At 39.9% G+C, this 121,896-nt stretch overlaps 2 protein-coding genes across 4 annotated transcripts; both read right to left on the bottom strand.

The window, feature by feature from the left end:
* Positions 1-2,737: 2,737 nt before the first annotated feature.
* LOC139445115 (pleckstrin-2-like) lies at positions 2,738-28,681 on the bottom strand. 3 transcript variants are annotated; one of them, XM_071226210.1, is made up of 10 exons: positions 28,566-28,681; positions 22,452-22,610; positions 13,242-13,367; positions 11,853-11,905; positions 9,841-9,932; positions 7,789-7,961; positions 6,560-6,721; positions 5,930-6,064; positions 5,187-5,271; positions 2,738-4,121 (listed from the first exon to the last, which is right to left on the bottom strand). In XM_071226210.1, exons 1-10 carry the CDS (start codon positions 28,611-28,613, stop codon positions 3,949-3,951), a joined length of 1,206 nt encoding a protein of 401 aa, XP_071082311.1. In that variant the 5' UTR covers positions 28,614-28,681; the 3' UTR covers positions 2,738-3,948. The 3 variants fall into 3 exon arrangements, with proteins under 3 accessions (XP_071082311.1, XP_071082312.1, XP_071082313.1); XM_071226211.1 differs by having other exon boundaries at positions 5,975-6,064; XM_071226212.1 differs by lacking the exon at positions 5,187-5,271 and having other exon boundaries at positions 3,979-4,121; positions 5,975-6,064.
* A 23,709-nt stretch (positions 28,682-52,390) lies between these two features.
* LOC139446675 (protein Wnt-16-like) lies at positions 52,391-106,853 on the bottom strand. The gene is made up of 4 exons (XM_071227948.1): positions 106,500-106,853; positions 102,844-103,079; positions 88,440-88,723; positions 52,391-53,643 (listed from the first exon to the last, which is right to left on the bottom strand). Exons 1-4 carry the CDS (start codon positions 106,592-106,594, stop codon positions 53,179-53,181), a joined length of 1,080 nt encoding a protein of 359 aa, XP_071084049.1. The 5' UTR covers positions 106,595-106,853; the 3' UTR covers positions 52,391-53,178.
* Between the last annotated feature and the right edge of the window lie 15,043 nt (positions 106,854-121,896).

Genomic DNA, 121,896 nt, shown 5'->3' with positions numbered 1-121,896 from the left:
TTAGTATCAGGTATATCAACAGTTTAAAACAAATGGTTCGAATCCTGTGTTTACAGGGTGACCGTGTTTCCAGATCCTCTGGATACCAGTAATATATACTACTTCCACAAATCAACAGTTTATCAATAACTTCACAAGTACAGGAACTAAAGCTGTTCTGCTTCAGTGGTACATTTACCAGAAGTTCCACTTATTTCTTTCACATAAATATAGGGTATAAGTCACACACATCTACATGGTCAAACTGTCAACAATCGATCAAGATGGTTGTTATTATCCTCCTGGCATCGTAATGGTTTGGGAAAACTGTAGATCAATACCCTTGATAATTGAGGATATCCTATAGCATCAGTTAGCTTAAAAACTTTCTACTTCAGGGGAATGTCACCACTACTATGAGTACCATACAAAGAAAGAACGATACCCAGACCAGGTCCTCATCCCACAAAGCAATAGTAGGGCTAAGAGGATCGTAACTCCCTCCCATACTTTATCATAGGCTTAAAACAGTCGTAACTCCTATCCTTTAACATAGGCTTACAACAGTCATAACTCCTATCCTTAACACAGCTTACAACCGTCATAACTCCTATCCTTAACACAGGCTTACAACAGTCGTCATTCCTATATCTTAATATAGACTTACAACAGTCATAGCTACGATCACTTTGTGGAATGGGACCCAAGTTCTCTACAGTTTTACATGCAGGAAATTAGGAATTACAGTATACCAACTAGAAGAATCATTTTGATTGATCATCAAACTCGATGAATATGCTTTCACCAAGCCAGAGAAGATGTGGTTGTAATTCTCTTTTTCAGAGATTGATAATACCGTTTTTTTATTTCTGAATACCCAAATATATTTTATTAGCAAGTTCACCTGTTCATCATTTGTCACATGTTTGGCACATTTATCATCCTTATTTGTAGTTTCATATTATAAACATTAAAAATATATAATTGCTAAGTGTACTCTTCAGACACAGTGTAGTTATTTTAACAATGCCATAAGGATTTCAATCGCGCTATCAGCACTGAAATACAAGAATTTCAAACCCCAATCTCATTCTGATCTTAGTTCTTGCTATCACTGAACAAAGATCTGAGGACATCCCATTACGGGTCACGTCAGAACGACCTTTCATTCAACCAATCAGAGCATCGCTTACCAGATCATGAAAGTGACAGTCGGAATGTGTTTTCTAATCATGCAACCACGAAATATTTAACACGTGGTATTCTGAACAACAGTTACGGGTTCTATGATTAAATCCATACAATCTAGATCATCTATTAGCCATTCAAGAATGTTCTTCTTATCAGTTTTAATCGAGAATACGTCAAAATATGTTTCGAAGCGTAGTCGCCAGTTTGAAACTTGTGTCGTGAAGCTCAAGAAAGCTGCCTTCTGATTGGCTAATGTCGAGTTCTTGTCGAGTCATTTCATTGGTCGGTCAAAATTAGGGAAAGGTTGCTCTGACGTGACCCGTAATGGGATGTCCTCAGATCTTTGTTTAGCAGTACCGAAAACTAAGATCTGATTTTAATGAGATTGTTCAAACAAAGCAATACAGGATGTCATCATGAAACGAAACTCTCCTAAATAGCCGCACAACAAAGTGCAGTCTACAAGCAGATACTGTGGAGTAATATCAAGTGAAGCAAAGACAAAGTGTAGTCAAATCAATGACTGTGGCGTATTAGCCTGCATAAATCGCAACACCATGATTCGTTGGGGATTAAATATTAAGTTATTCACTTGTCAATATCATCATACTTTTACATATATGACTAACGTTATCATTCGTTCACATAATCATGATAATATCTCACATGATTGTATATAGCCGATATATGATGGTACGTATCAACATGCAGCTTACACATAATGCTTCATGGTGCTTGTTGCCTATCAAGCACATTGCAGTGTGCCCAGAGTAACAAAGGTTCACCGTGCAACCAGATGGCATTGACTTCAGTTAAACATGATAAACCTTCCTGGGATACCAGGGATTCTGGAGCAGGATCCTGTAATCCCACGCCTGTCGTAACAGTGACTCAAACATTTGAGTGAGTGAGTGAGTTGGGTTTAACACCGCTTTTAACAATATTCCAGTTATATCGCGGCGTGTCAGCTTAATGTGGGAGGAAAGCCCGAAGTGATGCAGGTCTCAGACGCTTACCACTTGTGTGAAACCCATGAGCACGGGTATGGTTCTGACAAACCTAGAAACATAATCAGGGCAAACCGGAATTCGAACCCACAATCATAGGTTTCTGGCATGCCCAAGGGACGCAACTCTGCACAGCGAATCGCAGCGCCTTAGGCGACTGGGCCACCTGTGCCCCCCTCAAACATTTTAAATACTACAGGAATTGTATACACCATGTGCCTCCATCACCTATGAATTCACGTCTTCTTATGCAGCGCAGTCGCCATTTGAAACCTATGAAAGTAAAGGCTTTAAACTGTGACCAACAAGTTGGCGGGTTACATCTCGCTCGATCACATGTATAATAGCCTTGAGGTTGTCTCCTCTACATATTCACCCGTGAATATCAGGGGTAGAAAGGTCTTCAGCAACCCATGCTTGCTGTAAAAGCGACTATACTTGTCGTAAGAGGCGATTAACTGGATAGGGTGGTCAGACTCGCTGACTTGGTTGATGCATGTCATCGATCCAATTTGTGTGGATCAATGGTCATGATATCAACCACTGGATTATCTGGACCAGACTTGATTATTCAAAGACCAGCGTCATATAGCTGGAATATTGCCGAGTGCGGCGTTAAACAACAAACCAACCTCTACATACTGCTTTAATGTCTGGCTGTAGTAGGGTTTGCACAAAGTAGTGTGACCTCCATGACTTATAAACAGCCTCTTTTCATAAGCATACTCAAACAGACCCACATCACTACAAACTGGAGACATATAAACACAGGTGATGGAGGAATGTGGTGTATCTAAACCTGTAGTAAAGCAACTTGAGTGGTGATCAGGGATTCCGGAACAGGCTAGATCCTCTTTACCTATGAATCATAAGACCTATTCATACGGTGATTACATGGTCACAATGGCGGCCAAGCATGGATACAGTTTGGATGGTGACACTAGGAAGATAAATGTTTGTGTGTGATCGAGCCATTGGTCACTTCACAAACTATCCATGCTCGCAACCGGTTTATGTAGGCCTCGTTTCACATACCTGGCTGCCGTGATATAGCTGTAATATTGCTGACTACGACCAAAGCCTTATTCACTCACTCACACAGGCAAACAGCCCTATCAAGTGGATCACAGGTACTATGTGTAGCACAAGGACACAAATATAATGCAAGATTCAATTTGGTGAGTTTCCCTTGTTTTTGGTTAAGGCAGCTTTTTGTTCTCACAATGATTTGTTCATGATTGTCATGATGATGTTCATGTTAATATCAAACACACTAAAACTGGTAATGAACTAATATGACATCAGTATCTACATCTTGACGTCAAACAAGTGATGTGGTTCGTATTATCCGATGGATTATTTTTGGTTTAGACACTTAACCTCTATATATATAACTGTATTAATCGCATGCATGCACTTTATTCTGCATTAATGCATATTCCTCCTCAATCAGTTTTTGGTCATTTCTCACAAATCTCTCTTCATCAGTAAGCATTACACGAACACTTTTGTAATTACAACAATTTCATCTCCAACCACAGTTAATCTCAACCAGTAGAGCTGAACCTCACAACAAATTGAACAATTGAAAAAAACTGTTAATAATGCTAAAATGTCTCAAAAATCTCAAATAAATATTTCACAATTCATCTTGAGCTGTGCTACAAATATGGCCTTCAATTCTCTAAAACATGTCAAAGGGCATCTTGTGCCAGCTTCACGTGGAACAAACATCTTCTGGTGCCCCAGGACAGTTCGGTGCCCCGAGCACCTACTCGGGCCCTCGGTCGTCGGTCTGGGGTTTGGGTGACTCTGTGAGCTGCTGAAGGACCGTGAGCCACTCAAACTTCTCTTGCTCGTCCTTCGTTTGAAGAGTGACACACTTCCCCTTGCGATCCTTCACACATAACCGATATCTGACGCTCTTGGCTTTGGTCCCCATACCTGGAACACGAAGATATATACATAGTAGAATCACCATCATGAACGTCAGTCTTTGTTTGTTGTTAATGCTGCACTCAGCAAGATTCCTGCTCCTTGATGGTACCCTCTACATAATCAAACCGACCAGACAGTCCACTAACTGACCTTGTGAGCAATGATCCATGCCCTCTGGAGTCCGACCACCTGGTCCTCTTACTACCAGACCTGTGAAGATCCGGGGTAGAATAGGTCTTCAGCAATCCACTCTTGCTGTAAAAACCACTCTGCTTGTCGTAAGAGGCGACTTACGGGATCAGGTGGTCAGGCTCGCTGACTTGGTTGATGCATGTCATTGATCCTAATTGTGTGGATCTATGCTCATGATGTCAATCACTGGATTGTCTGGTCCAGACTCGATTATTTACAGACCACCGTCATATAGCTGGAATATTGCTAAGTGCAGCATTAAACAACAAACAAACAAACAAAGAAATCTTACAACCAACATAGGTTGCTGGGGACCAATTCTAAACCAAAATGCCCACGGGGTCCTGACCGACAAATAAGTCAGTGAAGGAGAGAGTGAATATTCTTTAATGTAATAGTGAGTCTATATTCTAACTTTTTAAACGATGGCCTGTAAACCTCAAATGGTTCGGGGAAAAGAACCCATAGTGAAATTAATATCTCTCTACTATACTCACAAGCGTCTATTTTGGGAAGGTGATGTGCATTAAGCACTATATCCTTTTGATTCTTAACACAAATCCTGATTATACCCATATATAACATGAAGGTCATTTAGTCATTAACAAGTGAGACATTAATCCAACATTGAAAGGTCTTTATCTGTGGCTAAATTTACAAATATTGAACTGAAACATTGTGGAAAATAAAGGTCTTGTACATCCTATGGTATTGTCTCAAAATCAATATATGATAGGAAAAAAATAAGATATTGAAGCTAGTCTGGCCTCACACCTTCACCAAATTAGACAAGCTTCCTGCACAGGACAGGACAAAGTGAGGCACTCCTATCCTGATTACTCCTGTAGTGATTCTGGCTCCTACACTGCACAAACTCACCCCTGGTTGTGGCCGGCTTCACAGTTTCCGTGACGACACAGTTATCGAGACTCATCATCTTACTGTTGATCTGATTTTCACAACCCTGAAAATCCAAAAATGACTATGAACACAAATGTCTCTGATGCTCCAGCTGAAGTGTGATTTACAATGGAATTTGCTGGTGGCCGGATTGAAAGACTGTAACTGGACATAAACAACAAATAAGACATCCCAACATAAAGTGCTTAAACATGAGTGAACACATTGATCAGTGTGAAATGGAAACGTGAGTGAGTGAGTGAGTGAGTGAGTGGGTGGGTGGGTGGGTGAGTGGGTGAGTGAGTGAGTGAGTGAGTGAGTGAGTGAGTGAGTGAGTGAGTGAGTGAGTGAGTGAGTGAGTGAGTTAACACCGCACTCAGCAATATTCCAGCTATATAATGGCCGGGGGCACCAGAAATGGGCCTCACATATTGTACCCAGGTTTTCGGCGTGACGAGTGTGATCGCTTTAACCACTAGGCTACTCAACCGCCCCCAATTCAACCAAAAAACAGTGACACTGTTCATTAACATATTTCAAACCAACCTCTAGTAAACAATATCCAAATAGTAGCTTATTACTGAACCATGTACTTAGTGTCACTTGCCCCCCACTGGCCATTCCTGGGCATGTCACACTGTAACAGTTATGCCATGACGAAGTCTGTGATTGCGGGAAAGTATTATGCATATAAAGAAGATTATTTCTGACATTGTAGTTACTTGTTTTTTTCTATTCTGTTGAACAAAAGCTTGAGTCCCAACTACCTCTGTATATGACGCCTTGTGGTAGTGTAGTGATGAGGGGTTCTCTCTCAGCGTAGCTCTCACAAGTCTCCAGCCCTTCCGCAGGTTCTTCTACAACATCAACATTTCACATATAAACACTGATGACCTTGTCTGTGATGTTTGCCACTCGACTGAAGACAGAGTCTAGTAAAGTTCTGTTCAGTCCAGTGAGCTAAGGCAATAGTAGTACAAATGATAACACTAATATACTGGAAATGTCTTGTTTGATCATCATCATCACCACCACCACCACCATTATCATCATCATCATCATCATCATCATCATCATCACCACCACCATTATCATCACCACCACAATCATCATAATCATCATCATCATCAACATGCAGTGATAGACAAAACAAGTGCATATTGTGCTTTCATACAAGGATACACTCTCAATTACAGTATTTCAGTCCTGATGTCTATCAATACCCTTTACTGTTTTATACCATGTATCATTAATCCCTGTCTTATCCAGACGATATTGTTTCAGTCGTTATAGTAAACATAAACATCATCTAAGTCATTTTGTCATAATGTTGATATCAACAGCATAAACACCTTTTTCATTAGGAAGGATTCCTTGACAAGCTTTCCCTTCTTGACCTTTTCAACTTTGACCTCTTCTCGCTCGCCTTCATCCTCATCATCATCAGAGGAGCTGGAGTCTTCATCGGTGCTGTCATAGAAACTGTTCCGTTTTATCCCTAGGTTGATGGATGTCTGAAATGAATGAGGAATCTTGAGAAAATGTGATGCATGTCATGATGTTTTCCTCAAACAATTGTCTCAAGCCTGCATCATTTATTATCACCGACTATCTACATCATCTAGTACTTGAGAAGTAATTGTACACCTCTGTTTACAGGGTTGTAACTATTGATTGTACAATTGATGCAATGCCTGCAATTTCTACAAGTTAAAGACACTTATAGTGAATATCAATGCTATACCATGTTTACTATTGATAGCATCAATAGCGGTAACAAAATGACAAAAAACATTGTTATCTTCATTTTGATCTAAAATACACCTTGCTAGTGTGACATAATCAGAGGTAACTCCCTAACCAAATCCAAAGCAAAATCTAGGAATTTGCCTAATGTAAGGAAAGGAGGAGGTACGATAAGGTCCCTTTCCGGACAAATGGAGATGATAAATTGTGTTATCATACACCTAACACTGACATGAGGCATTTTGCATGTGCGATAGAGCCAAAATGGAGATGTTCATATCACAGGGGTGTAATAACCAGACCCGCATTACTAGACTATTCACCCCCTAGGGGTCAGGCTGATATGGCTTGTCAATGCATTTTGAATGGCCGATATCAGCCAGGGTGGTATGAAATTAGAGTTACGTCCCCTTGGTCTGTTCAGCTATTTTCCTGTGACAATGACTTCCAAACAAGATGGAAATGTTTTACTTTCACTTGCAAATAGATACAAATTTACAGTTTTATGTTGTGGTATGAGACAAAAAAAGGTTATTAAATGGCAGTTTTCATATCATACCATATATGAACCCTTGACCCCATATCAGCCCTCTGGCCTTTAGCCCTTGGGTTGATATATATATCATGTATGATATCACTGAGGTTGACATCATGGAACACAAGTGGTCATCTGTGAAACGTTCCAGTCTAAATCATAAGGCCATCACAGCTCCTATACTTATCTACGAGCATATAACATAACAGCACACACCTTTATATGTCAAATTATGTGGAATAATGCCAACGGTTCCATTTCACCAAGTCATGTTAAGACCTTACATAAAAGATCACTCACAAATCGATACAGTTTCTCCCCATCATTGAACTTGGGGCTGACACCACTGCTGCCATCATGGAGGTCCACTTCTTGCAGATGACCTAGTTTCAGTAAGGTCTGTGCCATGGCGGACCCATTTTCACGATTCCGAACGATGGACCAGCGCATTAGCCAATCAACGACATCACTCCCTGGGAAAAGACGCACAAGATCACATGGGATCAGATTGATCAATGAACATATTGGTTGAACTTTCTCACTGACATACAAACACATTGAACTGAGAATGCATCTACATAATTCTTTTAAAAAGTTTGGACTCCATGCAACAATACATAGACAAAAGAAACATAACATCAGCTTGGTGTACAGAGAAATGACCATTTAATGCCAACACATACCATGACCACCCACATGATTTAGCCAAAGGAACTAGCAATGATAGATGATTTGGAAACTGCAATTCTATTACCTGTGATATTCTCGTAATGAATGCATTAAACTTGCAGCACACTTACGGCATAGCTGCCAACTTTCCCAAATAATTTTTTTATTTTGTTCTGATCTTCTGGTACGGCACCAAAGTCTACAGCATAAAACAGAGAATCCGAAACTCAGTTTATAGTTCTATACAGTCATTCCTATTTTGACTACAGTAACTTCTAATAATATGAGAGAAGTGTCTTGAGTGGGGCAGATGCAACACCATAAATAGAACAAATACCATACGATAAGGAAGACACCCTCATGTTTGTAGCAGACAGTGTAATGCTAAATAATTAGGAGATAAACATTCTGTGTTTTCAATGTAGAGTTAGGTTACCTGTAGATTTAACCCTGCTAAATTGAATTTGGAACCGAACGTGCAGCATGAGGTTTCAAATGTTAAATTTAACGCGGTTAACTATGGAAGAAATCGTATTTTAGTTGCAAATTTGTAAGGGTGAAACGATACACCGATATTCCGATGCATCGCGATACTTAACCCACGATACGATATACGATAAACGTGGGCCCATTTATCGATACGCCACGATACGGAACGCAAATCTCAAGTACAGCGTTTCCTCTCTACTGTGCCTTTCAAAAAACCGCAAACTTGGTTATAGCGCGCGGTAACGCATGGCTCCCAAAAACGTACTTACATTTTTAATAAGCTCAGGTTTTACAACGACAGATGTTTTTCCCCATCTCATTAAACATTATCAGCTGATCCCCGCAAGCACATAACAATGGAAATACAAGTCTGCAAGTCCGAACTGAAGTACGCAATTCAATACCATTATTATATTATCTTGTTATTAAAACGTGTTCATTATATATCTGGACTTGTGTTTGTAGTATTTTTTATTAATTTTACTCAAAATTTCATTTAAAGTCTTGTTTTTTTATCATTGCGTATCGAGATACGTATCGTATCGTGACCAGAATATCGAGATGCGTATCGTATCGTGACCTTCCTGTATCGTTGCAGCCCTACAAATTTGTAATAAGTATGATAAATTCTGGACAGTTGGCAGCTATCCTCTATGTATGGAAAGTGCTGAATCTTTTGATAGGCATTTGTTAGAAGTTGACAGATGACAACTGGATTAGTGTTTATTAGTTATTATCAGAATATTATATGGTGTGGTGAGGTGAGGTGAAATTGGGTTTAACGTCACGTCCAAGATTATTGCACTTATATAGCGACGTACATGTGTGTGTGTGTGTGTGTGTGTGTGTGTGTGTGTGTGTGTGTGTGTGTGTGTGTGTGTTGTGTGTGGCAGCTTGTACTCATGGTACTAGTCCGGACTGATGCTGATTTATAGTGATACCACTGAGATACCATGCTGCAGTTTAAAATGAATACCCCACTCAGACACAGTATACTGACTCCGAGCCGACCAGTCCTTGTTTTAGCCCCTTAATGCCGAGCACCAGATAGGGTAACAACAAATACCATCTTTCTACGTCTTTTGGTGTGACGGGGCCGGGTTTCGAACCCCGTGCTGGTGCCGGGTGCTTATATTACTTGTGCTAGTGCTTGGAAATGTAGTCGGAAATGAAGAACCGTGTTTTCAGTGATACCTTTAAAACAGTTTTTGTAGACTTCCCCGCCCCGGAGATGTGCACTGGTGTTGACCCCTGCATCCGGATCCTGGATAGCACCAATAATTTCACTGAAACACAAACATACACACAGTCATTGGACCACACATTCCAGTGATTAATATTATGAGCAAAATCAACCAGGTCACCAAGCATGACCACCCAATCAGTTATTGCTGACAGACCTAACATAATAACCAAGGCAAATCTTTAATTCCAACCTATGACAAGAAGATCCTGGTATGGCTAAGGGAAGCAACCGCTTGATTCCTGCACCTGAATACACACTGGTACAACTTAAAAACAGAAGGTCCCAAACCTCTAGCTTCCTTACATGGAAGTTAAAAACGCTAATCATGTTCACCATGTTCATAGCTAATCATGTTCACCATGTTCATAGCTAATCATGTTCACCATGTTCATAGCTAATCATGTTCACCATGTTCATAGCTAATCATGTTCATCATGTTCATAGCTAATCATGTTCACCATGTTCATAGCTAATCATGTTCATCATGTTCATAGCTAATCATGCTAACGATGAACCTAAATACATTTCCAGTCTAATGGTGCTACTTGTGGTCTAAGGTCTAAAAGTAAAAACTAACTTAATCAGTTAAAACAAAGTCATATGTAATACTGATCACAGACATTATTTCTGGTTTGCTAAAACACAGGTATGACCTAAAAATAAAGTTCCACGTCTTATAATAAAGATATAAGCACTTCAATTCTAATGACCTTGACCCTAAATTCAACCAATCCTGTATTATGGATGGAGTTGAAGAGATATACGACACATACTACATCTGGAACAACTCTTGAAAGTAGGTCACGGTGACCTATTACTGTTATAATAAGATCGCCATCACCTGTCATACATTAACATGATTAGTAATCCTGTAACCGTTACGTGCAGAAAAATTCAAAATAACTGCATGAACATGATAAAAAAACATTCCTCTTTTATCTAAAAAATGGCACACATTCTTTTCAAATCCCTTCTCAGTGACCTTGATTCTTTTATGGAAGTGATTCAAGAGTTTTTTGTAGCCCCATCCTGTTATGGATCAACACTTATTGTGTATGTTGATTTTGAGATGCCCCCTTCGTGCCTTGAAATCTTGCGAGACTATTGTAAATGTCACATGATTTGTACTTAACAAATCAATTCTGAAGTAACTCTCGACTGTGTTAGTTGTGCCTTCAACTCCGGGACAGTTTCCCGTCAAGTTCATATTTATTTAGCAGCGGAGAACATTACACATCCTGAGGATGACATTACCAAGTTTCACATACCTACAATATGCTTCTTAAGATATCTTATGATCTGCCATGACCTTAAGGAAGACCTTCACCAATGACATGAATGATCAAAAACATTTCCCCGGGCAATACATGCTCTACCATGTCTACCGTGTGTCTACAGGAGACCTGATATCCCTGAGATCTCCCATACCTGACCACCTCTAGCTTCCTGGTTTCAAGAATAATGTGCAGTGGCTTCGAAATTATCGCAAAACTTCAAAGCCACCAATCTACATGAGCATAATGGGCTTGCTTTATCATAACATCAGTTCCTACTGAGTAAACATGTACATGCATATTAGAATAAAATGCAAATACTAGGCTTAAGAAAATAAAAGAATTGGTTCTCAGACAATGGCTTTTGAAAATAAAGTGCGGGCAGAGGTGGTATTTTTTTAGGAGGGGAGGGGCGTGGTTCAAACTAGTATGTAACCAAAGAAACGGTATATAAGGATGTTGTTTTCTTTTTTTTTTAAATGGAGTGAGTGAGTATGGTTTTATGCCGCTTTTAGCAATGTTCCAGCAATATCACGGCGGGGGACACCAGAAATGGGCTTCACACATTTTAAAAATGGAAATAAAAACGGAAAGTGCTGTGAACTTATGATGATGCGGGCGGTGACTGAGAAACAAGACTATTATTTTTTTAGCCCTATCAAACAGTCAACAGGTCAACTCCTTACCTAACATTAGCATATGCCCTGAAGTTCTGGAATGTCATCTTGTTATAGGATATCTGAAAATATATGCAAACAAATATCAACAAGAGAAAACGTCGACTGAATTCATATATTTATTGCATATAAAATTTCTGCTTTATTAATATCTTTTTTCAATAATTTACATTGTCAGAATAATTGTCTACACATACAAAGAATGACTGATCACTGAAATATCAAGCTTCATTGTGCTGTTATTCTCGGCTATATTTTTTTAGGAAACACTGTTGCCAAACTTTTAATCATGCTAAAGAATAACTTCATGAAAACCATAATTGTGTGCAATTTGAGTCATTTGTCTTAAGAATCAATGGTGGCAGCTGCTGGGAAACTGGATAGGGAAGTGAGTGAGTGAGCGAGTATGGTTTTACGCCGCTTTTAGCAATATTCCAGCAATATCACGGTGGGGGACACCAGAAATAGGCTTCACACATTGTCCCCATGTCGGGAAAAGAACCTGGGTTATCGGCGTGACGAGCGAACGCTTTAACCACTAGGCTACCCGAACGCCCCTGATAGGGAAGGTTACAAGTAAATACTGGTACACTGGTAATTATTACTGCATCACTACAAACACATCTTTTGTATGGCTTATCAGTCCAGTATGTTTCTACTCTCCTACTGTACCATGCTGTACTGCTTTCTAGTCCATGTAGTGACTTACTTGTCTTTCACCAAGTCAAACATCATTAAAAAGGAGACATAAAGATTTACATAATAATTATACCTATATAGGGTTAGAAAAAAACGAGTTCATAAAAATTGTATGTGCACGAGAGCAATATCCCTTCAAGCACACCACTGTATTGTTGACGTCATCCCGCTACATTGTTGATGTCATTCAAATCTTAATTGTCAAGTCGAAAGGACGTCACACCAGACCGAGGTTATAGCTGAAGATTATTTACGTCATTTGAAAAATTGTGGTTTTCTAAGATGGTGGACATGATGAGTGCATTTTTCTAAAGATAAGCTAAAAAAGATTATGAAATAAGGGTAATAAAAATATTATTACACTCGCATATGAATCATACTGATTTTATGAAACTCTCGTTCTGGAAACAAGAATTCTGACACTCGTTTTGTAAAATCAGCATGATAGACATGCTCGTATAATAATCTCATGGGATCATTTCAGCATCCAAATTCTATCAAAGTGAATAACCCACCAATAGCCTGATTCCTGTGAATGATACTTGAGGCTAAAGTACTAAGGTAAAAATGGCCACAATATCTGTCTGTGTTTGCGTGAGAACAAAACTGGAGGAAATGGATTAGTTAATGTGTTGGTCTTGACAAAATAATTCTGTCTAGCCAAGACAGAATTCATCTGTTCTGTAGGATTACACCGACCTGCTTAGACGTGCTCTGTGAGCGGATGACGGCGCCGATGGCGTGTGCCCAACCATCTCGGTCATCGGCTCCTGCTGCCTGGAAGTACAACTCTTCTCCTTCGGGAGTAGACAGCTTGAACAGGCACTGGCATCAGAACAAACACACGATCATGGTAATGGAAAATGCATGGAAAAAATAAATCAAATTGACAATGAGTAAGTACGGTTTTACGTCACTTTTATCAATATTCCAGCAATATTACATCAGGGAACACCAGAAATGGGCTTCACACATTGTACCCATGTTGGGAATCGAACCTGGGTTTTAGGCGTGACAAGTGAATGCCATAACCATGTTTACCACTAGGCTACCCCACAGCCCCATCCAATTGATAAACATGAACATGATATACACAGGGTTAGGAAGAGTAACAATAACACAATCAATAGTCAATACAAATCAGTCAACAGAAATTTATGGTTCATGACAAAATTTTTACAAACCTGTAGAGGTTATGAATTCTCTGATGAAATCCTCCTTGGGGCACTTATTGCATTTTCCTTGCTCAAGAAAATCTACATGACATAGTTGTAACCATTTTCCTTAATAAAAAATGTTACCACACAAAAAACTTCGTTTTTGTATGATATACGACCACCCTTACGGGGCCTCACCACCAACGGCGCCTCACGCCAGGGGGAGCAACTCTCACCCAAATCACTTTCCATATGTCAAATGCTGACGGAATGTGGGGAGGTGGGTGGCCGTGCCCCAAGGAGGATTTCATCAGAGAATTCATAACCTCTACAGGTTTGTAAAATTCTCTTTCTGATTAAATCCTCCTTGGGGCACTTATTGCATCAGGACAGACTCCCAAAGATAATCTAGGAAGTGGCATCCGTCAGCAACAGGCGTAAATAAATACATTGTATTTGATTATTCAACAGAATAAAATATTGAGTTCAATAAATGGAACCAACCTTATCGTGAGGCACCACCGTCGAAAGGCGGGGGCTAGAGACAGGGCGTGGTCGACCATATATTATGATAAAGCCTGTTTTTGCGGCTTGTCATAAGTTGAGAACTCGAAACACCTCCCACCCCCCACACTTTTTTTGAACAAGTGATATAGGGGCGTAGATCACGAGAGACCATAACCAGCGCTGAGCTAGGCCAGAGGGTCCCCGAGGATCGAAAGAGCGAGTGCGCAAAATACGAGTATTATCGAGTAGTACGGACTGATATTTATCGACCGCAGAAGATAAAATCCGGACCATTACCGAGCAGTATAACCGGAGGACTGTCTAAAATCTCGAATGCTCAATCGGCTAGAGATTAGAACTTTGCCCCGTTCGGAGAACTGACTGACCAAACCGAGTACGCTCGCTTGAGTGTTTGTCGAGTTGGTAAGGTTTGATGAATCGTGCTCGGCTGGCTCCAAATAGCCGCGGAGCAGATCTGCTCAATGTGCAGAGCCGCGGCGTACGCTTTTGACGCAGCCACTGCTCTAACCTAATGAGCCTTCAACCTGGTAGGGGGGTCCCTGCCTGTAAGCGTATACGCTGTACAAATGGTTGAAACTATCCACCTCGAGATAGATTGTTTACTCGCAGGTGAGCCAACCTTCCTACCGCCGTAACGGACACCAATATTTCTGCTGATATAGGCCTTGAGAGTCGTGCGGACATCCAAGACATGAGCATGTCTTGCAGTGGTCCCCGACGAGGAAGGCTGTGAAAGAGCAGGTAGCTCAATAGGAGCCGTTCACGTGGAAGCGTGTGCGACCCTTTGACGGTAAGAGTCCGGTAGTCGAAAACTGACTCTGTCCCGGTGATATTTATCGACCGCATGGAAGACAGTTATTTCGGGATCGGCTGACATAACACGAATGTCGCCTACCCGTCTGCCGGACGTTACCACCACAAGGAACGCCGTCTCCCAGCTCAACAGCTGAAGAGAGAGAGACGACAGATCCCGAAAGGAAGGACCGGACAGCCAATCGAGAATGATTGACAAGTCCCAAGGGGGACTGATCCGCCGGACTGGCGGTCGGATCCTGTCCACACCTGCTAAAAGCGCTGCACTAATGGGTGTGCACCCAGAAGTGCCCCGTCGACAGTGACGTGAAAAGCTGCGATAGCTGTAGACTCTTGATGCGGCCAGGCCGTCATCTAGTCGCGACTGGAGAAACTCAAGCATGGATACGAGATCTGCAGAAAAAAAGATCTGCAATCCCTCTATCGACACACCAGGGCGCATAGCAGGCCTATCTACCGTACTCAACCTTTGTCGAATCTCTCCGCGAAGCCAGTATTGTGTCTGCAACTCGTGCAGGAATACCGCTCTTCTGGAGGCGATTCCTGACAGTGGCCAAGCCACCCATTGAATCCTGGGATTCGGGTGGAGGGCCCCGTTCTGGGATAGGAGGTCCGGTCATAAAGGTAATATAACAGGAGGCTGAGCCAGAAACCTGAGTATTACTTGAAACCCACTCTGCGCCGACTAAAGAGGTGCCAGGAGCACAATTAGTCGCGCAGGCTGAGTGCTTAGCTGAGACAGGACCTTGGAAATCAGAGGTACTGGGGGGAATGCCCACAGAATTCTGTCCGTCCAATCTAGCTGGAAGGCGTCCGATGCCACCGACCTCGGGTCGTGGTCTCGGGAGCAGAACGTTGGTGTCTGGTGATTCATCACAGACGCAAACAGATCCACCTGTAACGGCCTGTATAACAGGGAGAAAATCCCGAATATCCCCGGGTCGAGCCTCCACTCGTGAGGAGCGACGATCCGGCGAGACAGAGCGTCAGTACGGACGTTGTCCACCCCCGGGAGATAAACAGGTAGCACCCTGATATCGTGAGAGTCGCACTATAGTAGGAACTGCCACGTCTTTCGTCGAAGCGACGGAGACGCCGTTCCCCCCTGCTTCCGGATGTAAGTCATCGCCGTTTGGTTGTCCATCTCTAGACGAACCACTTGGCCACGAAGCAGACCCGGGAAGCGTTGGAACACCAACCTGACCGCTCTCAGTTCTAGCACATTGATATGCAGTTTGATCTCCTGCTGGGACCATAGTCCCGAGGCAGTGTGATCATTCAGAACGCCTCCCCAGCCGGAGAGTGACGCGTCTGTTTGAACTGTGAGAGACGGAACGGGAGTGTCGAGGGGGAGCCCCCGGGACAGATTCCCGACCTCGGTCCACCACTGGAGGTGTGTTATGAGCCACTACAGAGTCTCGAGCACAGTCTCGAGATCTTCCGAGTTCGCCCAAAGTCGACAGAGTGCTTGTTGAATGGGACTCATTCTCAAGCGCCCCGCCAGACCAAATCCACTGTCGCCGCCATGTTGTCCAGTAAGTAGAGCTATGTACGAGCAGTGTGACTTGCGCTTAAGGGACTTGATATCTTGTGACAGAGATACACGTCCTCTCACCGTGTTGAAATTAGCCACTAGGAAGACTAGATTCTGAGTGGGGCTCAGATCTGACTTCTTGAGACTGACCATCCACCCTAGAGTGATCAGAATATCTATCACGTTGTGTAGCTATCTGACTCAGGGATTGCGATAGAGCTCTTAGTAACCAGTCGTTGAGGTACGGATGGCAGAACCGACCTTTTGACCTGGCCACTTGGGCGGGAATCAACATCAGCTTGGTGAACACCCTCGGGGCCGTGAAGATCCCGAATGGTAGAACCCTGAACTGATAACACCTCCCGTCGAAAGAAAACCTCAGGTATTTCTTGAACTCGGGGTGTATTGGTATGTGGAGATAGGCGTATTTAAGTCTATTGACGTTAGCCATTCTCCTGTCTCGACAGGTGAGGTCACTGTTTGGTGACTAGGAAACAAGTCGAGTAGAAGCCCTCGCTTTCCTGTCCCTCGGGACCCGGTTCGATCGCAGCTTTCATAAGTGCGTCGACCTCGGCACGGAGGAATTCCGCCTTCTCTCGGGTAGCAGGCACCGGAGTGTGCTTTATCCCGGAGAAGGGGAGGGGCAGATGATGTTTCCACCGAGGCAAATGGCCATCCCTTAAAATGGACGGGGTCCGGGGATTGTGATGTAACTGTCTCCGATTCCTTCAGGAATAGAGCCAGTCGGCCGCCTACGGGGACATCCGGCTGGAGGCAGTGGACCCCGGCTGTCGGCAGTTCGATAACTTGCGACTGTGGGTTCACCCGGGGCTCTTCGGGCGCTAATGGGAACCCATCGTTCCCAGCCCCGCGAATAAGCTGTTGGTCTCGACCAGCTGCCTTGCCCCGGCCCGTGCCTCTCTTGCTCCTCCCGGCGCCCTTATACCTGAAGGAAGCGGCGGCTTCCAAGCAGGTGTGGACGTCTGACCCGTGCGTTAGCGTAGGAGGGGACAATTGGAAAGGCCCGCTTACGCGGTTTTAACGCTTGATACCTCCAACATGGCCTCATGAGTCTTTGATGGAAGTATACAATTGAGCGGCCTCTCGGACCACCTGCTGAGCCCCAGGGAAGAGGGTGGCACCCTCTTATACGGCAAAGCAAGTAAGTCTTGGCGTGTGTAAGTCGAGTATTTAGATACCGACATCCACCGCCTGCGCATGCCCATAACAGCGCACATCATCTGCGAGGGACAGCTACGAATAGCGTCCCGCGTAAGATAACTGAACTTCCGTTAGTTGCGCGGCCAACTCCGAAGAGTCGACCGGCCCCCTCTCCCGCTAACTCCCTCTGTACAGCCGACAGATACACGGAGTGTACGGACACACGGAGCTGTTGGCATGCATTATGATATTGCTCCTCGAAGCATATGTAAGCAGCCTTCAACTCCGCACCGCACGCGGGAAAGGGGGGGCAACAGCCGGCCCTGCTTGACCTTAGTCAAGTTGGGTGTCTCCGACTCTGGCATGGGCGCAGCCACCTGAGGCAGTACCTGGACAATCCTGTCCCGCACGTGCCTCTGCACCCGGCCTGATGCCGAGTCCCGGTGCCGAGGTGCCGGAGGTTCAAGGGAACCCACCTGGCACCGGGCTAGGTATCCACTAGTGGAAGCCTCGGCCTCGGAAGAGGCGTCTGGCTCCGCTAGGGAAAATTGTGCGTCGGTAGTGCACGGGCCGAGCCGGCGCCCGCCACCACTACGCTGGGGATCGACCGCGAGCCAGAGCTGAAGCTCGGTCTCGGATCGTCCCCGAGACAAAGGGAACCAACCTTGCTCCGGGGCAGGTATCCACTAGTGGAAGCCTCGGCCTCGGAAGAGGCGTCTGGCTCCGCTAGGGAAAATTGTGCGTCGGTGGTGCACGGGCCGGCGCCCGCCACCACTACGCTTGGGAGCGACCTCGAGCCGGAGCCGAAGCTCGGTCTCGGATCGTCCCCGAGACAAAGGGAACCCCCCTGGCTCCGGGCTACGAATCCACTAGTGAAAGCCTTGGCCTCGGAAGAGGCGTCTGGCTCCGCTAGGGAAAATTGTGCGTCAGTAGTGCACGGGCCGGCGCCCGCCACCCCTCCGCTGGGGAGCGACCTCGAGCCGGAGCCGAAGCCCGGTCTCGGATCGTCCCCGAGATCAAGTGGCCTGCCTCGGCCGACGCCGGGCATAACACAGATCTCGAAGCCGCGTCCGGCGCCGACAACGGGGAAGGCTCAGCCCGTAGCTCCTGCCGGAGCCGAGACTTCACCTCCTCCATCATCGACGCCATCGGCGACTTAAGTAACGCAGAACAGTCTGCCAAAGACAGTGCAGGAGAGGGTGCAGTGCTTACTACGGGGACCCTCTAGCCTTCTCCCCCGGCCCCCGGAGAGGGAGCGGGGGAGACAATCTCGGCAGCTTTTTTACCCTTTTTAGATGGGGAGGGGGGATGTCTTAGTAGATCTGATATCTACCCCAGCCTTTATAGACCTCTTTAAAGTGGAACAAGTCAACTTGTCTCTTTTGGGGGGTAAAGGCAATGTCCTCCGCCAGACATATCAGGCAGCGTTCGTGCCTGTCTAAGAACAACCCGTACACAGTTTGAAGGTCTTTGTAAACAAGACCGTAATTTCTGAGGTGGGCGGGAAGGGTATTAACGTGTATCAGTGCGATATAAAGATTGGAAAGATACGTGCTTAAATTGTGAAACTAGAAGCAAAGGCGTAATGTAGAATGCGATTTGTAACGCGATACTAATAGCCAATGTCGTAGTTTAATTAGAACACCAAAGGGGCGTGTTACGCGCTAAGGTGTAAAACCCGTAAAAAAGGTAAGTGTAGTATATAAATTAACACACCACCTTGGGTTTTGTAAAGGAAAAAATTGTAGACCAATGGTGTATGATATAACAAAACCCCAAGCCGTTTCTTAATGGCCTTGGTGTTACATGTATCAGCCCGTGGAACTACAATATGGACGCCATTACGGCCATTTGAATTCAAAGGTACCGTGCACGTGGCGTCAATTACAACTCTATAACTTCACAATGCGAGGTATTACGCCTTTGCAAAGAAAGAAATGTACCATACATACAGTTTGGTCAGCCATGGTTCTTGTCGAACGATAGATTTCTCTTATTTTGTCTTGTGTGAAAAATCAACACGTCTGTCTCTTACAGATGACATAAGGAAAGTGATTTGGGTGAGAGTTGCTCCCCCTGGCGTGAGGCGCCGTTGGTGGTGAGGCCCTGTAAGGGTGGTCGTATATCATACAAAAACGAAGTTTTTTGTGTGGTAACATTTTTTATTAAGGAAAATGGTTACAACTATGTCATGTAGATTTTCTTGAGCAAGGAAAATGCAATAAGTGCCCCAAGGAGGATTTAATCAGAAAGAGAATGTACATGTAAATTGCAAATGCAAGGAAGTTCATTATCATAGCTGTTTTACCCGTGAAGATTCCGGGATAGAATAGGTCTTCAGCAACCCATGCTTGCCGTAAAAGGTGACTAAGCTTGTCGTAAAAGGCGACTAACGGGATTGGGTGGTCAGGCTCGATGACTTGGTTGATGCATGTCATCAATCCCAATTGCGTGGATCGATGCTCATGATATCAATCACTGGATTGTCTGGCCCAGACTCGATTATTTACAGACCGCTGTCATATAGCTGGAATATTGCTGAGTGCGGCGTTAAACAACAAACCAACCAACCAACCAACCAATCATAGCTGTTTATCACTTGAAACAAATTACCATGTAATGTAATCACCATGACAGGCCTACTCAGAGCAACCTCAGCAAATGAGATGAAACCATGCCATGATTCATCACTTTCTTCATTATCCAGTGTATTATCTCCATTCCATTATTATGATTATGATTTATCCAGTTTATTACAAATGATCTCCATTCTGTTATGATTAACATGATAAATACTCTGGACTCATTCACCACCATACCTTCATTATGGAAGTCATGTCACATCTACATGGCTCCTATTCAAACCTAGCACAGGATTTCTTTTGCTCATGAGAGCTGTCTGATTAGACGCCAATGTTATCCATGAGTCCTTCAAATCAGAATCAATACAAAGCAATGCTAGCAAATGGCTCCAGGGTATTAATCAAAAAGAATGGAGATATATAATACCTGGACTGAGGATGCAGACATCATTGAGCTTGTACTTTATTTATATATTTATTTGCCCATGTATCATGTGTATAAAATCCGAAAATAAAAAATAATTAAAGTTTGTGTTTACATTTTCAAAGTATGAAAGTCATGTGTGACGCAGCGATTCACATTTAACAAAGGTATAAACTTTTGTGTTGTCATACTGTGTGTGTACAACTTTAAATTTATTTATTTATTTATTTATTTATTTATTTATTTATTTATTTATTTATTTATTTATTTATTTATTTATTTATTTATTTATTTATTTATTTATTTATTTATTTATTTATTTATTTATTTATTTATTTATTTATTTATTTATCCAAGAGAATTGGTGCTGTCATTTTAGTTGCTTTACAACCTAGATCATGTACCCAGTATATGGCCTTGATCATAGCAATAGTGTACAAGCCCAAAATAACGGCTCATGGCGGCAGGAACAGCCATGTCCTCTATTGTGTCTCTATTGAGGACACCATTATGTTGGCTTTTGTAAATATTTCCTTAAATTGTGTCACTGTCACTTGGTCACAAGTAGCAAAACTAATCCTGAAAATTAAAGTCAGTGTCAACATTAATATAGCCAATACTTCCTGGTTGGATTATTTACCTTCATAATCATGTACATGATGTTACAAACACGTATATCATTATCAATAACCCCAATCTCATTAATATCAGATATTTTAGTAATTTTTACTCTGATTCGATCCCTCTCTGACTCTGAGTGAAGATCTGAGGACATTGCTGACTCAATTTGGATATCTCAAACTATGAAAACGAAAACAGAACACCTTTTGGATATAGATGCCATGCAGCGGTAGAAACTAACAGTTTCAGTCCACTAGTCCTTATAATGATAACATATAGCAAAACCTTAAAAAATGGCAAATTTCTACTAGTCCTTAGGATACCTTTAATATTGGGCAGTTTGGCAAGGACTTTAGGACTAGTGCCAATTTCTAACACTGCCACAGCACTCAAAAATGACAGAACATCTAAAATATACACAACAATATGGGGTCCTTTTCGATTTTGCAAATCGGATCATCCCGAATATATTCGTCTTCAAGATACAGAAATAACATATGCCTGTCTGCATGGTCTGAATGCATTGTTTTCTTGTACAACTTTTTGCAACAAATCTATATTTCAGGGCTGGGAAAAACCTTCAGCCGAACACTATCTGACCAAAGCGTGGGAATGTTCATCTTCTTTGTCATGTCCATATATAAAAATGCCCACTTCTAAGTTCCATGATTGTAAATGATTGATGATTAGTGATCATGTTCATAAAACTCAAGTGACGCCAGAGTGACTAATGTCTTGTTGAACAGTTTTCTTGGTTAAAATAGTTGATATACAAAGAGATGGAGCAAAACAGAAATACCCGGTATACAGAAAATGTTTTGAAGATTATTTTGAATTTTTTTTGGTGCTAAAGTCATCCTGACCACATTATTGACGTCACTCAAACCACTTGTAACGTCAGGTCAGAATAACGTCACAGCAGAAGATTGCTGACATCATTCAACAATTCTGGTTTTCTAAGACGGACGTCAAAGACGGCTGTCACTCAGGAAATACAAGAATTCTGACACTCGTTTTGTAAAAACTGTATGACACACATGCTCGTATAATAATCTCGATGTAAAATTGTGAGACTTATTCTGAACCTACTTGAGGACTGACTTCAGGCTTGTCATTGCAGGGGCAGAAGATGGAGCAGCCAGTTAGGTTGATGGTGCTGAGGACAAGAGACTTCCGTCTCTGTCGATGGCATGTCAGCTCATCTTCACTGAGAATAAACCATCTCGCCTTCCACTTGTTGTTTGGAACCTGAAAGATGTCAAATGAATATCAGTCATCAAAAGCGATGGGTGTCCTGGGGCACTTGATGTTTGCTCCTAATCAGTGTGTGAAAAAGTCTCAAAATATTGCTGGCTGCGTGGGTTTGCGAACATAGAATTTGAAAATAGGGCCCCCCTACACCATGTTTGTTTGTTGTTTAACGCCACACTCAGCAATATTCCAGCTATATGATGACGGTCTGTAAATAATCGAGTCTAGACCAGACAATTGACATCATAAGCATCGATCTACGCAATTGGGATCTATGACATGCATCAACCAAGTCAGTGAGCCTGACCACCCGTTCCTGTTAGTCGCCTCTTACGACAAGCATAGTCGCCTTTTACGGCAAGCATGGGTTGAGACCTATTCTACCCCGGATCTTCACGGATCCCCTACACCATGTACACTTTTATGTTTTAACATTAGGGTTATCACAACGACCCTTTTACTTTTCTCACACAATCATGATAATAATCCAAATGACTTCACTTGGAACAGTACCATCCAGATTTTGGTTGTTAATTGTCATGAGAGCATAATACTATACTAAAACCATGTCCTTGCTTATAGCCTTATCAGCTTATAGGTGTATCTGTCTGGCTCCTTACTAAACTGGTATAAGACTCGTATAACAATACATGATCAAACTTAGTGTGTTTAAACATTGTGTTTAAAACTTGTATCACAATAACTGAAAGGTTTGACACTACTGCATTCGGGGGGCGGCAAGGGAGAGAATCGTCTATAGTACAATACAACCATGTGAGTGATTCCGAAACTATGTTGATAACTTTAGCGCTTAGTTTCGACCTCAACTCTGGCAAATTCTGATATTACGAGTGGAGTGTTTCAATTGGACAGTGGTAAGACTATAAATAGACTTCATACCAGTCGATAAACAAGACACACTCGTGTTAGTAGCAGACGATGTAAGGCTAAATTACCTTGATAATTACAATCTCTTTACCAATGTGTATGAAAATTTAGTCATTGTATTTTTTTTCATTACATTGGCTTATTATTTAGATGAATTAACATGATTAAGGAAGAAATTGTATTTTCATATTTTAGTAGCAAATGGGAGTGAGTGAGTATGGTTTTACGCCGCTTTTAGCAATATTCCAGCAATATCACGGCAGGGGACACCAGAAATGGGCTTCACACATTGTACCCATGTCGGAAATTGAACCCGGGCCTTCGGCGTGACGAGCGAACGCTTTAACCACTAGGCTAACCGACCGCCCCATTAGCAAATGAGAGTGTGTGCATGTGTTGATTGCCTAACATTCTTTCTGATTTGCTTACCGGGTGACTGACATTTGATTGACACTAAACTGACCTCGCTTAGGTAACCCACCATAAAAACCACTGAACTCCATCCTAACACTGGTCATGCCTTGTTGCCTCTGGCTGTTACTATCTTGTAACAGGACAAGTCCTGAATTAACGATCTTAGTTTGGTACTTTGTAGGGCCACACCAATTCTCTTTCTTGTATTACAGATTCTTTGGGCGAAATCGGTAGGATGAAGAAGGAAAACAAACCTTGAAGAGAATGAAAATGATGAACATTTCCCAACTTATGGGATAACTACTCAGAAACCAAGCTGCACAACTTTAAAATGTTTAAGAACCAAAACATCTTGATGCCGTAAATCAAACCTGGCAGGACATGACATTCGATGACAAATCAGCAACTGTGTCAGTAAGCTTCATATCAGACATTTTGGGAATTAGAAAGCTGTTCTGTTTAGTGATCAGTATGATAAAGCACTTTGAGTTTGAGAAACAGCAACAATGACAAATTCACAAACGGCAGACAGCTTCAACTACATGCTATTTTCCGCTATGCACATTTGTGCATATGACAGTAATCAATGGTAATCACAGCCCCTGACTGATGTGTATATAGATCTAGCGAGCGCTTACGTACACTACACTGATTATCAGTATATAAAGTGAACTGCAGTCCAGTTTTAGTACTCATAATCATAAATGATTAAATGAATTAATGATTTGAAGTAATTTTAGTAAGGTGGAGTCAGTAGGATGACTATAAGTATGGTATAATTTGTACTTGACATTCATTGCACCATGGCAAACTCTCAAATTAACAATCATTTTATTCTTAACAGCTGAGATGAGTAGTTCCTGCTGTACATGGAGTATATGTTCAATGTTGAGTCAAGGAGAGGTCAGACTGTGAGTGTGAACTGGAGATGTTGCGGACAATGTGTCTCATCTGACTTGTTTCTAAACCCAGGTTGTAATTTATGAGGTGATGAGAGCTGAAATGGGGTTTACGGTCACGTCCAAGATAATTCATAGTGAGGTACCATGCCACGATTTAACCTAAATGCACAGTATTATCATGGAACTGTTCTGGGTGAACAATACCTTCCAAATGACGTGCTGGTTTTCTTGGGGAATTAGTCAGCAAAGAGCCAGAGTCACAGAAGACTAATCACAATTTTATTTACAAGAACAATTAACAATTCACAATATACTTAGATAATAACTGAGGGTGCCACAGAGAGTCGGTACACACTCTGGGCTGTGGGAGAGAGGTCTGCTTGGTAAGAGAGTCAAACCCCTTCTCTCCTCTCTCAATCTCTCTGGACCAAGGCTTAAATAGCCAAGGTCACCTGACATTTAGTAAGTAATAAATATAAATGTAAACAGTAAATCATCAGTGACATACTTGCACATCCTGTTCAGGATGGCAGACGGTCGATGTACACAAAAATGGGGATTAACAAATAGGATTAGCATCTAATAAATAACAGCAATTAAGTGTTTCAAGGCATATAGATGTCATGGCTCCAGGGTAATGAGCCTTTGCAATCAAATGTTCTTCAGACAATGGATGTTGTAAATCAGTCGTTATGACAGTATACTGACTCCGAGCCGACCAGTCCTTGTGTTAGCCCCTTAATGCCGAGCGCCAGACAGGGTAACAACAAGTACCATATTTTAACATCTTTTGGTATGACATGACTGGGGATTGAACCCCTTGACCTTCTGCGCTCCAGGCGGACGCTCTACCACTAGACCATAGAGCAGTCACACGGGAAAGCATAGGCTACTGACAATGTTTCAAGGAATGTGGTTTCACAACATATATGTTTGTGTTGCAGAGTCTAGTAAAATAATATATCATTCTTTATTATGTTAATCATATCATGTTTATTGTTATGTATTTAAATATGGTAAATAAACATGACAAAGGATACTCACAATTTTGAAACAACACAGTTATAACACTGATACTGTTTTAATTAAGTCCTTATTAACATAGTGATATTATGTTTATTGGCATCATAAGCAGTATGATACTGCCTATATTCTGATACTAGGGCTGTTACAATTCACTTGTGTATTCGGTGAATCGAAACGTATCCATTCTAGAATTGAATTTGTTATTCGTGACCAATAGAATCGAATATTTATGAATATGCAGTCATGTCCCTTTATATACCCTGTATCTAAAAATATCCATATGAACAGATAATATGCATGGTGGGTGGGTGAGTTGGGTTTAACGCCGATTTTAACAGTATTCCAGTTACATCACGGCGTGTCAGCTTAATGTGGGAGGAAAGCCCGAAGTGACGCAGGTCTCAGACGTTTACCACTTTGGTGAAACCCACGAGCACGGGTATGGTGCTGACAAACCTAGAAACATAATCAGGGCGAACCTGGATTCGAACCCACAAGGGACGCAACTCTGCACAGCGAATCGCGGCGCCTTAGACGACTGGGCCACCCGTGCCCCCTATTATGCACAGATTTCTTCAAAGACAACACTCTTATGATATTTAATTTGACAGTAATGTGGTCACTGGTCATTGTCATTTAAGCAGATACTAGTACCGGGATAAGTGCAGTATACATGGTATACAAATGTATAATATGTTAATAATTAACAAACCATGTCAAATAATTTGTGTTGCTTTTGTTTCATTGAAAATAACAAATAATAAACAGCTGACTTGTTATTGTATTTGTGAATAAATATTCGTATTCGTTACACTTTATTCGTGATACAAATCGTAGTGTATTCATCAGTTCATTGCAGCCCTAGCCAATACTACAAAACTGTTTGAAAAAACAGTTTAGAATTTGTTCCATAAAGAATAAACATCTTCAATTTTTCAAGTCTCCACACAGTTTCTTTAATAGTCTGGGGACCAAATAATGTTGTGTGTCCTATTCATTGTATTTTGGGATGGGCTTGTAATGATTAGTAATGATGTGTCAACCAGCCCTCTCCATTTGAGTCATGTCGATATGAATACAGATACTATTAATATGAACTAATAACATCGTCAATCATCTCAACACATGCAACTTATATTTTCATATACTTAAATCATGTTACACTGAGTGATTTTGCTGACGTCAAATGACATTAGCATGATTAGGACATTTTTCAATTTCATTAACTGTTTAAATTCTGACAAGACAATTTTCTGTCATGTGTATCATGCATATCATTTCCCAACTTGAAAAATCTTTAGGGCATGAATAGTCATGAATAGAGAATGAATAGACACGAATAGGGCATGAATAGACACTAAAAGGGCATGAATAGACACGAATAGGGAATGAATAGACATGAATAGGGCATGAATAGACACGAATAGGGAATGAATAGACATGAATAGGGCATGAATAGACACGAATAGGCACGAAAAGGGCATGAATAGACACGAATAGGGCATGAATAGACAGTCCTTGAACATTTATCAATCCTTGTTCATTTATCATAAAGAACCTTTTTTTTAACAATGTGGCAACAGCAGGGATATATCTTGTATTCCAGTCTGAGCGCCCTTGACAAGCAAATTGGGAAAGAAATTGTTATTTTGTTTCAAACGGGGATTTTTTAAAGTTCCCATTTTCGTGAATTTAAAGGTTTTTTAACTTTGTATATTTACATTACATTAAAACATGTAGAACTTAGCATTGAAGCCAATTCCTCCTTAGTATACCAGTATCAGCTATATATCCTATTAAGTATTAAATAATTTGTTATACACTACTGAAATACAATGAACATGATCCAGGAAATTTGGAAATAACATGATAACTGAGTGCCAGTGATACTGAAGTGCTGAAGGCTAGCGCATCTTTCCCAGCTTTCCCAGACATCTGTCATCCTCCTCATGTTCACATGGACGTTAGTATACCTTATCTTTTTACCACAAAAATCATGATATACAAATCATGCAGTTCCAGTGATATGATATGCCAATATGGCCACTTTAAAATACTTAAATTATTCAACGAAGTAAAGGCAGTCACAAACTGAATTAATTCACATACTAACTTAACCCGGCGGTGCTTGACAGTTACACAACAGCTGGTACAATTATGACACTGTAGAACAGCAGATCAAGGACATATTTGATGAAACACAGAGGCATTGCAACAATATTTCAACAACAGCTGTTCCTCGCTGATACTGGTGTGCTTGACATGCTGCCAAGATAGGCACCTGGTATCACAGTTACCAGGCTGGCAGAAAATCAAGATGGTTATTCAGTATAAACCATTATTAGTTATCATTATACGGACAGCAAAACATGTTCATGACACTGGGTCAAATTCAACAGGATACGTGACTAATCTTGACATTCTTGGTTTTGAGTCAACGTGAGTTTATGTTTATCTACTGTTTCTTTTTTTGAAGCCCGAGTCGATTACAGATGTAGATCAAGGACATTCTGAAATATCCTATGCATACTTAACTTTTAACCGGACTGATAGGTGCTACCCCAGTTTTTTTACTAAGACAACGACGCTTTATGATATCGGATTTGATGAACGTGAAATCACCGGAAGTCATCGGCAAAAACAGAAATGACAAAAAGGTTGATTTCAAATAAAAGCATTATTTAGTTCTTATGTTCCCTGCATATGCACGTTGAACACTTACTTGTGATAGAAGATATCCAGATCGGAGGCTGTAATTTTCCTTATCCATTGTAAACGCAATGCCTTCAAGTTGTCATTTCAATGTTTATCTTGACTAGTTCTCGTCAGTTCCACTAGGTGTCGCATTGAGAGTTACGCCCCTTTAAACTAAAACACGGAGCCACATCTACGCACGTTCTATGAACCGGGAAAATCATACAAATAACTCCTCCATCAACACCCCTGACAGTTTTCATTCACATTATATTATTAATGTTTACAACCAGTAAACAGCAATTTTTTTTGTGTGTCTGATTTTAAAAACAAACACTGGATACAGGATGAGTTTTTCGCTATTAATCTATTCTTTTGAAACACTTTTATAAATACGGAAAAGCATCAGAGAGAATACATCAGATAAAATAATCGTTGTTATCATTCCAAGCGGTATGGGGGAGGTATATATATATATACCAGATATATTACATACATTGTCTAAAATGGTAGACGAGGGTGTTTGCATCAGATATAATGTTTAATTTGGTTAAAAAGAGGGAGTGAATGTTTTCATTTGAGTTTATTGTTGGACAGCTTTAACCATTTGGAAGTGATACAGATATGGAAGAAGATTTATGGATGTCGACTTCGTTATTATGATGAACACAACGTTGCGGAGTATATATTTTCTTCATTAACAATACTGTCCATAACATACCCGTTGATGTAAACCTAAGACTGTACGGCTGTACATGCGGATATTGAAGCTACATGTGTATTTAAGGTGTGTCTGTTTGTTGTTTAACGCTGCACTCAGCAATATTCCAGCTATATGACGTCAATCTGTAAATAATCGAATCTGGACCAGACAATCCAGTGAATGACATCATGAGCATCGATCCACGCAATTGGGATACGATGCATCAACCAAGTCAGCGAGCCTGACCACCCGATCCAGTTAGTCGCTTCATACGTCAAGCATAGTCGCCATTTACGGCATGCATGGGTTGCTGAAGACCTATTCTCACCTGGATCTCCACGGGTCCTTTCATATGTTTTACTAAACAATTTGTGTAAAGAACAGTATATATAACAATGTATTTCTAGACACACTCTCACACCAGGGAGAGGGGAATATAAGTTGGAAGAACTAGTACCGCAACCCCGTTCACTTCTTGTGAATAAATATGCTTAAATAATATTTTCGTGTCTTGGTAGGATGTAGTAGGTGTATTGTATATTGAAATCTAACGTAAGACCGTCATATAATATTTGTTCTTAAAGTTTACTCATCACGAAGAGGAATTCATGCTAACTATCACAGTCTCTTTCTTTAGAGATACCAATTCTGACTTTCCAAAAATCTCTCATTGAACAAGCGTCATACACTCCAAGCAACACTTCCGTTGTTCTAGTTGGTATAGTCTTTTGCACTCCCTGTTTAGTTTGTCAAATGTCTTTCTCTTTACTGAAAACATTTTTTTTTTGTTAAAGCAGTTTTAATCTTATTATCGCTTTTACAAGTACGAAATTCTTCCTCACATTCTTTAACAAGCACCTAGGTGAGACTGAAGCTTCTTTGACCAGTATGGGTTATACACATTTTTACTTTTACGAGTGGCGTTGTTTCGCTTCCCATTGTCTCTCAGGGCATTCTTGTCCAGTTCAGAATGTGTGAAGGTTACAATATCATCAAATGCACTATCGATATTGTTAGAAGACACTATAGATGTTCTTTTTGTTTTGTTTGATAGTTTCTAGACGCCGCACTCAGTATTATTCCAGTTAACAATGCATGGTCTGTAAACGATCGAGTCCGGACCAGACAATCCACTGATTGACATCATGAGCTTCGATCCACGCAATTGGGTTACGATGACATGTATCAACCAAGTCAGCGAGCCTGACCACCCAACTCCGTTAGTCGCCGAGTAGACACTGTCTTCCATGCTTGACAACTGGCATTGAATTAAAGAGCCGAGTTCAATGTGTGATCAGGTAATGCGTTTGTTGATATTCTTGGTGGGAAAAATATAAGGTGTTCCTCCCTTATCACGTTTTTTTTCAATAATAAATAATAAATGCCATTCCTCCCTCCCAATTTTTACGCGGCCTAAACATTATCTGGCTTTTACATCCAGTCCTTAAGATATACGTTGATTCATCAGAAAATGTTTTGTTTAACATAGTGCAAGATGTATCCAAACAAATGTCAAAACAATTTAGAGACGTTGTACATTTCAACGCAGGTGTTCCGTCAGTTTGTCACGTGGTCTTGCGTTCGTCGCATCAACCAATCACAGGTCATTTCCGCTGCACGGACTTCTGGCGAGCGTTCACTGTCAGACGACAACTGTGATGCAATGGAAAATATTTATTTTCATATTGGAATACGGTTTTACCAATCTGTCAACAGCAACAGTTGTTCCAAACGCATACTGGAGGATTTTTCTATTCAAGTTCATCTTTCTACAGCGTTAAGTGAAAATATTTCGACGGACAATAATTTAAAGGATTTCTTATTGGACAAAGGAGACGCCAAGACGGACTTAGATTAATTCCCTTTCTTGGATTGTGTTTTGAACAATTTTACTTTCGTAACAGAGGCTTTTTACAGGAAGGGATACTGCTCAGAAAGGTATGTGTTTTATCATACTTTAATCATTCATATTATTAAGCTTAAAGTCCTCGTTTTGAAGGAACGAATTCTAATAATGGTTGGTCAACCAGACGTGATCTGTTGTATTCTTATACCCCGTTTACATGCACAACATTTACTAACGTGAGTAATTTTGCACATATGTAACTATAAATACGTGTGTATATGTATGTAAATTTACTATGCGTACACAAAAAAAAAAATTACCTTAGGTGTGTAAATAAAGTATGTAAATTGTGTATGGCACACATATTCGTCAGTCTGTTCACGGCTTTCAACACTAAACAGGTTGTTTTCCAATGAAAGTTCTATGAGAAGAGAGTTACTTCACCGAAAATTTTCGCGTGAAGCAGCATGTGTTTGATTTAATTTGTACACAAAGTTTTGACTCCTTGAAACCAAAAGAAAACACTGTCCGCTCAACTCTCAACTCTGTGCATGCGCATAAAAGTTGGCAACTTTTGACAATTTGCTTGGTGTTGGCAAAAGAACAGATTTTAATTAGATCACCCTCTTACGTTAACATAAACGTTCACGTTGCAACATATACACACAGTGCAAATTCACATTTACATTTGCACGTGCTCCAGACATGATGCAAATTTGCTCCTTATGTAAATATACACACACGCGAAACGCGTTCACATGACTAGTATACTTACATATGTATTTCTACACACGTATGCACATATACACACATATGTATAGAGGCGATTGTTAACGGGGTATTAGTATATCTGTGTGCTTGAACTCATGTGCCACAGGTTTGTCTCATCTATGGAAGAGGCTCTGTGCCAATAACGCTTCATGCTTCTTTTATAATTTCATAATGGAACCATGATGTTTTTTGCTTAAGACAACGTTCGTGTGTTCGCTATATTTTACATTGACAAACATCCGAAACCAAAGTCACAAATACCTAATTACAACTACTATTCTTCTTCAAGTTTTCAATCTGTAATCTATGCTTTAAACTGCTGTTTTGTAGATACGATTATCATGTCAAACGTTTCTAAGATATCAGTGTGTGGATATATCTAATAACGCAAGAGCTGTTTTAAATTACATTATCACATACCGGATGTCGATATCTGTTTTCTCGAAAAACTCTATACTTATGATAAAATATGAAGTGGTATAGCTCCAAAAGCACATCATTAGTATTATTCACACTAATTTGAAGCTCTGACATTCAGGCTTATATAATCCACATGACTTGGTACTAGCAAATGAAACATCCCTAAAATTATCTTTGAAAAGCGATCACAATATTTGCTAACAAAATAGAAGGCCTTCTCAGACCAGAAAACATATTCTTTTTGCATGCATAACTTAACCTAAATGTGTGCCGAATTGTCAAAATGGTTTTAGAAACGGGTGTGTGCATGTCATTATATTCTCATTTCTAGTTTTGTAGTACGCTTTTGTTGAACCACTAGACACATCCCTTTTATATTTCTTTCATAGGTGTAGAAGCAGTGTCTCTTTGCAGTTCAACAGGACGGCAGTCTTCTACTCGGTCTGTTTGTTTACGGTGGCTTTCCTCTACTTTCATCAGTGGATACTGGTAATGCCTTCCTAATTATGTGCATCTGGTAAAACGCATTATTATGAGTGAGCGAGTCGGATTTAACGCCGCTTTAAACACTCTTCCAGTTATATCACGTCGTTGTTATTATTATGAGGAGGAGACACTTTTTGATAGACAGCGTTGATAAATGAGGGAATGAGCAAATTGTACGCCGATTACGTATATAATGGCGACCTGTGAATAACATGGTTGGCAGATCGTTTTGGTACAATGACACATTCAACAGCGTTAGAAATTGGCTATAGTCCTGTAGTCCTTGCCAAACTGCCCAATAGTTAAGGTTTCATAAGGGCTAGTAGAATTTTGCCATTCTAAAGGGTTTGCTGTAAGCTATCATTATGAGGACAAGTTGTGTCCATCCGATAAACCTTTCGGGAAGCTTAGAATGGTCCGTTAGTCCGTGACTAATGACAGAAGACTAGTTTACATAGTACCTTTTCTGCCCCGGAACCTATATTGTATGAATTGGTCTAGATCGGCTTGTCTCTTGTCTCTCCAACCGCTAGTGTACCTGCTACAGATCCGAATATTTACAGACATCTGTCAAAAGAGTGAATAACATCAACATCATTAGTAAACAAACATCCGATCCCTCTGTTGGTAATATGGAAGTTACATTGTGTTACTTATATTTTTAATTGTTTTATATGAAATGAGACTGTGAGTGGTACAGTGGTTAATGCGTTGGCTCGTTACGTCGAAGATCAGAGTTCGATTTTCCACACGATTACACTGTGTGAAGTCCATTCCCTGCCATTGGTATTACTGAAATATAAACTCACTTCATTATCATTCATCACTACTCTTTAGTATCATTATTGTTTGATAAACATGCGAATGATTTAGTGGGAATCGTGAATGGAATTTGATTGTAGCAGATATTTCTTATGAGTACAGAAATGGTTGTGTCGCTATTATTTACACATGTCTAGTATTTTATTGAAAGACTACTGACACTAACACAGTCAACCACTCAATATCCTGTTCTTATTAATTAATTCACTGTTGGTATGCATGATGCTGCGATGACCACAAAGCTCCAGTTACCCAGCCACAACAAGGAAGTTGCTCCACATTATTGGGATGCTTGCGTGCTTCTCCTTCACTGCTGATCTACTTCCTGGAATGACCCCATACAACGGTATCAGACAGGCCCCCAAAAGGTATTGAGCGAATGAGTGAATGGCTGTTCGGTATGGTTACGAAGAGATTTTTATGCAAACGCACACCTGTGGGGATTACAGGTAAGAATATAGGTCCTAAGCAACATATAAGTGGCGGCTAAATGAATCGGGTGTTGAGGCTCAGTGTTTGTTTGTTTGCTGTTTAACGCTGCATTCAGCAGTATTTCAGCTATATGACGACGGTCTGTAAATAATTGAATCTGGACCAGACAATCCAGTGATTGAAGACGTATTCTAACCCGGATCTTAACGGGCCTTCTGGCTTAGTGACTTGGTTGATTTCACGTTATCGTGTTCAAACATCGTTAATTGTTGCTCATGATATCAATCACCGGAGTGTCTGGTCTAGACTCGATCAAAGCTGGAATATTGGTAAGTGCGGCGGTAAACGACAACAAGAAAATATTATTTAAATGCACCTTCACCACACAATCCTGTGGCCGAAAGTGTGGGCAACCACGACGTCCACCACGCAAGAGCTGTGGGTTAACCTGTCTAGATTGTGACTTTTCATATAAAGCATGATTGTTAGTATCTTCCCTGAAATCCCCACAGTCACGTACACTTTTAGAGTTGAGTGTGCCAGGTGGAGTCCTTGGACAATGTTTCTCATTGACAAGAAAAACATTGTTCAGAATCGGTAAGGAATATGATTATTATCAGAAATGGTAGCCAAATAAGTACCACAGTTATCACCGTGTTATTATCTTTCGGATATGGACGCAATATACATTTTCTCGCTTACATTTACACCATGTCATTTTCTATTTATATTTGTGATGTTTCTTTTACAATTGTTCTTCTTCTGGTAATACTCGATTCTGATCGAATAAAACTCTGATTTTACAATCGATTTATCGCGCAATAGTTCGCATAATATCTTTTATCTAAATGCTTAGACTTTTCAAAATAGAAATACATGTAGATGATATTAATATTAATCATATAATGGGTAGGTTTCTTGACAGGATAAAGCCAACGGATAAAAAACGATATCCGTTGGGATCATATGCGGATAGGGATGCAAATATCAAAGGTCAAGTAGGGACTACAGTGTTTATAAACAAACATTTGTGGCATTCGGCGATCGAGTCAGAAATAACCGTCAGGATTCTGGATAAACTATAGGGATAATTGCTATCATTTTCAAAAGAACACTCTAATATACTGAAAATCAGTGTCTAACTGTGACGGAGCTAAGGCATTTTATAAGTTTTGGCTACTTTGGAGATATAAATTTCGAAACAATTTAGGCCCAAACTAGGCCTAGCCAAGCCGATCAGTAGCCATATCTGTGCTTGTAGACCTCTGCGGCTTGAAAACTTTCCCACAAATTAAAATGGTTGGATTTTGGCCGAAATATGTTTGAATTGTTACCTTGTTTCGTTTTGTCGCTGTGTGTACATCTGTCTGCACTTCCTAACGTTATGACAGGACAGGCCGACTGTCAACAACTCCAAGGCCCCCTAAATACAATGTTTATTCCTAATGCAGGATATTTACCACCCCCAAACACACTCGCGTGAAAACCTCTAAATCTGTTGCATAGACTGAATAAAATTTGATGAATCGTTACATCTCGCTGAGGTAATGGGTTGACCTCAAGTAACTCTGGGTAGGGAAGGGAAGATTTCTGAGACCCAATCCAATTTAACGTTTTCAAACCAAATACACACCTCCATTCAATTTACAATGCTGTGCTTAAATGCCATTATCGGCGTTTTCTTTAATTTAGATCAACAATCTACTCAAACCATTTAACCATAAGCGAGTTCGGCTTCAGTATAGCGCCGTCAGATCTAAAGACATCACAGCTCTACATTGAAAACACATTAAGTAATCTCCTAATCGACGCCTCTTTAAATCGAACTAAATGTTCTCGCTAAAGAGGACGTATAGCTGCATTGTCTTTGTTTGAGTGATACTTCATAACGATCGTTCGACACTAAACACAAGATGTACAGTGATTATAGGGTATATATATGCAAGAAGTATACGCTTACCATACTCCCGACTTAAACTATGAATGTATTGGCCAAACATTTCTTTTGTATTTGGGACGGCATAACTGATAAATGAATACATAACATAACACACGTTGTTGTAGGAGAGGTGAGTGAGTATGGCTTTACGCCGTTTTAGCAACATCCTAGCGTTATCACAGCGCGGGACACAGACAGGAGCTTCATACTCATGTGGGGATGTAGAAGAGGTGTTAGTAGTAGAAATAGATTTGTTTGTAACAACGTTACAGTCTACTTGTCTCACCATGCGATCCATTTTGTGTCCTTTTGACCAGCATAGATTGCTGGCGATCTGTTCTAAACTGGAGCCCTCACCTGAATATGGTTTGTTTGTTTGTTTGTTTGTTGTTTAACGTCGCACTCAGCAATATTCCAACTATATGACGGCGGTCTGTAAATAACCGTGTCTGGACCAGACAATCCAGTGATTAATATCATGAGCATCGATCCACGCAATTGGGATACGATGACATGCATCAACCAAGTCAACGAGCCTGATCACCCGATCCCGTTAGTCGTCTTTTACGACAAGCATAGTCGCCTTTACGGCAAGCATGGGTTGCTGAAGACCTATTCTACCCCGGATCTTCACGGGTCGTTTGTAGGTGAGGTGAGGTGAAATGGGGTTTAAAGTCGCGCTGAAGATTATTGCACTGCACCAATTGGGGGAATGCCAGAATTAGTAGTAGTGACACAAGTAGAAGAAACATGATTAGTAGTTGAAACAAAGGGAGTAGTAGTAGCAGTAGAGGTAGTAGCAGGAGTAGTAGTAGTAGTAGTAGTAGTAGTAGCGGTAGTAGCAGCAATAGTAGCAGTAGTAGTAGTAGTAGCGGTAGTAGTAGTAGAGGTAGTAGCAGGAGTAGTAGTAGTAGTAGTAGTAGTAGCGGTAGTATTAGTAGTTGTAGTACTAGTAGTAGCAGTAGAGGTAGTAGCAGGAGTAGTAGTAGTAGTGCAGTAGTAGCGGTAGTAGTCGTAGTAGTAGTTGTAGTACCAGTAGTAGCAGCAGAAGTAGTAACAGTATAGGTAGCAGCAGCAGTAGTAGTAGTAGTAGCGGTAGTAGTAGTAGTAGTTATAGTACTAGTAGTAGCGGTAGTAGCAGCAGCAGTAGTAGTAGTAGCAGTAGAGGCAGTAGCAGTAGTAGTGGTGCAGTAGTAGTAGCGGTAGTAGTAGTAGTAGTTGTAGTACTAGTAGTAGCGGTAGTAGTAGTAGTTATAGTACTAGTAGTAGCGGTAGTAGTAGCAGCAGTGGTAGTAGTAGCGGTAGTAGTAGTAGTAGTTGTAGTAGCGGTAGTAGCAGCAGTAGTAGAAGTACAAGTAGTAGTTGTAGTACTAGTAGTAGCGGCAGTAGCAGCAGCAGTAGTAGTAGTAGTAGCAGTAGTTGCAGTACTAGTAGTAGCGGTAGTAGCAGCAGTAGTAGTAGCGGTACTAGTAGTATTAGTATTAGAAATAGCAGTAGTAGTACTAGTAGTAGTAGCGGTAGTAGTAGTAGTAGTTGTAGTAGCGGTAGTAGCAGCAGTAGTAGAAGAATAAGTAGTAGTAGTAGTTGTAGTACTAGTAGTAGCGGTAGTAGCAGCAGTAGTAGTAGTAGTAGTAGTAGTAGTAGTAGTAGCGGTAGTAGCAGCAGTAGTAGAAGTACAAGTAGTAGAACGCGTGTGGTACTAGCGTTTAGAGTAGATATTGTAGTAGTAGTATTAGTGGTGTTGGTTGTTCTAATTCCGTAATTCTAATTGAAGTAGTAATACTGAACAGTATATGAGTTTAGTTGGGTGTGTTTAGCAAAATCACTTTGAGGACAAGACATGGACTGATAATAGTTACGCATTTGGGATACGATGACATGCAATGATACCCCAGTAACCGTAGAAAGGCAGTTGTAGTGTCAGCTGAGGTCGTCTGTAGAACCTTATGTAGAAACATGTAACTTACTTGTTTTTGCAAATATTGATTATCAGTTTGTTTCAGACTCATATATATTAATACCATTGCCACGTCGAATAAACCGTAATCAATCTTAACTGGGAGTCAACTGGCAGTTTTGTTTTCAAAGCTCAGCATTGGGTATGTGTGATTTTTTAAAATCTCTGCTTGATATTCAAATATTCAAGTATAACACCAAAACAGCAGAATAGGAAATGGAGTCTATACAATAGTGTCGCCCCATAACGCAGACATCTTCAAATTTAAAAAAAAGATATGGTTGAGTGCACTATTGATGTCCTGATAGGAATGGATTACTCATATAAGTAAACATAAGGAAAATATGTTATTGGATAATATGTAGGTCTAAAATATATAATAGACATAAAGCATAATTACTTATTGTGATAGGCTTATATTTCTTGCACATATATGCCGTTCACAATTCACATCACTAGGCACATGCCATCTGCAAATCATCTATTTTGGACAAGTACATAATATTCCAATACACTTCACCCGAACTGTAACGACGACAAAAGGTTGGACGTTCAGTCTTGTCAGGCGTTTGTAGTCTCTCTGATCTTTGGTGGTGGGCTTGTCCCAAGGTCATCATCCCGAGAAAAGAGAGTTAAGAGAAGTAGTGGCTCCACATCAACAGGGGAAACCGGGCATCGTCATCCACCATGTTGAAACCACGTAGTCAGTGATGGGTTGTGCACGAGGAGCGTCATGCAGTTGTTCATGGCCGCACGGCAAACCTCCTGTGCTTCCACAGTCGGGAGGAGTGGTCGCCGCCTTTCTGGTCCAGATCTGTACTTGTGGACCTTCCGGTACTGGACTGTAATTCTCAGGACGTATGGCCAGTTGAATAACCTTTCTTTAACGTCAGCTTGTGGGAATTCCCTCACTTGAGCTTTAGTCAGTCTTGATTCGTATCAGAGCAAGAGTAGATAGAGGGTTTGTTGCACTTGAATCTTCAATAGACTGAAGAACCTGACGTAGTTGACTCTCTGGAGGCATAACCGTGAATTAACCCATGGAATGTATGATGTAGGTCTGATTCCACAGAGCAGGACAAGAGGGAAATATCCCATCTACGTAGATATTATAAGACCGTAGGGCTGCAGCTTGTTCTTTAGAACCTTGTCCTGACTGCCAACACGAAAGGAAAGGAATCGTCTGATATCACTTGTCTTCGTCCACTGTCAGAGGTCGACATCTATTCGAGTCCGGGGACGTTGGTGTATGGCGAATTGTCTCTGACGGTACGGTGTTCTGCTCTTTATGGGATAAAAAGACAGGAGAGAAACTGTTTTTTAGTTAATCTTGTTAATCTTTCTGAATCCCATTCCTGTTAATCTGCGTTGCTGGTTCATGTCTTGCACGCTTTCTCACAGTGCTATCAGATACATGGCAATTATATGGTTTAAAAAGGAGTTTGTGATGGAAACAATAAATGCAGAGTAACCCAATTAGTAATGCTCAATTATTAACTCATTGAAATAAAGTCGATTGGTAAGCCATGAGCATGGGTCAATCATGTATAATTAGAGGTAGGAGAAGCCAAAGGGATAATGCCTGCTCTGTGATGATTAATTTGTTAAGAAAACAATACTTGAAGTCATATTAGTTGCTAAAAAGCAAAGGGAAAACAAACTAATCAAGAGATGATGAATTAGCTTAGCGGTTAAAGCTTTCGCACGTCACGCCGAAGGTCTGGGTTCGATTAAGCTCAATTCTGGTGTCCCCTGGTGTGTTATTGCTAAAACCGGTGTAAAAAAATCCATACCCAATCATTATTTGAACAAGAGAGCATAGCATGCATTGCGGAACAAAATTTAAATTGTATTATGTATGTCGGTGGCGGTTCCCATCCTATCATTTATTTACTTTTTGCACTAGGACATATGATGATTATGTTCAGCTCAATATGGGATGATTGACAGACAGACAAGTTACGTATTATTACGTATTGTACGAATAATGACTGACATGCCAGTTGATTACACATTTACACAGTTTCATGGATAGTGTTGTATTTGTGCCAGCTAGGAATAAAAGGATATTCATCCATAGTTTAATCTTATTTTTGCATATCGAGTGTTAAGCAACATTTCCACTTGAAATAACTCTTTCAAACTACACCATATTTAATAAGAATTTGATGGATTGAATGCCTGTCTCTAGAGATTTTCCCGTTTGCCCGGAACTGTGTTATGCTTTCAATCGCTGGTACGGCTGATCCGTCAATTTTACTACATAGATTGAAGTATTGCCTATTGTCACGATAAGTTGCATTCACTAACAAACTATTGTACCCGTGAAGATCCTGGTTAGTGTAGGTCTTCAGCAACGCATGCTTGTCGTAAAATGCGACTAACGGGATCGGGTGGTCAGGCTCGCTGACTTGGTTGATGCATATCATCGTATCCGAATTGCGTAGGACGATGCTCATGATGCCAGTCACTGGATTGTGTGGTCGAGACCCGTCATATAGCTGGACTATTGCTGAGCGCGGGGTTAAACAACAGACAAAGATATAAACAAAACACATTATTGGTAGAACGCCCAAGACCATTCTATCCTGTTACGTCGACACCCAAATTCAAACAATATGTTAACCGAGAAATCTTGACGTAAAAGAACCTAGTGTGAAACCAACAAACAACCAACAAGTGGTATACAGTCAACAAATGTATAACACAAATTAACTAGGTTTACAAATCAAAACAAATTACTGAACAGCGATTACAATGGCAGTATACAAAAGAGTGGGAGTACAATATTCGATGGCAATATATTATATGATGGCAGTGGTCAGAATAAAATGCACAAATACAGTGGTGATGGCAAAAGTAAGTGATAATGATATATTCACCCAGCAGCGACAGTGGTCAAGCTTCCGAGTTGGGCTTGGCACGGAATCAGAGATGATGAGCGATCCTCACATGAAAGCTGCTTCAGATGTGATGAAAATGCGTGAGAAATACGTAAAACGCTCTCGTCTCATTATTTATACAGCCCAACTAGCTACTGGAAATTTCTATAGTGCCCTCATCAGTCTAGCGGTACTAGAAGGATATTCTGCATGAGTCCACGGCCTACCGGAAGCTTACACGCCACACTACCATCTAAATATAGTAGCTTCGTGACAACTTGATTACTGTCCAAACAATCCCAACAGAAACAATGCAATACAGTTACAAGCACTGTTAAACAACAAAATATACTGCCATATAACGTCTCCTTCAAATGTCAGAATTGACACAATTAATATCCAGCTAATTAAAACATGTATTCAGACGATGTTAATTTGACAAAGTTTCTATTCGACAAATTTGTTTGCAACTGGGTGCACACTTTATTATTATTAGGAACACAAGTGTTTTTCTCCGCAGCTGAAAGGACAGTGTCTTTTTGCTACATGAATTATCTCCCCTGCCGGAGACACATCAGATGCTCTGTCTGCAAACTGACATTTATTTCGGGTAGATCGTCAGTATTTACACAGTTGCACTCTAACCCGTCTCACATTTTGACAAACTGGTTATATGTTAGATGTAGATGTTGCCAAAATGGCGTGTGATTTTTCCTTTTGAGTATTTAGTTTTCAGGTAATAGTTACATCAGTACTCAAATACTTATACGCAAGTTCAGCACGTATTGAGTTGTCATCCGTTAAACAATTAATACAATTTTATGACAACAAAAACAAGATAATTTCAGATTTTGTATCATATGTGTACAATGCATAACGCAAAGTAAGAAAATTAATAAGTATCAGTAATCAAGTTTCCGACGCCTCTTCTCCCCCCCCCCCCCCCCCAATGTCTAAACGACACAACCCTGACAAAGGCGGTATCTATGACAAGGCCAAAAAATCTCACCGTAGTACCATTCGGATCTTACAACAACGATGCCGTATGGTTATATTAAAGTGCTAAGATCTGTAAAAGTGAAAGAAGCGTCACAGAAATCTCCACATGTCACAGACATCGACATTGTCTACATTTCAGTGTTTATTATTAAAAAATCAGTTCTTCTTTCCATGTGTGTATGGGATGGAATGGAACGTGCATTCTACAACGTTAAATGATGTAATGCCAACTGTACGGTATGTTTAAAATACACACACACACACACACACACTCACGGATAAGGTGGTCAGCTTCGTTGGTTTCCAGGTTGTCCTCATGCATAAAGTCACTTGTTTGTCCAGTCCTCACTCACTCACTCACTCACTCACTCGGATACAGGCTGGCCTACTTGAACCAAAGACGCATATGTATGTACGTCCGTGCTTCAACCTTGGCAATTCTCTACGATAACTACGTTAGACTTTTGCTATGAACGCCGATCTAATAGACTGACTGAGTGAATCTGGATTTATGCTTTTTCCAGCAGAATCACGACCCTACTGTTGGAAACAGCGTAAAACCATGGGATTCAGATATTGTGTCCATGTGGGAAATAGAACACGGGCCATCAGCGTTACTAGCCAACGTTTTAACCACTAGGCTACCCTATATCCTCTCTCTTATATAAAACAAGCATTACCACTTCTTACGTATGACACACCCGCTTGGGATTCACATATCGTATGTGCCCATGTTGGGAATCAAACCCGGGCCTCAGGCGTGTAGAACGAACGCTTTAACCACCTGACTACCCCAATGCCCATAAGTGGGGACGAAGATGTAAATCGGGTGGTCACAATTATGGCTGCAGCTGGATGGTATTTGTATGAATGACCACTAAGAAAGACCTCGAGGGGGGTCGTGTGTCATGACGCCACGACAGCGTAATATAAATTTTCGCTACTGACCACTGTAATATTCTGTATTGTCATATAGCGAAGCAAATCTCTTTCCATTCAATCTTACAGTCCCTTTTCGTATACCACTATTCTGGAAGTTTTCTTTAACCATCCATCACGATTATGACTGGCACAATGCACCTTTTAAGTCAATCACCTGGTGACAATATGTTCACCTCTTTCACATCACTGTCAAGCAACACAGCCGCAAGAAAATTGGTTGTTTGTTTGTTTGTTGTTTAACGCCGCACTCAGCAATATCCCAGCTATATGACGGCGGTCTGTAAATAATCGTGTCTGGACCAGACAATCCAGTGATTGACAACATGCGCATCGATCCACGCAGTTGGGATACGATGACGTCCATCAGCCAAGTCAGCGACCCTGACCACTCGATCCCGTTAGTCGCCTCTTACGACAAGCATAGTCGCCTTTTACGGCAAGCATGGGTTGCTGAAGACCTATTCTAGCTCGGATCTTCACGGGTCGCCGCAAGCAAGTAAGGTATATGGATACAATAATGCATACAAAGTTGAATCTACTAATCTAATATATATACTAGGTGTGAAACAGGATGGCCTAGAACAGAGGCCTCGTTCTGATTAATAATGTTTAAAATAGCAAATTCTCTTCATATTTGTTGCTGTGGATCTAATCTCAACGAATTGAAATAATGGTCCGAGTCAAGAGAACGTTTATAATAACCAGGCCCAGGCCTTCAAGAATTTCATATGAATTGATTGTTCCAGTCTCCAGGAACTGACCATATGAATGTCGTAGCTGTTGCGCCCATCTACCAATGGAAGCGCAATGCCTGCTCTAGCATACGTTCTCGCATCTGAAACTACCTCATCACCCTGGAAATGTTTCTTCAATTTCTGCTAAACAATCCCCTCCGTTTACGTAGCTATTGATATTCTTTGTCCTCCAATTTAAAACCATAAATACACAACGCCCTTCTCTTTACCGCATCAGCTATTGGAATATGCCACACCCATCAATAGCAAACCAGCCGAAATCCAAGCTGTTTCCTTTTTGTACATGTCTATAGACAATACTCGTTGTCTATGCATGTATTCACTGTTGTTAACCAAAGTTCATAAATGTCAGTACATCTCTCTAGCGAGTCGTGTCCACAGCCCAAAGGCGATGTGTCGTCTGCTTGCTCTCGGAATGTCGTCTGCCCACAGCCTGCTCCCTATGTTTCATGTGGTATTTACCAGGGATTACTGCTCATAAAGGCCGACTCGACATGGTGTAAACCTTTCTAATTCTCACCACAATTCCAAACATGCAAATAAAGTCAACGTATTTACCTACATTAGTCTCTGAACTGGGAACATTCTGGAGCAATGATGCCTTATGTTGACAAGAGACTACCTACACTAATTACATTCACACTGTACCAAGGAGTTAGTTCTCGCGCGTGATTTCCATTCACCTTCAAGGATTAAAAAGCCACGGGAAACACTTACTTGGTACTTTTAAAAGCTCCAACTCTAATATGCCTCTTTGTCAATGCTATTGAGGAACAGCAGAGGTAATATTTATTTTTGTAAAATATTCTGATTAAAAACGCATACCAACTGGGTTTCGTTTGCTGTCCCTTCAGTGGCTGCCAAGTAATGTCGATTTGGAGGGGGGCACCGCTCTATCTCTCACTCACTCCCCCGCGTTATTTTGGATAGAGTAAAGGTGGGGGATTTGTAAATCTAAACAAGACTTTAGAACAACTACGTGAAGCTGTTCTCTCGACGGCGTATAGTTCAGGGGTCATCTCGTACACCGCCAAAAACACAAACCTGGACTTGAAGAACTCCGTGCAGTGAACAGGTACACGACCAGGACGGGACAATGTTACTGAGGCAGCTAACGCTCATCCGAAGCATTAGGATTGATTAAACGTCAATTTTCAAATCCAAAAATATGATTTATTACAAAATACTTGCACTTTACAGTGATAGATTTCAGTGAGTGGGTTAGTTAAGTCCCCTTCAGCATTATTCCATTAGTATTAAGGCGAGGGACGCCAGGAAAGGGTTTCATAATTTGCACCCACCTGGGGATCGAACCTCTCCGCCTCCGAGATAATAAAAATAATTTCAACTAATATTTGGTATCAATTCCGTCCAAATGACAATGCCAATTTCGACCTACGCATTATTATGAATTATTCGTAATTTAGACAATGTAAATACATTATGTACACACACTTATTCCTTGGGACGGTAATTTCACGTTACCCCGAAATAAGTCCAGCATCTCTTCCATGAATAAATCTTAGCCCCCATGTCTCAGGAAATAATTCTTTTGGTTCCGATTTCAAAATAGGGTGGGTTGATACATATTTTTAATGCGTATATTTTAAAAGAAGATAAGTGTGCAATACTGGGCAATATGTGACTGTAAGGCAGCCATTGGGCAGTCTAGTCATTAGTACGCCTCAGTATCTAAACCTCTCGACTAGTATTGATCATCAGTGCCCCACCTTCGGGTAGCATCGGTCCTCAGCACCCCAACCCCGTGTAGCGTTGATCCTTAGTACAGAACCCTCGCCGAGTGTTGGATCCTTAGTACACCACATTCGGGCAGAGTTGATCCTTAGTACCCGTCCCTTGGCGAGTGTTGATCATCAGAACCCCACCGTCAGATAGCATTAATCCTTACTACACCACCCTCGGGTAGGGTTGATCCTCAGTACCCCACTCTCGGGTCGCATTGATCCTTAGCACCCAACCCTGGGGTAAAATTGATCCTCAGCACCCAAACCTCGAGTAGCGCAAATCCTCAGTACCCGACCGTCAGCGAGTGTTAATCATCAGCACCCAAAACCTCGTGTAGTGTTGATCATCAGAACCCCACCCTCGGGCAGCATTGATCCCCAGTACCCCACCCTCGGGCAGCATTGGTCCTCAGTACCCCACCCTCGGGCAGCATTGGTCCTCAGTACCCCACCCTCGGGCAGCATTGATCCTCAGTACCCCACCCTCGGGCAGCATTGATCCTCAGTGCCCCAACCTCGGGCAGCATTGATCCTCAGTACCCCACCCTCGGGCAGCATTGATCCTCAGTGCCCCACCCTCGTGTAGTGTTGATCCTCAGTACCCCACCCTCGGGCAGCATTGATCCTCAGTACCCCACTCTCGGGCAGCATTGACCCTTAGTACCCCAACCTCGGGCAGTATTGATCCCCAGTACCCCTCTCTCGGACAGCATTGATCCTCAGTACCCCACCTTCGTGTAGTGTTGATCCTCAGTACCCCACTCTCGTGTAGTGTTGATCCTCAGTACCCCACCCTCGTGTAGTGTTGATCCTCAGTACCCCACCCTCGTGTAGTGTTGATCCTCAGTACCCCACCCTCGTGTAGTGTTGATCATCAACACCCCACCCTCGTGTAGTGTTGATCCTCAGTACCCCACCCTCGTGTAGTGTTGATCATCAACACCCCACCCTCGTGTAGTGTTGACCCTCAGTACCCCACTCTCGGGTAGCATTGATCCTCAGTACCCCACCCTCGGCGAGTGTTGATCATCAGAACCCCTCCGTCAGATAGCATTGATCCTCAGTACCCCACCCTCGGCGAGTGTTGATCATCAGAACCCCTCCGTCAGATAGCATTGATCCTCAGTACCCCACCCTCGGCGAGTGTTGATCCTTAGTACACCACCCCGTGTAGAGTTGATCCTTACTACCCCACCCTCGTCCTCGAACTAACACCGATTTATCGCACCGATGTTCGGTGAAACGGTGTAAATAATCAAGGTGCAGTAAACTACGTTCTAACTAACACGCTTATAACGAACCGACGGATATAACGAACTGTTTCTTGGCCCCTTCCATTTTCTCTATACATGTTGTACATATGCTTATAACGAACTACGGTTATAACGAATTAAAAATAGTGGTCCCTTGGAGTTTGTTATATCGTAGTTTAATGTAAACCCCAGTGTAATGGTGTCCACAACTCACAGAACATAACTGATCATTCAGTTTAACACGTAAACGTGTCGGTAGTTGTTATTGTGATGGCTGGAAAACAATGCTCATTACGGAGCCCATGTAGGTTGAAGAACATGCTAAGTTAATCAAGCAGATGAATCCGTTGCAAGTGACGAGTTCCGAATGTTAGTTGGATACACGAGTTCGTTGCGTACAGCGGGTGCGAGGCGAGCACCGTACGGAGGTGTGAATGATGGGCTGAGTCTGTGCCTGGGATGATGGGAGCATCATGTATAGGGTCTGTGGGCTGTGTCTACCGACTGTCAGATGCGGAAAAATACTATACACTCGCCACATCGTGCTGGCCACACCGGTGCGTATGTAATTGTAGTTGGAAATGTGTGGAATCATAATGGCCAAATGTAACGTACAGGCATGCATCTGGGGCTGGCATCGTCAAAATGCACTTGCTGCAGCAGATTCTGTGAGTAAGTGTGAGAGTGAGTTGGGTTTAAACGCAACGTGATAAACTGCACTTGCTGCAGCAGATGCTGTGAGTAGGTATTAGAGTGAGTTGGGTTTAAACGCGGAAGGATAAACTGCAATTACTGCAGCAGATGCTGTGAATAAGTATTAGAGTGAGTTGGGTTTAAACGCGGAAGGATAAACTGCAATTACTGCAGCAGATGCTGTGAGTAAGTATTAGAGTGAGTTGGGTTTAAACGCGGAAGGATAAACTGCAATTACTGCAGCAGATGCTGTGAGTAAGTATTAGAGTGAGTTGGGTTTAAACGCGGAAGGATAAACTGCAATTACTGCAGCAGATGCTTTGAGTAAGTATTAGAGTGAGTTGGGTTTAAACGCGGAAGGATAAACTGCAATTACTGCAGCAGATGCTGTGAATAAGTATTAGAGTGAGTTGGGTTTAAACGCGGAAGGATAAACTGCAATTACTGCAGCAGATGCTGTGAGTAAGTATTAGAGTAAGTTGGGTTTAAACGCGGAAGGATAAACTGCAATTACTGCAGCAGATGCTGTGAGTAAGTATTAGAGTAAGTTGGGTTTAAACGCGGAATGATAACTGCAATTACTGCAGCAGATGCTGTGAGTAAGTATTAGAATGAGTTGGGTTTAAACGCGGAATGATAAACTGCACTTGCTGCAGCAGATGCTATGAGTGAGTGTGAGAGTGAATTGGTTTAACGCCACATTAGAAATAATTTCAGTTATATCACGGTGTGTTGCAGCTTGGAGAAAGAGCCATGATAACAATTGGGTCCAATCTGGTATTCGAACTCACGATCTCTAAATCCGTTCACAGTTAAGGGAGGTAACTGCGGGGTGAATTGCCGCGCCCTAGACAACTGGTTCAGTCCTCGAAGAAGACAGTTTCCCCTTTGTCATGTATGATGGTCACCATTTTGTGCAATTTGTCAAATGACCCGCGAAGATCCGGAATAGAATAGGTCTTCAGCAACCCATGCTTGTCGTGAGAGGCGACTTACGGGATCGGGTGGTCGCTGACTTGGTTGATGCATGTCATTGTATCCCATTTGCGTGGATCGATGCTCATTATGTCAATCACTGGATTGTCTGGTCCAAGGATAGTGAGTGCGGTGTTGGGTTTAAGCTGCTTTGAACAGTATACAGTTTGATCACGTTAAAATATCACATTAACCTAATGAACAGGTAGCGTCTTTTGGTGTTGCAATTGCACAACCCTTCCATGAGAGCTGCCAGGTTGCCGGCCAAAGTGGGTATCCCGGAACAGAACAGGCTCTGTACGAGCCGACTAAAATAGTGTTAACAGTAGTCGTAATCTGGCCGACTGTGTATAAACGAGCACTGACGGCGTGGGTCATTGCTTATAGCTCATACTGTCAGCCACTAGTTATAGCCCGTCTCAAACTCGATTATTTAATATTCGTGTAACATTCATAATGGTCTCTAGCAGATGTACAGAGTAAAAATAAAAAAATGCAACAAAGAGGGTTTGGGTGATCCTGGCACAGTCAGGCTGGTTAGGCTCATCAGCAGCCCAGGTCCCTTGTCCCCTCTACACGCAGCCCAGACAGCGAAAATGGACTGCTCCCAGGAAGCGTTGCCAAGTCAAAGCCACCCAGAACATTTCGGAGAATGTGAAGACACCCCAACAATGCAGCCTTCTGCATTACACAGATTGTCAGAAGGCCTGTATTCCTTGTAGCTAACCCGAGTACTCTCCCAATGTCAGTCAGCAGATTGGGAGGTACCAAACTTAAGGCATCGAGAACAATGGGCATTCAGACAACTTGGTAATTGGGATGCAAGCATGGCATTTCGAAAGTGAGGTCTGCATATTTGCCATGTGTTTTTCTGAATCTTGTCAATCACATTAGTGACAGAGAATTCAATGATATAAATAATTTCATTGGATGTATCAAAAAGGGCAAGATAAGGTTTGTTGGCCTGGACAGATCTGAGGTTGTATACGGACCTATTCAAAAGAATTTTGTATTGATCATTTTCCATGACGCCCTCTACATAGTCTGGGTCGAACCATGGATGGACCTCTGTGTCAAAACCACAAGCATCGCGAAGATGGTAATAAAAGGTTCGAGCCACGCCATCATGTCGCCTAAGATACTGTGTTTGTTCAACTGACAGTGTGTTCGACAGTCTCATTAAATTCATTGCGTATTCTACATTTCATTTGTAAATTTTGATGCAAAAACACATATTGACGGTTTCGTTGACAGCAGTTTTACGCCTTTAAGGCCAGCCGACTTCATCCAAGCGATGCAGGGTTGCCGACCTTCTTAACGCACTGCACATGGACTCGATGCAGTGTTCGTTCAGATAGCCTCTCGTCTGGGCCTATTTGATATAGCACTTCGTTTGGTTGACACTCATTTCCGTACCGCCCAGCAGTACAGAATCATCAACAAAATCAACATTGACTTTAAGATTATGTAGCACATTATTATAATAATTATTTTCACTAAATAGATTATAATAATTATTTCCAGTAGGAAATGTCGCAATGAAAACATTACGTGTTTTGCTATGCAGTGAATTCTGTTGAAAAGAACGGTATAGTTCCAAATGAACTCGTCAGGACACTAGCATTTAGTGTCGAGTCGTATATCTTTCCACATGATCGACAGAATCATCGGAACAGGCCTGTGTACGTCGGCTGCGTCACTGATATGCAATGAAGGTCCTTAGACTCTCCATTGAAGACCGCATTTCAGCCCTTAGCCATATCGTGGGTTGTTACTTCAAACCAAATTTGTCAAAAGAGAATTCTTTTGTGTTAATTGTACTCATGTTTAAAAGGACATTTCAAGTTGTTTAAGCTTGTAACTCAGATGTTTGTCGTAAATGGGTGACATATTTGAGGCCGAAAGCCTCTCCGCAGATGCCTTGCATTCTTCTCTTGGATCAAATATGGCGGAATGGGTGGCCTAGTGGTTTTAGGACTTCGAAGTGGCATTTTATTCCAATGCAACCGACGCTTTGCCATGTCTCGTTTCGTCATATGTATGTAATATGAAACGCTGTTTATCAGTACTTTGCCATTCCAAGTGCAATCGTTAGTTTGAATAAAGAACGGTTCGTACCATTCACAATGTATAGACTATGAATCGCCCGGAAGCCGGTGTTTCCTGATTCATGGGGTTCTAAACTAACGGGATGTCTCTGTGTATCGAGTGACTGTCAATCGTTTGAGTTGTATGTCATCAGAATCGATGCCTGAAGAGGGGAAGTATATGATGCAGGCTGCAACAGGGATATAGTTTCCTTACCCCCATCTGTGGATCCGATCAAGGCGTGTTTGGGACGTGGAGTAGATATTTCCATCAACAAACCGCAGAGACGCTCGTAAACCTGACTCAACCCTGCCGACAAGTGAAGCGGCTTAAGGAATCTCAACTCGGAAAACAGAACGGAATTCACCTGATAGGGAATATTAAATGGAATTCAAATAAACTCACTGGCGTAATCTCCGAACACCACTGGGCTGAATGCGGCAGTAAAAGTTGGTGGGGTATTTTACCACCTGTATGCAAGATGGCGAATTTTGTTTTTAACAAATTACCTTATCAGTTGAAATGTAGAGCGCCTTACCCTGTGCATTGACATAGCATACGATGTTTTTGTCTTCATAATGGTTCCCCCAATTTATGTAAAAGGGTATTGTAAAATGTGTTTCCTCTGTCATTTTGTGTTCAACTCTATTTGATGAAAGCACAGCCTACAAAAAATTAACGAATTCACGATGCGGCCTTAACCGATATTCTCTATTTGTTAATTTTACACCTACAATGATGCATTGGAAGACTTGTCACTTGTTGGCGACTCGGTGTAACCCATTAATTTCATATGTAGACGTTCGACATTTTGCAGCATACACGTATGCTAAAGTATTTATAAATCAGGTCTTTTTACAGGTGTTCCGGTATACAATGTGTGAACATCACAACTAATTCATTTGATGAACACACTACCTAAGGCAAATAACACCTTGCTTGTGTCACCTATCGCTTGTATTTTACGATGCACCCTTCGTTTTCCGTGGTTGCACTATATGGATGTTGTATTGAGTGGAATGTATGCTGAAAGTTAGAGATCATGAATATTGTTTTTTGATATTTTATGAAATTGTGTCCCTGAAATTACGTGATCCCTAACTTGTTTTGTTCAGTATATGTATGTTTCCCCATCTACTGGCCTTACCTAAAGCCACGGAGAAACAGGAGTATGGGAACTGATTCCATTTTAGGAACACAAAAATGTGTTCACATAAAAAAATTAATTATGCAAACATAGAATTATCAATCTCCCAATTTACAGTTTGTACAATATAAAGAAATAATTACAAACTGCCGGGAAACTAGATATGAGAATTTATTCTCAATTTCGATTCCACGTCTACTTGATAAGTTACAGATACAATAATAAGCATTTTGATTTAAGGGAAAGACCCAGTTATGTTTACACGTCCACGTTTCTTTACTTGTAACTCGCCCTCATCTGTGGGTTTCAGTGTGTTGGATTTCTCCCCAGAGTCCTACAGAAACAATCGTACTCATTGAAGTACTTGTCTCCAGATAAACCAGTAGGTGTGTCAGCTGCAAAGCGTCAGGGATATAACTCAACGCTGTTCCGAGATAACTTGTGTAACATTCAAGTACCTTTGCACTGACAGAAACCTTCAGCTCAAAAGCATTCGTAGATAACGATATTCAGTATACTCAGTCGGCCTTATATGTAAAAGGGGATAAAATGTTCAGTGGGCAGAAGATGTGCAGATGCTAGGTTCCGCTGTATGTTGGTTCGAATCTCATTCGATTCGATTAGGGCCCGACCGTTTGATATTCTTGAGGTGCCTGAAATTGTGTATGGTGACTGGATCAAATTTCAGCTACAGAACAAGTATTTGTATTAATTAAAACTATTTGTTTTTCTTGTGGCAGACAATTTTGTTTCAACTGAAGCATAATTATTTTTTTCAAGCATTTTCTGTGACAATTTATTATCAAATGGTCGGTCCCATATGAGTCTTTGTCTTTTAGTCATTGCCATATCCGTGCTCGTGGATTTCACCAAAGTAAAATCATACCGGACCTTGTTTTACGCAACGGTAAACTGTTAAAGGCGACGTAATAATACATCCCAATTTGTTAAGTTTTATCCCTGAGCTTCGGATCGCAAACAAACTACTAATAAGCAAAAACGATAACGAACATTTAATTTTTCTATATTGAGCTCTATTTACAGGCAATATATAATATGATTTGCCAAGGTGACGTAAAACATACAGCCAGAGCCGGAGGACACTTGAAATATTAACAATGATTGAATAGAATGTTTACATCTTGTGAAATAAATAGCATGCTGGGAACATCGTAACACAGGACTACACACAATTATATTACAGCTGACTCGGACACACAACATCCGGTAGAAAGGTACGACGGGAAATATCAAATAATCTCCAAATTGTTTCTTCGTCCCACATCCGGGTCTACTGAACAGAGACATAAACTATGTCGACACAACGTACCATGTGTCAATGGTTTTGTCCGAGTATGAAATATGCATTGTTATACGATCAGGTTGTCGTCGAGTTTGGGATGTTACGCGCCTACAACAAACGTATTGCTAAAGTGAGTCTCACTCGCAACGACCTGAGGCAACAAGAATATTTTGCATAAATATCGTGTTTCTGCATTTTCTAATATCAGTTCAGTAACCACAGTCATAGCGTTTTACAAAACTACCCAGGGTTCCTTGCGAATATGTTACAGAATCTTCCTCTGCAATCACAAGAATCGGCACATATCACGTGGTATTCTTCCGCTTGTCACATGATCCAACGTCATTTCCTGTATATCATGTATTGCCGTCTCCCTTCCTGTAATTGCACTTGAATCCGCTCTTGAACACACCAAGCTACCATCTCCATACTGGACCATGGTGGACCCGTTTTGAATTAAGCCACATGTAGGGAGTAAGCGCATCACTTGCACGTATATAGGTCAATTTCCGTCTCACAGGTCTTACACTCAACGTAGCAACACCAGAAGAACTTACAATGACATCGTTCTACATATGTAACGACCTGGGTGTTATAGCCACGCCCACAGCATAGAAGATCACAACTGTCAGAACCCATCGACGTTCGATTGCACAGTCGACTATTGGTACCCAGAATTCCCCGCTTTAGGTCTTTCCGGCAGTAGTTGGGAGATTTGTGCATATATACTAGTTCTGTGGCGGTTATAGGCACTCTACGCTTCGACTTGTCACGGCGACGTAACCTTTTCCTGGACCTGGATGCAAGTCGAACAGATCTTTCATATCCGTTTTTTAACACATTTCCAACTTCTCGGAACGTTGGTAGCCCTCTCCAACATGTCTTCACTGCGCATGAGCCGGACACACCATGGCAGCGACACTTCTGTTTCATCAAAGTCTCCACCGCCTGTAAAGATGAAGACATTGCACCATTAACAAATGAGGGCGATTGATAAAAAGTATATAGTTTTAATATATAACACAATACACCTTTATGGGTGCCAGTCACTTATTGGCGTTTACTGTAAGCCACCATCTAATATTTTTGGGGGCTGAGATTTTTGGTGGTGGTGGTGGTGATGAACTAAAACTTGAGGGCAAATGCACGCTTTATCCACTATGGTTCCCACCAGATTTGAGAGATGACAGCTAGTCTTAACTCAGAATGATTAAATATATTCTTCTCTGATTAGTGTTCGTGTCTTGTAAGCAAATTCAGGCATATCGGCGAGCGTATTTCAGTACGAGATACGAGCTAGAAACGACGAGGCATTGGCGAAGAGCAAGGCATTCACGTTTATTTCAAAGACGTCACAGTGTACTGATGTCGTCATGTGGTAGAAATAACTGCAAGCAAGGCGACTAAGTTTGTAGATCTATCAAGCTCATACAATAGAAGATTTAATGTCTAATACTGGTGTGTGTAATGTTCCCTGTGCACTTTCATAATTCGATGCCCGATTTCCTCACCAGATGCTGTCTTTTCATGAGCTTTAATCCTTCGAAGCCGCCACTATCATCGAAAGCCAATTGCAAAAAGCATAGACAATCTCAATTCAATTCTCAACTCATACCAAAACGACTCTGGACGCCTATAAAATGAAATCTAATCAAAAGTATCTAATCACGTGATTGGTGCTTCGTAATTTGATTAGGCAGTTCCAAACTACATTTTGACCACTAATGCATTGTGTCCATAAACTCTAACGAGTATCGGCTCCAAAGCTTAAAACGCTGCTAAAACTACGTTTCATTGAACCCCATGAATTAATGAGAAGGCAACGCAATGCCGCTTCTAGCTGATTAAGCAGTGTGTATATTGCTGCGAGATTGCTTAATACCTTAGAGTTCCTGGCAAAGAAATAGTGCCCGTGGGAGTCGGATGGAGACAATACAGGGAGCAAAGAGGTTCTTAACGCTCCGTGTAACGCAATATTGAAATAGAGTAACTTTTCGGATGGATTAAGAAGGAACTTGCTTTGGTCGACTGCTTTATTAAAAAACTGGACAAATTTTTCTTGTCAACGTCAAGTAGATGAAACATCTTTTTAGACTTTAGTTTTTAAGGTTAAACTTAGAGTTTGTTCATAATTAATTTGAATAATAAGTTCAGTTCTTAAGGTTTGTGTATATAACATCTCCTTCCGACTTCTTAAACTCTAGTTCAACCCCGAATCTTTGAAAATGGATTGTTTTCAATAATGATTGATGATATCTTTACGCTGAGATGTAAAGAAAGGTATCATTTGCAACACCAGGGCGTGGTCTCAAACCACGTGTTGTAGTTGAAGTATGATCGTTATTACAATGTTCGGCACGCAATACATGATATTTTGTGGTATTTGCTATTTATTCGCTGAAGTCGAGTGTATATTTTGTGATACAATACCTGCGCCACGCCAGCACATAGCAACATGAGTTAATATCACACATAACAACATGGCTGACTTCAAAGAGAGGCTCACTTCCGCATTGTATCGGAAGTGGCAGGGGTGACGTCTCCAGGGTGATGTATGAAGATCATATCGCCCCTCACGTACATAAGGTTTTTGGGGCGCAGCACAAATGGTATTGTGTTTCACATCGGTATGGAATTATTAGTTGCTGTTTTCATCATGTAAAGTATTTTTGGCGAGGAACGTATAAAAATACCTCGAATTACCCTCATAGAAATCCTAGTTATTTTTATTGAATCAGTTTGTAACACTGAACCGGACTCCGAGGGCTAACCCCCCATACCAATCAACAGAAATGCAAATACCGTCCCATCTGGAACCTGCATGACTGATATATGCTTTTTATTAAATAAGGTCATGATAGGTAAAATCAATGTTTCTCATTTAGGCTTAGAAAAGTCGTAGCACTATGATCAATTTGTGGAACTGTTCCCAGGTCATAATGTTATTTTATTTCCACCAGTTTTAGCAGGCAGAAAACCATGGTGACATAATTAAGGATCGTGGAATATGTTTCTATGTTTGTCAGCACCATATCCGTATCCATATCACCAAATTGGTAAACGTCTAGATCTAAGACCTACGTCACTACTTGCTTTTCTCCCATATTCAAGGTGACACGCCGTTATATAACTGGAATAGTGGTGTTAAACCCAACTCACTCACTCACTTAATTAAGGCCCTGAAAGGATAACTGTCCGTTAAAATCCGTACAACCTTGAAATAAAGACGGGTTTTCCGGACCAATGGGGATTCCCTGTTTAATGTCCTGATGTAATGCCCGTGTAAGTATGACGTTAAGTTGACCTTCCACAACGATATCTAAACACCTGACACTGAACATTTGTGACGTTTATACAATCCTATACAGATGAATAAATGCAGTTATGGTTGCCAATGCCAAAGTACAGTAGGAAATAGCAAAGTTGAGTTTAACGCCGCCTTGAAGGTAAGTTTACTTCCATGGCGTGTCATCCTATAGAACTAAGGAGCATACAAGGAGCAAACTGACCAAGGTCGAAGGCATTTTCCTCTTGTAACGAGTGGCGTTGTACAATGCGATCCTTGCGCTAAGGTGATCGGAGCTCCCATACCTTCACATAGACTTACAACAGTCGGAGCGCTAATGTTGTTTTTTAGAGCTGTATGGTGCTGACAGACCAAGGATAGTTGAACACAGCTGAGATCTGAACCCATAATCAACGGGGGCAGAGCGGCGACTCTGCACAATTGTAGCTACATAGACGATGGTGCAGCAATGCCCAGTTACACCAAATGAAAATATGTTTAAGTAACTGGCTAGTGAAAGGTGCCATTGGTATCCTGACCCGTTCGTCATTTGAGACGCCATATGCATGTAATACAATGTCATTGATAGCCATGATACATGCAAATAAACCCACGAACAATTTTTTTAAGTTCTGTCTGTTATAATTAGATTTTGGGAACATTGTCGGTCCAATTCAATGTAATGTTATTAAAAATGCATACGAACTCATTATGTTACGAGAGTTATTAATTTTTAATCATAATCCTCTAATCAGACATGAAACCTATAAAATGGTCTCCAATAGGACGTCGATCCTTGCATCCGTGTCTCGAAGGACCACGCGAGACTAAGCACAGAACGAGAATCAACGTGTTTTGACTATGAGATTCTCATCCGCCATTAATCTTTCACAGGCAGAATTTAACAGCCCCGGTGAGAGTTCACTTTTCTATTGACTTCTTTGCCAAGTGAAACAGCAAACCCGTGTATAGGTTAGCTGTAATAGCATGTAACAGTTACAGGACTCTTGGGAGATCTGGCAGAGTCATTGTCGTGGACATGTGCTCTCTGCTTCTTCGCCAGAGCGAGCCTTCTACCGAAAGAAATACATAATCATGAAGTATTAACGGAGTTTTATGTTGAACTAACGACATAGAAGATTTGTTAAATATTTTGGCAAATAATAATGCGGGTGTCTTTTCCTTGAAGACAAAAGACATCTGGTAACCATGATCCCGCATAGAACATCAGCCAGCGTTACGAGAAGTTCAGATCTAAGAACAAGCCATTGGTTGCATGGTTATTTTCGTATGCTAGAAGGACAAGGTGATAAAAGTTCCACATGCATCTGTAAATACGTAAAACGCTGTATGGCATGTTCGTTGTGAAAACCCTTTCTGGTGTATGGCTATGTGATACTACTCAAAGAGAAACTGTGATTCACGGTCTGTTGCCCATTGCACTATTTGTCTAGACGTTCTAATTAATGTGTTGTGAAAAACAAAGACATTGTCTCCGTGTAATTAGAGTAACCATTCACTACTATATCTTATACATAAGAAAATATGAGTTAGGAACCAACCATTTCATTATCATCGTATTGTTTAATTTGTATTTTGTGGAAGGAGGAACAGTGCAATTGCCAATGTTTAACACATCCCGCATGTTCTGAGAACAATTCAAATATTTTGGTAAGACATGAGGACAAATTACTCATCCCAAACCACTACCTAAATAACAAATGGTCGGTCCCTAAGCAGACACACAAACTGATGTTTGAAAGAGTTAAACCAAATTTGCTAGACTGAAATCTGTCCCGAGAATGAATGTCCATAGACTGTGATAGACCATGAAGCTGGATGAAATACTCAAATAGTATGAAATTACTTTCAGTTACATTATATGTTGTGTTACTTCTCTGGACTCTACTTCACATCCCATACTGGAAGTTTCCAACTCATTTACAGTTTTGTTTTGTCAGAGTGAGTGAGTATGACTTTACGTCATTTTTAGCAATATTCCAGCAGTATCACGGCGGGGGACACCACAAATGGGCTTCACACATTGTACGCATGTCGGGAATCGAACTCGGGTTTTCGGCGTGACGAGCGAATGCTTTAACCACAAGGCTACCCGAACGCCCCATTTTGTCAGATAATTGTTAAAAGAGAAAGAAAGATATCGATGCAGTAGGGCAAATCAACATCCCAGTTATATTTAAAATCTGTACCCCGACACCAATAGGAAGTCTTGCAGTATCACAACTGAAAAGAAATTAGGAGAAAATAATCAGTAGGGCATGTGAAAATATATGTGCAATGACCATGTGTGGTCCATGCCAGAAATGTCACAAACAGAATATTTTTTCATGATACTGAATCGGAAGAATAAAATTATTCACAAGTATTATGTGTGGTATTTCTACTATGCTGCCTTGAAATGTAATCAGAGTAACCTCTGGTATTATTATGCTTATTAGATTAAGTTAGTTTTACGCTGTCAGCGGCTCGGCAGTTAAACAGATATATAATCTTCAACTTAGTTTTTTCCACCTGCCAAGTCTCAATGGGTCTCTAATTTCAGGGTGCAGATTCACTTTACACCTCTCGCGAGATCCTACGAGATAACTCATGACAGGAGATGATGATAGGTGGGTTACATAGAAAATATGGTTGAAGATACCATTCATAGGATGCATGTAACACGAGTACATATGTCACATGAACTGGTGTTCATTTCACACATTAGCATTGAAGTAACAACGTGTCACTTCTCATAGTCAGCGCAACTGTATAGTCAGACAGTCATCTAAATAAAACTATCCAGGGTACAACGTTCACAATCATATATGCAGGCCCATAACAAGTATAGTTGTTTTCATATATATCCCACGTTTCACAATAGAACGGTGTATATGGTTTAACTGTATGTGTCAGTGTGATATAAACACGTGTTAAAGGGGCAGATGATACACAAGAGGGTTGTGGGGTATCTCTTATTTCGTACAACAAACAGTATAACCCAGAAGACATATACTCATGTATCCTGCTAGCTTAGTGGATAATGCATTCGTTCATCGTGTCAGAGATATAGTCAGCAATATGAGAATATCTAGACAATATCGAATGAAACACATAAAAACAAGAAACGTTTTTTTTGTGTAATCTTATACGACTAAAAAACAATTATTTATTAAATTAAAGCAATAACATCTTAATCTGAACGTTAAGGTATGAAATAGATAATCCGTGTGTATCGTAATAGAGTTATAGGTAGCGATTGTCGAAAAATCGTTCTGATATTCACGAAACAAACTAATAAACTCCCCGAGACGAAGAAATATATAGGGTATTCCACCCAACTAATTGTATTTGATTGAGAATTACGGCTGACATGTTATCAGGCTTGAACATCTTCAAGCCAAATATCAGACCCATGGGAACTCGTAATTAATAATAACGTTCGATTTGGTCCCTGGTGATGTCAGTCATACAATGCTTGTTGTCATGGAACGGCATATTGCTTTCGCGTCCTTCTATTTTGTATGAACGTCGTCGCAGTTTTGTATCTGATTGAACAATATTTTGTGCAAGTAGCGGTTTTTCTGTGTCTGACATTACACAAGAAGTACGGTAGAGATCGTACAGTCCTTCAGCGTATGGCTGAGTAAATATATAGTTTCATTTTAAAATATTACTGACATTGACTTATCAATGTTATATGTAATGCCATATTGCTGTATTTCATATTTCAACATAAACATTCGTTTCAGTCGATTAATACGAAACAGTCATGGGTAAAATAGGCTGCCTAATGATAGGGAAAATGTTCCGAGGTGAATCGTATGTGGTGTTTTTAAAAAATGCTAATATTTATTTGACAATTAAATGGTATAATTTGTCAGGCCACCATTGTGTATTTCACATTTTCAAATAAAAGTGACCATGGATCACATTAGCAGCACTATACATATTAGTCATTGGTAAAATATTCAATTTAATGATGGGAAAAATGTTCCGAGGGGAATGTAATAGAGCGTCTATAATGCTCTTGTCCGTCTAGTATGATACTGGTCTCCGTCAACCTATTCCGGGGCCACCGGTGGGTATTGTAAGAACAGGTTAATGTGTTTGGCTACTTTTGTGTGCATTGAAATAGTAGAAGAATTTGCATTCTGTCTGGCTGGGGCTTAAATCAGGCAGACTGTGCCTAGTTTAGCCCGTGAAAGCCCAACACAGTGAGAACTGGGGACAGTTCACTGCTCCAGTGTTTACGCTTAAAGACCACGCTCCTCCAGGTTACATCGTAAAATGGGATTGAGAATAGAAGAATTATCTGACAGAAAGCTAACGTATTACTCTATAAATACCTGCATTTTTAGTTATTCAATTCCCGGTTTTACTAGCTCAAAAAGGCTTGGCTTGGGGTCTTAACGGATAGCTAGTCGTAAAGTTGGTGAGAAACCTACTTTCTTGTTTGCGTGTTTGCCCTTCTGTGTAACATCCCGCATCACATGTTTCGTGTTTGTAGAGAATGCGAATCACGTTCGCAGCATGTATGAAACAAGGATATAAGCACCAAGCACTTTCCTTTATATTTACACAGATAATAATCTATTACATGCTCATAACTTAGAATGTCAATGAGTTAATGTTATGAATATTTTAACATTTATCTTCTACTTTTGAAAACTCTTTGTGTATAATAATGCTGAAGTGTATATGTGTATATTGAAATATATAATATGCTTTACAATATGTTTAACCGTAGTGAGTCTGAAAAGAAAATCGTCATTCGTGCATGTACTTCATTCGTAAGTAAATGTCCTTTAGAAGCACGGACTAAACGATGCACCTTGCAGGCCCCATTCATTATATTTCTCAGGTGGGATATGACACGGCATTGACAGTTATTCCCTCCTACCTATCCATAGATCACAACCCTATCATACGACATAATCCTCACCATTCAAAATTTTCGGAGCCATAGTTAGTTTTCTTTATTTCCCTATGCTAGTGATTGGTAGTTCGTCAAAAGAGACGTGCCATCTTGTCACATTCATTACAATACGTACGGTTGCGGGAGCTAATGATGCATATTAAAGCTGTCAAATGTCATGCCTGATTCTTGTGGTTGAACGAAGAGTTTAACATGGCTTGTTACACTCCTCCTTCTAATGTAAATGCGATGTATGCTATGGCTGCCACCTTCATACATAGACTGCGATCTTGCACTGTGTGTTCACATCAGTAATGAAACCATTTGAACGGAGTTCTCGTAATGAACGCCTAAGATCTATGAATAAAACTGTCTTATTTATTTGGCACCTGTATGTTATATGTTTTTTCGCATAAGAAACAAAGTATAGTGAGTTAATGAGTGAGTTAAGGTTAACGCAGCTTTGAACAGTATTCCAGTTCTATCATGGCGTGTCAGCTTAATATGGAGAAAAATCTATTACTGTTGACCATCATTACTGTAACCAAAATAATAATATATCAGCTGTTTCTATTTCACTCGCTTTTTACCTTTGAAACGGCGAATCATGGAAAGGCAGTATTGTTCATTTCAAGCAGTATGTAAAATCTCCTGAAAATAACCGTCGGAAGGCGAGGTTTTCGGTTCACCGGTTCCGGAACCAAGAGGGTTTCAGAGTATCTAAATTAGTTTATTTCAATGTGATCAATATTATGACTATGCAATATCATTTTTAAATCTTGCATAGTTGTTGCTTCGTGTTCACTTAATGTAATCCTTTACAATGATATATTATAAATACATTATGTCTTTATGTTAAAAAAAGATTGAATGTCAATCTCTGTTTGGAGCTGTGAATGTTATTTAACCAGTCACCGTTATAACACTCACGTTATTCGGTATAAAGTACACTGTGAAGACCAACTTCCTATTCAGTACACCAAAATGAATTGTGTATTTCGCTATTATCAAATAGCACCTGTTAAATACATCCCACAAGTCCAATCACTTACATGTATTCCTTCACACAGAATATTTTAATATTAGGCTCATAATATATGTATATTTAATGAGCATTTCTAGATTGTTAAATGATAAATGACAGAAGTATGTGTTATAACCCAAGTAAAACAAACTATTATTATTACAATTAGTTACCATTTTCATGACTAAAAAAAGTTGATTTCTGTTACTCAAAAACTAACATTGCTGTCAAGACGATTGTAAAGGCCATTAAGTACATTGCACCACGTGTACATATAGGTGCAATTCTTTGAAGCAGTGCCGCAAATGTAAGACTTGAAGGATCGCGTTTAAAGTGAGTCTAACAAACAACATACATATATATTACACATTTTACACTTGACAATGAAATAAGCAGTAAAACGAATGGCAAGGAAAAAATAACTTTATGGTTTTGAAACATTCTGCTCTTTGCTCCATTTTATGACTTTCAACGAGGCTTCCGGTGTGGGAATTTTCTTTCGACTAAGAACCTTCCCTTTCTGTTGTGGCGCAGAGGCAAAGTTTATGATCTGCCTTCCAAAGCAATCTTGACTGGTGTGCGCGAAGGAGTCACAATGACAAGAGATCCCATCTAAAGGGTGATAAACAACAATTGAGAGTCGGGGGACTGTGAAACACCTCAGTTTTGTTGGTCCGCTTTGATCCCCCATTCAATGAGTACACAACGTTCCCTCAATCAAGTCACAAACCGACGAGTGATTAATACCAGCCCTGATAGAATGCTCTCAACACCTCTGACCCTCCCAACAGTTTACTACCCGGAACATGCCTCTCCCCTGCGTCACAGGCTTGGGGGTCATTGTCTCAGGTCCGCCTACTCCTAGGGGTGGTCCGGCTACCCAGGGAACGTAACTTGTCGCATTGTTAGTGAATCACTGAGTGGTCGACAAATCACTTAGATACATCTTGGAGAAGATTTTATTGTCTAGCACGGATTCCACAAGAAAATGAAAATATTGGTGTCTTTGTAGCGTGTATGGAGGGAGTTATATTATAGGCATACTTACCAAAGCTGATTAAAACACGACCATAAACTCGATTTAACTACCATGGTCCCATGCTCCAAGTTATCGGACGGGTATAACAGCCTAATCAACCACAGTGAATGTATATTATCTACATTGATAAAGGGCAAACTGGGATGGGATGTACATGTTTATTGCCCTCGGGGGGAGCGAAATCAAATCTAAAGATAAACCACCTCGTGAGTATAACTGTTCGCACTTGTCTGGCGATGTGATCCCTGGGAAATAGAAAGAAAGGATGAGACGATGACTCTCCAGATAATTTATCATGACTTTTTGCAAAATAAAGTTTGAATAGCAGTTCATTCAGGGCTCGCATATGTACATGACAGGGATAAGTGTCAAGTGAGCGGCACCCATCACGATGTTGATATGTATTCCTAATTTAAATGTACAACAAGAACAATCCTGTTGATCCATCTTCGAACTCGGCGAATATCATTCACAATGTGCAAGTTTGCCTCTTCCTGTTTAGTGACATAGATTATAATAAATACCCTTATCAATCTCTGAATCCCCAGGACTATTTTGTGAAATCATATCTACAAGTATTTTTATCGCTGGCTTCAAATGATGAACATTTTTGCTAAAACAACAGTTCAAAGTGTGCCCTTCGGGCATCAGGAACATATTTTACAGTGCCATTGACATTATAGTACAAGGAATTTAGAACCTTTGACATGATTCTACCACCGATAAAGCATTACACTAGAGGCGGTACATATCATTATATGGATTGTTTACTCTAACATAATATGCATTTTTCGGCCTTAGTCGACGGATGGCAAAGACTTTCCTTCTTGCGTGCCCATTCATAAAAAAACACGTTCATGACGATTAAGATTGCTTTTACAGTTAGAAGTGAAACAACGTTCAAAGAAGAAGCCGGCGAAAGCAGACGACAACGGCAGCCATCTTGGACAGATGCGATGAGAGCTAACTGTCAATATTTGCATGCTATCACATATCAACTTTAACAAAAACTACACAACAAAAGCGATCCTCCGCTCATGAAAATCACTCAATAAACACACCGACTCCCGTCAAAATAAAACAAGCGAGAGAATTCGTCGAATTCCTAGGAATCTGTCCGTCTGCGTTGTAACGAAGACGGTTAAGTGAGGTTGTGAAGCAGATTTTCTGGGGCTAGAATGTCGAGTGGCAGGTTTGTTGTTAGAATAGATCGGAGACTAAGAGTAAACATTAATAATGTTTGAATGTCGTGTTACACTGTTTAGATGTCTTATTATGATGTGTAGATATCGCATTGCAGTGTTTGTTGTTACCCCGATTGAGACGATGATGGCCTGAACAATGGGAGAAAAACAAACCATGAACTGTGCACGTGCTTGTTCTTACCGTACAGAAAATACACGGCGCTTTCCACCTTTTGTCACTCCGCGCAGTTTACCTAGATACATTTATACGCTGTAACATTGTGTATTCCATTAGGAATGCCAGCTCGGTTTGCGGAAAACACAACTCATTATCGTGTTTACCTCGGCACCAATGTTGAGCTAAAATGTGTTGATTTCTTTCCACGACGGAAGATTCACAGAAAAGTTGTGGACATATGAGATGTATCCAGTACCTACCTCTTCAATAATCAACAAAGAAGTCAAACGTTTTTTACTGTAACGCAGGAGGACAGATAACTAATCTGCGCAATCTGGACAATAGATACACATGAAGGATTTCAATTACTTTAACAACCTATAAAACGGTCTAAGATTTTCAATGACCATGAATGATTTTCAATGATCCATTCATATAATTCTTACTACTATTTTTAACCCCTTACGGCCAATGGAATCAGTTTCGGCAGGTAATCGAGGCTGATTATTCTCTGGTATTGATGTTTTATATTTTCATTATGATATAATTTAGTAAATTGATTCAAACTTCAGATGTGAAGACAAAGAATGATAGTAGACCGCTTAATTGAACTTATACGTGTCATTAAGAAGATATATGATCATGTGAATGTATTGTGTTTACTGCCCCATTTTGGTTATAATAGATTCTTGAATGAACAAAACGTTTTGAGAAAGCTGGTGATGTATATCGTTACATTCTCTTGAAGTATGAAAGCAATAGCGGTAAAAGTTAGAAAATCGTTACAGTTGTGTATTTAAGTGAGATGTCAGCCAACACCGTGAACATGTGGAGACAGAGGTTGCCAACAGCGTGGTTAGATGTTCTTGCCACTTACAAGTGAGTGAGTGAGTGAGTTGGGTTTTAACGCCGCTTTTAACAGTATTCCAGTAATATCACGGCGTGTCAACTTAATGTGGGAGGAAAGCCCGAAGTGATGCAGGTCTCAGACGTTTACCACTTCGGTGAAACCAACGTCAGGTATGGTGCTGATAAACCTCGCAACATAATCGGGGCGAACCGGGATTCGAACCCACAATCATAGGTTTCTGCACAGCGAATCGTGGCGCCTTAGACGACTGGGCCACCCGTGCCACCACCACCCCTCCACCACCACCCCCCCCCCCCCCACCCCCCCACACACACACACCCACACACCCACACCCTTGCCACTTACAAGTAAGTGAGTGAATTTAACGTTGCTTTGAACAGTAACTCACATATATATCACGGCATGTCGTTGTAAGTTGGAGGAGTGAGTGAGAGTGAGTGAGTGAGTGAGTGAGTGAGCTTTTAACATTATACCTGTTATATCACGGCGTGTAATGTGGAGGAAGGCCCTAGGTGATGCAGGGCATAGAAACCCACGAGCACGTGTATAGTGATGAATATCATTATTATCAAAGGACCATAAGCAGGGCGAATATTGGAATCGAACCTACGGTCATCGGGTTCCGTCACGCTTTTGGTACGCCTCTATACAACGATTATTGGGTTGCCTCAGACGACTTGGCAATGTGGCAAAATGAGACTGAGTCTTGTGGGGTATATCACCATGGTTACCCCATTCTAATCCTCTTGCGCGTATCTTTTTTATAGAGGCTTACTTATTATACTTAGCACTAACTGATAAGGTGGGAAATTTAAATAATGAATGTTTGATAGTCACTGAGCTGTCAAACCTACAGCCTGTACTGTGACAATATGTTTAAGTATGAAAGAAAAGTTAAATTCATCACTTGTGGTCTGCTTAAACGAAATAGGTTTCTTAGGGAAGCTGTCATATTTAAATACTGCTTTCCTGTGACCGGTGCACCGAGAGAATGTCGGCCCCAGATATTATATACTGGGGGATTACGGTCCGCTCTTATCGCTAGCGGCGGTGATTTACGGTAGTGTATGTGGATATTCTTCACACAATTAACTCTTCAAATTGCGGGTGTGTAGTTGGCGTTTTTAACACGGGGTAGATAATGGGGGTAATTGAATTAGAGTAAGATCGTATATCTGGGTGTGGGACGGGGTGGCGGACAAGCGCTATCACTGTCACAACGTCTACGTTTGCTTAGATTATCTTTTAGCAGCCCGCAATAAGGACGTCGTGGAGGTGTATTCGTTGATCATTGTGCACATTCACAATGCAAAAAAAGTGTTTCGGAGCTATGTGTGGACCATAGATTTGATTTTTCCCTTGAGTAATTAACATAGATGGGTTATCATAGTGGTCCCAGCGGTCGCCTGTCATGCCGAAGATTGAGCCTCTACCCTTCCTGGATACAACGTCCGGAACCCGTTGTCCAAGCACGGGGTATTGACGGAATACTGCTGACGGCCACGTAAAACGTCACCAACTCACAATAACTCAAACACCTAGTGCGCAATAAAATTCCACCGGATTATGTAATTTCATATGTATAACACGCGATTCAGCTCTGGAATAAGTACACACGGATTCGAATCCATACTGGGGACTTACACCAGATACACAACTAAATGCGTGTTTATTCTAGAATGCATAATCAAGAGTGAAGTGAATTTAAATGTCAACACAAAAACAACAACAAATTCATCTGGCTACCTCTGTTCGATTAATGAGTATATCCGGCATAGAAATATTAGATATTATTATCAAATATTCTTAAAATGAGAGGAGAATTTCTGTTTCACAGTCTATGTCGCTGAAAATGTATTAATTAAACCTAATTCTTCAGGTTAACGTTGCTATTTGTTGTCTGAACATCAAAACTAAAAATGCAATATAAAGAAGCATTTAATTATTCAAATAAAATATTTCAATGCAACAAACAGCTTCACATGAAGGTATTGCCAAGTACGTTTCGACACACAAAGCCTGAGTTTTACGGTGGTGCTTCGGCCCAGGTGTAAAACCAATAAAATCTAATTTGACCCACTATCACCATTTACCTTGAAGAAGCGAGCTGTCTAAAGTCATTAAAAGTCGCGGAGTAACACTAAACCCAGCGGGAGTAATGCGGCTCAATGGGAGCCAATAGTTTCACCCCAGGGGGTGCATTGATACAGAAATCTTATCAGTTGAGGCTACAATAAAATGTCTATTTCTCAGTTGTATGTAACTAACGTTATTGCCCTTCTTGTGACTCCTTTTATTATTTCACTGACTGATGAAGATAAATAAGTTCATGTTGCATGTTTGAAATGTAAAAGTGCAAATTCCTGACGGTTTATATGAGTTTAAATGTTACTTAAATCAATATTTAACCCGTGGTTAATAGCTATCGGTACCACAAAATATGTGTCTGTAACACTGAGTTTACATTGACAATTGCTTGTAAAAGAACATAAACAATGTGACACATGATTATATTCAGAATTTGTTTAATATGCAATCCGGGACTTCGCGTATCGTTTTAGTAAGATTTTTCTGTAACCTTTCCATACTTGTGTTTACTTCACAGGAAACAACTGCTATTACGTGTATGAAATAAGCTCGTCGAAAGCCATGGTTGGATTCCCGATGTGGAAACACCATCATTGCCTTAAAAGCAATCTAACCCATCTATCAATTCAATTTATCTTTATGTTCAAATAAGGAAACAATTATTCCTTTCTGATAAGGAACATCAAAGACAGTCTGAAGAAACAACTTTCTGAAGTAAATCAGTTACTATATTGACGAAGCACTTCGACATTTGTGTTGAAGTCACCACCCAAGTTTAACTGTTCTTCCATACTACTAAATGAAACGTTCCTAGCTTTCTCACATATTAAAAAATACAAGTTTAGCAATGAAAAGCAAAGATGTGATAACAATGGCCTTCATGTTGCCGAGAGGGTCTTTCATCTCCACCAGAGATAATCCACACCTAAAACGGCCACACTCATGCATTAATATTTAAACTTGCCTTCGCTGTGTTTATGCTGCGGGTTTCCGTGGATCATATCCCTTATTGTTGACATATGCTATCGAACTATCTGTACAACATCCTATACAATAGCGCCATGTTCGAGCTATTCGTCTCAAAGCAGAAGCTAAAACATAATTTGATTTCCGCCCGAGGCCCCGATGGTATCACCTGCCGTCGAGTGTCATATATGGCGGGGTCTGATATTTACTGTAGATTGAGAGTCTGATACAAATACTAATAGAGACAAATTACTCTACTTCTGTACTCTCAAAGAAATATTTAACGCGGTGGTTAAAAAGACCGTTTTTTAATTACATGGTGGGTTTATAACTTGTCATATAAACTATCTGGTTAAATATTAACTGGTTTATTTAATACCACAGCGCGTTTCCATTCGTTGGTATAGGCCGGCCCGAAAGTGCCGGTTTACTTAAGGGGTACTCCCAACATGTTAATACAGCGGCACTGTAGTTTCCAAACAAAACAAAGTTAATTCTTCTATGCACGGGACCACTTCTTCAATAATTGCCTTTGTCTAGCCTTTCACGCCGCCGCATCTAATGGAGAGCGGGTAGGTGATTATGTCTCAGAAAATATGTTTTGTGGATAAATACAGTATTAGTATTGTTTAAGCTCTATAGAGTTGATTTGTTATTGGCATTTTCAAATGGATGTAGATATACACATTGGACAAAACTGATTGCACTATTTACTCTATGTATGTAGAAGGTGTAAATAAAAACAAAGAACTTAAAATAAATAAAGCGACAAAACCCTTTCAACTTCAAAAGTAAATCTCTCCATAGAGAGTCGATTTCCACAATCATTTTCACTGGTCTCAGAACTAGAAGAATAGTGACAATGCCAAACCACGTTTTAGTATATCAAATTATTATATCAAGGCAAACAAAAACAACAGAACTTATGTTACATGATTTGATGAAACTTTCAGCTGAGTCTACACCAGCAAGGTACCTCAGACCTGTGATTGTACGTTGTTGTGTATGCGCCGCGTTGCTCCTCGACCACCACAGTCGGTTAAACACGATCCTTCCTCCCGCCAGCTTCCAGCAGCCTACCTTATTAATGGCCTGATAATACCGACGTACAATGCAGCGCAAGTTAGCAGTCAGTCACTGACAGTGTCTTTCAACACACTTGTCGAGGTGTCAAACCCGCAAAGAAAGGGTACAGATGAAACTAATCACTTCCTAACTTCTCCAGTCACTCAGAAAAATGAAGAAGTAGAGAGAGTTTATTTTGACACACACATGTCTGCGACCCGTCAGCTCTGGGGGACACTTATCATTCTAAAGGTGTCACCTTGCAGCATAACAACGCCACCTACCGGTTTTACCTGCCGTCATAATACCTTCTTTTCGTGGTATCACATCGCAAAAAAGTTCTGACTCCGAATGCTATTTTGGCAAACTTGAGGCTCGGCGCAATGTTTTGTTAAACAAGTCAATTTGGGTGTATTATGTACTGTGCTGCTACACCTGTAAAAAGTTCAGTGTGTAACGCTGATTGTGCGCGACACTGCTTTGTCATGAGGGCTATTAAAATTGCCAAACTGTGGGGTTGTTATAGATAAAACAAAACGACTCGAGGTGTTACTTTGTAAAACATGTCTGTCATAACAAGCCACCCTCTTCCAGACAGTGATAAAGCTATTGCTGCAGGCGTAAAACGGTAACCATAGCCAAAAATAAACATTTATAAACGTTCCTAACTTTCAATCCCGGCCCTGCCCTGCATATATCAACATGCATAACTCTTACTGCCCGATAACAATTAAGGTTCAAGTTAGTGACATTTGACATGAACAGTAATAGATGCTTCTGGAGGAGGTGAGGGTGAAATTGGGTTTAACGTCGCGTCCAAGATTATTGCACTTATATAGCGACGTGTATGCACGTGTGTGTGTGTGTGTGTGTGTGTGTGTGTGTGTGTGGCTGCTTGTACTAGTCCCGACTGATGCCGATGTATAGTGCTAGTCCACTGAGATACCATGCCGCAGTTTAACATGAATACCCCACTCAGACACAGTATACTGACTCCGAGCCGACCAGTCCTTGTTTTAGTCCCTTAATGCTGAGCGGGGCGGTCGGGTAGCCTAGTGGTTAAAGCGTTCGCTCGCCACGCCGAAGACCCGGGTTCGATTCCCGACATGGGTACAATGTGTGAAGCCCATTTGTGGTGTCCCCCGCCGTGATATTGCTGGAATATTGCTAAAAGCGGCGTAAAACCATACTCACTCACTCACTTAATGCCGAGCGCCAGATAGGGTAAAAAAAAGTACCATCTTTTAACTTCTTTTGATATGCGTCTACATTCCACAGGACTAATAAAGCAATACCCCTTAACGTGTTAGCAAACACAAACAATTGTAAAATTTACACAAGCAATTGTATCACTTGCCCTTTACTACCAACACACAATCGACTCCTTACGCCATATTGAGTGTATAGCTCACCTGACACACGTCATGGGTTTATGTGCCACAATTGGTGTATTGCCCTATGAATACCCCTTTGCATGTTCGTAGCGCCACAGGTAGCGTCAGGGGAAGTTAGTACGACAACTGTACGTTGCATATCACAACATGTGAGACAGGTGTAGGAACGCTGCTAGGATACAACAATGTGGGCCCAGCGTTTAAGTGCTAGTGTCAAGGTGAGGTTGGAGGGTCACGGAGGAGTGTCAACAGAAAGACAAAGCTGACTACTTTTAATAAGGTATCAATCTTGCGTAATTGGGTCGGCGTTGTAATTAACATACGCGTAAGAAAATAAACCTCAGCTGGGGATACGTATTCTCACCAATGTTGAACATGAGGTGTCTTTATTTTTGTCTCAAAACGTTGCCACTAAATAACGTTTATCAAGTTCAGCTTCAGTTTCAAACAAAAGATGCTTCACAACCTCTCCCATTCATCGTCAACGTCACGTTAGGACGTAACACAATGTATACAAGATATATACCATTCAGTATGCACAGGGTACAGAAGGTGTATAGGAGGTAAACACCGCTCAGTATATACAAGATATATACCATTCAGTATGTATAGGAGGTAAACACCGCTCAGTATATATGAGATATATACCATTCAGTATGTATAGGAGGTAAACACCGCTCAGTATAAATGAGATATATACCATTCAGTATGAACATGGTATAGAAGGTGTATGGGAGATAAACACCGCTCAGTATATACCAGATATATATCATTCAGTATATATAAGGTATAGAAAGTGTATAGGAGATAGCAGCGCTCAGTGTATACAAGATATATACCATTCAGCGTAAACCACACTGCGTATACAATGTATACACCATCGAGCACCTTGTTATGTCATAGGACTCGGGCGTAATTTTTATACCTAAAATTGCTTGTCGTGTAAATAATAGCTACAAACTCATTTCATTACCATCAGAAATCCGTTGTACGATTCCGACTGTATCATAAGCATGTGTTGATGAACACACGTTTTAACGTCTATAACGTCTTATAATACGCAGTGTCAACCTGGGGCACGTCGTCAATGCAGTTGCACAGTTACCAATGTCCTCGAGTAAAATCTATTTTCATGAGGGGCCACGGGTGGCCCAGTCGTCTAAGGCGCCGCGATTCGCTGTGCAGAGTTGCGTCCCTTGGGCACGCCAGAAACCTATGATTGTGGGTTCGAATCCACGTTCGCCCCGATTATGTTTCTAGGTTTGTCAGCACCATACCCGTGCTAGTGGGTTTCACCGAAGTGGTAAACGTCTGAGACCTGCATCACTTTGGGCTTTCCTCCCACATTTAGCTGACACGCCGCGATATAACTGGAATACTGTTAAAACGACGTTAAACCCAACTCACTCACTCACTATTTTCATGGACATGAGTTTCCCAGTCACAGTTAATTCTGCTGAGTGTCTGCCTTATATGACATGTACGTGAAGAGAATTATGTTTATGAAAAAAGAGCGAGTGAGTGAGTAAGATTGGTTTAACGCAGCTTTGAACAGTATTCCAGTTATATCACGCCGTGTCAAGTTAATGTGGGAGGAAAGCCCGAAATGATGCAGGTCTTAGACGGTTACCACTTCGGTGAAACCAACTTCAGGTATGTTGCTGACAAACCTCGCAACATAATCGGGGCGAACCGGAATTCGAACCCACAATCAAAGGTTTCTGGTGTGACCAAGGTACGCAACCCTGCACAGCGAATCGCGGCGCCTTGGACGACTAGGCCACCCATGGAAAAGTAAAAACTAACTGAATGTACATTACCGTTTAAAAATATTTAAACCACCTGGTAATGGTAATGCTAACGGATTAATGCAGTTACTCCTCGATACACGGACGGTTTCTGTCCCAGTAGAATTCTCCGGATTAACAATGTTCGAATTAACGAATAATGGGCGAGTAGTAATAATATATTTCTATTGAAGTCCACGAACGTAATCGACCGGAAGATCGGTTTCCATTCTAACACGGTTTAAACTGACATTTGAACGTGTCAAAACATCCTTGAGAACATGTTTCGATCAGTGGCACAGTACAGGGCTGGATGTGTTACGGATGAAATATTACCATACTGATAAATGCAAGCGCTTACTCACACCAATCATGAAAATAAAGTGTCCTTTTAAGAGGTGTAAGTACGAAGCGATCCCGCTGACAATTACTCTTACACGGCGTTCTTGAGATACAAATTAACCTTTGCCTTAACCAAACTCAGTTGTCAGATTTCGCTTTCCAAGACGAAGCAACACAGTCTCTACAATCTGTAAGGAAGCATGACGTCACACATATGTCCCTGTCGCTATTGAGGCAGTCAAGCCGAAGGCACGTTGTGACATTGGGTCAGTGAAGGTTAAGTCCCGTTTGGCACAGCGAATGCCGTTCATTACGTCGTCGTTAGGAAGGATGGAACGCTGTTTGTGTGGATTTCCCGTTCATGACATATGTAAACCGCTACAACCCATAAAACCCCGCTCTGGATCGACTATCTGTTCATTAAATACTTTACATCCACTGTAACCTGAGTAAGCCTTCTTTATACGATAAATCCGGTTAAGACTTTGTATATGTCTGAGTTTGAATCCCGTTTGTCAACCAAACCTTCCGGTCATGGTCTCATAGGACTTTAATCTCAGTTAATGATTCCATAGGCAAAGGTTACGCCTACGCGACAATGTTTTTATTTTCCTAGGTCCAAGTACATAGACTGCTGCATTGATATCTTACTCAATTCCCATGGCGGCAGATAACATGAAAATTGCTTTGAAAATTGCTTAGTGTCTTCCATTTATTTCGTGTTAAATATACATGCAGAATCTCACCCAAGTGTCTTTTCATATCAAATATATCTACTCGAGTCGATACAAGTTTAAAACTCGTTTTTCCACTTTTATCCACGAGTGTTGGTATATTTGATATCGAAAGACACAAGGGTGAGATTCTATTTATCATCCAAAATTATTATTAGGTCATTTTGAGCAGCCACCGATCTTGTGTTGGCTCAGTGCCACCTTTATCTATGGATGTGATAGACTAACATGTTGTCTCTGAAATGAACATGTTTTACAGAAAAAAAACAGTTGTTAACTTAGAGTTATAAAATATAATAAAAAGGAGCCCACATACTTTCTACATTTTCTAATGAAGTAATCTAGACTTGCCAAACATTATAGACTTGCATGGCCTGTATTGGATCTATTTGTTTCAGGGTCTGTATGACAGACTATGGATGTAAGTGTCGCTTTCCTTAGCCCTTATAATTATCAGACTTTACACAGAATCTACCACTTTAATCAATATTTTCCATATATATAATTAGAAGCGATAAAATGCATTTCCATAATCATAAGAAACTGTACGATTCCGACTGTATCGCAAGTATGTGTTTTTGAATCACTTTCAAGAAGTGATAGTACCAGTTGTTCGCGAAAAGGTGAGCGTATTATCCGTCACAAAAACATATTTGCTTAACAAACAGCCTTGGTATATATTTAGAACGAAGTGGTCCAAACATTGCTCAAACCATCACAACCAGGCATTCTTCTTTATTATAACGTCGAATGCAAAACCGACACACTTTCTCTTCAATATAAATTACAACGAAACATGTCTATGTTTCTATTCCAACTTGCATAATCGGATTTAGAATTTCATATCTCGACTGTCAAGTACAATATAATGTATGCTTCCTGCATAAGATACATTGAATTAATGCCGCGCTGCAATGTTTTCTAAACTAAATGTGTCTTCACCCTTGCAGCCAGTCAAGAAGCGCATGTTCTCAAGTAGCGCGGACAACGTAAAGGATGTATACACTCCACTTAAACGTCCATCACCACCATTCCCTTAGATCTGCAGACAACAGAACGGTCTCTTATTATTTCATGCTTTCCTTCGATTTGAAATATTGGGCATTTAAGAGTGCCACGTGCACGTTATCAAAGTTGCAGTTCCCCTAAGCCCCCGACCAAAGCATGGTTTATCCTTGCTGAATTATATGGTCTTTTAACACCGCTCTTTGTGACGCTTGGCAAAGAGAGATTAAAACTATCTGTTCGTTATCTTCTTAAAGTTATACGTACTAAAACTTACAAACTATTGCAAAGAACGGGAACAGCAAGCTTTTATTATTCCGATTTACTATTCTAAGTAGTAAATGAGGTTTTAGTACGTCGAGTACAGGGAGTAACTGTTATCAGAGTAAATGTCATTGCGGATGCCTGGCATTCTGAAGTCTTGGATTCGTTTTACAACACTGAAACAGTGAGTGCAACATATTTTGTCCGCTTACCCCATTAGGAATTATTGTAAAACGTTCTGAAAGAGCCAATGCATTTAGTTTATTCATGAAATGTATACAAAAACGTACCCGTTAATTCGTACGTTACCGTTTCCAGTGAAATTAACAGGGGCGACGTTTCCGATTAACGGAGTTTTGTAAACCATTTTGTCCGTCACAAACAGAGCTTCCAGTTTACTGATCATGAGAGCCGAATTAACGAGGTTTCACTGCAGACTCTCCCATTTTCCCCCCACCCTCAATCAGACCCTCCCTTTCTCTGCGTTGCACCCCACCCCAGCCTCTCCCTTTTATTCAGAAACTTGTCACCTACACTTTCGTCGCCCTCTATCTCAAAGTATCCAAGGGACCGCTTCACAAAGCGATCGTAGAGCTAAGACTGTCGTAAAAATTTGAGTGTAGCACTATGGTTACTTTGCGAAACGGGTCCTTTTACCCTTTCTATCTATCTTTCATCATCTCTTTTCTTAATCTTACAAACCAGCATAAAGCGACTATTAAAACATAAATAAATGACTGAATAAATGAATAAATGTCCATTGCTTTATGTCGAGGAACTGGTTCATGAATGGTTTTGCACCCCATGAATTCCCAAAGTACGATATATATGAGAATGCATTACGATCTGCCAAATATGATATTTTTATTTTACGACTTTGCATATTTCAGTTTTATGATGAAGTTGAAAAACATTCCGCAAGAAAGCACATCGGAGACTGTAATCTCGTACAATCTCGCGACGTAAGGAGACGGAAACATTGTAATGTGATCTCGTGACAAGTTGCATTGAAACATGTTGACCTTGAAACTGCACAAGTCACATCAGCAGCTGTTATTTTAAGACCAGCGTTTAAAATATAAATGCATATAAAATTCAAATAGAATTTTGAGACGATTGGAGTTAGATTGGTATTACATCCACATTCAAGGTAAATTTAAAAGATGGCAAAAAGATTGCATTGAAACAGTAAAAAGAACAGATATGCTGGAATTCAGCTAATGTACATACTAAATTGGCGTTTCTCCTCAAGGTTATCATAGCGCTGTCTGGGTAATAAAACCTTTACACTATCTCGACGATACACAGATCGTCGAGATAAAAATACAAAAACAACAATTACTCCCCCTTATATAAAGTGCTGGAGACTCATGTCATAGGATCTTATTGATTTCATGATAAAATAGAGTTGTACGCTTGACGCAAGCGTGAACAGTTACCGCACCTTCAAAACAAACGCATATATATGAATCACGCTTGCAGTACATATGGACGTGTACATCCACGTGATATAGTAGCCCGGCGCCTCAATTTGCAGTGATCTTGGGTTCAAATCCCGGTTAGTACTGATTATGTTTCTAGGTTTGTCTGCGCCATACCCATCCTCGTGGGCTTCATCAAAGTGGTTAACGTCTCCTATCTCTATCACATCTGAGTTTCCTCTCACATCACGTTGACACGACTTGGTGTAACTCAAATTCTATTCAAAGTGGCATATATATACATATATATTTGAAGTTAAATCATAAAGGTTATTTGCGGTCGTTATCTTATCTTATCTTATATACGGTTTTAAAAAAAGAAGCTTCATATTTCCCTTAATTATTTGTGTGTTGTTCTTATTTACTAATCAAATGTTTCTTAAGAAGTACAACTTGAATTATCCACTTTTCTGAAAATGTCATTAAGTATTATATCATTTTTTCAATTTGAACGGAACTGAAGAGTCCTGTTTTTAAATTCCCAAGTAATATAACTTAGGAAATATACATATCATTCAAGTACACGTTCCCAAATGATAATACCTGAAACGGTACATTTGGAGTATATGTCAAGAAGGAACATCTGAGATAAACAGTCTGGTCCTAAAACAGAGCCAGATTTGTGGCGAATGTTTTCAGTTATTTGCTTATAAATTCCCATGGGACTGTCTTGTTTGAAATTCTTTCATTACCTAACGCATTACTCCATTGATTCAGGCATCACACGCGAGTTATATGCGGTACAAATAACTGTAACTACTGTTTATTGCTCTGTAAATACCAAACCCGGCACGCCAATTAACTAGCAATATTTCAGAAGAGCGACATAAATTCTAAATCAGCTCTAACATAAGTTGGTTTAAGGAGTCTGAAGTATTTGGCACGGAGAGATGCCTCGAGAAACTGTTGTGGGTTTTCTGCTATGCATCGCTGGGATAAGACAAGTGCTTCGTGTAGCTCTGCCCTTCTTTGCTCCGGTAGTCAGTCTTTTAGGTCCTATCGTCCTAACATTAAAACACCAATTTCCAGCTTTAAGAGGCTCAGACGACTTTTTTCATAACGTTGAAGACACAAAGAGTAGACAAGACATATGTTAAAGCCTTCTTCTGAAACACCAACACCCGGTTCTTAGTTATCTAAAATACGTGATATTTGAATAATGCCCTTCGGTAGTGTTTCGTCAAAGATATTACATAGATCTGGATATGCCTCCTCAAGGAATATCCCTTACGTATTTCACGCAATCCATAACATGTGCATTTCACTATGTACAATGAAATCCCGATAAAAAGGCCAACACGGTGCCTAGTGAAGTCAACTGGATTAAGAAATATCCAAGCGAACAACGTGCTAGGGTTAAAATTCCTTTGTCTATGTGAACACGTTCCTAAATGTAAAACGCCAACGCCAAAGAATAACCCGTATCGAGTATCCGACGAAACATATGCCATTCCAAGCCAAAATAGCATTGGAATAATATAAAGGGATCACTGAAGATCAATGATGACACAAGGTGTTCGCGAAAGAGATAAGCATGTCCAAAGAAAGGGCTTCAAGGCGGGGTTGTGGAACACCAATGGGGCTGCACTGTTTTGAGACGCGACTGTATGTAAATTATTAGCATTTGCGTTCAATCAGTAATTGTCGAAGTCACTCTTCAGCACATATTGACTTCTTGATTGGATTGGGGCCTTGTGGTAATAGTGTGGCTACTCACGCCGAAGACTTAGGTTCGATTCCCAGCATCGGTAAAACGTGTGTAGCTTATTCCTATTGTCTTCAGCCGTGGTGTGACTGGATGAATGCTCAAAGTGGCGTATATGCAAATCACTCACTCACCCTTCGTGGGCGTGCTTTTAAATTGAAACGGTAAGCTAGGAAAAGTGTAGCATAAGACATCTGTATTAAACTATTTTACATATCATCTGAACATGATTAGTATGCACTAGACATTACATTTAATTCATTCAGATAAAGACAACAGCACATGGACAAACACAGCAAAGTGTTGATTTTCCAAATCTGTTTCTACTTCACTCGTAACAAAGTCGGCTTCCACTTTGATGCAAATCACATAACACACGGTCACCAAAGGATCTAGCCCACATCTACTTGTTGAACAATGCAGGGCCAACTTCCTCCGGGGATCTTAGCACCTGATAAGGTGTATACTCACCCCAGCACTTCTCTACATGCCTACACGTGTTCAGGCAATCGTGGTCGTCAGGGTTCAGCCATGTGTTCAAAGTTTCAAAGCTTCTGGTATCTTACGTTAGGTTTATTCAGCACCACCTTGGACAAAAGATGGACTGACACAACTTCACCTTTCCTCCCTTTTCAGAATCCTAGTCACATGGATGTAAGCGTTCTTTTGTGCAAATGCTGTTTGAAAAAGACAGAATCTAGACAGGAAGAGTATAAATTTCTAACGCTAGACATAACGGAATCACAATTCGGTAGCAATGTAAGTTAAGCTACAGTAACACTTTCAATAGAGTGTACCATGTTTAGTTCACAACTATCATTAAACCACTATTTTACACACTGATAATACAAATGTATCCGTTTAAACTTTTCTGAATGGGCATGTACAAGCAGTTTCATATTCTGCAGCGTTGAACTCACATATACTGCAACAATGTTTATGATACCTGTTTGGTTTATCAGTTACTCATGCATGGGATAATTATACTTGCATCTTGTCTGATGCTTCTGAAATAATGTTACACCGTTTATGATGCCTCAGCATAAATGTGATATAGTGTATGATGCCTCAGAATAAAGGTTATATATGTACAGTGTATGATGCCTCAGAATAAAGGTTATACATGTACAGTGTATGATGCCTAAGAATAAAGGTTATACATGTACAGTGTATGATGCCTCAGAATAAAGGTTATACATGTACAGTGTATGATGCCTAAGAATAAAGGTTATACATGTACAGTGTATGATGCCTCAGAATAAAGGTTATATATGTACAGTGTATGATGCCCCAGAATAAAGGTTATATATGTACAGTGTATGATGCCTCAGAATAAAGGTTATATATGTACAGTGTATGATGCCTGAAAATAAAGGTTATATATGTACAGTGTATCATGCCTCAGAATAAAGGTTATATATGTACAGTGTATGATGCCTGAGAATAAAGGTTATATATGTACAGTGTATCATGCCTCAGAATAAAGGTTATACATGTGCAGTGTATCATGCCTCAGAATAAAGGTTATATATGTACAGTGTATGATGCCTCAGAATAAAGGTTATACCTGTACAGTGTATGATGCCCCAGAATAAAGGTTGTACATGTACAGTGTATGATGCCTCAGAATAAAGGTTATACATGTATAGTCTATCATGCCTCAGAATAAAGGTTATACATGTACAGTATATGATGCCTCAGAATAAAGGTTATATATGTACAGTGTATGATGCCTCAGAATAAAGGTTATACATGTACAGTGTATGATGCCTCAGAAATAGAGATTATCACGCAAGTGTGTTTGGGGATGGTAAATATCCTGCATTGGGAATAAACATTGTATTTAGCGAGCCTAATCTGTTTATTCAGTACATGGGTGGGCCAGCGGCCCATAGTACAATTCGGTTCACCAGACATGTATAAAAATACAACTGTGTACACCTAAATACACAACAGCAAGGCATTCATAGATAAAGAATATTACTTCTGCAAAAATGAATTCCTTAACTTAAAAGCGTGGTAAACATAACAAGCCAGACTTCTAATTGTTGACTGATGCAGAGACGACATAAGTATGTAAAATTGTTCTATTGATGGATTTACATAATATTTTTGAGGAATATATGTCACTCGGAGAGCATAATATTTTTCACAAACCAATACAAAAAGGTATTCAGACTCAACATAGCCTGTTTTACAAACCATACATAACCTTCGCTGTCTTGGGATACCAAAATATCTCCCGGTTTCTATGTGGAGCGAGTGGGAGCTAGCTCTAAAACGTGCCAGTGCAACGCGAAACTTATTGATTGTAATAGCCGATAAATAAAATTCCCTGCTAAACCTAAATTTATAACAAAGATATGATGAATACTTGGGGCTATTGGTCAAAGCAAAATGCCAATCTTGTTCATAAGAGCATTTTAATCTTTGTATGAACTCATCAATAAATGAAATAGAAATAACAAGATGCTGATTTTCCCATACGAGCCTTGGCGAGCTAAATACATAGTGTTTATTCCTAATACAGGATATTTACCATCCCCAAACACACAAGCGTGATAACCGCTTTATCATACAATGCCATTCTTTAATTCTGTGCTTCAAAATCGCTTTCCCTCTCTCACTAACATTACCGAAACATTGCGAGTTTTCCTGGAATGCGTGCATTAATATTTATTACGTCACAGGGTAAGTGATGTGTCAGTCGGACAGTGACAGTAGCCAATATAGTTCCAATTGAAATCTGTTTCTTATACAGTGGCGAAGCAACATATACGCAAAACAACAATTGTTTTTAATTGCCTTTCGCGGCAATCCATCGGTCTGTCCGCTAGAGTAACTGCCCTTTGTCAAAGGGAAGCTACTCTAACCCTAGTCTATAAGACGTCACGTCACGGCCACGGTCAGACGTTGTTGACAGTCGGTCTGTCCTGTCATAACGATAAGAGGTGTAGTCAGATGTACACACAGCGACAAAACGAAACAAGGTAACAATTCAAACATATTTCGGCCAAATCCAACTATTTTAATTTGTGGAGGAGGTTTCAAGCCGCAGAGGTCTACAAGCACAGATATGGCTACTGATCCCGCTTGGCTAGGCCTCGTGCCCTCGCAAAATTGTTTCGAAATTTGTATCTCCAAAGTTGCCAAAACTTATAAAATGCCTTAGTTACGTCACAGTTAGACACAGATTTTCAGTATATTAGACTGTTCTTTTGATAATGATAGCAATTAGCCCTGAAGTTTATCCAGATTCCCGATGGTTAATTCTGACTCGATCGCCGAATGACAAGGGCGACGCCATGTTTGTTTATAAACAGTGAAAGTAGTCCCTACTTGACCTTTGATATTTGCATCTCTATCCGCATATGACCCCAACGGATATTGTTTTTATCCGTTGGCTTTATCCTGCCGCGAAACTTACCCATTATATGATAATAAATGTTATATAGTGTATGATGCCTCAGAATAAAGGTTATATAGTGTATGATGCCTCAGAATAAAGGTCATATAGTGTATGATGCCTCAGAATAAATGTGATATAGTGTACGATGCCTCAGAATAAAGGTTATATAGTGTATGATGCCTCAGAATAAAGGTCATATAGTGTATGATGCCTCAGAATAAATATGATATAGTGTATGATGCCTCAGAATAAATGTGATATAGTGTATGATGCCTCAGAATAAAGGTTATATAGTGTATTATGCCTCAGAATAAAGGTTATATAGTGTATGATGCCTCAGAATAAAGGTTATACATGTACAGTGTATGATGCCTCAGAAATAGAGATTATCACGCAAGTGTGTTTGGGGATGGTAAATATCCTGCATTGGGAATAAACATTGTATTTAGCGAGCCTTGGCGAGCTAAATACATAGTGTTTATTCCTAATACAGGATATTTACCATCCCCAAACACACAAGCGTGATAACCGCTTTATCATACAATGCCATTCTTTAATTCTGTGCTTCAAAATCGCTTTCCCTCTCTCACTAACATTACCGAAACATTGCGAGTTTTCCTGGAATGCGTGCATTAATATTTATTACGTCACAGGGTAAGTGATGTGTCAGTCGGACAGTGACAGTAGCCAATATAGTTCCAATTGAAATCTGTTTCTTATACAGTGGCGAAGCAACATATACGCAAAACAACAATTGTTTTTAATTGCCTTTCGCGGCAATCCATCGGTCTGTCCGCTAGAGTAACTGCCCTTTGTCAAAGGGAAGCTACTCTAACCCTAGTCTATAAGACGTCACGTCACGGCCACGGTCAGACGTTGTTGACAGTCGGTCTGTCCTGTCATAACGATAAGAGGTGTAGTCAGATGTACACACAGCGACAAAACGAAACAAGGTAACAATTCAAACATATTTCGGCCAAATCCAACTATTTTAATTTGTGGAGGAGGTTTCAAGCCGCAGAGGTCTACAAGCACAGATATGGCTACTGATCCCGCTTGGCTAGGCCTCGTGCCCTCGCAAAATTGTTTCGAAATTTGTATCTCCAAAGTTGCCAAAACTTATAAAATGCCTTAGTTACGTCACAGTTAGACACAGATTTTCAGTATATTAGACTGTTCTTTTGATAATGATAGCAATTAGCCCTGAAGTTTATCCAGATTCCCGATGGTTAATTCTGACTCGATCGCCGAATGACAAGGGCGACGCCATGTTTGTTTATAAACAGTGAAAGTAGTCCCTACTTGACCTTTGATATTTGCATCTCTATCCGCATATGACCCCAACGGATATTGTTTTTATCCGTTGGCTTTATCCTGCCGCGAAACTTACCCATTATATGATAATAAATGTTATATAGTGTATGATGCCTCAGAATAAAGGTTATATAGTGTATGATGCCTCAGAATAAAGGTCATATAGTGTATGATGCCTCAGAATAAATGTGATATAGTGTACGATGCCTCAGAATAAAGGTTATATAGTGTATGATGCCTCAGAATAAAGGTCATATAGTGTATGATGCCTCAGAATAAATATGATATAGTGTATGATGCCTCAGAATAAATGTGATATAGTGTATGATGCCTCAGAATAAAGGTTATATAGTGTATTATGCCTCAGAATAAAGGTTATATAGTGTATGATGCCTCAGAATAAAGGTTATATAGTGTATAATGCCTCAGAATATATGTTATATTGTGTATGACACCTCAGCATAAATGTCATATAGTGTATGTTGCTTCAGGATAATATTACATCATATATGTTGCTTCAGGATAAATTTTACATAGTGTATGATGCTGCAGAATAAATGTTACTTCGTGTATGATGCTTCAGAATAAATGTGACATCGTGTATGCTTCAGAATATATGTTGCTTCTTGTCCGATGCTTCAGAATGCATGTTACATCGAATATGATGCTTCAGAATAAATGTTATATAGTGTACGTTCCTTCAGAATAACGTTACATCTTGTTTCTTGCTTAAGATTAAATGTTACATCTTGTCTCATGCTTCAGAATATATGCAAGTTCTTGTCTGATGATTTAGGATAAAATGCTACATCGTGTATGTTTCAGAATAAATGTTATATCTTGTCTCATGCTTCAGAATATATGTTACTTCAAGTCAGATGCTTCAGAATAAGTATGACATCTTGTGTCATGCTTCAGAAAAAATGTTGCATCGTGTTTGATTCAGAATAAAATATGACATCTTGTCTCATGCTTCAGCATAAATGTTACATATTGTCAATGTTAAATCTTAAATGAGGCCTCAGAATAAATGGTAAATCTCGAATCGTGTCGAGTACTAAGCTACGGATGCCATGCCTTGTATGCCACGCCGTCAGTTACCAGGAACCACGGCCCATTGTAAAAAAAAGTATGTTGCAGTTTCAGATATGAATTCATGCAGAACTAAGTAAAGACAACTGAATCCCATAGAAACGTAACTCCATTATAGAGAATGCCCAAACTCTCCATGTGGCAGTTGTTTATACACCTTGGACGGAGTCCATCACGTGGACCATATCATTCTCAATGTTAAATCACTCATTACTTCAATGGCAATTGAAATATTTGAGACTGCTGGAAACCAAGGGTCCGACTTTACCAGGGAGCGCCAGGGCAGTACGGGGATTAGCTGCTACAATGAAATCCTTGAAGCGTTTAATCATTTGTTAGACATTCTTAATATAACCATCTCCCTATTGTAAGATAGGCCGTGGGTCTGAGCAGTTAGACTGTGCCAGCCCTACTTCCAGGAGACATAACGCCAGCATACAATCTAGATACGGAGCTATTAGTCGCTGCTTTTCACGCATATTTTCTCAGGAAGGTCATAAATTGTTTCCACGTCGGTGTGTTCTCAATCCTAGAGATCATTGCTTTAGATTCACTGCAAGGGTCCCGGCCTATATGCTGAGTTAGTAACTGCCTGACTCACTGCCGCTGTTCGTTTCTGGAAATATACTTACTCTTTCTTTTTATATTACCCGTCTCTTCTCTATATGATGGAGCTCTTTATTAAGCCAAGGGTTGAAACCGTACTAAAAGTTGGATTGAGGGAATCCGTCATCCAACCTGTATGTTACGACCACATTGACAGGAATACAGGTGGCTGGATGCCTACCCCTGAACCATATGACTATGGAATATCTACACTCGTTTGTAATGGTTCTTATAGCATGTGCAGATGATTAACATAGGCAACTGATAGGTTGTATTTCACGAAAACAGCATTAAGGAACGACTTTTTTAGGTTTCAAATAATTGTAGCAGCTATTCATGGAGATTTAAGGTTTTCATGGACCAAATGATTCCACGAACTGGCATTAGCTGGCATTTCCTTCAAGAACTAATGGGTGAGCATTTTGAAAAATGCAAAAGAAGATGGAGTTTCGTGTACCTCCTGCAACCTAAGAGAGGAGCTCGTGGCATATTAAACTACAATACAACGATTGTTAAACAAGGCCGCAAAAATCTTTGTGCCCTTGTCCACATGTCATTTGCATTAATGCAAATTAATGCTATTTGGTAAAGGCACTTTCCATTTGGGAGCAATGTTTTGAATATATAATTATATACTACTTAAAAGATGTTAAAGGACACCCACTATGGTTAATCTGCCAAGGCAGGACAGATTAATTACTGTAATATAAAAGAACCTGTTTTTCTGAAACTTCTTTTGAATTGCACATTTTGGAAACATTATTTATACGTTTGGATCAATGGTGATACACCCTGATATTATTGATCCTTTCTAATTTTTAAATATGTTCAGTAGAGTATAATGTAAATGTAGGTGAGAAATGCTGCAGTGTGACCGTTTGACGTAGAAATACCTTGGTACATAACATAGATGCACAACGAAAGGAAAATTAGATAATTATCCGCCGCAAGCCTTTAACTACGATAGACGGGCATTTCAAAACCTCTTCTAACTATTTGATCATGGTCCCAGTTAAAAACGCCCAGACAGAAGTCCCATCCTGGCTTAGTCTGCATGTAGATTATAAGCGGGAGAGATACCTTTTTGACTAACTGGCATATTTTTTCCTGCGGACTTGAACTGTTGCCACTAAAACTGAACTCGTTCGTTACACGTGGCTGCCATGATGAGGATGTTAATGTTCGTTATATTTGGGATTGCACAGGTACCATCGAGACGTCATCGTACAAGAACAATACATCACGTCTGGAGCATCACGGTGGGCGGCTCAGTGTCTGGCATGATGTCTGTGTCAGCAGGTTGCAAGATTAGCGAAGCAGTGAGCATTAAATTGTTGATGCATGGATCCTGACTGTGTTGAGTAATGAGATCCGGACTTTAGAGGTTGCACTCTATAGAAAATCAACATAACGCACCCGACTATGGTCCACGATCCGGTGCCAATTTTCGGCCCGGTCTGAACCAAATGTGCAATGGCTGACAATCAACCCTTTAAAAACAAATCGTCATATTTTCGCTATTAAAAAACCCCATCGCGTTTGTGAAAACATTGGAGCAAAATGTTTTACTGCAGATCCCATTTATTCAAATTTAATAAAACGGTACCGTCCCACAAAGCTATCTACCCTACGGCGATCCGAACATACAAATACGACAGTTAACCGCAAAGATCGCTTTGTGACACTGGGTCAGGGTCTAACCCACAACGATTACAGTCTTGAGATTGGGGGTGGCGTGATTTTACTGAGAATAAATCATCTTTGGGTGACTTTCGTAAACCAATGACTACGGCAGTCTCCAGTTACGATCCGAGTTGGGCTTTCAATCAAAACTGGAGGCAAGATAGTTTCAATCGGATTTTTACATTGCTATTCCACGTGATACAAGTTTGACTTCGTGGTTAATCGGGGTGTTTCTTCTTAGACGCAATAAAAAAAACCGCAAGTGAGTCAGCCCACGTGTTTCTATGAAGACCACGTTGATTGCGTAAATCGAGACTGGCCACTATAAAAATTCCACCTCTTTGTACAACTTGGTCTCCGATGATTTACAGCTAACTCAACTGTTAAGACCAAAGTTTGTATAACCATAAGCTGAGTGTTTTCATTGCCTGTAGCCTTTGTCTGGAGGAGACGATCAAGTAACGATTAATAGCCATGTAGATCACCCCGTGCCTTCAGATACCGACATAGCCAGGCAATCTTAGCAACCAAGGTAGGCCGGTAAGCTGTTCGGTATACCACCCTAAACTGACATAAACTGGGGCCCTTGTTGATAGGGTGAATATAATCAAGGGGTGGCACATCGGTAGGGAGGCTCTGGTTTACCTGTAAAGAACGCAGGTGTTCAAACTCTTTGGCATAATCATATCACTTCACAGTAGCTAAGTTCAGCATCATGTGGTCACACCTTTCTCACAACTGTCGCTGGAGATTTATATTGGACGACAACGTCCTAGTTGTGTACGACATCTTCAGCACGCAGTTTCTCTGTCGACAGTGACCGCCCACAGACAGATCAGCTAGTTCGGGCAGGGTTCTTGTGTTGTTATCACCATACCTTCATAACACCACGAGTTGCAACTCGAGGACTCATTAGGGACGTCAGTGATCCTTAAATCAAACACACAAGCGCCCGAAGGGGCAATCATTGTTCTTGTGGCTCTCATATTGAGGGTCCTCAATAAAGAATCGCCCAATATTTCACATGTAAATATGGCTATCTGAAATTGTGGGGAGCAATTACACCCCCCTGTCTCATCCCGACAAAACATTGCAGATAGATTTGATAGCGACGACTGATTTATCGGTCGGGCTCGGTGTTTATGATAAGTCATTAATACTAAGGCTATCGGGACATGGGTGTTCACATAGTGCTCGCCCTTAAAGCTTGGAGTTTACAGAGTCGACACCGTGTAAAACTGTCTCTTTACCACCACATAAACAATACGGTTTTCATTTACGGGTTTGACTGGGAAACAGTCGAGAGAGGTACATGTCTCGTGACTTAGAAACGAGACACTCTCTGAACACCACTGTCTATTTCTGTTCAGACCAAAGAAAGATAGCCTTGTGACTTTTGACCTTAGAGACACACAGATCTGAATTTGTCCTAACTGAAAATCGACTTCATGTTTAGATTCGATCTGGGCCAAAGAGGACAAAAAACTATAAAAAAACCCTTCAAAATCCATACATTCAACCAATCCTATACAACCAGTCGGTTTATATGTCAGTTCGTTATAACCGAAGTTGACTTATAAATAAGCTTGCAGTGCCGTGCCAAATACTGTGTATGTCGTTTTGGGCCTATGGACAATGGAATACACTTTGCCTATTCGAAAGGGTTTATGTGTGCGATTAGTTACGTCTTCTTACAGAACAGAATATGACTTTAGATTTTTAGTGTCATTCAAGCCAATCTATTATATCATTAAAGGACGGCTTGGATTGTCATACAAAGTACATTTTTTGTCATTCTTTTTCGTAAATACATCCGTTGTATTACCTAGATTGGAAATATGTGGGAACAGTTGTAACATGTATCTTATCACCATTCGCTAGGGGATAAAGACAAAGCATTGCCATAGTGGTAATAATTGGTTTCTGTATCCCAGGATATAGCTAATGCTTCGCTGTACACAACTTGGATATATTCACTGTGGACTCCAACCGTAATGAACACTGATGTGGATATTCAAGGCGGAAATGATCCTCGGCACACCACGCTTGTCGCTGGAGCCGACTGATGATGATCGGGATGTCAGAAGGTATGGCTGAGCAGTTTGTGTGTCATAATACCCTGAAGGTGTTGATAGTTGATCATGCTGTCAACCTCTGGTTGGAATGGTCTAAGCTTGATTATTAATAGAACGCCATGATAAAGCTAGAGTTCTGTTAAGTGTGGCATAAAACACACTCGCTCGTTCGCTCACCCGCCCGCCCACTCACTCACTCACTCACTCACTCAGTGTAACGTCAGGCTATCTCACCTTCCGACCGACTTCATTGTTGTGCAGGTTCATCTTATTCCTGATATCCCAGGTATCTTTATGTCTGGTTTTATCCGGGGCGTCCACAAACTTTTGACTGAACCATATTCCGTAGTTGATGTTGTCGCTACAGCCGCCCCACTTCCAACCGTCGACATCGGCCTCTCCGTAATTGGACATATCACATGAGCAGTCAGTCAAGTTCCCGGCGGAGCAGGCCATCGTCACAGCGTGCACCACGCCTGCACTCAGGATCGAGTAAATAAAGGCTGTCTCCCGTGTACCTGCAAGAAATGGCAAATTATTACTGACATCTTTGAGTGAAGTGCATATTGCTTTCAAATAGCATTCAAAATGTAAGTACGAAAAATCTGGGTTCACTTGCAAAAAGCGCTACGACTCTCAAGTCGTAACACAGGCTTACAGCGGTCGTAGCACAACAGTCGTACTGAATTTCAGGCATATTAAGTCGTGTTAAGTTTATTGTGGAGAAGTCAGTTTGTTGATACATTTGACGGCTATGTGTTTGTTTGTTGCATGATGTCAAATATGCCAACTCTATGTGTGTGTTTGTGTGTGGGCCTATCAATAATTGAGTCTGGACCTGACAGACCAGTGATTGATATTATGAGCAACGATCTACACTGTCGGGGTAAGATAACACGCAACCAACCAATATTCACATGACCACCAAAATATCGCCTTTGACGATCAGCATGGGAAACTGGGGTTTTATTCGAACTCGGGACCTCAAAGGAGTTACGTGGAAAAGACATTGTGACGTATGTCTTTGAGGTTTTTCACTTGGTGTAACAAACGACACTGAGACCGGTGCTAACGGAACAAGGATTATATTCGGAGTGCATGTCAGATTCAAACCTACGACTACTGCATCCTAACGACAAGGGGATGGAACCAGGCGCATCGATGTATCGCTCCTAAAATCACATTTTTGGCAATTGGTGTTTTTGTTTAAGAAAGACGTTATGTCGTAAATATCAGTATTTTTTATCTAACGTCAGAGAGTCAAATAAGAGAATCATGGTGTCACATGTTCAGTGTGAATTGCGAAACTCCCAAATCTACGGATTAATTTTCAAGTTTTCTACTTTATAAATATGCCACGACATTACTGTCATATTGCTAAACGTGGCGTAAAACAATCGTACCTTTATATCATTATCCGACATTATGTAGAAATAGTACCCTGTTCATGATATATTTATTCAAACACTTTTATGTAAAAACTCTCATGGGCTATTAACTTGGTCAACATATAATTGTTACTATTCCTACAATTTGATGTCCCTTACTTCAAACGTCCAATGTTTTATACAAGTGTTTCAGCGAAACAACTCCACAACTATGGTCATCGTGCTATCCTTGTTTGTCATAGAAAGGGTTAAGTGTATAAAGGATATCACAGCAGCCGTGGATTAACCAGCCCCTGATTTACGTCCCACACAAAGAGCCTGCGTAAATTCTACAATTGAAATTCGCCGCAATTGTCCTCTGTGAAGGCTAACAGGATACCCTTGACAGCTAAGCCCCTCGCCAACATTTTGTAATGTTTAAACTTCTAAATGAATTTGTATAGCAGCCTCCAATGGGGGGTAATATTTCACCAGGCCTCTTTCAAATACCACAATCCGTTCAGATTGGTGAAAAAGGGGGAGAAATGTCCTTATTACCATCACAAAGAAGGTTTCGATGGCAATAAAACTACCTGGCAGCATCTAGCCCAACCAAGTCTATGTTCAGCTATAGGGGCAATAAAATGTGCTTTAAAATACAGTTATTTACTGAATTAACGTACAGGAGACTTGGTCGGAACAATACGGAGCTAGAAACGCCGCCATACCGAGGGCTTAAGCATCGAGGGAGAGAAGGGTCACCATACGACCAACTTCGTTGGCGTTTATCGGCAAAGGATGTTCAAAGTTAAACATAGACATAAGCCATAGTTTTCTTATTATGACTCCCGTTCGTCTCAGTAAATATTATCAATTGAACCAGTCGAATAAATAACAATTCACCTGCAGTGAAAAGTCTCTCTCTCTCTCTCTCTCTCTCTCTCTCTCTCTCTCTCTCTCTCTCTCTCTCTCTCTCTCTCTCTCTCTCTCTCTCTCTCTCTCTCTCTCTCTCTCTCAAATATGAAACTTTTTCATCGCCCATTCTGCCAAATGATCCACTTTAGAAACATTCAAATTTGTAATTATCCATGTTATCCAATTGGTAATCTATGCTTATGTAGCCGTCATATATTCATTGTCTCAAGTTCATTGCGTTTGTTAAAAGTGTATAATTCGTCTCGACGTGTTGTGCATTACATGCGAGTTACAAGGTGTTTCGGTGTTTCCAGGGCAGTCTGTCAGCTTACATTACCACCCGGATCTCCTGGATCAAGTAAAGCGGTTAATTGTCATCAACACCAACAGCGCATTTGTTGGCCGTGTGCATCATCTGAATGCAGTTTAACCACCCGCGGAAAATTGGGCTGGTACAATAACTTTGTCGTCCCTTATTAGGAGACGAGAAAATGCTGATTGATTGCAAAGCACGAGAGAGAGAAAAAGGGGGATGAGGGCGAGAGAGAGAGAAACAAAACAGAAACAGTAAGAGGGAGAAAACGCGGATCGATTGCAATGCACTTTCGCAGAGAGAGAGAGAGAGAGAGAGAGAGAGAGAGAGAGAGAGAGAGAGAGAGAGAAACGCGGATGGATTGCTTCGTAAATCCGGCCGGTAAAGTTCCCAAAGTAACCGTCCGGTTAAACACATGTCCGGATTAATGAATCATGGATTCAAAGATGGTTACACATAGAGGCACACATCAAGATCAAGGAAATGGTTTAAACCCAAATTTTATAATCAAAACAACAATTCAACTGGATATAAAGATTTATGAGCAGCAATATATGTAAAATATGAGTATTAATGAAAGTTTTCAAGTTAAAGAAAAAATATATATCATGATTTGATGTTATATCAACAGAGTGCACAGTTATGCATACATATATAAAAAAAACCTCGGAGTTTCTCACCTGTTTATTGAACCATAAACAACGCACTAAAAGAACAGACAAATGAAGATACTTAATAGTCAGGTTAGCATATTTGGTTTCGCCCGGATTCAAGATGAGGAATGTGTTCAACAGACTCAAACAGGTAACCTGTCATTAGGGTACATATCAAAAGTTAAAGCTTCTTATAACTGAAAACTATTTCCTTAATCGCGACACTAGTTCATGTTCTTTCTGCTATACTTATTATGATGATCTAATTATTCAAATTATGGTAATTGAAATATTTTGTTAGAATATTTCTAGTTACACGCATTAAACCTGAGAAACCTGAGACGATCCCTATATATAACTCAGGTGATACACCTGCTTTTGCGATCAAGACCTCGAACTCCTGACACATCCAATTTCTTTCTTTCACCAAAATTAGGGGGTGACAGGATGGGCGGGTTTTACAGTGTCTTATAAATGCTCAGGAAACAAACCCGGAGTTAAACACGTGGCATGGCGGTCTGAAACAGTGGGCCGTTGCCTTACAGTTCATTCCGTACAGATACAAGAGGAAATCGGATGTCTAAACATTAAGTACTATTTGAATTTCTAAAATATAAATATAATAGTTTTTTTCATTTTTAGATCAGTCAGCCATTTTACTTTGTTTGATAAAAACGTAACGGAACCAAGATCTGGAATGTTATAAAATGAAAATGGGATAAGATAGAATATTACCTGAGATGAACACGAAAAACAACATTAAAGTGTTTCTATTGTAGTACGGTGCTTCAAATCCTTAGATATTTTTGTAACACATGTGGTTATCATTTAGCTATTGGGGCAATGTTATGCCACCATATGGGTCATGTCCGGGTATGGCCATTGCCAACATCAACACACAGCACCAAATTGTTGTCCCATAGGATCCCATCTTGCGGCAATGGTTGTATGCTAACCTGTGCGCTCTATTCCCCTTGGGCCTAGAGCTTACAGCCAGAGCTTATCTAACATATTAATACCACAGTCTCTGGGGATGGTTAAATGCCACGTGCACGACATGGAATCTTCTACCTACACGTACAGGTGGTCGTGACACATGGCGATGAAACACTGTATTGTAAGTTGATGTCCTACATAACCTTTCAGATAATCGACACATAATTGTATATTTGAATATATTTAAAAAACATAATTTTTTTTTTACAACGAATGTAAGAAAAATGTAATATTGAAACCTAACTGACGTGGTACAAATACATGTACAAGTTTTCTACATTAAATAGATGCGTGAAGATTCCGGGATAGTATAGGTCTTCAGCAACCCATGCTTACCGTAAAAGGCGACTATGCTTGTCGTAAAAGGCGACTAACGGGATCGGGTGGTCAGGTTCGCTGACTTGGTTAATGCATATCATCGATCCCAATTGCGTGGATCGATGCTCATGATATTAATCACTGGATTGTCTGGTCCAGACTCGATTATTTACAGACCGCCGTTATATAGCTGTAGTATTGCGGAGTGAGGCGTTAAACAACAAACCAAACCAAAATCTACATTAAATATGAAAAAGAGTTATCCTATGATAAACATGGTGATGATTATCATTACTGTTATTTCATTATGATTGAATATGATTCCATTCAGTATGTAGAAATTCGTTTTCGGTGGGCGTATCAGGACATGTCTATCATAGTCAGTAAGTTTAGTTTAACACCGCTTTGAACAGTATTTCAGTTGGATCAGCTTGATGTGGGCGGAAAGCATGAAGTTATGCTGGCCTTAAACGTTTACCACTTTGGTTAAACCGATGAGACCGGGTATGGTGCGTGACAAACATAGACACATAATCAAGGCTAACCGGGATTCGAGCCCCCTGTTCCTGGCACTCCTAAGGGACGCCACTCTGAGCTGCGAAATGCCGCCCCAAGGCGACTGGACCACCCGTGCCCATCATAAAAATAAAGTGGTTGTTTATCCAATATACAACGCTTTCTTTCGGCTTGATTTATTACCGCATCTTTTGCAATGAAGACCTAGTTTTTTCATTCAACTAAATTAAGAATTGGTGCACTTGACAAGATACACATTTAAACAAACAATACTTCTTTCGGCAAAGTGAAATAATTACTTATCTTGTCGGTTCTAGTTTGATATGTTAATGGTCACAGCAAACGATTAGATCGTACAAGATAACAGATGATATATACCTTCCGTAAAGCCTCAACTCCCGGTTAATGGTGAAGTCTGTTTGTCAAATGTTATCAATAACATCGAACATCACTGAAAGCTGTTATCAGTCGGTGGAATCTAAAGCATGTAGCCTCGGGGTGTCTGAGATAAGTGAGCTCTTTATATCACCATATATACCTTTTAACATCTTGACGCGAATTGTGTTTTTTATTGCATCACGCGTAGAACATGAATAAATTCCAGTTTCAAACTGTTTTTGAATTCTTACACTGTCTATAACGCATATAGTTATGAAAGACGCCACGTGCATTACAAAGCATGGGTGTAAATAATAGTAAATTCTGTTTAAAATAGTATTCGAAATGAATATATGTTCGGAAGATGTTCTGAACACAACTTGAAAAAAGTGTAATTTGCATTTCAGTTATGATATTAGGAGGCAGCAATATATATAAAGTGAATATCATGAACGTTATATGTTGTCTTTGTACAGACGAAAATAAAACCAGTGCATATATTCTTCGAAGTGACAATGACATATTGGTGATGAAATTATAAATACAAATATGTACACTATGTCAAGATTACATAGAATTTAAAGTTTTCCGGTTTACGTTTATGAATATATGAAAGATAGTATATAAATTTGGGTTCTAATCTCCAAAATCCCGTGTCTGTTTAGTTTCGTCTTAAAGATGGATTAAATAACGTAGCAATTCACTGACGTGAAGCATTAATATGAAACTGACGGTAAACAAGTGACCATCTTATTTAAATGTGATATCTTTGGTGTAGGAATGAGACGTCAAACATAGTAGTGGGTGAGTGAGTGAGTTTGGGGTGACATCGTTTTCAGTTGTTTCACAGCGTGTCAGCTGGTGGGAAGAACGCCCCAAGTGACGTCTACCACTTTTACCACTGACAAACCTAGAAACATAATCATGGCGAATATGGGATTTGAACACATGATAAAAACTTTCTCGCACGCTTAAGGGGGGCAAGTCACAGGACACTGCCCTACATTTAAAACTTGAGAAGAGATAACATGGGAGTTTGTGTTCTTTAAAGTGTAGTCTATTTTACGCACATATCGAAAGGTGTGTATCACATTCATTTCTCAGTCATTGTTTGTTTCGAGTTTTTGTGTGCCGTTCATGGTTGAAGTCATTTCAAAATGACAATACACCTTGAAGTATATATTCACTATGTACCTACATATGTCTTGAACATTTATGTTAGTCCTGCATTCTAACTGTGAAATATCTGTATTCAATTTGATTAAAGATCTCATCATCAATCTAGATAATACACATGGATACGTCTTGATTGCTAGGAAGAAATCTTCTATTGGAAAGAGAAATCATTATAGAAAGAAGTGAGTTGAATATGGTTTTACACCGCTTTTAGCATAATTCCAGCAATATCACGGCTGGGAACACAAGAAAAGGGTTTCACACACTGACCCTTTTGGGGAATCGAGTCAGGGTCTTCGGCGTGACAAGCGAACGCTTTAACCACAAGGCTACCCCACCGACCCCATTAGGAGAAGAACATTACTTTGACATTTAACGTTAAAAAAGATTTCACGGACTAAACTGTAAGTGTTAATTCTTAAAGGAATTAATTGTTTGTGTTCTCTTTATAACTCAAAAAGATTAGTATTTTTATTCCTATGTATTATTAATGTGTTTTGTAATGATCCGGCTTAGAACAGGTCCAAGCACCCTATAGCATGTCTTAATAGGTTAATTACATTGGCTCATGTGGTCAGTCGTGTTGATTTGGCTGGCTGCATGTCATCGTAAACAGACGGCGTGGCATGTTGCTCAATCTTTCAAACACCGGATGCCAGACCCCCGTGATATAGCTGGGATATACCTGACTAAAGAGTAAAACAACAACAACAACAACAGAAAGGCTTAAGTTTGACAAAATCGTTGTTGTGATCATAATCATTAAGCATAATGGAACTATTCCTAGCATTTATTGCTACCAGTAAAACACTCTCTTCAAAATGCTCAATTTCAACGGAATGCTGCACTTTAGCTGCCATGCACTGCCTGATGGGAATTGCTACAATTCCCGAGTTCATCTTCACGTATCAATATAGCTCCAACACGTGTAGAGTATTTGTACACGATATCCCCTTTACTCCGATATCCCTCCACATCTGGGGACTATTTCTAAAGGAAGCGAGCAGGTATCAACGGGAGGGGGATGGTAACCTCATCAGAGGGCACGAGACGAAACGCGCGAGCGCGAGAAAGAAACAAAGAAACCCTACCCCTCTCGTGTCGCAACTGTTTAGAAAATACTCACAGCTTCCGTAACTTTATCATATTGAACATGGATGATGGCATTTTGAAGACATCGTCCAGAGAGTGATAGGGGTGAGGTGCGTAAACAGCGGGGGAGGCAGAGGGGGTGATGGATGGTTTAAGAATAGAGCAGTATTTTATACAATTTCATGGTATCGTTCGAATGTAGCTTTTGCAGAAATAGTGCAACCTTGTTAACTCAAAGGGAATATATGTCGATTTATCCGATGTTCGAGACAAGGGTTATGAAGTTGTTCAAAGTCGCGCTGAACCCATTATTCATTATCGTAACTATACTATCAATAAGCTAATCACTCTTTGATATCTCAATAAGCTATTTTGTTTTATCTATTATTTTGACAGATACATTTAAGGGTTTTTGTTTTGTTTTAGTGGTAATTATTTACGGCTTGGTTGGGCATAATCGGGTTTCATACATCAAAATTTGGCTTCGTTCAGGACATTTGATATACAACACTATTTTTATGACAAAGGTCATAATCGTTCCATGAATTAAATGTTAATTCCAATTGATATGCATGTGTATATTGTATGCATATTCTCTAGAAGTCAAATATATATTTATAATTATTTTCATATTCACAAATTATCACAATGTTAATGGGATCACCTTTAGTTGTTTGCTCTACAGAACACACAGTAAGTGTATCAGTATCTTACCCCACGTGTGACACAAATGTTTCTAAACAAGATCAGTTGGTGGCATGTGAAAGATGTATCAGATATCATAACACGAAGCGTTTCAATACAGATCGCCTACATGGCTCTCAATTACTTCAATGGGCGACTGATATGCCTACACTATCGTGTGTCACTTCAATGAAGGGTCATACACCCATCACGAGCACCTATGACTTTCTCCGGAATGTTACCATCCCTCTGTCATTGTACGTGTTTCAGAGGCACATTCTGGCTGCGTAAACACATTTATTTGCCTAGTATTTTGTTCATTGCTCAGATATACCAGTTAAAAGGATCATAGCTTGAAGGACCTCTTGAATTGGTCACGTCGGCTCCTCCCAATGACGCCTGACAATGTAAATGTGGATACCAGGCCCAACACACACCCGTATTTCACGACAGATTGCTCTAATTCCATAGAGAACTCGTCCCAGGGGCTGTCGATCCCACCCCTGCCAACATAGCGCTTGAATGACCCTCTTTCTCTAGTCTTCACATGGGCAAATATACCCTGCTAAATGTCCAAGTGAATGCGCTTGCCTGGCCGGGGGATTTGGCGCGGAATCGCTAATCTATCTGCTTTACACACAAGGCAGACGACAAAAGACTCGGGGAGACGTGGATTTCTTTAACATGGGTCAGGCGCCTAGCGATGGTGTCGACAAAAACTAGACGACTGACATTAGCTGCTCTTATTTTACTCTCAAGAATTTCACCACGTCTCGAAACAGGCAACTTCAAAGAAATGCTCGCCATCCATTCATCAGCGTTAGAAATCAATTTGAGAAGTCCGTGGGCAGTGGGACATAGTGAGTGAGTGGTATAAGACGAGCTGTGTGGCTTCAGACTCTGTCGTCAAAACTCATTTAATCCCCTTCAGATCACATATACATCAACAACATCTCCGATGCGATCTGCTCGATGGGCCATGATAGCCAAGGATACCACTACCCTTGCGATATAAGGGTAACTGCCTCTTCAGATGCCTGAAGGATGTTTTTGTTTGAGGCCATTCATAAACTCGAGAACAGACGTGTCTCTAGCGGTATTTATGCTGATAAAGATGATAAAATCTACGATTGCGGCTATTTATGACTAAAAGTGTTTTGTTTTTCCGCTATAAATTAAAAGATGCAACAAAAGGGGCCAGCATAAAGTATAAAAACTGTTGTAGAAATGTTACGCATGTTGTTAGAAATTTGTGCATTGTGAACGTTTTTCTCGGTCGGTCTTTGATAACCTTTCAAGAGACATGCCGACTGAGCGGTCTGGCGAGCACATCGACACAAACTAAACAGTCATTTCTCGCATCTGAAGATAGTTATATGATTCATGTAGCACAATGACCCAGCAGTGCAATACGCACATGCCTACACTGAATGGTTCATAGGGATACAAGGATTTCTACACTAGGGAAGCATTGGTTAGAAATTGTAATACGGTTTAGAAAATAAGAATGGACTTCAATTTAATGAAGTTGTTAACAAGGTTGAACTGGTGCGCAAAAGAAGAGAATATATTACTTAAATGAGTTTTGATATTTGGACCTAAGCCTGATGGGCATTACCTATTGTGTGGATCACTAGATCGTTATTTTCTGACAGACTAGATTTTAATAACCCTCTCTTCTGAATTTGGTTTTATTGTTTCCTTCCGTGACAGCTTGTTGGTCATAGAATTGTCCATGTCTTCAAAACCACGGTTGCTGGAGACGTGACATTCCACTGTTACAAATATACACATGAGCCAAATGTAAACTTCTCGTGTGTATGTTAACACGACTTCTATGTTCTCTTGTAATGAAGAAATTTCAATCCAAAATTCATAGAAGTAAGTAAGTCACCATTTCCGCCAATCGCGCCATGTAAGGAGACATACAGGGAGAAGATGATCATCGTCTGTTAGAATTGGGATTGAAACTAAATGTGCTTCGTTTCAAACATTTAAGAGGATTATTGCGGAACCTCTATGGTCAGGACGATTACTGCTGAAACACTTGCATGGATACCCAGTAACATTAATCCGTACAAGTGTTAATCCGGACCATTTAAATAGGTAAGGTTACCATTCGGATAAACGGGGTTTCACTGTCGTACTTCAGTTTTTATAAACTCAAATGTAACTCTTGTATCATAGTACTATACTTTACATGGATTATGAGCAATGTATTGGTACATTATATCTTAAGCATCCTCATCTTCTATATGGCAAAAATACAAGATGTAATGCAAATACTTATATATTCAAACTAAATTAAATTCCATGTTAAACCGAGCAGATGCCTCGCATGCCTCATTATCAGCAAACAGACGGATAGAAGTACTGAAACAGCCCCTCTAGTCCAGTTCTACAGTTGTACCATATGGCAGTGTTCCTTATGACAGCTGCAGATATTACAACGTAGAGGGGCACTGGGCCATATTTCATTTTTATGACATAATCCATTAAGCAGTAGACACACAGCAGCTTCCGCTTGTTGTGGTAGACAGAAAATACATTCCCGCTTTCCCCGCAAAGTCTGTATCCCATCGACTGTCTTGATACTCTCACACAATGTTGAAATGTGTTTATCAGTACAATGATCTACCGCCTCGTCTCATCCTGCGGCATCGCTATAATATTTACCACTTATACGTTATAGTGTGTTCGGGTGTTTACGTTCTGTGAACCACAGCACGTCTCCATGTAATATTTTAAGGTTGATAGTTTTTTTTTGCCTGCTTTGATGTATCTATGAATGTAATTGTTCTTAAGTGGCATCTTGCTTGATAAAAGGTACTAGCATCTGTACCTAAACCTGAAGGAATAAAGAAGCTGAAACAATGTCAGCTCTGGCTTCATGTGAATGGAAGGCAAACATATTAATTTGAATTATGTTATTCATGTAAACAGTTCATTTGTATTAAAGGTTATTTGAGTACCCCATCCTTAGCCAGGTTAACAAACGGTCAAACAGTCGAGAAGTCAAACCGTCATAATATTTCGAGTTCCAAACTAGATATATTACTAAACAGAAACAAATTAAACTACACTTCGTAGCCTGTCGTTTGCTATTCACTTCATCTTCAGCTGATTCAAATAACTGCATCGAGTTCAGTCGAATGTATCCTTATAAAAGTTATCCCTGTCGTGTTTTCCAGGTCCATGTCGAGGGCAGTCTAGTAGTAAAAGTAGAAGAAAGTGAATGGGCATTTCTCGTTCTCATATAGCTAAATACGGTAAACTACGGTTATAGCGAACTCAAAGGGACTACAGATTTTAGTTCGTTATGACCGTAGTTCGTTATAAGCATATATACAGCATAACTACAGCAAGTAGTCGGGACAAATAAAGTAAGTTCGTTATATCCGTCAGTTCGTTATAAGCGTGTTCGTTATAACCGTAGTTTACTGTAGTAATAGAACAAGGTGTGGCTGAAAAGTTCTGAGTCTAACTACGAAGGGTTTATTGTACATCCTTAACAGTGTCCATGCATCAAGTAGAATACTTCACATGCTTACAGGCTGCATTTGGACCAAGTGTAAAACACCAACAGCTATCCATGCGGAAATGCTGTCAACTTCAGGGGATGATGCTCCTTTGCTATTGTTAAGAGGTTGGCAGCGGAGTTCAAGAGGGGAAGTGACAACATCAAACCAAGATGATGTAAGATCAGGAAGTCTTTCAGCTACCAGTACTAAGGTAAATGTTTGTAAAATACATGTTATGGTTTGGAAGATAGACGTCATATAACTGTCAGCCAGAGACTAAACAACAGTCAAAGCAATGGAAACATATCAAGTCTTCTATCCGAGAGAAGGCAACATCGGTATTTTCATGCTACCTCCCGAAATGTCAATGGTCAAGATTAATATTAAAACCTCACTCCAGGACACACACACACACGCACGCACGCACACACGCACGCACGCACACACACACACACGCACACTCGCACAGTGACCTTCTTTTCATGAACCAATTATGCATATTCTCTGTCTCTCTCTCTGTCTCTCTCCCTTTCTCTCTCTCAACCATACTCATCTCCCCTACCAATACAGGAGCAACCACTACCAATACAGGCACAGCTACTTCGGTTTCCCAGGCCAACATCCCGACATGGCAATAATATACCAATATCAATAAAGAAACAACTGTCGCGCCTTAACGGGCCAGCATCCCGTTAAAATCATAGTCTACAACTATATAGCCTCCTCCGGTCTACACTCCATCACCTTTACTTACAGGTCAGGCAATCAGCCATGTTGGGATAGTCAATGGAAGGGAGAAAAACATCTCTAATCCATCACTCGGATGCTGCACGTCAATGTGCAGGAATGATTCTTTTCCGTATCATTTCATTCGGTTCCTTCAAGCAAATAAACATAAATGCTGACGGTAACATCCCCTCCCCCAGGCCCCACCACCCCTCTCGACATGCACATCACGGCGGGGATGGCTTGGTACCAACAGAGTTTATCACACACACCATAAACTAGTCTCGCCTCTCCTTCCTTTAACAGGGGCGGGAGATGGGTGCCTGCAGAAATCATCAAGAGACAAAAAGAAAGAAAATTGATGGCAAAAGTTGCTGTTTCCTTGGTGTTGCGGAGTCTTTATTCATAACGGAGACCTCCTTGAGTGAACGGTTGGTCTGAGCACAGCAGGGGGACGAAGACGAAGAAATATCCGCACTTTTTATCAACGATGGAAGTTTGGGAATTCCATTTAATTTGATGTTATCGTGTATGATTTGAAGCAATTACAGTTTATGACGCCTAACGGGACAGCTAAACAAGGACTGTGATCAACATAAACAATCCCGTCTGATGCTGGCTCAGACAGCAAATGTGATGGGCGTTCGCTACCACTCCTATGGAGGGCCTTGATCACATGAAGAGAAACTCAAGTCCAGATCGACTCCCTTCAATTTTGAATGGCATTTAACCAAGCAAACGAACTAGTTCAAAGACTCGTCACTTTGAGTAAACAAACAATAATACGGACAAACATTCTAAAAATATCGGGATGAACTTTGCGTCGGCAGTTTTTCGTGAACTCACATGTGTATCTGTGCTTGTAACCTTTCCGCTAATCGTGTTAGTTGCTACAATTCCAGAACTGTATGATATTTAGCGCCTCTTGTGCTACACAATCCAGGTTAAAATCATGATGGAATATCAAGTGAACTTAAGTTTTCATAACTTATCCGCCTTAGAAAATGATATCTATCGCTGTGTTTATTTTATGCTGTATATACTCAGAAAAAAACACACATTTAAAGAGTCATGTTATTATGTTTCTGTTTTCTATATATTAAAAGAACTGCTTTCCTTCGGTGTTATTTTTTATGCAGGTATGACTTGTGTCTTTAGTACGTTAACATGCCTTTGTCTATTTATCAATTTGAAACAGGAATTCATTGATATATATATATATATATATATATATATATATATATATATATATATATATATATATATATACACGTGGTACGAGTTGAAAGCGCTAGCCTATTAAAACTGTGTTCAATCTTACTCAACTTATTTAATTATATATATATTGCAATATGCACTTAAGTTTGATCATCTATTGGATGTATATATTCTATTATGCCACTTTTCTGTTTTTCTCAGGTGACAAAGAAAGAAAGATCATGTATTAAAATTTGTATGATGAATGTATGTAAATGAGCATGTGTCTTTACTATAAGCGTAACGCAAGCAGTGCAGTTACACCAATAACACATACCAAGATTAGGAATAAAACCTCGATTCTTCAGTGAGACAGGCATATTCCGCTAAGCTGTAGGGGTAACGGTCAGGGGGTAGTTGTAGTAGTAATTGATTTGCTGTTGGTAATATGATGACTGATGCATATATAGAAATACTATCCAGAAGGGCTTGCTTTAGAGGACGAAATTGAGAAATTGGTGTTAGTAGTCGATTGGGACACACCGTCACAACGGACACATGCATTCTTTGCACTGACTGTCAGCATGACATTACATCGTACTTATGATTCCCTAATCAGGTTATTTCTTAATCCGGGCGACATCCTTGGGAACTGTACCGTCCATATAAACAGGGTTCCACAGGCAATACTAGTTTTGGAATGCATGTCTATTGATACATATGGCTGCAGTGCATAGCATACACATAAACAGGAACCATTTGTCATGCAATCACAGATGGCCTCACCTTTCTTGAGGACTGTTTGAAATACTGTGTTGTTCCTGATCCGGGCAGTGCAATTCCAGCGCTCGTATTTGAACTGTTTCTGGCACTCCAGAATCCCCCGTCGAGCCCCGTCACTGATACACAACAGGGACTGGGGGTTCTTGCGACACACTTCTTGCTGTTGGACAACAAGCCCAGGGAGGTCGTTGCAGGAGTCGTCGTGAAGTGCCCCCGCCAGGGACGCCACACCGAGGTACCTAAACACACAGAGGAAATAGCAGGTGTTAAGAAGAATTTGTTTTATTTCCATATGTGTTGTTAAGCTTTTTTTTCATTTAAGAGAAGAGCTTTCAGTGTCACATCAAAGAGGCATAAAGAATATTACGAGCATTTACCCTTTAAGATCATTCTTATGAATTTGTGTGATAATATTAAAAGAAAAGATATTCTTAGTGAATAAGCATGATACCCCCCAGAACACAGGGGAAGGTAGAAAATGTAAAATATAAAGTTGCAAATTTTCCGAGCGATATGAAGTACAGCTTCATTGCAAGTTTACAGAAACCCTGCTGCGTCCTGACAAATGAAACATGGAACGAGGAAATTATATCTGTCACCAAATGTAGACTTATAGGGACATAGGGGCATAGGGGCATAAGGCATAACTACGAATTGTCAAAGTTAGGTACCCGCTGCAACGGCTGCATGCTGTGCATGACAGCTTGCTGGTCACGAATGGGGTAGGTAGTCTTACCCAAGTTAAAATGAAAATCTTCACAACATGTAAAAACTAGTGTATGAAAATGGAAATAACCCCTTGTGAAGAAGATGTAATCGAAGATTCGATAACTGTCACCACGTTTGATAAGAGAATTGTAATACCACGGATGGTCATGTATGGTTATATGTGCAAAAAAGAAAAGACATTATTGCAAATCTACAAAGATAGCAAGTTTAGTCTGGTAATATTGAAATTATTACAATTGATCTGATTATAGCTTTTGATGAATAATTCGTTGAAATACAGAACAAAAACAAAGGGATACATGTCGCAACGTTTATAGGTTAGTACCACTGCAATTATAAAATTGAAGAATGTTTGAAGAGTTGATGGAATGAAATATGTTAGTGTATTTTCCTCTTGGGAAAAAGTGTCTGTAATGTTGATTTCAGTAAACTGTTTGTCTACATAACTTAAACTTAAAGTTTTAATTTGAGGAAACAAAACAAAAATAGCTTAATATATTCATTACTCAAAGACGATTATTTATAACTATTCACTTTCCGGTATTCATTTTGACCAATAGGTTTAGAAAACAATTTCTGCATTTGTTGAGGTAATATGTCCTTAAGTTCCTACATATAGTCCTTGTTAGTTACCGCACATATCCACGAATATATTTGAAACTGCGAGTGTCAACAATACAAAATCACTCTACTCGTTCTGCTTTAAACAAGATCAACAAATCCTTATTTTTAACTTTATAAGCAGAGTAGATCAAACCGATCAAATCATATTCAACCATTCCTCCAACTTTGATGTAATTCCTTACATCTATACTATATGATAATCGCATGACTAAGTTACACTTATGAATGAAGGACATTGTATTGACAGGACACATCAAACATAATGCCTTATCAATCGCGATGCAGCGAACGTACAAGCTGTCAACATAAAATCGTGTGAAAATGCCAACTCAATACACAAAAAATACCTTTTTTGAATTCAGACCATTACACACAAAACATGATGCAGTTCAGGCGAATGTGTGCACATTCACTGACATTCATTTTGAATTGCATAGAAGCATTTCCTGCTTTTTTAGAACATTGATATTTAAGGAACACTGTACACTGTTTGTTTTTACCTTACTTGTGGGGATTGTTTGCAGACAAAATGTAGAATGTCACCAAGCATTATGAACAAATATGTACACTTAAACTATGTATTTGAGCATTGAGAATGTGTTCTTCGACGTGTGAACGTGTTACACTCCTCATACACTTAAGATTACTCTCCTTATTATAACTATACAATTTCATAATTATATGATTAAACATGATTATGATTATGCTGGAGTAGAAATAATAATACTTATCAAAACAACTATTTATTAATTTTCATATTTCAAAATCTCTTATACATATGCATATAGACAAACATAGCAGATAAAAAATGGTATTTAACAACATTAAAGCACGTTGACATATATGTATTTTTGACATTATTATGCAAAATGTTAGTCACGGTAAACATATAGAACCGTTATTGTGTTTATTGTTTAACACATCAAAAAGATGAATATGAAAATATGTATTGTAAATAAATAAATAAATAAATAAATAAATAAATAAATAAATAAATAAATAAATGTTACACAACATTTAAATGACACAACATAAACTGATGTTTTCCTGCAAAATAAAGTATCTTGGGATTACATACACGTACATTCATGTGAGGTTTCTATGACATTCGTCCATCAGTTGTGACATATGAATGAAATCAAATACGGGATAGGCTCGCTATTTTATTGCTCATGATCATTATCATATGTAAGGTGAGACGGTGGTATTACGATTTAACATAAACGTCGAAGAGACCGGTTAAATCTCCTATAGTCACACACACACGCAGCCTGACAACACAAAATTCATATTTTCGTTAAATGTGAATCGCTGTGTCGCACATGCCTTTCACACTTTGAAAAATGTAAACGCAAACCTTTGTTATATTTCATACTTTTGGATTCTATACACAGGCGAAAGCTAGAATTGTACGAGTTGGGTTTTTTATACTCAGTATTATGTCATTGCAATGTACATTTTGTGAGGAATAATTTAACATTTAGGACTTGATACGTTATCTCTGTGAGTATACCAGACATATCAGTATATGACGATATCATTTCTATATCAATCCTAAATACACCCACATATTTAGCCGTGTTATATTCCATCAGCTAGCATGTGCTTAAATATGAATTCCGAATTCATATGATAGTGGGTAAAATTTAAGACTGACATACACATTCACACAAATTCCTCCCAGACAAAAAGATAAACATATTCTGGTTACAGCTATATTTACAGTTAAATATTAAAACTTGATTTAATAGATATTATGAATTTATCATTGTATATTCTGCAGTTCCAATATATCCATGATTTGACAATCGATTACAGAAGTGTAAACCTTTAATACATCATATTAACCGAACATGTGATTTACCGAATAATTCATCTCTTATAGATAAAGCTATGACATTCTAAATAAAACAAAACATCGATTATACAAAAAATATTGTAACACATTACCTTTCCATGAGCAGAATATTCGAAGACAAAAGGAAAATTTAAATACGCACCCGAACAGCAACAAAACGTGTGGAAAGTAATATTCCCGTAAGCTACGAACACTCCTACCATGTATGAACTACAGCCTCCTGAGAGGCTTTACAGAACAAATTCCAACCAATCTCATAGTAAACATCCAAGAAGAATAGGGATTATTGCCCAAACACTTTGACATCTTTTCGCTGTATCTATTTCAGCGTTTATTCAACGTCACTCTTTTATCTTATGGGAACTGAACGGCATTTTATTTGCACGTGTATCAGCCGATTTTCGACCGAAAATTATAGAAGGGTTCTCCTGAAGCAGTGAGAACTTACATCCAACTCGCTACCACGCGGATCTCCAAAGTCAGGTACAGAAGAAGGAGAGCCTTTGTCCATCGAGTAATATCTTCACGCTGACGAGGGCCCATGTTTTAGCATACACACATTTCTGACTTGCAAAAGCACAGCAGGTATGAATCTCTCCGTGGGGTAATAGTTTAGAGTCATTTGAGTCGGTCCGCCGCGGGCCCATGCAAGCTATTGAGAGACTTGAAGGCCTGTCCCGAGAACTTGTTGAAATCAGCCTATTATTCTTCACACTTTTATCACTCACTATCATCTCTCATTGGTCACAGACACACAGGTAGAACCCAGCCGCTTTTCATTGGCTGGGGGAAAGTCACGTGCTCTCGTGGGGGTCCAGTCAGCCTCAGAGTGTGACAGTGTCTGTGATTCATAAAGTGATCACTGCAAAATCAAAACAAAAGTTGTAGTGCTTTACCGTAGACGGTGTATCGGCCTGACTGTCGCTGTGCGCCCCTCGCCTAGACTCCCGTGCAGTTATCCGCGCGCTTTACGGGGAAAGTATTACGGATGCTGCATTGTTTTATAGATAGTCCCTGATAACATCGGATGGAATGAACGAAGCATGTTATAGGGAATTCACATATACGTTGTTATTTTGTAAATGGTGATTAGTATATCACTGTATGTATCATTAATGAGTATGATTAACCGAGTTTTGCATATTTGTTGTAGAGTTAGGTGGCTAGATGAACGATTGTAAATAAATGTTATGTTATGATCATAATAGTGACAGAAATATGTATGTGTTTGTATAACGGGAGGAATAACCGAGCTAGACACCGTTGTTGTAGCTAAGAGTTAGTGGTTAGGTAGGCGATGGTAAATAAATGGCACTTGAAAATCAGAATAGTGATATGTATTTATATTGGTATGTATAGTCAACGGGATCTATAACCGAGTTCAATGTCGTTGTTGTAGCTAGGAGTTAGTGGATAGGTGACCGATGGTAAATAAATACCACTTGAATATCATAATAGTGATATGTATGTGTATGTGTAGGAATAATTGACTTGGAGGATTAACCGAGCTAAACATACTTGTAAGCAGGAGTTTAGTGGATAGGTGAACGAGGGTAAATAAATGTCACTTGAAAATCATAATAGTGAAATGTATAATTATGTAAGTGTATGTATAATTAAGGTGGGCGAATAACAGATCTAAACATAATTGTTGTAGCTAGGAGTTTAGTTGATAAATGAATGATATTAAAGAGTGACATGTATAATTATGTATGTGAATGTATAATTAAAGTGGGCGAATAACAGAGCTAAAAATAATTATTGTAGCTAAGAGTTTGCCTATTGGCGAACAATGGTATATAAATATTATTTTATAAACATAATAGGGACATTAATATGTATGTGTGTGTATAAATAGGCCAAACATCACTATTGAAGCTCAGGGTTATGTGGATATGTGAACAGTGGTGAAACAAAGTTATTTTATAAACATAATAGTGACATTGATATGTATGTGTGTGTATAAATAGGCCAAACATCACTATTGAAGCTCAGGGTTATGTGGATATGTGAACAGTGGTGAAACAATGTTATTTTATAAACATAATAGTGATATACACATGTCTTACTATGGACCATGGACGTGAATGATTAACGTAAATAACATCGCTTGACGCTAAATAACGTTGTTGCATTTACTCGTTAAGTAGATAGGAAGGCGGTTGTAAACACAATGTTATTTTATACTTAAATAGGGATAAGTACATGGATGGGAAGCTGTGTATGTAAGAAGAGCAAGGATTGTCAACTTACTAAATAACAACATTGCAGTTTCCATTTATGTAGATGGACGGGCCGTGGTAAATACAATGCTATTTTTCAAGTTTACATGGTGAATATGTACATATATTATATAATGGACAAGAGGGTTAATCATTATTACAACATCCTTCCAGTTACTATTTTTTTAGGAAAGAATAAATACAATGTTCTTTTAAAATATATGGTGACACGCATATGTACATGTAAGTAGAATGCTGATTGATGACTAATGCAAGTAAATAACAAATTTACAAAGTACAAATATATGAATGTAGAATTAACTTAAATGGGGATCTTACTAACAAAATAACATCCTTGTAGGCTTTAGTACCTAAGTAGATGGATAGGAGGGTGGGTAGATGTGGTAGTTACAGTTCGAGGAATAACACCCAGGGGCGGAGAAGAACGGATGTTCTGTGGTTCCCAAGTAATACTACACAGAAGTGGCAATGTTCTGTCAAACTCCGACGATAGTTTTCTGTAATATTTATTCGATTACTATATCATGAAAATGATTTTAAGGTACCAATGTGGCAACTTACTGTTTCTCTCCATTTGACCTGATGGATTCTTAGACAGTCCAATCTCTGGTTGTGTAAAATACAGTCTGGCGTTCAGTCCACGTAGCTGTTATCTTGGTATATGGACATTTATATGCCACTTTTGCCTAATCGCCGTGACAGGCTCGACAGCTCGAGCTAACATATCTATTTTGCCATTGCGACATAATCAACAGATAAATGTTTAAAGATTGTAACTAAAATAAGATTTTCCAAAGTCATTTTTGATGACGTTGCTCTGTCATAAGTTATTTATTTCGCGTTTTATGTTAGTCAGCGAGTTGGGTTATGTATGCTGAAACACTTTGAAAACGTATTTTCGAATTTTTGTAATAACTTACAATAGCAGACAGATTAAATTAAGTTGTTTTGTGTACTAGTATTTAGGCATGATATAGTAAAACACAACAATGTCATTTTATCACACCGTCATCATTCTTTGTCATGCGAGTAAATATTTACTGTTAAAATCATTTTCTTGTCCTTCGCGTTCAAGTTGATTATGCGTTTTCATTGTGTGTCAGTATATGTATATACTGCGGCATGTGGTACAATCGCAAGTATTACGTGTGGGTGTTACGTGCTATTTCCATTCACAGCCTGGGAAGGGCTTTCTGTATTATATCTAATTCGTATAGAAAAAGTGTTGAATTTTCTTAAATGTACAGTTTTGGTGTATTTGAAAAAATGATTTTTGAATAAGCATATGTTGCGTAATTATTACTGATAACGTTATTATCATAACATTGCAACAAAACTATATCTGCACACATTTGTTGAGAATTCAACTGAAACACTTATGCATATATTAAAATATTATTATAGATTATTTCATTTGTCGCCATTAAAAGTATAGTATTACTAATAATTTCTGTAAAATGTACTTCTGATTGTAAATGAAGCAACACAACCCTTTCCATATCCACTAGAAATATCAGAGTCGATGGTACTATTACGATTATATCATGAACATGTGTTTATGAATCACTATCAAATAGTGATGATACCAGGTGTTCGCGAAAAGGTGAGACACTCGTTTCAAGGAGATAATTATTTGGTGAAAGTCAACACAATGTCCAATCTAAATAATCTGCCCAAATATAATACTCACATCACGATGTGAAATAGAAACAGAAACAGAAACTTGATATCGCGAACAACTGAAACCCGGTGTTAACGTTTATTCGACCTAACAATTGTTCTGACTCGTTACGTTTATATAACGGGGACATAGAAGTTTAATATAAAATACGGAAATATTCGAGGTCATCCAAATCTCGATACAACGAGATCTGAAGTGTAATGGCTGAATGTGAAACAGTAATTCTTCCTCGAATGTCCTGATATATCGACATCGCAATACAAACCCTACGGGTAACGGACACCAATGCGTGTTCACTCTGCATAACAATATTGATGATAAGATGCATTTGGTTTCTAGCAAGTCTAAGACAAGCACTTATACGAGCGCCGTCCCGTGTTATAAATATCTATATTTCCGGGTTCTGGCCCTGTGCAGGTGTAGGGCTAGCCTCGCGTGGCCAGTCTGATATTGTGGAAATGTCACTGTTAGGCATTTCAACATGGCTTGCTTGCGTATCCAGGACATGGAGATAAATGTTGTGAACACAACAGCGTATATGATATTATTATCGTGTAAATCTATTAGCAAGGATAACATACAAATGTATCACCTTACAAATAGGAATATAATAAAACCATTGAGTTATTTAATTAATTAGAAAACTAAAATATTACCGGTAGGTAGATGATACTATCATCGTGTTGTTTTTCAGTAGAAAGGATACTCAAAATATGTATCACTTCACAATTACCAGTAGGTATGTGATATTAGCTTTGAAATATTCCATCAGCAAGGATTATGAAAAAAATGTATCCATTCACAAATAGATATCTAATATTTTCCAATGAAGTCATAGCAATGATAATTAAATCTGACTATCACACAAATGTAGTTATTTGATATTTTTGTGATAGAGCTATTTCATTATCAAGGAGTCAAAAGCTATATTGGTCATTTGAAACGTAACATCGTTAGTTTAAAATGTGACCACAATGTATTATAATATGTTTAGGGTACTGTTATTTTGAAAACCTTACCGCAAACATATCCTTGTGTAATGATTAGACGTACAGCATTGTCTCGCCATGACTAACAGGGTCAAAGTTGATATGTGTAATAACGACTGTTAGTTTGATCGATTTCAGGAAACAGATTTGGAGATGAAACTAACGATACACCTTAACTCCTTTAGCCCAAACGGTAAGCCCTGTGAGATCGCCTGGGTTAAAACATTTTCGGACATCTCTGTTAAGGAATTGTGTCTTTGGTGTTCACGTAGACGCTCCTAACAGAACAGGAAAACGGATCCGGATAGACGGGGTTTCATTGTTCATCTGGCTACGGGATGTCACAGGTCCAATAAAACCCTTAAACGTAACATTCACATTGTTCCCGGACGAACGGGTTCCACATTAACCAGGTCTTACTGTATTCAGGTAACGGAACGCCACAAATCCGATGGATCTTCATAATCAGTGTCTACAATCTTCCCTAGCAAATAATATACATGTAGTAATGATTGCAGAGGAATTACATCTGACTCATAGCTGCTCGTTCGTTATATCCGATTTCGTCTTGCCCAGAGTATTTCCTGCAATGATTGTACCACTGCCACCATCATCATGATAATCCGTATCAGAAGAATAACTAAACTGCATCACTGTTTACTACCGATGCAACTCTTTCTGGTGTTGATGCTACTGCTGCATTTGCTGGCACTGTACCTTACTGCTGCTAGCGCTGCTGTTGTTGTTGATGTTGTTGCTGCCGTTGATGTTGCTGTTGCTAATGCTGCTGATACTTTTTCTGTGGGACGGTTGCAGAAAACGAATAGGATCCTTTCCCCTACTACCATTATCATAACAAATCATATGATACTTTACTTTGTCAAATCCTATTTTCTCACAGAATTACTTCTATCTTAACACCACCGCGCCAGTGATGTTGCTAAGGGCGTCTGGTCGGGGACGTTAAAAGATGGTACTTCCTCTCGGCAATAAAACAAGAACTGGTCAGCATACTCTATCCGAGTGGGGTTTCTATGTTTAAGTGCGGCATGGTATCTCAGTGGGCGACGTTAAACCCCATCTCACCTCACCACCCGTATGTAAACAATTGCTGCAACTATCTACGCCAGACGCGTTAATCCGGACCTCGTTAAACCGAAAATCCTGCATTTTGGGAAGACTACTACTTTGCGAAACAAGTTGTTTGTGCGTGGATACTTTCATTATTAAGCTCCTAACATGGCTTCAGCGGGATAAAATTCAATTTTTAAACAACAAACCAAACCTGTCTCCCCGCCTTGTGCTGCACACTCCACTGCATGCTGCTCCTGGAACACTGTATAGTGGGAGTAAGTTGAATCATGTGGTATAGACAGTTTTATGGTACAATAAGACACGAAACTGCGCAGCATACGTCAGACAACTACTTGGGACTAATTCAGGCCATGCATGTAGACATTATCATGACGGTGTCAAGACTCTTTACAGCGCATAAATTTTAATACCTGTTTAAAAATGGCACGTCCAAGATTGCTCAGACTTAAGTCTGAAATATAAAACTTTGCAAGCAAATATTTTTCTTTGTTTTACATGCTTACTTTATGTTAAAAAATGATCACAATTAACAAATATCATTTCTGGTTTATAAACCGTTTAGTTTCATATCGTTCGATCCCTTTTAAATTATGCCTTAGCATTAGATGCTGTGGACTTCTAAGTCCCGGTGTTTGTTACTTTTACTGCCACATTCTAAACTCAATACACATCGTCACGGTTCTTCATGATGACGGTGATGTGGTGGACATTGATACCTGTTGGAGAGGAGTCAATCATTAAGTCAGTGGTAGAGAGAAAGACATTATGTAAATCTCTATCATGGAAAAGGATGCATTTGAGGTGGAGGTAGCTTAATAATATTATCTTATTGTCTGGATGAATGAACTAGTGTAATGACGATATGTGCGAACAATTGTTGTGTACGTGTTGTCTAACCTGTAGCATGTGTCTTTATTCAACTGTACACAAATCCGTCGACTTTCTTCGAGATTTGTCAGATTTTGAGTTTCATAATAGTGGACCCCAACTACAAATAATAACAACATTGCACGACTTTAATTCCCACCTTACTTCAGCGTTATATGAATATCACGCAAACAACAGATGCTCTTGGGATGTGGGATGCAACGCATCAATTTACTGTTATACAAAACATCTTTCTATTGCTACATTTATCATTTATCACCACGTTAAAAAGCTTATTATCATGGTAAATATCATGCTCTTAAACCATACTTGTACATGCATGGTATATATGCCTTTTCCGTGTTGTACCCACCGTTATCTCAGTCCTGCATCCCAAAACAATAATATTTTAACAATAAATTTGTTTCACGTTCATTATGGATAAACTTCTAATTTACAGCAAGCTTTCATAAATATATAGATTTATGTATATCGATTGGTGTCATTTTCCCGTTTTACTCAAGATATGTAATACAATTTTGAAAACATCGTTGCAAGTAAACTTTATCAAAACCATAGTTGTACTATACACGTCTGGTCAAGATTATGGGTCACGATTATGAGAGATTATTCTCTCACAAATGTTCTTATAATATTTAAGCACTCACCCATGTGAGCATCGACCTACTGCATCACTAGTGCGTGATTGGCATGCACTAATACACCTGATGTTCGAATATCGGTCCAATTCAAACCCAGGACAAGAGTCCGCACTTGTCTCCTATCTTGCCTGGGTTCTACGAGAATGCACTCCGTGAGTTCACCTTACAATTTCCCGCTAATCTGAACGGACAAACATGCCTAATTCTCTGGCTGGGGTCTCGACGGTGACCGAGTATTACCCCACACAAAATAGAGCATTTCCATAAGCACCTTGTTCATTCTGTACCTTCAAGATTGTGTGAAGGGCGCTAAAAAAGCAACTTGGGTCTTTCATTTCGAGCACTGCTTATCCAGTTTCAGTGCAAGGACCTGGAAAGTTAAGATGCTAATTCACAACGCCGAGGTGACAACGATCAGGTTGAGGTAGTGCAGTTGTTTCGTAAAATTGCCATGGTCCTTGATTTCACTGGGAGGTATTGTACTTATGTACCTTTACGTACTTAGAAATATCAATATGGCCATCTTATTTCTGTCACATGAAAAGAACTACAAAAGTTAAAAGGAAATCTGTAATGAAAGTAGGTATTTGAGCTTCTTATCATGATGGGGCATATTATTTGAAGAAAAAATCAGGACAGTAAACATATTTGAATATACATTATTCTAGTTTTACAACAATAATAAAATGTAAATTGTAATTTTGCTGGTGCTACATGCATATATTATGAAGTATAGGTACGAATATATACATATTTTTTTTAAATGATTTTTTTACATAAAATGAATACTTGCTGTTTTGGTATATCAAATCATACAATGCTTAATCTCCCAGTAACAAACATATATCCCCAGCACACTTCCTAAGTAATCTCCAGTGTATTCTCTTAATGATATAAATCACATCAACTTCAATATCTACTGCAAGATTATATCTTTCCATACTTGACGTTTTCCCTTACACACATATGCATCAAACCATTTTCCTCTACTATTGATCACTGTCATCATAATGTATTGATGTAGTAAAATATCAGAGTGTAATGCCCCAATTAACGTAATATGCAGATGAAACTGAGTGAGATTGGTATTTACTGACATATAAAACCTTATATCCCTGTATAGTTTATTGGAGCATATCTGACACAAGTAAAAGGATTACATCGTTTTGATATTTAGCCGTTTCATATTTCTTTATTTCTGACGTGTACTTAAAGATCTAAAGATAATTGAAAAAACAAAACAAAAAAAGTTGTGTGTTTGAACTTGAAATGTATGGTTCTTCCCTATTTGAAAATTTATACCCCTTCAGTAATATGGACGTTAACGTACGAAACAAATCAGATGTTTAAAATTAACTCAGTTATCAAATATAGTTATATTCCATAGGACACTGATAAAATCTGCTGATCCTATATAATTAGGCTTTTATGTTGGGGTATATCCTGGACTCTCATTGGGTGCTGTGCATCCATAAAACTAATGGGCGGTGTTAATTATGGCGTTACTTCCTGTCACATCATGCGTAGCTAGTGTCTGCGCATGTCTACATATTGAAAAGTATTGACAATGTGCCTGCAATTAAAACCCTGATTGAAACACCATCCTAACAAAATACATTAAACTGTGATAAAATGTACATTGACCGATATTGCTCCGTACTTTTTCGCCATTCAATATGTTACAGGATGCAACACTTATTAGTTACATCTAAACAAAATTCGACTGCTCTGGAAAGCATTCGATCAGATTACCAGATAACTGACTACTATGATACATATAATTACTCTTTACGAACCCAAGAGTTAACCACGCATGTCATGAATTATTTTTATCATAAACTGACTGGAGTACTGCGTTCGGCAGTTTTTGAAGAGAAACACTTGTCTCGCATACTTATGAAGGCAACAACCCATTTCAGCTGTCATAGAAACAAACCTGTTATAGGATTTGGTACTTTGAATACACATCGTGATGTGGGCAATTCGACGACAATGAAATTCATCATTAAAAAAATTTATAAGAGGCGCTTTGTCAACTTGGAGTTTATAGTTGGGATAATGTTGAAAGCTTGAGAACAAAATGTGCATTTTAAGAGAAGACAGACACTGTTATATTGGGTTGGGAAAGAATATATGGATTATGAAATCTTTAAATGCATGAAGACACAAACGCACATGAGGTCCTTTACATTGTGTGTATGCAAAGGCGAGAATTTCCCATTCTTAAACAAAATATATGCTCATATCTCTGTTCTGTGTTGACTTAAGAGGTCTCGACTGCTAATCCACTTTGATTTGATATTCAATGTGTCTATTGTATATAAAAGCTCCTCAAACACATGTGTGTTTTCTGATGTTCTGCCTCTTTCCTTAACTTACAATCCTATATGAATCCTCAAACTATCAACAGTTTGTGCAGCTTAATGGTACTCATAACCGTACCTCTGCCATTACAAAGAGAAGAAGCCCAAGCGCCCCCCCCCCCCCCCCCCCTAAAAAACAACAACAACAAAACAACAACAAAAACAAAAACAAAAAACAACAACAAAACAAAACCCCAAAAAAACAAAAAATAAACAAAAACAGTACATAAACAACAACAAACGAAACATACAATAAAATAAAACACACACACACACCAAAAAAACAACAACAAATAACCCAAACAAAACAAAACATAAATACAAATTCATAGTGAAAAAATAATAGTTGTGAGGATAATATATCCTGGAGACAATCAATGGCAAACTGCACAGGAAGGATTGCTTTCCAATCCCGCTGTCTTCATCACAGGCCTGGCTTTAACTGGCATCCGTGGCACAATTAAAATATTCTGGCGTATTTCTTATCAAATCAACACGAGCAACCAAGTACCAGTCACGCCACGTGGCAAATCTTACTTAGACATGTATAACATTAATTTAGGGATTCACTTGAGCGGAATCGAATTTAATTAGTCATTTGTTATAAGTAGCGTCATAAAATCTGGACAATACTGAAGCTCTCTGAACAAGAAGTTACAGGCAACGGTCTGAAAGCATGTTGTTCATGGTGTAATTGCCTGGACTGGCATGGTAGAGAAATCGCCATGGGCCGTTAATGGAAATATAATAAGGGACATAAAATCTGCTGCGACCGCCTCGTTAAATAAGCTAGTATTGAATATAATAAAGGGATATTTTAATCTCCTTCATTCTCTTTGAAAAACTGATATCGATGCAATAACGGTTTCGCTTTGATGTTTCTGCACAATAAGCTGACGAGCGGTTTTATAACCATGTTATTGCTCCTTCAGCCCAAGATCAATATCTGAAAAAAGATTGTCGAAATCGTAAAACTTGCATTTATGTCGTGGATCTGGGCACGATACAGGCGCGAAATGATCGAGCATGTTGATGTCATTCCTAAGATGTTTTGAATAACGAGCAGCCAATCAAAAGCTAGGGTTGACTTCAGCGGTTTCCACGTTGTTGCCAAGCAGAAAATGCTTACAAGGTGGCGCTCGCCGAACAGAGGGCTTATCAGCGAGACAGTGTATTATATAACATGTCAGCCGATAATACTGAATTGTATTGTCTGTGAAATTTACGAGAGTGTTTTTTTTCAAAATGCAAGATCATGTAATGATTGGCTGGTGAAAGAGGCCAGTCGTGAATGACAGTTTAGCGTTTTAATGCCCGATTTAGTATTGTGTTACGATCAATGGTTTCTGGAAGCCGTCATCATCAAAAAGGTGGACAATTGCGGATGAGGAACAACAGGATTCTTCATCTCATTGATGTGAAGGCAAATTGTCTTCATTTTACGGGCTCTTTAGCGCTGGAGTGACATCGTGGCCATGCCTCTCAAAGGATACAGTCACGGTGTTCCTGGAAGTTGCTTCTGGAAATGTAATTTTATGGAAATAAACCTAATCTGGAACTACTGTGTTTGACGCAAATGCCTGAGGAATCGCCCTTTGTAGAACCTTTATCAAAAGCGGGATTATCGTTATTACAATCCTTCGATCTTTGATAACTGCTTTAAGGAGCAAAAAGCTCACAATGGTACACGCGTGAAGAAATTAAATGACAGTGTCGTGTTACACATCCTGATCAAACTCTCCCGGGGGTGAGTAATGGAGGGTCTATGTTGCAGCATGTTATAGGACTGCTCAATACTCCATATGAAGTACAATGTACAATGATAAAGTAAAATCTGGGGAGGCATGTCTTTCACCTTAATGACAATTGAAGGGGAAAGAGTTCCAGCAAAACACATCACGCAGAATCTAAATAGAAGCATAAATGAATACTAGTATATGTTTGAAGCCATAGTGAAGCGTGATCGTAGCCTTGTTGATCACACGATACATTTTGAATAAGAACATAACTCCATTTTTTAAAGATTTAAAGTGTAGTGTTGCATATTTGGTCCAAAGACGGTCACTATAGGTGTTCATAGTAAATATAAATATGCTATAATGAATAATGGCAAATGGCTGGTTAAATTCTTTCTCCATACGTGATGATACATCAGTTTGAAAGAGAAAGAATATTCGATGTTCTTGCTTCTTTTTGTCTCAAATACACACCAAAACTGCATCAAAGTTCCTTCATCTGTCTTGACAAGTGGTTTTTCTGTTCACAGTTCAAATATGCATCGATCTGTTAATCCCGATAGCCCATCTCTTTATCAGTGCTATCAATTACCAGCTCTCGGTGAATTTATATGATCACAGATACTTTTGTCTTTGAGCAGGTATTACATGTCGCAAAAATAATCAATATGTGTTTTAACCCTGGTAGAATGCACGCTGGCAGTAAAGTAGAACTATGTTCCTTTTAGAGCATGCATGTTTTCTTGTTAATGAGACAGACACTATTAATCGGTTACTCAAGAATATTAAAAAATCATTCTAATTTGATATCAAGTACTGAGGAATAACCAATATTTAACGGGTAATGTTGAATATAATATTTCATATTAACATAATATAATGGAAATAGTGGTTTATTTTAATTTTTAGCATTCATATCAAATGATATTAATAATATCATAATCACTATTCGTCCATGTTCTAATTACAATAATACTCTATGTGACAGACACCATAACAACATCGTGTTCTTGTGAGTGAGTTTGCTTTAACGCAGTATAACAGCATTCCAGATATATCACTGCGTGTCAGCTAAATGTGGAAGGAAAGCCCGAAGTGATGCAGGACTCAGATGTTTACAACTTTGGTGAAATCAACGACCATTTCCTTCGTTATGTTTGTAAAATCCCAAGATCTTTTTGCATAAAGTTATAAACTGTCATCACTCCTTTGCCTAGAGCAGGACAATGGTGATTGTGGCTTTAGGTATACCTGTTGGATGTGACGTAAAGACAGTGTTCATGGCATCAACAATATAATGGTGACAGTGAGATTAACAAAATAATCTGACCTCGGGAACTCGAAACATGGCAAAGCAATGATTACTCGCGTTACGTATCTGACTGTGATGACCCCTTTAAGGTGAGGTGAGGTGAGGTGAAATTATGTTTAACGTCGCATCCAAGATTATTGCACTAAAATAGCGACGTGCATGTACGTGTGTGTGTTTGTGTGGCTGCTTGTACTAGTCCGGACTGATGCCGATTTATAGTGCTAGCACACAGAGATACCATGCCGCAGTTTAACATGAATACGCCACTCAGACACAGTATACTGACTCCGAGCCGACCAGTCCTTGTTTTAGCCCCTTAATGCCGAGCGCCAGACAGGGTAACAACAAGTACCATCTTTTAACGTCTTTTGATATGACACGGCCGGGGATCGAACCCCGGACCTTCCGCTCTCCGGGCGGACGCTCTACCACTAGACCACGGAGGCGGTCGACCCCTTTAAGACGACATGAATGGTTTAATCAGATGTGTATACTTCATATTTATATTCAACAATGTGTATCATCAAAAATAATTTAACTCGAAAATATCACTCAGTCGTTGTAACGTTACATATGAGCAGCAATTGCTGACATACCGCATACGACGTAATAAGCGCCCAGGGCGCTCTCAAAATTAGAAATAGGGGGCTCTTATTAGAATATTATTTTGGTGGAAAAAGCAGAGTTGAAAGATAAATTTCGTGGTCGTGAAAGACAGATATATTTTTCCAGAATTTAATTGCCCATATACACACGAGTGCGTATTATACGCGAATGAATAAGTCTTGTATACATTGATCAATTGGAAGGGGTGCTAATTCGGATTGTTCAAAACCAATATATTAGCAATTATCGCCGTGGGCGCTTATTACGTCGAATACGGTAATTATTTATTGCAATGTATGCTTGAGGCCGAGCGGTTCATGCCAACAGCAAGAATACCACGCAGTCCTTCCTTCATTTCCAAGCATGGTAGGTATTGCGAGCCTTCCAATCGGTCCAGCTGAGCCACGTGGCTCGTTCTTTATCCAACATTGCCAACACGCTAATCCATTTCTGACGGTGTTTCGTCTGGCTTCGGGGTCCCACGATGGCCGTGAAATGACTGAGGCCTCGACTACAGGGCTAGGTGAGTTTACAGTGGAGTGTGAAGAAGCTCCGGCCCGTCACTAGGTCTCTAGGGGTGGGGTCGGGAATGTCGCACCTCGCCCCTAATCATATGCAGACTTGGACTGAAATCCACTTGCACCTGAACGCTACGTCGATCGCTGAAATAACGTTATGAGCGACGTTACTCAACGCCATTGACGGCTTCGAGGACAGCAAACAATAACAGGAGGGCTGTCGGAAAATCCACCTTCTGTGTTGAAACAGTTGACGTAATGTGAATGCAGACACCTGACAAATACGCCAAATGCGATAAACGGTTACATTCCTGCTCGTTGGGCAATTGTGTTGTCTATATTCCTCGCGTTGCCGTGAAGCGAGAGGTCGCTAAATTAACGGCGTGCTCTACTCATTACGTTGGATGTATTGTCAACTCATCCCAATCTACCGCGAATTCTAACACATTAAAGAGATGAAATTGGAATTTTGATGATGAGACGCTAACGTTGTGTTAAGCAATCAAGGCAATATGCCTTAGTGTCATTGTTTAAGGGCAGCGACGTTTGCGCTGTATCGCACGATGAAGTTTCCATGCGATACACCTACCTTTGTCGAGTTGTGACAAATATTTATCTGGATATATCGATATTATGGGAACGTTTCTCGATTTAAGGAACATCTTTACACATTACCAGTAAATACTATATTCCTTATCGCCAAAGGACTTCAGATCTTCCTATCATGTAACCGATATTCAGTGTTTACACCGACACTTTATGAATCCAATTCAATGATAAGAATTGTTTATTCTGATCAGTATAACACTAACAATAACACATATGTCTTCTATGTTCAACAAAACTCCTATAGTTTGTAATACGTCCCATTAAAGAGGATGATCTCCGTTAACACAACCCAGAGTTTTAATTATTCAATCTCCAATAATTGAAAAACAAAAAGACAAAAGGTTTGTTAAAAAACGCACAAAATTAAAGTTTCATTGATATTCACATGCTATCTTAAATGTGTCCTAAAATAACCCTGAAATCATACCTGGATCTTCAGAACTTGGGAAAGAACTTAATTGAACATACACATGACAGGATTCAAAGATAAGAAAGAACATAAAAATATATTTTTTTGCAGACGCTGAGGTGCTGTTAGATATGGGAATCAAATTGTAATCGTTAATGCGCTGCTATATTACCATCATTGCAGGTTTCATTTCGACAAGTCAGATGAAGAGGGTGCAATCGTGTTTGACATCATCACCCCGTAAACTATGTTGGAATTATTTTAAACGACTCGTGACGTTTAAATTATACTTTAAAAAGGAAATGGTAGCAATACATCAGATATGATTGTGAAATCCCATTCTGACCCAACTCTCTAGTTGCCTGTCTTAAACACGGGGTGGCCACCAATCACTGATACGATTTATTACATTTCTCCATAAATGCCGAATTAACATTCCGTCTTCTCCGCACAGCGAGCATTATCATGTGTGTGAGAGGAGTTCTAAAAGTCACTATCTTTCTTTACAAATTGTATCCCCTCTGTGCCGTTAATTTGGCCTTTAGTGGACAATTTGGCGGCCGCTATTACAAGAATTGGTTACTGGTCGGCGTTGGGCTGATTGTTTCGGTTACCATGCCGGCTAGAAGTAGCGATTTACAGGTAATTGCTGTGATATTCAAATAAAACAGGCTTATCAAACTTCGCCATCGCACAGATGTTCTACAAGGAGCGATACTCCCACCCTTGTAATTGTCACCGAGTTGGCTGACCGT

Source organism: Haliotis cracherodii, unplaced genomic scaffold, assembly GCF_022045235.1.
Source record: "Haliotis cracherodii isolate W230 unplaced genomic scaffold, xgHalCrac1.p SCAF_6, whole genome shotgun sequence".
In the NCBI taxonomy this organism is placed as follows: domain Eukaryota; kingdom Metazoa; phylum Mollusca; class Gastropoda; order Lepetellida; family Haliotidae; genus Haliotis; species Haliotis cracherodii.
The sequence above is the reverse complement of the archived record's forward strand: the minus strand, read 5'-3'. Positions and strand labels throughout refer to the sequence as shown.

What these genes read in the sequence shown, in the direction of transcription:
- LOC139445115 (XM_071226210.1), bottom strand. Translation starts at nt 28,613, where the DNA reads ATGGATAAGGAAAATTACAGCCTCCGATCTGGATATCTTCTATCACAA. An exon ending in CTGGATATCTTCTATCACAA is followed by an intron (nt 22,611 to 28,565) that starts GTAAGTGTTCAA and finishes GACATCTTTCAG; the next exon opens with GTTCCAAACAACAAGTGGAA. An exon ending in GGGAGAAACTGTATCGATTT is followed by an intron (nt 6,722 to 7,788) that starts GTGAGTGATCTT and finishes CATTCATTTCAG; the next exon opens with ACATCCATCAACCTAGGGAT.
- LOC139446675 (XM_071227948.1), bottom strand. Translation starts at nt 106,594, where the DNA reads ATGGGCCCTCGTCAGCGTGAAGATATTACTCGATGGACAAAGGCTCTC. An exon ending in TCAAACAGTCCTCAAGAAAG is followed by an intron (nt 88,724 to 102,843) that starts GTGAGGCCATCT and finishes CATTTCTTGCAG; the next exon opens with GTACACGGGAGACAGCCTTT. An exon ending in ACAATGAAGTCGGTCGGAAG is followed by an intron (nt 53,644 to 88,439) that starts GTGAGATAGCCT and finishes TCATCTTTACAG; the next exon opens with GCGGTGGAGACTTTGATGAA.